Source organism: Thermobia domestica, chromosome 1 (assembly GCF_964235325.1).
Source record: "Thermobia domestica chromosome 1, izTheDome1.hap1.1, whole genome shotgun sequence".
Classification (NCBI taxonomy): domain Eukaryota; kingdom Metazoa; phylum Arthropoda; class Insecta; order Zygentoma; family Lepismatidae; genus Thermobia; species Thermobia domestica.
The window spans coordinates 129,473,752-129,617,930 of NC_137454.1; the positions used below are offsets into that span (position 1 = coordinate 129,473,752).

Below are 144,179 nucleotides of genomic sequence, written 5' to 3' on the forward strand. Positions count from 1 at the left end.
ATTTTTGACCGTGTGGATGCATTTGTAATGTAATTCCCAAAAATATCTATGTATATTAAAAATTTGTTATTGAAAGTAAAAAAAAAATAAATAAACAAATACACTCACTTTCTGCACCCATTTTTCCTTCAGGGAAGACATTATTGTCAATCCTCGTAGCATACTGAATTCCGATTTATTTTAATTATATATATATATATATATATATATATATATATATATATATATATATATATATATATATATATATATATATATATATATATGTGTGTGTGTGTGTGTGTGTGCAAAAAGAATGTTTCTCTTAGTAAGTAGCAATGTAGCATTGTTTCATTTTCTCTTCTTTTTTATATCCTGTATACCTCTGTTAGTAAAGTTGATCAAATGTTAGAAATTGTTAACCAAACCTGATCAAACGAAAATCAAACGATTAACATCGAAAGATTTTGATTTTGGCTTGATTTTGAGTAGTTAGCCAACCCTACTAAATATAGCTTATATTTGTCTTAGTAAAGCTGATCAAGCGTTAAAAATTGTTGATAGTACCTGATGAAACGATTGACATAATAGAGTCGAATAAGTGGTGTAGTGGGCTAGCCCCCCGTTTGAGACCTTTATTGCTCTGTTAGTGAAATGTTAGAAATGTAGATGAAATGTAGATGATGTTAGTGAAAAGTAGATGAAATGTTCAGCAACCTTGATCAAACGATTATTTAAAAAAAATCGAATCGGCGTGATGGGGGGCTAGCGCGTGTTGGCTTCACTTCATAATTTTTACTTGTTATCTTTGGTGTCCAATTATTTCGCAAGAACTTTTTTTTACAAAACAAAAATAACACTTCCTTAGAAAATACAAAGTACGTGTCCACTAAATCCACATTCGTCTATGACTGTAGTTTTCATAAACAAATTTTTGAACAATATCTGAGATGAAGGTACTTTTTTGCCTCAATGGAAATCAAAGTGCTTTATTATAATCTTAAGAATCAATACACAACAAACATATTGCTATTGAAAGAGTTACTTTACATATTACTTTACAATTTTCAGCACTGTGTTCAAGCTAGAGGTCAGCACGAGCTCGGGCCGAGCCCGCGTTCCTAAGCCTGACCCGGTCTGCAGAAAAGATTCGGGCCTATAAAGCATATATCACTTCGGGCCGGGCTCGGACAATAAATTTTTAAATATAATATATAACCATATTTCTCGCGCCTAACTTTGTAAATATACTGTACAACGATATATATTGCACCGTTCTTTCTGAAGAACTTTTAAAGCAAAACTGCAAAATAAAGCCTCTAATTGCTGTGAATAAAAATACAATTTTACGTTAATTTTTGTTTCTGTAATTCGGGCTTATTTCGGGCTCATTTGGTTATCACACGAACTCGGACCGGGCTCGGGCCGAAATGCTAAAACATATTTCGGACTCGGGTCGGGAATCGCATTATAAATTCACCGGCTGGGCCGGACCCGGGCTAAAAATTCAGTCCCGTGCAGATCTCTAATTCAAGCTGTATCTAATTTAAGCACGTGCCTCTTCCAAGAACTCAATGTAGCCCAGGGGCGGATCCAGGACCGACCACCGGGGGGGAGCGGTAGGTTGTCATACTGCTACTTTTAAGAGCTCCAAACTTTGGGATGAATTTTATTTATATTGTAAAACTTTGTCTCATATAGGTTTTGTGGGTAGAGCATTTAATAAAAAGAGTGTCCGGAATCGATCTCCCACTACCAATTTTATTATAAAAGCTTCCACTATAAAAGTATTTCCACAAAATACTGTACAAATTAATCTCTCTAATATCAAAGGTTAGTTATAGGTGGTCTTTGACCGTAAGGTCGCAGACAGGATCTCCAACAGAGCCCCGAAGCAGGCTAAGAGGAGTGGAATTAGGTGCCCAAAGCTCCGAAGCAAGCAGTGGGTAGGTTAGATGGCCAACAGAGCCCCGAAGCAGGCTAGGTGGCTGATGTTAGGATTCCCAGTCAGAGCCCCGAAGCAGGCTAAGCCAGGAGAAAGGATAGGCGTAGTCCCGAAGCAGACTAGAGGAGGGTCACCAGAAAACTGGTACTGAATTGCCTTTGTCCATCCAATTTATAGGGTCCTTAGGGTGGTGGTGGCGCTGCTGCTCCGATGTCGTCTTCTGCTCCGTGGGAGGGGTCAGAGGCCGTCGTCTGCATGTGACTGTAGATCCATCTGGTGGAAGATCCTCTTGCAAACCAAGTGGTGGTGTTTGTAAACACCGATGCGTGGAATTGTTTGTCTACATCACATAGGATATTACAGTATATATAAAATAAGAAAGCTTCCTATTATGGGGGGAGATCGCCCCGATCGCACCCATCTGGATCCGCCCCTGATGTAGCCACAATTTGGTTGTAACTGAACTCGTTTGTCTCACATGTAATCTAATAATGAAAACAAAAACAAAATCTATTCTCTCGCCAGAGCAAAATCTGCGACTCCAACAATTAAAATTATTTTGGTGTTACTGATAGATAAGCAGTTTGGTTCTATTTCGTTTACTTTTAGTAGATTGAAACAACGATTCTTTCTTCAGATCTAGTACTCTGGTTCTGGTAAGTTATACAATCTCATCTGATTTCTCTCAAGAAGGATTCGATTCTTCCTCTGGATGTAATACTATGCCTGTTTTCATTTAAAATCGTCAAATAAATCACTTTTATCAACTGTGACAGAAGGGAAGCCTACAGGGTAGGATTGCCGTTTCAAGGCATGCACAGAAAGTTTTATTTTTTTCATCATTCTAGATCTTGCTACTTATAAATGCAGAATATACATATTCAATTAGTGTTGACAGAAGTACAGACTTGAACTCACACAGTAATTTGCTCTTCCCGTATTGTTATACGGCCCAAATCTTTGACCGCACGACCGTTCTCCCTTAGCCCTGGTGCATAATCGTGGGACGTTAAACCAGATTTTAAGTTGGCCGGACCCAATTTGAAGTTGCTTTAATTCGTGAAGTTTAACAGCACTAACGAAAATTTTTATGCCAGAAAACAGAACTAACGTAGCATTAACGATGGACGAAATTTGGTGAAGTTTGGTAGCCTAACAAGTGGCTAACTGAGTGAAGTTGATCGGACCCATTGTAATTTTGCTCTAATTCGTGAAGTTTAGCAACACTAACGAAAATTTTTACGGCAGAAAATAGCAACAACGTAGCACTAACGATGGACGAAATTTGCTGAAGATTGGTAACAAGTGGCGGGCTGCGTGAAGTTGGCTGAACCCATTTCGAAGTTGTTCTAATTCGTGAAGTTTAGCAGTATTAACGAAAATTTTTACGGCAGAAAACACCACTGACGTAGCACTAACAATGGACGAAATTTTGTGAAGTTTGGTAACAAGTTACTGACTGACTGTGTTAAGATAGCTGTGCCCATTTTGATTTTGCTCTAATTCGTGAAGTTTAACAGCACTAACGAAAATTTTTACGGCAGAAAAGAGCACTAACATGGCACTAACGCTCGTCAAAATTTGGTGATTTTTTTGAGAAATGGCGGACCAACTTCACGCTGAAGCCATTTTCATGATGTTTTAATTCTTGAAGTTTAGCAGCACTAATGGCATTTATATGGCAGAAAACAGCACTAACGATGGTCAAAATTTGTTGAAGTTTGGCGACTAGTGGCGGGCTGCTTGAAGTTGTCCGGGCACATTTTAAAATTGCTCTAATTCCTGAAGTTTAACAGCACTAACAAAATTTTTATGGCAGAAAACAGGACTAACGTAGCACTAACGATGGACGAAATTTGCTGAAGATTGGTAACAAGTGGTGGGCTGCGTGAAGTTGGATGAACCCATTTCGAAGTTGTTCTAATCCGTGAAGTTTAGCAGCACTAACGAAAATTTTTACGGCAGAAAATAGCAACAATGTAGCACTAACGATGGTGAAAATTTGGTAAAGTTTGGCGACTAGTGGCGGGCTGCGTGAAGTTGGCCGGGCCCATTTTGAACATGCTCTAATTCGTGAAGTTTAACAGCACTAACGAAACTTTTTACGGCAGAAAAAAGCACTAAAGTAGCACTAACGCTCGTCAAATTTTGGTGAATTTTTTTCGAGAAATGACGAGCCAACTTCACGCTGAAGCAATTTTGAAGATGCACTAATTCTTGAAGTTTAACAGCACTAACGAAAATTTTTATGGCAGAAAACAGCACTAACGTAGCACTAACGATGGTAAAAATTTGGTGAAATTTGGCGACTAGTGGCGGGCTGCGTGAAGTTGGCCGGGCCCATTTTGAAGTTGCTCTAATTCGTAAAGTTTAACAGCACTAACGAAACTTTTTACGGCAGAAAACAGCACTAACGTAGCACTAACTCTGATCAAAATTTGGTGAATTTTGGCGACAAGTGGCGGGCCAACTTCACGCTTAAGCAATTTTGAAGATGCTCTAATTCTTGAAATTTAACAGCACTAACGAAAATTTTTATGGCAGAAAACAGCACTAACGTAGCACTAACGATGGTGAAAATTTGGTGAAGTTTGGCGACTAGTGGCGGGCTGCGTGAAGTTGGCCGAGCCCATTTTGAAGTTGCTCTAATTCGTGAAGTTTAATAGCACTAACGAAACTTTTTACGGCAGTAAACATCACTAACGTAGCACTAACTCTGGTCAAAATTTTTTCGAGAAATGGCGGGCCAACTTCACGCTGAAGCAATTTTGAAGATGCTCTAATTCTTGAAGTTTAACAGCACTAACGAAAATTTTTATGGCAGAAAACAGCACTAACGTAGCACTAACGATGGTAAAAATTTGGTGAATTTTGGCGACAAGTGGCGGGCCAACTTCACGCTGAAGCAATTTTGAAGATGTTCTAATTCTTGAAATTTAACAGAACTAACGAAAATTTTTATGGCAGAAAACAGCACTAACGATGGTGAAAATTTGGTGCAGTTTGGCGACTAGTGGCGGGCTGCGTGAAGTTGGCCGGGCCCATTTTGAAGTTGCTCTAATTCGTGAAGTTTAACAGCACTAACGAAAATTTTTATGGCAGAAAACAGCACTAACGTAGCACTAACGATGGTGAAAATTTGGTGAAGTTTGGCGACTAGTGGCGGGCTGCGTGAAGTTGGCCGGGCCCATTTTGAAGTTGCTCTAATTCGTGAAGTTTAACAGCACTAACGAAACTTTTTACGGCAGAAAACAGCACTAACGTAGCACTAACTCTGGTTAAAATTTGGTGAATTTTGGCGACAAGTGGCGGGCCAACTTCACGCACCTATATTCCCTCTGTCTTTACGCAAGTTCACGGTGTGTGTGAATTGCTAAAACCAGGTAGCATGTTGTATATACCAACACCAACAACTGACGTTCGCCTTATCTCCACTCGCATTCAACTCACGGTATGAGGTCCAATTGGACACAGACCTCCACGAAATGGGACAAAACTTTCTTGGTTATCTTTATAGTTATGCAGAAAAGTATAGCGTTTGGTCCCGGGCAGTAGTTCTTGATTAAGCATAATAAAAACTATCTTGAATATAATTTATGGATAATAATAATAATAATAATAATAAGCTAAAATGATGTTTTTAGTTTTCCAGAAGGAAACCAAAATTTTCCTTTCTTTCAGGCCTCAAAACACTAGCAGCAACACATTTTTTTGTCTTTTACATTGTAGCTGCCCCCCTTCTAAAACGACGGGCCCCTCCTACACAAACCTGTTGGCTACACCCCTGCTCCTCCATCTCCCTGTAGAATGCGAGGGACGATCGTAAGGTATGTGATTGATGAGGCCTTGTCCATGTGAATGCGCACCAGATTGGCGTCATTTCCGTACATTGTTGGAATCTCATGCTCGTAGATTGGCCCCATGATCTGCTCCTGAAAATACTGCGAATTTATTTTGCAGTTGTTCGCCACCCTACGATTCTTCAGTTTACATCGGTAACAGTAGCCAGTAACGGCCATGAACCCTTTGGGGAAGGATTCTTTACAGACACGGACCCACCTTCTGATGTTCTTGGCGCCTTTCTTTCGGTACATGATGGCTCTCGGTTTGCCGCAACCGGAAAGTTAAATCCATGTTTCATCGAGCGTTACCACGTGCACCCACCTTTGTTTTACCAGATGCTGTTCGTACAGCTTCCGGGCATTACACTTTCGTTCCTTTTGGTGGGCATCCGTGAGAAGATGGCCGCGAGCTTTCATGACTTTTTTCATCTTGAGTTGATGGTGTAACGTCCGGCTCACAGTCCCCAAATACACGTCAAGACGATTAGCCATACACCTTTGTGTTGGCGGATTTTCTTGCATTGCCATTTTGCGAAGTTTCCTCTGCATGGTGGAGATGGCCTTGGTGCATTCCCGCTTCCTAGGCAACTTCGTTGGTGGTCCTAATGGTGGAGCTTTGTTGCCCTTGTACTTTTTAATAACATTTTTTATTCCACTTAAACTAATGTTGCAACCATTCTTCTTGCACTGTTTTTTAATGACAGAAACACTAAAGTGGGCGTCATAAAGAGCCGCAACACAGCCTTCCCAAAACCGGCTTAGTTTGGACGGCATTTTGGTCACAGAGCAGAAACCCACCCATTTGGAAACAAATTCAACACAACACTCACAACAATGGTCCTGTTTTGTGCGTTATTGTTGTCCACGCGGAAAAACAACTCCGTTCCCAGGAAGCCACTGCACAAAACAGCCAGGTCGAGTGAGTCCATTCTGCCCGGGAGGGGGAAGGAACGAAATCGGCCAAATGTAAGCTGAACAACCTCTGCATTCAAGTAGAAATAAATTTATGTTTGTCAGCATTGCTCAGCTCACTCCTTCAATTTGAATTTCTCAATCGATTCTATAAAAATAATTCGGTTACATACCGATTAAAATGTAAGCTTATTAACAGTGTAATTTGAAAAAAAAAATGAGACAAAAAACTAAGCAATGCTAAAAAGTTAACTAGCTTCATTTCTCACAAACTTTTATTAACATTTAAGAGACAATGACATTTTCATGATGCATTAAAATTCAAGTATGCACTCAATTTCGATCTTTCTAAAGCAAATGAGAAATTCATTCGACGGTATAAAAGCTGTTTAGCGTAGAATTTGAATCACACGTGTTCCTATCGGGAATTGAACCCTAGTATTCCATGTTGAAGATAGGTTCACTGACCATACATCCACGAGAAAGATCCGCCAAGTCTAGCGCGGACCGTATTTACTTAGCTCCAGTGAATATTCTCCGTCTTAAACCTTCCCTATATGATTTGTCATTTCACTATTCCCTACTTATTGGTTTCTTTTATAATTATTTATTGAAATACACGTGTAATACTTGCATATTTCTCTGTGGCTTCGCATGTTTTCTTTCACAGTAACATTTCACTAGTCAATCTGTTTAAAATGTAGTTAAAGAATATTTATTAGCTTCCTAAATGCTTGAAAGAATTATGTAAACATTCAGTTACAAATTCCGAAACTGTAAAGTGCGCTTAAAAGTATTTTACTGTTTCTTTCATAGTAATTTGTATGTGAGTGTCTCAAAGTAATCATAATGCTTCGAATATCTAATTCAGAGTCCTCTCGTCTTGGAAACAACTTTTTTTCTTTACTGCTGAATCAGAATAACTTCTCACTCAGTTCGTATGCAACGTGTGTCAGCACAGAGCGTAGAAAATCTACTCCATGTCTCCTTCTCCAACTTGCCACAAGGAGTTAGAGCAGCGTTTCCCAACCTTTTTCAACTTTGGGCACACTACAGGTGTAACTTGAATTCTCGCGGCACATTCATCTATATACATATATATCGGGTGTTGCAAAATAAGTGTTACAACTCTTTGGAGGTGACTCCTGCCACTGAAACAAGAAAAAAAGTTCTCTTGAACTTTCGGCTATCGGGCATAGTTTCAGATCTACAAGGTGCCGAAAGCGTGGGAAAATGACTTTCGGATGCCAATAGTTCGGAAACTATCCTACGTAAAGAGGGCGAGTAAAAAATTCACTGAAGTAGTCATACCTGCTGTATTGAATTTTGCATGTTTCACAATCCCAAAGGAATGTAGGGAGTACCGGATAATCTGCCAAATGAAAATTGGTTTAAATGGATACGAATTGATAGTTTCTACCAGGTAACAATAATTCGTTTGTATTAAGTCGATATCTGGAACAAAAACAAAATGGCGGAAGCTTCATGCCCGTTGTGTGTGGTTGCATAATCACCAGGTACGGATGCTAGCCAACAGTGACGTTCTGAGTATTAAGTGTAGCGAATTTGTACTCAAATACTCCAGAAAGACATCTGGAGTTTCGGTAGAGCACAACAGATGAAGCAGGGTGATCAACATCTGTGAAGACACGTAACGAAAAATACCCAGAAATGCACTCATACTCAGTAAACGGGAGTTCAAAGCGTCGGAAATGTCAAGAATAGCATCAAAAATATGAAAGCCATTGACAATTCTCCAATAATATTCTATCAAACGGATGCAATATGATGTGCACTGTTGCATACGGATAAGGATGCAGCAACTGAGACCACGTTGAAATTGTGCTAGGGGACTCACAAAGAAACTGGAGAAACTAAAAGAATGACACTAGTGGGATCGCATTATCGATGTTGAAATGTGGCTAGTGTTGATATTGATATGTAACTACTGGACAAATGTCAATATGTCCCACTACTGCTGGGACACCGTCCCACGTGCGAAAAATAGGAAAATAACTACTCGGGTCTTGAATCTGAGGCCGTGGGCTCCCAGTAGAATTGGAAACTACGACGACGCGAGCGAAAGCGAGCGCTCTAGCCCTGAGGCTCGAGAGAGTCTCACTTTCTCTGTATTCATTCCTTTGAGGAGTACCCACTTTGGCAAGCGCTCTTGTACAGCCTCCCGATATGCTTATGTGTTTCATTTTGTTACTCCTACTGCACAGTTGTAAACAATCAGAGCTTTAAGACGTTTCTTCCTATTTCTCATGTCATTTTATTTTCCATATGTATGGGTTCTTGCTGTAGTGTTACATGTGTCAAATTGGTTTATTTTCGTCTTTGTCTTGGCATGTGCACTGTGTTTAAGATACTAATTTCTGGAGGTATTTTCCTATATTTCGAGTACATCATATGTCCCAGAGAACGTGGAACATGATACAAGTGTTATTTTCACGCTCTATCAGAATTTTAACCATGGATTAAGAGATTTCTTTTGATGTGTGTCGACTGTGGGACAATGTCCCAAACAAAGCGGGCCATTGATACAATCGTGTTCTAGTTATGTTACACTAAAAAATGCACCAGATATAATAGCAGAATGTACAACGTTATTTTCCTACTTTTCGGACGTGAGACGGTGTCCCAGCAGTATGAGACATGTTGACATTTGTCGAGTAGTTACATACTCGTATCAATATCAACACTAGCCACATTTCAATATCGATCATGCGATCCCACTAGTGCCATTCCTTTAGTTTCTCCAGTTTCTTTGTGAGTCCCCTAGCACAATTTCAACGTGGTCTCAGTTGCTGCATCCTTATCCGTATGCAACAGTGCACATCATATTGCATCCGTTTGATAGAATATTATTGGAGAATTGTCAATGGCTTTCATATTTTTGATGCTATTCTTGACATTTCCGACGCTTTGAACTCCCGTTTACTGAGTATGAGTGCATTTCTGGGTATTTTTCGTTACGTGTCTTCACAGATGTTGATCACCCTGCTTCATCTGTTGTGCTCTACCGAAACTCCAGATGTCTTTCTGGAGTATTTGAGTACAAATTCGCTATACTTAATACTCAGAACGTCACTGTTGGCCAGCATCCGTACCTGGTGATTATGCAACCACAGACAACGGGCTTGAAGCTTCCGCCATTTTGTATTTGTTCCAGATATCGACTTAATACAAACGAATTATTGTTACCTGGTAGAAACTATCAATTCGTATCCATTTAAACCAATTTTCATTTGGCACATTATCCGGTACTCCCTACGTTCCTTTGGGATTGTGAAACATGCAAAATTCAATACAGCAGGTATGACTTCAGTGAATTTTTTACCCGCCCTCTTTACGTAGGATAGTTCCCGAATTATTGGCGTCCGAAAGTCATTTTCACACGCTTTCGGCACCTTGTAGATCTGAAACTACCCGATAGCCGAAAGTTCAAGAGAACTTTTTTCTTGTCTCAGTGGCAGAAGTCACCTCCCAAGAGTTGTAACACTTATTGTGCAACACCCGATATACATATATATTAATTGTATATATGAAATACCGTGATTTTTTTTCGTGATTAGGCCTACTGATCTTTTCACAGAGAAAAAGCTCGATGACTGGTTTTCCTTTGTTGTAAATCATTATGCTTATTGTTCATTCTAATTTAAAAATAGTAAACAACTGCAATGAAATATAAGACTTGGGTTTTTTAAAAATCCACTCTCTCTTTCGAAAACTGTATCCAACCTTTCACTTAAAAGGAAGATCACTAAATAACGAACGAATAAACAAATCTTTTGTACTTTTAAAACACAAATGTAGGTAATTTTTACGCATGTTTGCTTTGTCAAAAGAATTGAACGATATTTTAAAATTTCAAGTTACGAAATAAACTGCAACAACAATGAAGCAATAATGGTCATGACAATGATAACAAATACATTTCTCAACATTAAAAATGTACAGAAAAGTAACACAGTATGAAACTTTTGCAGATTCATAGTAAAGGTTCATAGTAATGTGAAATACAAATATACATTTTTCCTTATGTTTTGCAATTTGATTCCTATAGAATTAACAATTTTGTTTCGATTTCCTCGCGGCACACCGGTTGGGAAACGCTGAGTTAGAGAACGGAAGGTTTATTCTGTAATAATAAAAGTGTTTCTATGAGTCAAGAATACGTGAACCAAGGGTGATCTTGAGCATCGTTGCTTACGCTATGATGCCAAATCTGTCATTAATATATATTAGGGCAGAGGCGTGCAACTTGGAACAGTGGGCGGAACAATCACAGAGCGTCGCGGGCCTCACTATAGGTATATCATTTTTACGACAATTGAATAGTATAGTATTAAATGATGGAAGATTTTTCATCGTAATTTACATTACAATGACACAAAATTACTGTGATACTGGTTACCAAAATATTTACTTGCTAAAAAGAGCAGAGTAATGTACATGTATTTAGAGCTTTGTCTTTACATCTAGCAATTCTTATACCGAGGGAAATTTTCCTCAAGTACCTGCGCTTGTGTTCAGGGCCTTACCACGTTTCCCACTGTGAGATCGATGGAAAATTTCCAGTTCACTCTTAACAGGTTTTGTAAAAAAGAAAAATTATAATAATTATTGTTTTCAGTAACTGACCAACAGGCCGGAAGACAGGGTTAGCATATGGCCCGCGGGCCGACTGTTGCACACGGCTGAGTTAGGGTTACATACTCCGTATTAAAATAATTAAATTTTTTGTTCAGTCGTCTTTCATTTGTATACAGCAATAAATGGCCACAATTATTTGTTATTTAAAAAAAATCGGCACATTAGAAAGGAACGTTACCAGATTATAGAGCCGCCCCTGGGCATAACAAATATGGATTTTGATAGTTATTTTTAAATATTTAAAATTACAGCAGTAATTGTAAACAAATAAAAATGTCACCAGTAGTAACTGTCTACTCATTTATGTTTAGAATTTTTATTAAGAGTAGTTCCGTGGAGATCGAACTGATCATAGAAAAGTTCCATAAATATTCTGTGTTGATCTCTACAAATCTCTACTTATGAGTAAAACATTTGCTAAGTGGAGAAGTTCTGGCTGAGAATTAAAAATTGAAATTTTATAAATAATATTATAAAACAGGTTTATTTATGAAATACATTTAAAAAAATAATAAGAATAGAATAACATCATTTCGTTTTACTATTTACAGGTGTGATCTAATGAAAAATGAAACCAATACTCATCTTCATTTCACTACATCTTACATTCTCCTTTATATTACACATATACATATTTCTACAAAAATTTTTAAAATAAGTAAAATCACATCAATCATGACCTTAGATAATACCTCGATACTCATATGTATTAATCTACGTACAGACATAGGTCAAAATTAGAAAATAGAATCCTCATCGTGGACTATTAGTCAATGGCGGCCGGTGAGGGAAGTATACAAGAATGAATATACAGTGAAATCTTTCTAAAGCGGGCAGCCGTGGGGAATCAAAAATTGTCCGCTATAGAGAGGTGTTCGTCTTAGAGAGGTTTCGATATTTTCTTACGTAAATTAGTAAACAAGGTGATATGTAATTACAAACTATTGAAGGTAATTTATCAAACCGTTCTATGACTGTGGACATGCCGACATCTGCGGATTCTCCACAAATCGCTTTGAAAGAAATTTGTGTCTAATCCGAAACTTCTCTAACCACTCGTTCGAGACCTTGAAATCTGAAACATCCATTTCTGTTGCTACCTCCAAATTCTTAGCTTTTAGCATCGACTCTAACACAGGATTTTTTTTTTCATTTCGAACTCTAGAAAACCATTCACTTGCACACCAACCTTGTTCAGAGCAATAAGACACTATTTTCATTGTCATTTTTACACGATAACTTTATTAACTTGTCTTGGTTTTATATTATCTCAGATGCTTGTGTTTTACCGATACAAAAATTTTTAGTTATCCTTCGCACACCTCAGTATTCTTCGAAAATTCGATTAATTCGATTTTAACATTAGCGCTTCTGGTGGCATTTCGAAAGCTCACAACAACTTACACCTTATTACTTATTCGATGCAGAATGACTTAAAGATTTCCTTCTATAAATAGAGGCACTAAGACAATATGCGCATACGCGGGCAAAAAATACCAAACATGTCTTCTGCTTGATTCCAACGGAACAGCAGAATGACGTGTCATCCGAAATGGCAGGCAACTGTTAATCACTTTTGATTCTAAAACAGGTTGGGTGGGAGTAGAATGCAAGCAAAGGATATGAGGGTGTTAAACAAAAACGCTTCATCTGAGTTTCTGAACAGCCAGTGGACAAGGAAAAAGGTTATTACAATGCTTCCTTGCTGATACATGTATGCATTACTGAAAATGTACTTTTTCTGTACTATTCAACTTGTTTCTAGAGAAAGTGTCCGTAATATGGAGGTAAATAATACCTATAAGAGACAGAAAAGACTGTCCGTGTCCGTACTAGAGAGTGTCCGCTTTAGAGAGGTTTGTCAACATGGTTTTTCCTATTACAGAGTTTCGGGATTACAAAATATGTCCGTTATGAGAGGTGTCCGCTTTACAGATGTGTCCGTTAGTAGAGGTTTCACTGTATTAGGTAAGTTTTCTTTTCTTAGTTTCAAGCGATACAACGTTCACCGATGTGACTTCCCTCGTCAGCCACCAGAATGATAAATATTATCATAATATATTCTTTGCTCTTCCCTTTTCTATTAGATATTATTGGAGTTTGTAATTAATTATTCAAAAAAGATATTATACTCATTTTAAACCATAATTAAACACAAACATATCCATCAATTAAGGTTTTATTATTTACATTTTGTCTATAAAATGCTATATTAATGAATTTTACCAAAAAACTTTAATGTTTTACTTTAATAACTACAAATTTTATTCCATGAATGATAATACAATTGTTAATTACGTGATCAAGGAAGGATGATTGGTGATTGAGTTCCGGGGTAAAAGTGGATCTGAAAAGGTAGGGAGACGCTAGGTAACGGCATGACATCACGCCTTCCCCTTGCCTATCTTTGTCCATTGTAATTTCTTAGGAACTGAGGAGACGCCGTACATATTTTTTGGAGGTGGGAGGACGGCGTCCCCTCACGTTTCCCCACACTTTTACCCCTGATTGAGTTAGAGTTTAGTGTACCTTTCAGCATCAAGGCTATACGAGATATTGACCTACAATTTAACGTTGATCCAAACCACATAAGTTCCCATCGGGAATCGATGCCGAGTCTCCTGCGCCAAAGGTGTGTACGCTAACTACCGATATAGCCACGAGGGGCCTCTACTGAAGAATAAGATGAGGTTAATAAGTTAAAATGTGCTTGTAAGAGGCTCTCGAATTTGTTAGTGTAGCTGATAATCAGACCTGGTAAATACGTATTTTCTATTTGACAAATTAGCACTGAAATTTTGTTGTGTTCTCACAAATAAGGTTTCCAGTGATTTAACCACATTCGATTGTCCATATTTTCTCATATTTAATGCATATTTATACACACTTAAGCAAAAATTACCTAATTTTACATATATCAACAAGATTATCTCACACGTTGTTAATATTTTATCGTTTTGAAATTGTTAAATATATATATGTTGCCATAGATCTCAGACATTTGCACAGGCAGCAAGGTGTTGCGTAACATGAAGTCAGCGTGATTGTAGCGTCGAATAGATCTGCTTCTTCAACACGAAACAATTGAACGGAAGGGATGAGGCTATGTATCAGTCAGAGAGCTATTAAGGTGCATTGTGGTGGTGTTACTCACAACAAAATGGTCCGGAGACATCATTTGGGTGACTTCGCGTGGAGGAGAATCTTTAAGAAACGAACAAGAACGATGTGCGACAAATGTGGTCCACAAGTTTGGCATTGTTCACAGCATTTCTCCATTTGCATGAGGATCATTCCGAACCACAGGAAACGCTGTGCGAAGGAGAGGTGGTGGTAGACCACGGTCAACTACAGCAGACTACGACCACTGTATTACGAAATATGTAAGAAGGGACCGACGTCAAACAGTGAGTGCGATTGCGACACATCTAAGATGACTGGAAATCGCCTACTCTCACGCTCAACAATAGCGCATCGACTGCATGGGGGTGATCTCCTTGCCCGACAGCCATTACGTTATATTCCGTTGACAGCCGCACATCGGCTGCATTGTTGAGCGGTGATGCCAAGAACAAGAGGGTCGCGTTCTCTTCTCAGACGAGAGCAGATGCAATTTGCTAGTGATTCTGGACACACTCATCTGACGAGAGATGGGAACACGTAAAATGAATCCAGGAACATTGCCAAACATGATCATTTTGGTTGTCCGGCGTTCTTGTGTAGAGCGGTATACTGTTGCATGGGCATACGGAAATCCCAATTTTTGAACGAGTGTACACACCCGTCAACGTTATTGTGATACTGTACTCCTGCTCCACATGTATTTTTTCAGAGATGCAATCAGCCCCAACTTCTTCTTTATGGATGATAATGCGCGACCACATCAAACTGCGCAGGTACAGTTATTTGAACGAGAGTATATTTGGCGAATGAATTGTTGTGCCTCTTTCCTCGACTGGAATCCTATCCTATCGAGTACATTTGGGATGATATGCACAGATGTATTGCAGCACGTCGAGATGCATCAAGAACCATCTAGTATCGTCAAAAACGTTGTGGAATAATGGAACTCCATACCAGAACAGCTCATTACCAACTTTGTGAGCAGCATGAGAGCACGTTGCAGAACACTAACTCTTTTAAGGAGCATTTTACTCCTCCTGTAATGTCAGGAGTGGCATCATGAGTCGCCGTGCTTTCAGTGAGTTATTGCCTCTGTAGAGAAATGTCATTTTTTGTTCTTCTAATCACGTGTTTCTTCATGTTGCTTCGTTCTGTGTATGTATCATATGTCACACTATTTTCTATGCATGGTTTAAGTTTCACCAATCTACGCTACTTGGGAGTGACACAACACGCGAAACTTACTTGCGTCCTTACGTTTTGCGCATCAGTGTATAAAAGATGTTCCAGTTTTCGCCGCGTAAATGCCATTCGCATGTCGCATTAAAATTTCGACCTCTTATGGGCAGCAACTCATGGCAAGAAGAAACGAAACTAGTCTTATCGTCTGGCGGTTGTTATCGTTGAGGGACCTGAGAGTAAATGTAGCTGAATATTGTTCTTCACGACTAGACGATAATTTGTTCAAAAATTAGAGTTGTCGTCTAACTATCAAGGTTTAACACGTCCACAGCTTACATAGTGCCAATCGTACATTGCTTGTTGTCATTTTAGAACAATTTAAACGGAGTCATTGGAAGAGAACAGTTAAAATGCCACAAGATTGTAGACCAACTTGTGTGAAATTAAAAGCATGTAACTAATTTTCTGAACGAGAGCCTATCAATAGATGGAAAAGGAATTTTCTATAATGCCTGCGAAAAACAATATCAGGTTCCCATTGATTTCTAGTACAACATATTTCGACATCAAAACATCAAGCTAGAAACAAAGCAGCTTTTTCTGTCGGATATCTATCAGAAGAATTTTAAAAGAACCTACGCCGATACTTCATGGACGCAGACATACCGCTCTACAAGTTGAACAATTCGTGTTTGAAACAGCTTCTGGAGCAGTATACAACAGGGGATACCAGATAATCAACATTAAGACAAACTAAGGAACCACATGTGTACCAAGAAACGCTGGTCAATGTTTCTTGAAATTACGAAAGATCAATATAGATTTCAGTTAATGAAACTACAGATAAGGATAAAGGGATGATAGTAAATGTCGTCATCGGTATAATGAGATTTTAGATACGTAAACATGTTCTTCTAGTGCAGTGGTTCTCAACCTAATTCCTATCACGACCCCCATTTTATCACATCCTCTTGCCAGTGACCCCCTTATAATTTCTGGTGTGTAATAAACTTGTATGGGTTTTTAAATATACCTAATGCTGAGATCTCACGATATCCATCTATTTTTATAATAGTAGAATCCATTTCTTCTGTATAGTGGATACAGTAACAGTAATATACTCCGACGAAAGTGCTGGTTCAAGATGGATATTAAACCCTTTCATTAAAGAGACAGTTAAAATAACAGACCTAAGCCCACAGCTTACCACCTAACAGGATTATCGTGCAACGAGTCCTTGTAACTGGTTTTCTGTAACGAAAACTTGGAAAAGTTTCGACTGAAGAGGAGAGAAGAATATCCTGTTCTGGTATCTGCTGCTTTAAAAGTAATAATTCCATTTGCTACATCGTACCTGTGCGAAAGTGGTTTTTCTTCCATGGTAAGCATTAAAGACAAGAAATCGCTTATCAGTTGAAAATGACTTGATAATGTGCGTCAGGAAGATTTTGAACCGGACATTACCGCACTAGTGAAATCACACCATGCTAAAGTATGTCATTATGATTCAATTTTAATTGTATTTCAATATTCAGGTTTTGTTGCATTTGTATTTTTCTGATATTTCAATATGCATTAGTTTCATATCGTATCTCTTGCTTTTAAATTGATTTTTAAACAACTCTGCACTTGTTAAAAATGTTTAGTAGATCTATTTTTTGTTGTTCTTAACAGTATGTATAAAAATAAAAATATGCGTATCAGAACAAAAGTCAACATAATATTTAAAAATATTTTCCGCTATTAGATTCTAATTATATTAATCTCTTCCGCTTATCCTCACGACCTCAATGAAATCCTCTCGCGACCCCCAGGTTGAGATATGAGGTCATTGAGAAATGTAACAAGAAAATTACCAAAGTATTCAATAACAGGGTGTCTAGTCTATGACCTGGGGATATCAAACATGAAAATGTACTCCTGTTTCTAAGTGACGCAGCTTTCTAGACGCTGAAGGCTGGAGAAAGTTGAAGGTAATTTCTCCGATGATGATTCACTTTACCTAGGCAGCCCATGCCCTTCATAGATGTGCGGAAATTATTTGTGTTAACTGTCCTAAGGTGGACGTCTTAATCTCTTCAATATTATTTCTTGTGAAGGCTCCCAGTGTAATTAAGTTGTTGAAAGATGCCACTGATATACCACTGTCACCCAGATCTATTATAACACAATGGAGAACATGGTTAGAGATAGAAAATTATTATTTTAATCACCTCGAATCCATCCAAAAAGTGTTGTCTTGTAGACTGAAAGTGCTGTTTCCATTCAACCTGCTATGTCTGTTGTTGGTGATGCCACAGTGAAAAAATAAGTGTCTACATTGAAGCTAATTTCTCGTTTATCATACCTGCATGAACTCTCCAGAAACAAGAGATCTAACTGAATAGCTTATTCGATATCACAGGGAAAAGTTGGAAAACATCAACTTTAACGTTGGAGAAGTCGCAGAAGTGATGTGAGAAAAGTTCAATACAATGTTAGCAAAAAATAAAATACAAGCTACAGTGAAGTAAGTAAAATCCGTGCAATCTTAAAAAGCAAATCAAATATAGAACTGTTAGATGTAGATTTAACGTCTCAAATGTTGCTAATTTTAAAATTGTCTCCCTTACTGCTTGCAATGTAGAGTATCCTTCCAGTCAGTATAAGACAATATCGAGAGATAATAGCTGAAGTTTCAAATTCAAAATTTTAAAATAATGTTTTGTGACGCATTGCTTTACAAATAGGGAATCCTGGTAAGTAATTTGTTAAATCTGTATTTGTAACACTCCTAAAATGAACCTGAAATAGGGTAACAATGCTTTCTTAAATAGTTTTGTAACGAGAAATGAATAATTGAAGGTTACTAATGCGTTCGTCTCTGTGTGCAAAACAAGGGTGAAAGTGAAGGGGAACGCAGAGGACGTTGTTACTCCACTTCCAAAAAATATCTCTGACGTCCCCTCACTTCCTAAAAATTACAATGGGCAAAGATAGGCATGGGAGACGGTATGATGTAATGCGTCCCTCTACCTTTTCAGATCTACTTTTATCACTGCTGTAAACTACACACTAATTTATTCATATTAGAACTGGCTTTGCAAAAAGTTAAAAGTAGGAATAAAAAGAACGATATCAAAAATCTGTTTTGTTAAATCGTTAGTCAAAATAAAACTTAATGAGTAGTTAAACTGATGTTAAGTTGGCAACAGAATATATTTTACAATCTTACTTATTCGATTAAGTTCACTTTCAGTGGCTTGTCATTACGATGCATTAGTATAAATGTTTATTTGAAATAGCATACAAGAAAATCACAGTGAAAAAATCTTCTTGATTCGTTATTTATATTTATATAGGTCCATATTTTGCTAAATTTTAGTCCACATGTATCTATATATAAAGCCACTTGTTAGTACATATAAATCCTAGCCCCGCTGATCATGCTTTCACAAAGATTTTCTTTTCTATGAGACAAATTCCACCTCTTAGTATACTGCCAATACAATTCTATGGACTGTTATGTCTCGTCTACTTTCTTTGGACAATATAATCTACGAAATGCTTGAAACAACAAGAAAATCTTAATCTATAGCACGTGTTATTTATTAAATAGTGTCTCTGAAATATCTAAATATATACACTACAAACTGATGTTGAAACTTGAAGAGCAGTGAAATGCATTGAAATATTTCTTAACGTAGCTATCTGGAAAACGCGTTTTCAACTTTTGTTACGCCATACATGCTTTTTTTTTTTTTTTTTAAATCAAAATAAATGAATTGGAGTCATATTGTTTGACGATGTCTTCCCACTTTGCCTAATTCCCATTTTGCTAAACACTTTATCAGCTGTCAATCTCACACAAAAATTACAGCCGCCATTTTAGATGAAATGCAAATTCCCATTTGTACTAATTCCCATTACGCCTAACGATCCTATCAGGAAGGAAATTCCTCCTATATAGGATATCTGACAGTGCTTCCCTACTTACCAGGCTCGTATTCAAGGGGGTCTAGGGGGCCGCACCCCCTATATTTTTACTGCCCCCCCTAAAATTTTCACCTGTACTATAATATGGTGATGAACTATACCTATAATATGGTTGGATCGGCCCCCCTAACTTCTACCGCCCCCTTACATTTTTTGGCTGGCCACCGGACTGATATTTACACAGTGACAGAAAATTACATACACAAGTCCTTGTTGACAAAAGCAACGATTATCTACTTCATATGTACACTTCTGTTTCATACAAAAAAAAAAAAATACATCAAAGTTACTACAATTACTAGAAGAAATTACTACGAAATTACTAGAATAACTTGCTGGCTACTCCGCGTAATGATTATGCACTGGTTCTTGCATACCGGTACGTATTGTGTTGTATATCTATATGATATATGTCAATTAACGTCTGATGAAGATAATGTTACGTTATTGAAACTGTTGGACTTATTTTAATAAAGAAATACTTACTTTGGTCAGAAAAATATTAATTATTTACGTAATAATTCCAGAGTCAAGATGGAAAGAGTTACATGTATATTTGAAATATCTTTTATTATAGTTATTTGAAATGAACATTTTTAAAGCAAATTTAGTTGTTCATTGTGATAAATTGTTATATGATCGTAGTAACTTGTTTGATGTAAATAACTTTTTCTTTATATATTTGAAATATTTTATGTTACAGTTATTTGAAATAAATGTGGCTTTTGTATACAAGTTTCTGCCGCTTACTTTTGTATAAGTATAGAAACACTGTCAGATCTATATAGGGGGTATTATTTTCCTGATGAAATCGTTAGGCGTAATAGGAAATAGGCAAAATGGGAATTGGGATTTCACCTAAAATGGCGGATGTGATTTTTATCTGTGATTAACAACTGATAAAACAAACGTTAGGCAAAATGGGAATTAGGAAATATGACGAGTAAATCTTATTTGACACTTTTCCATTTTATTCTGATGACTTTAAAAAGTTTTTTTAAAAATGAAGTTCAAACTGAAACAGAATCATTGTTGTCATTTTCGAAATAGTTAAAAATATAGTAAAATGTCTTAAAAAGAAAACTGTCAAACTTTAAAAGTCTACTCTTACAATAATTTGCTATTAAAAAAAAAAAAAAAAAGCTCAGAAGAAACTGTATTCTTTCTTAAGAGGATAAACTTTGAAAGAACTATAAACAAATGGCATTATGTTGCAGAAAGCTTAGCCTCTTTTCGTTTCCTGCTCTTTGCTTCAAAATATTCTTCTATTTCCTCTAGAGTTTTTCCTTTCGTTTCTGGAACTAGAAACGCAACAAACAAACAACTACTAAAGCAAAGAGCAGCATACAACCAAAACGTTCCATGAGAACCAATAATTGCCTTAAGATTAGGGAACGTTTTAATTACGACAAAAGTGATTCCAAGGTTAAAAGAGCCAGATACAGCACTCAACAAACTTCTTTGGTTCATTGGGAACAATTCTCCCATCATTAAAAAAGGAATACCACAATAACCAATGGAAAAACCAACCATAAATAGCATCATACTAACAATTGGTAATATTCCTACACTCTCATTTAAATGTATCGTTTCCAAATAAAAATAAGTTCCTAATAGCAACATAGAAATGGACATGACTGCTCCAGAAAGAATAAGTAGCGGCCTTCGTCCGTATCTATCTACGAAAAACACTGAAGCGCCAGTGGCAACAAGCTGTACTAAGCCTACTAAAATTGTTGCGACATGTTCATCCATTTCAATGCTAGCGGAGTTGAATATGGCTACCGTGTAAAATATTATTGCATCTATCCCGCTCAACTGTTGAAATGCCATTAGGGCCAAGGAAATTCCTAACGGAACTAGTACTGGTCTTCGAAGTAATGCTTCTCGGCTAAAGTGTTTCGTGGTAGGTTTTGAACTGAAATTTACATCTTGAACCTTCTTAATTTCTTGTAACTCGACTTCGACATTTGATGTGGCTCGTAACCATTGCAAAGATGATTCTGCTTTTTCTGCTCTTCCGCGTGCCAGTAACCAAGATGGCGACTCTGGTAAAGGAAGAAGCACAAAGAATAGCAATCCTGGTAAAATTGCACTGCACCAAGCAAGCCAATTCCATGCTAACCATTTACCCATAATGTAGGATACAAGTACTCCACCAGCCATGAACAGACTAGGAAGCGAACCAAGAACTCCACGAATCTTAGCATGAGAACACTCACTCACCTGAAAGAAAAATATAAAAATACTCTATAATTTGTTCTCGTTTACTTTACTGTAAAGAACAGAAAACACTGCAAACAATTTGCAGACCATTTTTAGATCATAAATTAATTTGAACATGTCAATTGTTTCAACTAAAGAGTGCAGTAAAGGCAATGTGTTATAGTAAAAGTAACGTCTAGAGTCACGATAATTTAAGTGGAACATCTGAAATTTCTATGGATACACTACGCTTGGCTGTGTTTGGATACCACACATGTCTCTAAAGCCTGTTTAGACGAACAAATATTCCATCATATATTGTATCAAACATTTCATCAATAGAATTTGAACATGGATGATACCAAGTTGTATGCAACTTTTGGGTTGGTTACAATTTGATACAACTGTTCTAAATTAGAACTTGTTCTATTTCTATCCCACATTGTATCAAAGAAAACAAACGAAAATCACTATGCGGTGGCACTAAAATCGAATATAATGTAGACACGGAAAGTTTATATTCTTTTGATGCTCAGATTATTTCGTACAGATTGACAATATGCTTGCATACGATGTGTCTAGAATGATAATGTGCTATCCTATTATATGTAGTTATTTCTTCATGAAATTCATTCGTAATGTCTTAAAAATTGTTTCTCAGGGTAGGAGTTGAATTCATGAGTGCAGATTCACTTTATGAGGATTTTCTTTAAGGTATAAATACACATAGGACGAATACCATTTAAAGAGAGATGTAGAAAAAGCAACTTACGATAGGTGATTATTAAAAGCGAGGATGATATTTAACCGATTCAGAGCAGGAGTACAGCATAGCAATAAAGGACCGACCTTTATTTGGGAATAGCAATAAAGGAGGGAAATGAGACGGAAGTAACTGAATAGTCATTCCGTTCACTTCTACAACCTTATTCATTATGTTACCAGGATAAAACTACACAGATACGTTTGAGTAACCTAATAATTGAATCAAGAAATATAAACAAATGAGCAAGTATATTCATCTTTATATTTGATCGTTTATAATGGGTGCGAAAGTTTTAGCCAACTTATTTGACCAAATTACCATCAAAGAAAAGTTTGATACAATATTTGATGGAAAAGTATAACGATGTATAATAGGCTTAAGGGACGAGACTTGAGCAAATATGCTCTGGCCTGTAGAGCAGCCCTGAGTCGAGTTGTCTACATGAAAATCTAGATGTTCCTACGGCAGCAGTAGGCAACGGTGAAAACCAGGATAGTATTGGCAGAAAAATCCGTTCCTAACCGGTGAAAGGTATCGGGAGACCATCACTGTATCTTTTTCAAGAACATACAGTATGGAATTCTGTTCTATTTTTAAAACTGAATTACCCAAAGTGAGTGGAGCTATAACCGTCACCAGGTTATATAAGTAATTTTTGTGGACACTGTATATTTTGAAAAGACAGAAATCATTCTTCGATTTATACTTTATTTTTGCGACGCAAATAATTTCTTTCTTCGATGGAAACTGCTTTTAACTCATTTCTCTCCCACGAATTCGAATTAAAGAGTATTTCATCGTTCAGCAATACATATATGTGAAACGCTGTTTGCGGTGAGAAGATTTTAGTGAGTAACAAAGACGCTATTCATTTTCTGAACTATATGTATGAAAATCGTATTTCAATTACTTGGATACTTCAGTGTTTCTTCCTTACTCATTAATATGCAAAGATTACATTACACTGTATAGTTATCTGGAACCAAATTAAGTGTTTTCTTCAATTAGTTATTGTAATACTTGGCATGGACAGCTGCGACCTAGTCAGACTGTCACCTAGCAATATTGTTCAGTCAGTTTTTATCTAGAAGTTCTCACGGTCAACTATCGTAATTTTCTTCTACATTGTGGCCAGTGAACTGTGAACTAATATAAATTATTTCAACATTTAATTTGCATACTCATACAGGTGGTTTGTTTAACCCGACCACATTTTAAAATGAACTGCAAACATTGACAGGTCGGTCAACTCAGCTCGTACTTGGAGCACCTCAATTCTAGGAGTTTCCTCCGTGTGTCGATACAGCCAACATGCTCGTTTAATTCGCCATAGAATTAAGTAAAGGGGTATACGTCAAGTAGCCACCCAAGAACTTACTCAGCGGCTAGCCCCATTTAGTAAAGTCCCAGGTCCACTGATCCAGTTCGAACCAGTAATCGACCCCCGGGTAATTTTTGATTTTTATAACTTGTTGACAGACATTTGCGCTATGGATACGTCACCTTGGATTTTTGGTGAATTCTCAGCGTAGCCGCAAGGAACTTACGACGTGGGATTACTTTTAGTGTTACCTCATAGTGCTAATCCCAATGTGCATTATTTAGTGGTGTGAGAAAAGTATTAGTATATAATTTTAAAGGGCTATAACATCGTAAAATGTGAATATTAAGTGTCTATATTCATATCAGTGTTTAGTGTGATTGTGTTTCTTTTACATGATCTTTTTACACATAGTGCATTTAATAAGTAAGCATAGTATTATTTTATTTAATGTGTTTCGATGTGAATGATATATTTGTGTGTCGTGGTCTGAGCGATCATCTGAATGTCCGTGAGGATTTCGAGACGAGACATCCGAACCTCTCGGTGCTTAATGCTCATCTTATTGTTGAAAGCGGAGAGCGATCCGGGAAAAGTTCTGTAATCCCTTTTTGAGAATGTTCTTTAATGTGTTAACCAGGTAAGTTCAGATCTCCTCAAAGTACTCGTTGGTTGAATAGAAGGGGGGCAGATCCGAAAGGCAGTTACAGAGCAATAAACTCAGAATCCAATACTGCGAAAGCGATCAGCCCCACGGATTCTGGGGGAGTAAGAAGTCGTTTAGTTATGAACAGGGAATACAATTGGCAGATGGAACGTCAGGAGTCTGAAGATAGTAGGTAAGTTAAAAAGTCTTAAGTAAAAGAATGTCAAAATGCATGTAGTGCGAATCAGCGAAGTAAAATGGGAGAAACAAGATGAGTGCTGGTTAGACGCAGAGCCCGACTTAAAAAGCGATTAAATTGATTGCTTATAATGGGCAACGCGATAGAGCGTAATACACACTCGGCTTGCAAGTTGGTTGGAAAGTTATTTCCGATCATAATTATTCCCAGTTGGGACCCGCACTTTCCAAGGCCGGGCCTGCAGATTAATATAGAATTATACGAAAATACAGACTGCAGTAGGAAAGTACTTTACTAGGAAAATACGGACTAGGGAAAAAAGAACTATTTTCCACAAAGAAAACATCAGCGCAGGACTTATAGGCCTACTTGGATAATGACATGAGGTCAGAGATACCGGATGGATTACATATTCATTAAGAAGAGATTCAGAGGCCAAATTAACAACTGTGGAACTTACCTAGTACTGGATGTGAAAAATGACTACAGCTTAGTCAAAATGAAGAATGAATTAGAACTTAAGAAGGTCGGTAAAAAGGAAAAAGGAAGACTGGGATACAGGCAGATAGAAGAACAAAAAAGATAGAAGAACAGAAGAACAAAGACAGTAAAGAAAGTTTCGCGAAGACAGTAGATGTGGAGCGTTTTTCGCTTTTGTTGGAAATTCGACGACGGCTAGTGCGGAAAAGATGCCATTAGTGGCACCGACTTGACTGATTTTTTAAATTCTTTTTGGACATCCCCTTACTCTGCCCCAACAGACTTAAAGTTTTTAAGTGTTTGGTTAGGCAACTTGCACAACACCAATGACAGAAAAGCTACTTGTGGTCATTTTTAGAGTTACCTGATGGCTATAATACAATATTATTTTGTTAAAAGAAACTTGTAGCAATACCAGTAAAAATTTAAAATGTTTATGAGTCAAAGTACAGCCATATTAGCTCAGTTGTTGGAATTAATGTCCAGATTTGTTTGGAATGCCACGTTAACAATGATTATAGGCATAGCCCTTGATGTAACACGATTTTCTTTGTGTAACACTTCGCTAATTTTGCTCTGTATGCAAAATAACCCAGTACTCACCACGGGAAGGTGGTTGCACATCGAGTTCCGCCCACCCACCCAGCCAGTAGACATATGTTGACATTTGACCTTAGGTCACGTAGTTCTTCTTGGTCTCGAAGCGGGGCATTCTTGTTCTAAACTTCAGTTTGGCTCTAACGTAGATATCTCTTGCGTTCAGGCCGCACTTTTTCGACGCTGCCTCGGACACCAGCTTCATTGTGCGTTCCACACCTTAACTATGGCAAGGGAATGTTGTTGTTAGAGTAGCTGAAGTTCGGATGTTTTCTTCAAGCTGCTGATCCGTTATGTTTCGTGTGATTGGCGGCTCAGTTAGACATTTAGACCAATTAATCATGTCGTCGTAATGCTTAACTGTAAAGTTTAATTTCGGAACAATGAAGTCACGTGGGCGGCTTGAACTCAGTCTTCTGGCTGCGGCACTTTTTTATCCTTCTCCAGCCTAACGTTCGAATATGCAGATTTTCATCTGCTGTCATCGCTAGCAGCAGGTGTTCATGATGATCGTAGTATCCGTTTGTTTGTAGAACAGAATGAACTATGTGTTGTAGATTTTCTGGCAGAAAACGTGATAGCATAACTATGCTAAACAGATGCATGGCGCCCATTTTGCACGAAGGATTTCGCCGTGTTGAAAACCAGACGAGAGCGTATACTTTAACAATGTACTGGCAAAGTAGACACAAACTTGAACTAGGTTTATCAGTACTGATGTAGTGGCGAAGCATCCTACAGGCCAATGTAAGCCATCGTGAATGTGATAATGGTCCTGGTTTTCTGTTTGCTAGATTCCTATAGCAACAGCCTTACAAATTTCAAACAGATAATTCTGGTCGCTGCTTAAACCATCTGGTTTTTACATTTCAGACACCCACTCAACGGGAATGGGTGTAAAGGAGACGATCGGTGAACGTTCACATTCCTTTAATTTCTTTCCGATGGGGCCGGAAAAAGCGTTGGGTCCGGTCGTCCCACCATCCAATTCGGTAACCAGGTGTCGAAATGGCAACTCGTTTTTATGAAGAAGGCAAATTAGATGCTGCAGTTCCTTTCCTAGGGATCTTTGTATCTTACTTATCACGCCGTTATCCCATCCTGTGTTCGTGGCTTCACCATCGCTGCCGACTGCCTCAAGACTTGACATATCGTACTGGTTATTCTCTAAATGCCCCAATATAGAGTCGGCAATATCCTTACCAGTACCTGACTTAGGTGTGGCATTACCTAAGTATTCTGAACCGGGCTCCGATAGAACTGTGATATGCTTTTCTGTAACCTCTCGTCTTCGTAGTTTGCCGTTAATTTTTTCTTGCACAAGAGTTGCATCATTTTTTCCGTCGAAGTAGATACTTGTAATTGCCCGGCCCAGGTGAGTCTTTTCTTTCTGGATCTTCTCACCCAGTTTATCTTTCCCTCTTCGTACCTTAGATCTGTCAACAACAAGATTTTTGTCCTCTGGCGTTATGAGTCTCGCGTCCTGAAGTACGGCAGAAGCGATCAAAGCAATCTGTCTGCCTAAAGCTTCAGTTCTAAACGCTACCTCCGCTGTATTTTGAAGACAGATGCGCTTTAAGCTATGTTTTGTTCTTGGTCGCGCCTCGAAGTCAGATCCCGACGTGCTTCCCGATTCAACAGCTTCGCTGGATTCCCCTGACGACGCCAGTATCTGTGACCTGTGCCTATGCCTAATCCCACTAGTTGGACTTGCTTCAACACTTCCAGTGTCTTTTTTGGTTGTCTGCCCCTTAAATCTGCTCACTTTACGGGAAAACATCTTTGAGAGAAATTTGTTTGTTCGGACGTCAATGTTACCAATGCTCATTTTCCGTGATGTTCTCTGGTCCAAAACAAACTTGAATTCTCGTTTTGGAATCTTGTGTGTCCTCTCACAGTTGCAATCTTCGGCGGTTTTACATTTGCAAAGACGCAATATCAAAAAGAGACTTTTCCGCGTGTGCAACAAAACCGCACGAAGTGTTGTCTCTTGTCCTTGTCGACTGAAATGTTTTTCCTTGGTGCGACACTTATTATAAAATGTTTTCAGCATGTCAAAAACTCTTTTCTGAAACCACAGGAATGCTTGCTTTACGCCAAATATGTACAACTCTTTGTCCAACTAGTTTACAAATGTCAGTAACTGGTAATTTAGTTACACTTTCGTCCCCACTTAAACCGCTTCGAAACCAATGATAATGTCGCATAACGTCAACGTACGTGGGTAACTTCACTCCACTCATTTCACTTGGAGTGCCAAACAAGCCTAGTTTCACACTTTCCCGTATTAGTCTGCTATTGACTTTTTCTTTATCTTGCTTTCCATTGCTTCCGAACTTAAAAACCAAAGTATACAAAATGTCTCTGAATCGTATCGCACTAAGAAGACTGTAACTTTAGGTACAATGCACAAACTTTCTGTCTTAACAGAAACAGTAGCGAACTAAAACAGAGCTTAAGCTGCAATAAACTGGCCTATTGGATTGGTTCGCCGAAGTGCGCAATATTTATAACACCGCCGAACTTCGAGCGAGAATATTCTAGAAACGTCGGCGTAGGTTCTGGAGCCAACGAGGCGAGCGGGAGGTGCGCGAATCTTCTGGACGGAGCCGAACGTTGCGACGACGCTCGAAGAGTGTGGCTAAAGTAAGCAACCACGAAGTTGTGTACCCTGCCGCTAGATGGTATTTGCTGTCGGTGTACATAACAAGCGAAGAGTTGCCAAAAACAAATAGTGTTATATCAAGAGCTATGCTTATAATCATCGTTAACGTGGCATTCCAAACAAAATCTGGACATTAATTCCAACAACTGAGCTAATATGGCTGTACTTCGACTCAAACATTTTAAAATTATTTACTGGCATTGCTACAAGTTTCTTTTAATAAAATAAATGTATTATAGCCATCAGGTAACTCTAAAAACGACCACAAGTAGTTTTCTGTCATTGGTGTTGTGCGTGTTGCCTAACCAAACACTTAGAAACTAAGTCCGTTGGGGCAGGGTAAGGGGTTGTCCAAAAAATATATATTAAAAAAAATCAGTAAGGTCGGTGCCACTAATGGCACCTTTTCCGCACTAGCCGTCATCGAATCTCCAACAAAAGTGCAAAACGCTCCACCCTAGTAGATAAGATAGTAATAGCTCCAACGAAGGAAGAAATTAACCAGGAATGGTTATTTATAAAAAACGAATCTATTTATTATCGCGAAGAAATTATTTGGTCACGAAGAGAAAATAGCAATGAAAGAATGGATCGTTAAGGGAATTTTGAAATTAATGGATACGAGAGGGAAATTAAAGAACATCAACAACAATGAAACTAAGGAGCAGTATAAAAGAATAAGAAATCACATAATTCGAAAATGCAGACTCGCCAAGAAGGAGTGGATAAAACAGCAATGTGAGCAAATAGAAAACGATGTGAATACAGGAAGAGCAGATGAGGCTTATAAGACGATGAAGACGAACTTCCAGCCACGGAGAGCAGAGACCAATGTACTAAAAGACAAATAAGGAAAACCTATGGCTGAATCGATCACGAACAGCAGGCAACATTGCTTTCAATATGGAGAAATGAATTATAGAAAATGCACCTTAAAACACAAAATTTAGAAAAGGCTTGGAACACGTGTCCATTTATTTTTAATAAGGAATTTATACACACCGAGTTTCATCTTGCTAACTTGAAAACATCGTGGGCAACTCAATTGGCTTAAAATTTGATGCCTTCGCTAACCCCGTTAGGATGCTCATTTTAATCAAAGTAACATGACTAAAACCCAGTTCGAGGTAGCTGATAACTATATCCAAAAATTTATATCATCAAGTGGTTACTATATATTACTATATCAAGTGGTTATTACTATAGCAAGTGGTTCAGAGTTTTCCCGTGGTGCGATCATATACAAGATCCTTTTCATTTTTATATAGCTTAATAGATTTAAAATCACTGCCTACTAGAGTGTGTCCAGCAGACAGTGGTGTAAGATAACTGATCATACATACATATTGTCCTCTTAAAACAATAACTTAGCGTGCATTGGTTCTTCCTGAACAGGAAATCTTATTGCCTTCTCTCGTTTCAATCTCATCTAAGTATCGGGAAACAATAAGTCATTTGTACCTGACAAAAATAAATAAGTAATAAAAAGGGCCAAAGTCCAGTTTTCTACAGAATTCATGTAAATATTTATTTCGTACTATTTTTCTTCTACGTAATAGGTCGGGGATCTGATAATATTTAGAAGACATCACCACCTTATAGGGTTTGAGTTGTCCATGTTCAGTAGCGAAGGGCATCACTGTTTGAAACAAAGTAATAGAACACCCACTCATTCTCGTAAGAAGAAATGACACGTAAAGGCAAAATCCCTTTGTCCATGGACAGTAACAAATTTGCTACATTTTAGCTAACAATGTTCGGACATTCCGCTTCAGGGGAACGAAAACGTATTTTAGCAAGATACTCTCGGACATGATTATTCTGATGTTGCTCAATGCATATGATGCTGCAGTAAATAGTGGTACATAGAAGAAGGAACATGTGGTTGTGCATCCAGTCGTAACATACACAATTTTCGATAGGATTCGATAGACGTCATAACTTACTAAAAAATAATCACGTACTTATGACCATGACCAGATTTGCATTGTGTATTACTTTAAAGCAGTAATTTCCAACCTTGTTTACCTGGTGCCCGTCTTCGTAAACCTTGCATGGTTCAATTCCCGCCACCTATCCACGATAAAGACAAAACATCATATACAAGTGATGCTTTTTCATAATTTCATAGCTTATTTCTGACAGCAGCTTGCGTCTCCTCTTGCTAGCTCTTTTCACGCCTCCCAAGGTTGACAACAACTGTTTTAGAAGAAAGAACAGCGAAGTTCCCACCACATTTTATCTTCTTACTAACACAAATGCTATTTCACATGAATCGACGAGATATAGTGACGTAATAAAGAAAGTGTTGTGTGTACTATAAACAGAAAATTTTACTATAACTTCGCTTCTCATCTTCGCACCTTCGCATCTTTTATCATGCATTCATTTCACAATCTCTATTAGTAATACTATTTCACTGTATTTGTACAGTCCGCAGCAAAAAACCTGCACCATGAGCATGTAAGTTTATTGTGAAACTACGCCTAACAGCGCAAGGAATCAACATAACGCTAAGTGGCACAAATCACTCGAGGAGAAACCTCGGCGTCCTCAACTGCACACTTATTTTGGAGCAAAAGACTTCGCCGTTTCACAATAAACTTACCTGCACATGTTGCAGGTTATTTGCTGCGGACTGTACCTTTGTTCTTTCCACTTATTATTTTAAGTAAAATGATTATCTCTTGTTACTCTTTTTAAAAATATTCATTTCATAAAGACTACTCTACTGTATTTAACCAACTTGAGAAACACTAAACTTTTGTACACTGTAAGCGATGCAAAAATCATCATGAGAATATTCTTCAACAGACCCGATAATACCACCAGATTAATAGTGCTGCCAACCAAAGTTTTTTTTTTTCAGATGGCACTACGTCAAGTTCTTACATATTTCAATAGCCCTATACTTATTTAAAAAAAATAAAAAAAAATACAAAAACTTTTATTAGACCTCCCGGTCTTATTGGCTAAAGCCTTTGTATTTCAAGTGTGCACTTTCTGGCTGGCGTTGCTGACTATGTGTTTCCCCATACCTTCATCACAAGAGGAGGGATAAGTTGCTATGGCCGAGATCCTTCAATAGTTGGATGCGGACAGGGTTGCCATTCCGAATTATTTCCCGGGCTTCGCTGTGTACTGTCTTGTGAACTATTCTAAGTAACTTACGATCTTCCCTCGCCAAGACCAAACGACTGAATGACAGGTTGGCAACTTAGCCGAGGTCATTCACTTCCTCCCCCAAAGCAAAGGGAAGATTTCCTCCACAACAAGGCGGAGTTGGTGGGGCCGAAATGTATTTCATATATTTTCCGAGGGCACAGCTGAAATAGACAGGCTCTACTGCGTGTGACTAGTGCGCCGATTCCGGTGAGAAAGCACAAATATTTAATTTCACAATAACTTTGGTTAATCATCTATCTCCTTTATCCTACAGGGTAATATCGTGAGAAGTAAAAAGAGAAATAATCACTTTTATTATTCAGTGTTACAAACTAAGGACGCTACAATATCACAAATACCTACATTTGGAAGCCTCTATAGCAGTAACAGTGCAGTCAGACAGACGAGACAATGCACATCCAAAGTACCTTAGTATCGAATGCTATGATAATGATGTGATGTATTTCGAATGAATGTGAACAATGTTTTAAGATTTTTTTGAAAACATTTATTTCGAAAAACGGCTTAAGGTAAGTAATGTTATCACTCAAATCACGTAGATGGTTTTCAAAAGACGTAAAAGATCACATGAGTTTTTGAAGTATGAAAAACATGGATAGATGAATTGAGTTGATTTTGAGTTTAACGTCCCTTTCAGCAGCGAGACTATATGAGACGGGACCTACGGATTAACGTAGAATCCGAACCACACGAGCTCCCGCCGGGAATCGAACCCGGTTCTCCCATACAAAGGCGCGTACGCCAATCATTTAGTCACGAAGAGATTACTATACTGCTTAAAATTAAGCATTCGTGGGACATTTTTGTAACGAATGCTAATTTCTTTGACTTCTGCAACATTACAATAGCAGCTTTCATTAAGTTCTCGCATTAACATATTTCCTAGCAGTGTTGTAAAATTTACGAATCCTTACCTATTGCGAACAGTTGATACATGAAATTGTTTTAAATCGTAGGTACTATGATTTTTACATCTATTGAAAACCGTCTGCAGGATTGACTATGATGCTTATCTGAATAGTTTTTCAAATAAACATTTTGAAAAACGTCAAATTTTTAATGAGAATTACTTAGAACTTTGTTCTTGTATATTGTAAATACGTCATAGATAACAAATTGAGCCTAGTACTGTATTTGACCATTAGATATTTTGAGTAGGCATTGCGCTGTATGTCTCTTCCGTTATTACTTTCGTAGAGACCTCCAAGATTTCAATGTTCGTGAGACTATAGCATCCTTAGTTTATTCCAATAAATAATTAGTATAGTATTGTGAGTTTTTGTTTAACTTTGACATCAGTGCACTGATTTTATATATATATATATATATATATATATATATATATATATATATATATATATATATATATATATATATATATATATATATATATATATAATCTCTTGAAAGAGTATGCTTCCCGATTGGTTCGCATAGTCCCATCTATATAACCTGACAGTCCCATCTGGCATTTAAAAATGTAACTGTGTCGAAATAGACTATTGTTAATCTGATAGTATTGCAGGGTATACCAAACAATGTCCTTATCTTGATATAATTGCATCGTACAAAATTTTAGCATTTTTAATTTATTGGTTTAAAAATTAAAAGAGCGTTTCAAAATAAACGGTCCATCCTGTATATTGTATATTCACACCTAACTTCGAAATATATGCCTTAATTTTAATAATTCTTGTTTGGAAGAGTATTTCACGAGGAAAAAATGTATATTTACATATTCTTTTTAAACACACTAAAACGCAGAAAACAATAAAAGTGCTAAAACCAGAAAATAATAAAAGGCTCTAAAACAGAAAATGATTTTAAAAAATGCTAAAAGGCAGAGAACAATGAAAGCCCTAAAAAATTATTATTGTCTATTAAAAATTTTGAAATGCGTGCCAGGCGAAAGAAATTGATTCAAATAGAAAATTATAGTATCAATGAAGAACTGAAGTAAATTAAGATCTAAGTGCCATTTGAACAATTTTGAGATAATGTTTTTCTTCGAGAATTTGTGCCGTGCATATACACCTCATGCATTTTATTGGCAATGATCTGGACTACTAGGCACAGGTTTGGCGCTTAGATCCGAATACACTTAAACTGGTTTGGCCCATAGATCATCATTCCGGTTATAACTCGAAACTTCAGAAAATGGCACTTAGATCGAAATTTACTTCAGGTCTTCAATTTGTTTGACTATTTATTTGTTTGACTAAAAAAATATATTGGTAACAGTAACTTTTTGCATTATTTTCTGCTTTTAGTAAAATTTTATTATTTTATGCTCTTTTGAAGCGCTTTTCATTCAATTCTACTAATACCTTTATCATTATCTTTAAACAAAAGCAACATTTGGATATCCTATACATATTAATGGGTTCGTTTCTGGCCATTAGTTAACAAGGATTGTCAACAGTTGTTAGTATTGAATTTTAAAGAAGTAGAACAAATTTTACTAATTCTTACATAAACCTGAGCAGATGGCGTGACTATCCCTGCACAGAATCCAGTGAGTATTCTTGCAGCAAGCAACATAGCTAGGTTGTGTGAGAAGCCGATGAGTAACCATCCCAAAACGAAGAGCGGAGAGCTAATCATCAACGTTCGTTTCCTTCCAAAATGTTGAAGAAATGGACCAGTGCACAGACTACCAACAAAAGCTCCCAAAGGGGGAATTGAACCTGTTAAAAAAATTAATAAACAAACATAAGTACGTAGGTAATTTATTTCCTCAATATTAGTTTTTAGTTATTATTTGAACAGTGAGTACCTGGGCCGTTTTTGTGTTTTAGCCTATTAATTTATATGGGGAATTCTTCTTTTCTCTTCTTTGAAAGGAACTGTAATATTTTGATTTTACTAATTTCTTATCTCTATTTAAATGTTCCTCACTTCGTGAAGATTATTATTATTATTATTATTATTATTATTATTATTATTATTATTACTACTACTACTACTACTACTTTCGAAGAACGAAAGGAGAGAAGAAAGTATGATTATCGTTTTAAAAAAATTGAATTCGAGATTTCAACAGTTTTACAGAGGCTACTAAAAAGTTTTGGAATGCAGTTTTATTTATTTATTTTTCAAAGTAATTTCCACTACATTCAATACATCTCTCCATCATCCGAAACTAATCATTAAACTAGTCTCTCAAGTTTCACTAGGGAATAAGAGACACTCGTTGTCCAAGCCCTCAGAAGATCCTCGTCCCGGGAAAACCACATACCTTTCAGATTCATTTTCACATACAGAAATAGGTAAAGTCGCAGGGAGCAAGGTCTGGACTGTAAGGGGAGTACTCCAGTAGTTTCAGTCTTGCAGTGGTTAAATATTCGATGCTGACTTTCGCGTGGTGAGCTGGAGCATTGTCATGATAGAGAAACCAGTACCCATTCTTGAATTTGATCGTATATTATTCATAGAATCGATGACTTTTCAGTGTACCACTTAGGTGTGACTGTCTTTTGTAGTCCAAAACGACACGTTCCACAATTCCACTTGATTTGAAAAATACAGTACTATTTTCTTTACTGACCGGGATTTCCTGACAAGCCATCGACTTTTCACAGCGGTTACTGTGCAAGGATGAACATCTCTCAACATACACTAAGAAGCTGGGACACACGGTTGCGTCGTATTGCAAAACTTTCCTAGTATCCTTTGTATGAGTATATGTTTCATAGACCATACATAATGAAAAAGTTATTTTTCGACATCTGTACGTCTGTTCGTTTTGATGTTCAGTACATTCACATAAAGGACATACCGTTCAACGTATCGAGACCAAATTTTAAACTTAAGGTTTTTATGTGATTTTCCTGATTTTTTAAAAATTTTCTTCCTACCCTTAAAGATGAGAGTAGTTTACTAAAGGGTGAAAATCCAAATTTGCGACTTTCTAAAAAAAAATAAAAATAAAAATAAAAATAAAAATAAAAAAAAATCATAAATCCATTTTTCAATAACAAACCAATACAGTGGTATGAGTCATTTCTCTGGGAAAAAAACCTGGAACGGGTAGTTTACTCTTCGGGCTGAGGTTTTATTCGGACAATTTTTAAAAAATTAAATAAATAAAAACCTCAGGTGATATTGTTCATATTTCGTAATGAAATATTTCATTAATAACTTGATAATATGTCATATCATATATATATATATATATATATATATATATATATATATATATATATATAAATTCTTAAGGATGAGTTTCTTTCGACGATTTTCTCAAAAAAAAAAAAAAAAAAACTCAGATAATATTGTTCATACTTCATTAATAACCTAAAACTATGGCATAATTCATCAGTTCTGAAAAAAAAAGTAGAGAAGTAGTTTATTCTTGGGGATGAGTTTTTTTTTTTCGAACGGTCTTCTCAAAACAACTTAGCGATTTTTGCTTATATTTCATAAATAAATATTTCATTAATATTCGTATAATGTTGCATAAATAACTTCCATGAGAATAACCACAAGGGCTAGTTTAGTTTGTATTCAGTTTTTTTGACAGTTTCGTAAAATATGACTTCTTCGATTTTATGATTTTATATACAAATGTTTCATTAGTAACTCTATAATATAACATAAATCGTTTTCTTATGGAAAAATCGACAACAGGTAGTTCACTTTAGGTCATGGGTTTCTTTGGGCGAAATTTTCTGGAAACGCTTCATAATTTTGTTCGTATTTCACAAGAAAATGTTTCATTAATAACTGGAGTACAATATGGCTTAGTTTAGGAAATTAGAGCGAGAAAATTTAGTGTGGTAACCCCTTACCTTTTATTTGACATATAATTAAGGAGTCAGGTTTACCAGAACTATTTTATATATTTACCCTGTCTGTGTATCCGTTCGTTTGTCCGGGAGAAAAAAATCTCAGTAACTAGTTGATGGATCACCGCCAAATTTGATCAGGAGGTAGAGTCAAAAAAAAGGAATCTAGTTAATTTTTTTGGAACAGATACTTAATAGCCCTTGAACCAGAGGGTTTCGTCTCGAGGGAGTAAAATACATCTAATTTTTTTAGATAGTCAATGCTGTAAGCTTTGAGACTTGGTTTGATACTTTTCGGAAGGTGGTTAATTTCAGGGGTAACGTCCTCCAATTTAGAGTTTTAAAGACATTTTTACTTACCCAAGTAGTCTTTTGAAATACCTGTATCTCTATCCATTTTGTCACAGGACTATGAGTTATACCTTCCTTGATGTGGAAATACATAGGCTTTAAGGTGATGTAACACACTTATCTATAGTACCGACGGAAGGGAAGTAATGAGGGGAAATTGGAGAAAATTCTCTAAAACTTCCCTTCTTACTATTTCCTTTCTTATTACATGGCAACACTGCATAACGAGTAAAAGACCCCTGTATCCATGGTCATCTGTAAGCTTTCAGATACGTATGATACTTCCCTGTCGGTGGTAGTTGTCAGGGGCTAAACCCCCCTTTTTGGATCCTTTTGTCCTTGAGAGGCAGAAAATTTAGTAATGACTTCGAGAAAAGTTGATGTAAAAAATAACAATGGTAAGTGTTTTGATCCTGGTTTTATATAATTGAGTAACTATCCATGAAAAATCAGGGAGTTCTAAAGATTCTGTAGGAAAAGGGAAGTGGGGACAGGAAGGGAGGTTATATTTTTCACTTTCAGTTGTTGTTTTTTTTCAGAGACCGTCTTGTAAATTGCTTGAAGTGAACTGAATGGGGCAACAGGGTAGGACTATATGCTTTATAAATATTTCGAACATATAATATTTTAACTTTGAAAATGTTTTGATTGTGAAATATCACGGGGGATATGTAAATTAAAGGGTAGTTTGTAAATCATAGAAATATTTACATCATCCTTAGAAATATTCTACACATATCAAGACGTAAGTGACATTTTATTTGCATTCGTACTTTTGAGGATCTACAAGAAATTATCAACGATCTTTGCTTTGAACCTTCAGTTGTGTACTTTGTTCATATTACTAATAGATATGTTCAGAGCATGTTGTAATACAGAGTCAAAGATGTAAAACCACATACTAAAAAGAACCTAAAAGAAAACTCGGAAAAGTATACGGCTCACGTCTTCATTTCACTATGAGTAACAGTGGAAAGTTTCTCATGTTCCCAGATATCTTGTCAAGAGATGACCTTGTCAGAAGAATCAAGGAGTTGGTTTCTAAACTACAAGAATTTCAGACATTAGAGCAACATATGATATCTACTGCCAATTAACTTAGAACTGATATTCAGAATTTACAAGAAAACATCTACTGTTAAACATGTGGCATCGAACTCCAGATCATTTGAGAGCATGTGAAGGCATCAATGAACTACTACCAGAATCTGTAGCATTATTTTTGAAAGTTATTCTTACAGGCGACAATTCAAAATTAACAAGTGACAGAGCTTCACATCTAATATGGTCATTTGAACAAGATCTTGTTTTTGATGTTACTGAAGGAAAAGTCAAAACCTCAAAACACATTTGGCGCTGGAGACATTGAATAGTAGACTTGTCGAACTAATAAAGATCTTAAACCGAAGTGGTCACGGCTTGTCCTACCATCTGAAGGGAAATATGATCGTGAAGCTATACCTATAAATATTGAACCTGCGAAATTTACTCAACTTGCTTGGGACAACGTTGATAGGTTGGAGGAGAGACTGTCTGGAGCGGGAACCACTCACCCTATGAATGGAATAGCAATACAGTTGTAATCAAAGTCACAGATTAGTACTCTAGTTACAACAAAAATATTAGTAAAAACAAGACAAAGAATTTTTCTTGGTGCCATGAAAGAGCTAACGCCTTACATCCCCGGGAAGAGAGTTGGTCCAGCTGTAATTGGGTAATGATGATCCTATTTGTGAAAAATTCGTTGCAGCGTCAAAGTCTAAGAATTTATTTTGGATTATGTTGCGGTGTATGGATACCAGAAACTGTTAATTTCAAGTTAAACTGGATTCAATATCAATCTACTGAGGGATCGTGAAATTCACCTAACAAGCATTAGCTGCCTACCTACAATACATTCCCCAGCAACAAGTATGACTACAATATATGAGATGCTAAATCGTTCCTCGTCATAAACAACAACTACAACTTCAGTCTTTAGTTCTAACCGCAGATTAAGCTATTTATTCAAAAGCAAATGAAATTGTATGGAAGAATCCTGAAAAGTACCGGACAATAGTTTTAAACCTTGGAATATTCCATACCATGGGCATCATCGGTAGATGATTTCGAGATTCTGGTTTGCCGGAGCTCCTCTCCGAATCAGGAACTGTCGCTGAGGGGTCCATAACTCGAAGTTTACAAGGAAAGAATTATAACCGTGCTATTCGTATGCACAAACTAGCATATGAGTCACTGATGAGAATGCTCAATAAATTCAGATTATGGTTAGAGTCCAAGCACAGAGATATCTTTCCTGTGTTGGAGGAAGTTGAGTTGTTGATTTTAGTTTAGCGTCCCTTTCAGCAGCGAGGCTATATGAGACGTGGACCTACTGATTAACGTGGAATCCGAACCACATGAGCTCCCGCCGGGAATCGAACCCGGGTCTTCCACGCCAAAGGCGCGTACGCTAACCGCTTAGCCACGGAGGAGCTCTTGGAGGAAGTTGAGTCTAACATATCAGAATTTTTCCAAGAAATAGGAGACGTCATTACTGAACAGTTATCTCAAATTTTGTCAGAACAGTCTTTTGCAACAGTTTGGAAAATGTTTGAAGCCTATCCGGACCATAAGGCACGAAAATGGTGACCTCTCTTCCGTTTGGATTTCTTACGTGGATATGGTAGATGTTCTTTTAATGGCAGTTCGCGCAACAAGAGAAGGTAACTGGCTGCGTTATCTGGCAAGTATTTTAAAGATGATCCTGTGGTGTGTAGCATATGACCATTTAAATTATGCACGCGATCTTTCGGTATATATTGCAATGAAATATTAGGTCTTAAAAAAAAATCATCCAAGAATGTATGAAACATTTCAGAGAGGTTAGTTCTCCGTGTAAATGGGGACAGTCAATCCATTTGAAAAAAATACCTGCCGACCAAATAAGCGAAGAGACTGCTAACAAAGACACCCAAAGACCTGCTGGAACAATGAAATTTAGCACTCAGCAGACTACTCTTGAAAGGTACTGTAGATCTACTATTTAGTTTCAGATGTAAGGGCAGAGTATCTACGAATGCTTGGAGAAGCCACAGATTCTTCACCAAAAAGTAAAATCACTTATGATCTTTCACCATCGCGAGTATCAAGAAAGACAAAAAATGTTTCGTCGATGGTTGAGATATTGCGAAGGAATGAACAAATCCTTTCAAGAAATCTAATCTGGTAAACATATCTTCTGGCATGGTAGCTTCTGTAGACATCAGAAACGACTTACTTAATGCTTATGAAAAAAAAAGTCAGAAAAGCATATAAGAGAAAGCATATAAGCTTCAAAGAGCAACGCCTCCGGAAAGAGTGCAACCTGTTGTGTGTGTGTGCTAAGAACTGTGTGTCGCAGATTATGAGTGCATGAAACAAGAATTAAAGTGTACTAATATGTGCAAAATCCAAACATGTTCAATATCAAGAAGATAAAGAAATATCTGAATTGTTAGACGATGCTGTAGACTCAGATGAAGATGTATGAATAAATACTGTGAATATGCAATTGGCTACAAACTATATCATAAGAGACACTCATTTCTATATGTTATTATTATTTTCATGACGTATTTGAATAATGATAAACATATGTAATGCAAATAAAATGTCATTTACACCTTGATATGTGTACAATATTTCTAATGATGCTGTAAACATTTCCATGCTACTTATGAACTTTTCTTTAACTCATATACCTCCGTGATATTTTACAATCAAAACATTTTCAAGGCTAAAATATTATACAGAGTGATTCTTTTAAAACTCACGGATTTCGTTTGGATCTAGAATTCTAACTAAGGTCCGATTTCCATGCGGTTTGTGGCAAATGATCAAGTAAGGCGAAAATTTGAGGTTTTTCTTGAGGCGTGGCCAATATTACCTCGGATGAATTTAAGCCAGAAAACATGGTCCCATACATCTCCCATCCTTCCTTGATTTGCCATAAACCGCATGAAAATCGGACTTCAGTTAGAAATTCTAGACCCAAATGAAATTCGTGAGTTAAAAAAAAAATCACCCTGTATGTTCGAAATACTTATAAAAATTATAGTCCTACTCTCTTCAATTATAGTCCCATTCAATTTACTTCAAACATCAAGCAAGTTACAAGACGGTCTCTGCGAAAAAACATCAACTGAAAGTGAAAAATATTACCCCCTTCCTGCCCCTACTTCCCTTTCCCTATAAAAACTTTAGAACTTCATGATCTTTCATGGTTAGTTACTCAATTATATAAAACCAGGATCAAAACACTTACCATTGTTATTTTTTACATCAACTTTTCTCGAAGTCATTACTAAATTTTCTGCTTGTCAAGGTCAAAAGGATTTAAAAAGGGGGTTTTAGCCCCTGATAACTACCGCCAATAGGGAAGTATCATACATATCTGAAAGCTTACAGTATTAGCTACTCTGAAATATAGCCTAGGGGTCTTTTACTCGCCATGCAGTGTTGCCACGTAATAAGCGAAGAAAATTGTAAAAAGGGATTTTTAGGGAATTTTTCTTAAATTTTCCTTCATTACTTAACTTTGGTCAATAGTATTGACAAGTTAATAATTGAAAAGCCTATATAATTCTAAATCAAAAGAGGTATAAGTCATAGTCCTGTAACAAAAATGGACAGAGATACAGGTATTTCAAAAGACTACTGGGCTAAGTAAAAATTTCTTTAAGATAGTAAATTGGGAGGGGGGCGTTACCTCCTGAAAGCTACCGCTTTCCGAAAAGTATCATGCCAAATCTGAAAGTTCAGAATATTAGCTACTCAGAAATGCAGGTGCCATTTACTCCCTCTAAATGAAACCAGACACCCTATTTTGGGGGGGGTTTGCTCAAGGACTATTAAACCATAAATGGTAGAAATCAACAATTTCCGGTTTTAGCGTTGATCACTATGAAGTAAAAACCGTAACAGGTAGCAAGAAGTTGTTTTCTCCAATTGATTAAGCACCCCCAACGATAGATTTCATACCATTCTTTACTATCTATTAAAACTGGAAGTGGTAGAAATAGATTACAACTTCCAATTTCACTAAGCTACATAGAGCGAAAGCTATAAGACATAAATAAGAAGCGGTTTCGAGAATCGATTCAGAGTTTTAAAAATTAGTATAATCTCCTCTCTTAATCCTCTTAACCACTTTCGATTTGAACGTTGATCGCCATAGAATATAAAGTGTAATAGATAGCGTAAAAGGGGTTTCTATAGTTAGATATAAAAAGAATATATTCCCTTTCAACTCTAATCTGTTAAAACTGGAAGTGGCAGCAAATGAAACAATTCGTGTTTCAACGGTGATTGCTATAGAATAAAAACGGTACTGAACACTCAGAACTCGTTTCCTGCAATCGATTAAGCGTAGCAGGAATACGCATTATCTCCATCGTTAACTCGCTACTAAAACTGGAAGTAGTAGAAATCCACTAAACTTCCGGTTTCAATAATTACATAGAGCACAAACGATAAGAAAGAGCGAGTAGTTTTGTTTTTAGAATCGATTTATCGTTTCAAGAATAGGTATCGTCTTCTCTCTTAACCCTCTAATTAAACCGGAAGCGGCAGAAATAAACACTTCTGGTTTTAATTTTGATCGTTATAGAGTGGAAATGGTAACAGCGGGAAAGAGTTGTAATCTCTTTACTAAAACTAGAATTCCCTGAAATGAACCATTTCCAGCTTTAACGGTGATGGCAATATAGGGTAAAAACGGTAATAGAGGGAAGAGGTTTTCAGTAATCAATCAAGATCCATAAGAATATATTCCAACTCTTTTCTATCTCTATTGAAACCAAAAGTGGTATAAATCTACTACCACTTCCGGTCTTAATAAGAGAGAAAATATCACGCCATACAAACCAAACTCCATGTGGTATACACGTGGCACTGCTACTAACGAATAACCGAAAAGCGCTAGTATATTCGATATAGCAATACCAGGGCCTGCTCTACCATATGTGCAACACGTGCACTTGCACGGGACGGTAAGTTTTGAGGGGAGATAAAATTTATCATAACTATATTATTTAAAATCAATATTTCTTGTTGGAAACAGACTTCGCGATGATGGTTGGTAAATTTTCTAAGCTGATTCCTGTTTGAATACTTCATTCATAAATCATATTTAGGTCTTATTAGTTGAAGATCTATGGACAGTGCTAAAGTAAATGGTCAAACAAATCCCAACATGAATTTCTTGATTGTTGTCCAATACAAAAATTCAATTCTCGAAAAGTAGCGAACACCTGTTACATTTAGTTAGTTATCACAGTTTTGATGTGAAAACTGTTTTTGTCTTTATCAAAAACAAGTTCCTTCTCATTGAAGGTGGAAACAAGTGTTTCTAATTTTTTTAACAGATGTAGAAGAAAAATCAAGAAATAAAGATAAAAGAGCTAGCTACACTGAAATTACAAACTGATATATAGAGATTGAAGCTCAATATTTAATTCTATAAAAAGAATTACCATATTTCCTCTGCAAAAGTGTTTGTTTTATGTTTCATTAACATAATAGATTCATATTAAAAAAAAAAGACAACGAGATTGTATTTGTAGTATTTAGGCCCCACTTAGTACAAGTGCCCTTTCCCTCCCTCTCGTTGTCCTGATCGGGTAGTACTTAAAAGCGTTCTTTCAGGAGAAAGGGGGGACGGCAAATAGCCTAGAGCCGGCCCTGAGCAACACGCAATCATACTTTGTATTCTACGATGCGAGTTGTGAACAAAGAGATAGGAAACACACTGTAATGTTTTCCATTATACAGGGTGCGGCACGTAAAACCGGCCCGTCGTAATATTCTGGTATATTGTGTTTTTGGCAACACTTAAATAATCTACCTTCCTACCAAGAGATGGCATGTCGAGGTCGGGTCGACTTACGTGACCTGCAGCAGACACGTGCAGCCGCAGCCAGTGAAACTTGTCGAAACCAGTTGAGAAAAAGGCCTCGTTGTGTTAAGCCGGGTGAGTGTCAGTGTGTGACAATGCCGTATTCGATACCCGAGCGTGTTGCCATTGTTGAAGGGTTCATTCTCACTGGATCTTTTGTGAAAACAAAGAATTTGTTTCGGGAGAAATTTCCAGGACGTTCTGTGCCAGCAAAAAGCACCATTCAGGAATTGATTGAAAAATGGCGGCGTACAGGATCGGTTCAAAATGCTCCCAGGAACAGACGACCATCTGTCTGCACACCTGAATTAAAGATGCAGGTGGAGGAGATATTGGGCCCATATTCTTTGAGACGACAGTGAACAGTGACGTGTATATGGGAATCCTGGAGGAGTTTTATACACACTTGACCGAAGAGGAGCGTCAGTTATGTTACTTGCAGCAGGACGGTGCAACATGCCACACATCAGCTGCATCATTGTCCCTTGTGCATGAGATGTTTACACCAGAGAGGACAATCAGCAAAGGCTTTGGCCTCCTCGGTCACCAGACTTGTCCACGTGTGACTTTTACTTATGGGGACTGTTAAAGGGAAGAGTATACGAAACAAATTCACACACAATTGAAGAACTCAAGACCAGGATCCAGGATGTCACCAATAGCATTACAACACAAGAACTGACAAGGGTATATATGAATCTCCTCAATCGTGCTCACATGTGTGTTGAAGTGGGCGGAGGACACTTTCAGCACCTGCTGTGAAGGCTGCTGTGAAGGTGAGTAGTAATATTCAATACATTACATTTCATTTATGTATTGTAGTTAATCATATTCAATACATTACATTTCATTTTATGTGTTCACTTTACGGGCCGGTTTTACGTGCCGCACCCTGTAAAAGCTATACTTTTTATAGACTTAAATCACTAAGGTGTTAATTATGCCATAATTTAAGTGACATTTAAATATGACTATTATAACGTAATGTTCAAAATGCTATTCCATTTTATTGTCATTTATTTTAAAATATCGTAGTTGTGCTTCATATATAATTTCTTGAAAGACTACGAATTACAAATATGAAATCATACTAATATGTACTTACTAATCCACGAGATGACCTCATCATTGGGTACAAGATCATCATGATGCCCTGTTGCATTCATAGAAGGCACTCCGGGAGAAGAATAGCCTCGTACTAGTCCGATAGACAGATAACCTAGAGATGCAGCCATTGCAGTTAGCAGCTGAAAAGATATATCAAAATTATTATCGAGTTTATCATGCAAGAATCTTATTTAGCATACGATGATTATATTAAAATAAATGGAACATATTTAGGTATCTGTCGAATGCAGTAGAACAAACCAACTCTTTCCACCCCCGTGTACTGAAAGCCTCTGGAGGGAAATTTGAATCATCATTGAGTGCAAAACACACTTTATATCCTCTCCTTCAAATCCGCTTTGTTTTGGGTAATTCAAGTTTGGTGAAGCTAAGGAGAAACTATCTATGGTAGCTAGCTCGAAAGTCTGGATAAATATTTTTCATAAGAACAGCTATAGTCGATGCTACAACAGAAGAAAGAACAGTCCGGATAGTGGCGAGAAAAACCACCGTGTTTCTAAATTTATCATAAGTTTAGTAAATTTGAGAAAAATTGAATAGAGAAGTCTGAATTAAACAGAACGATCTGATCATTGTACCTGTTGTTCTGATATGTTGAGTTGTTGTTTTGTTACTCCTACGTAATTAGTTCGACGCGTAAATGCCGAGGCGACCGGAAGAAATGTACAGTAGGATCACATGCATCCTACGTCTATCAGAAGATATGACAGGAGGACCCGAATATAAAAGTGAGGGACCAAAAACCCGAATCAAAACGGCCTCGTGTAAAAAGAGATCACGTCCCACGTCAAAAGAGAGCTCAGATCAAAACAAACCCGCTTCAAAAGGGGTCTCACATCCGATGGCTTGTTTCGAAAGAAGCGCTATCGGCGATTCCGGTTAGATAATTTCAAATAAAATAGACCGCTCGCAGTCCAACTAACCCGAGTGGAAAACAATAAGATGAGAAAAGTCAGTGAAAAATCAGAAAAACCAATTAATGTTACGACTTTTTCGTTGTGTTTTCAACAAAAAAAAAAAAAATTACGACGGTAGTTCAGTGGTAAAGCGCTCACCTACGGCGCATGGGGTTCCTGGTCGAATCCTAGCTCCTGCAAAATTTGCTTTGTGGTGGACAAACACTGTGTACGTTTGTCTTCTTGGTGTTCTCTCGCCCCCTCCTCACTTTCGTCATTCCATCATCATCATTCATATGTCTCCTTCAGCTTCGATGTATAATCATTGGACATTAAAATCAACTGTTATGCGCGGTAGGAAGCCCATTTACCGTTTATATATATATATATATATATATATATATATATATATATATATATATATATATATATATATATATATATATATATACTGTATATATAGTAACTTGGGAAAAGTTGCCCTACTTTTTCATTATTACCTATTTTCCACTCCTGCAACTGAAGTGAGGTTGTTGAATTTATGATCAAGTAGAAGATTGATGTCTTGTTTGTAATATCTCAGGAGACAATTTTATCTCAGTAAATTTAAGAACTTAAAATAAACCAACCTTACAAAAACCTTCAATTGGGGCATCTTCGGAATGCATATGGGGGAAAGATGCCCCAGTTTCCCAATTTTTCAAAATAAGTTTATAAACATCATCGAAACAGGCAACTATGCTTTTGTACCACTAATATTACTAAATTTAATTTCTACTAACTATCTATCCAATTATAAAGAAAATTGTGTACAAAATGACAAGTATTCTCCATGTATATTTTCTAAATGCATTTGTAAACAATGGATAAAAATAAAAGAGAAAAAAGAATTGTGGACCTTACATATTATCATTTGTTAACTTTTTTCAAACTTGGATTCTAGCGATCACAATTAATGCAGTGACATGCAGTGAACCTACAGTTTAAATCCAAACCACCGTAATCGTTCAAATTTTCCAAGGCGTTCACAGCAGGAATCCAACCCGGGATTTCGTATACCAAAGTGATATGTACTAGCCACTAGACTAGACGGGAGAACGGCTTTCTTTTAAAATGTAAAAACCTGCTCCCTAAAAAAGGTAATGCTTTCTCTTATAACAACTTGCTAACTACAACACTGGTACACTTATGATAACATCTGATTTACTAGTGGAAATGTTCTTCATTTTGCAATGAAGGGATATTTGATTAACCCAGAGATTTACCTTTTCAAAATAGTTCAACCAGATAAAGGAAGTTGTGACAAAAGTGTGTCGCAGGACCCTCCCCCAAGGATATATTTTTAGTATTTTGAACAATTTTTATACTCAGCTCGCACAAATGGCTTAAAACTCTATCCATGCACATTCTTTTGATTCAGCTTGCTAGCCAACTATTATAGTGTCATACACATTATGTGAAGGTCATTCAGTCCAATATTGATCATGTAAGTAGCGGAAAGAAAAAAAAAGTTCATAAATAGCAGTGGCGGCTGGTACTATATGTTGCATGGTTGTGCAACCGGATATTTTTTTAAATACTAAAAATATTTTTAAGTGTTAAAGTAGTGTATCAGTAAAAAATAAACCTTTGCTCTTGAGCGCAAAACAGTATTGATGCATTTCTGAAAAAAGTCAATTAAAAAACGGAAAGAAAGAGAGAGATTTACCTTTCCAGTGGCAGCGAACGTTGCCACTGGAAGCAGTAACATTGAGCATATGGCAGCGAGTTCCTATCTCTTAACATGGGGAAGTGGATTTATTCTTGCAATGCTCCTATCTTCCCGTATTGGTCCCTTACGGTTGCATTTTTTCCGCAACTGGTCAGCTTCTGTAATAGTTACGAATTCCTCCGCTTAGCAGCGCTTGACTCAGTTAATAGGGTGAGGAAGATACAGACGCGTGGAAGAAAGAAGTTATTCACAAAACAAACTCGCAAAGAACAAATATAAGTCTGGTGGTAGCAGGGACGGATCCAGGCTGAGAGTTTGGGGGGCGGTCGTTCGAAGTCAATAGATTTTATTTAACATTTATAATACAAAGGTGAAAATTCTTGGGATAAGATTTATTTTTAAAAAATCCTATTCTGGGGGAAGGGGGGGTCAATCGAGTCTCCAAGAAGAAAATGTCTTACTACGGGTCTAATTCCTAGCTCTGTGTCCTTCGTGCACATTATTACGTGTTCGATTTCCGGCGGAGAGCATAAATTAATATCAAATCATTCACTTCCAATACTCATCTGTCTTCTTTAGCCTAATTTGCTGGAATGTTAAACTATTTTTTTTTTTTCATTTTCAAAGGAAAACATCTTAGATTTCATGCTTCTTTACAGACAAAAAAAAAAAAAAAACGTGGTTCCTGAAAATTGACTTTTTGTACCGTATATTTATACAAAGAAATGCTAACAAAATGCATATTGTCGGAGGAGAGAGGTGTTTCTGGACCCTAAAGAAAATAAAGCGGAAAATATTTGCGGTAGCGATGCTTTCTATTCAGAGAAACTTGGCGAGCAGCATTTCAGATTTCAATAAAGTCATAGAAAAATTTGAAGCCCGAAAGATCGAAGAAAGACCTTCCATTCTAAAATAATGCATAGTTTATATAATTAAATAATTTTGTTTAACTGCGTGCATGCAATTTTCTTGCTTTTTTTTCTTCTTTTCGGATTAACGCCATCATTCATGGCTTACAGCACATACGGTATATTCGATTTATCTCGTGTTCAATAACGTGAGTGTAGAGGTTTTGTATATAAATAGTGTATAAACGTACATTGATAGTGGTTGTTTGAAAAAAAGGAAATAGCTTATATATTAAATTAATATTAGAGAAATAATTTAATCAATAATATCCAAATAGAGCTTAAAACACTTTCCTCTTCATATTTCCTGAATATTTTTTTGGGGGGGGAGGGGAACACTTGCGCGTACCTACATACCTTTGATATTGCAACATTGCAACCGGTGCTTGTACAGACTACGAGCCGCTACTGATAAATAGAATATTACATCATTGAAAGCAGCAACCCAGAAAGGAGACCAAGCTCTTGCTCCAAACGGGAATTTCCCGTTTGCTTCTGAGTAAACAATTAATTACAGGTTATTACAGAACAATTAGTGTTTCGTGTTCAAACCAAACATTGTTTAAAATATAACGAACGTACAAACCCTTCGAACACGTCATAAACTGGTTGTCTCAAACAGAAATCTTAAACTTTTAGTGCTATAAAGTGGGGCATCTTTGCTTCAATTTCACTGAGGTAACTTTCCCAATTTTGAAGCAAAGATGCCCCAGTCGATCACGTGACATACTCATGAACAAACAAACATAACAAAGCATATTAGCGTTTATAAAAGACTGAAGTTATTAAGCAATTATATTTTACTCATGTATTTCTGTTTAACTACAGTCAACAGCATTACTACGTTTCACACTCTAAAATTATAGACACTGAAATAAGAGTAACTTAGCTTTGTGAACAGGCCTGAACAAAAGCAGCTTCTTTCTCTGATGTAACTTCCACATATATTTATTGAAGACTGTGTACTCTTTCACGCGCATGGCAAGTTCTGTGACTACGAGGCACAGGCCTTGAGTAATTCGAGAAGGGGCGTCTTCACTGAGTGGGGCATCTTTACCCAAGATACTATATATGTATACTTCCTCAAAATATGCACTGTTTAAAAAACATTCTATTTTTAGGCACTTCTTTTTAATGTTAAATGTTTAATAATAAACGAAAGAAATCATTATCCCCCCAAGCCTTCGGATCTCTGTACGCTAAAGATTAAAGTTATCCTTAATTAAAAGTTCTATTGTATACATTCAACTTTCTTTTTTTAAAGTTTGTTCACCAACTAATTTTCTCTTACACAAATTTTAATGCTCAAGTTAGATGGTTACGGTTTGCTAATGACAATTAGTTGGTAAAATTTGTTATATATTGTAATATCCTAAAGGCAAACGGTAACAACTCATTGTAGTTTAAATACTGCGTTCATGTTGTTTAGTTACTAAATTATATTGCACTTGACAAGGAATAAATACTTGTGGATTTTACATAAGTAATTATAATCTTATTTACATTTAATACGGCCCTCGTCTTAATAATAAACAGCATACGCGTTCACCATTATCATTACGCATTTTAACATAAAAACAGGCAGGCAGTGAACGTAGTGGAGCAACGACTGTTAACTATTAGGAATTAATGTTATTCACAGACTGACGTGATTTTGTATTATAAGTAGATACACCAACAAAATCATTCAACCGAAGTGACGGCAGAACATTTTGCAGAAAATTGAAGGGAAAATATGACAAGTGATGATTAATGTGTTCTACTTCCCCATAACGGTGATTAAATTAGACCAAATAAAATATATTAAAAGACTATAAATTTGAAATCACCTTACCGAAGGGACAGCGTAGTGATCTGTGAGGAACAGAAGGAATTTCTACCACTCATTGGTCAACTTATTTAAGTAGTATACTTACTGTCTCGTAATTTTAATTTTAAAGAGAGAAAATAAAACCAATGAGAAAACAGTCTTATATGAGCACTTAGTCAATTTGTTACATTATTATTATTATTATTATTATTATTATTATTATTATTATTATTATAAAAGGGAAATTTCTCGTCTGTGACTAATGATAATTTCTAATATTTAACAGTCACGGCTTCACTACGTTAGCTGCCTGACTTTATTTATAAATGGATAGTGATTATGTTGCTTAAGAATATGTTACATTTTTTTAAAAAAAAATTTGACATAAGCGCCACATTTAATGCAAACAAGGCTGTAGTTACTTACATAAAATCCACAAGTATTTATTCCATGTCAAACACAATACACACTGATCAGTTAAAACATTATGACAACCTATCTAATATCTGGAATGTTCAACTTCGTCTCCCAGGTCAGTAGCAATGTGGGTTGCCATGAAAGCAATGAGGCCATGGTAGGTGCTTGAAGGCATGGCGGACTACATCCGCACACATCCAAGTCATTTAATTTCTATAAATTCCGCGAAGAGTGCCATTCGTGAACAACTTCAATTTTGACGTTCAGTAACATCCCAAAGGTGTTCAATTAGGTTAAAATCGCGTGATTTTGAGGGCCATTGCAGCAATTGAAATTCACCAGTGTGCTCCTCGAACAATTGCAGCATAATGTGTTAGCCTTGTGACAAGGAGCGGCTGTCCTACTGAAAAGATGCAATTTCCAGCTGGAAATAACTATGGTCCATATGAAAGTGTGTACATGAACAGGAATGACCTAATGATAGCTAGGAGCTGTCATGGTGCTCTCCATATGCACTACCGGGCTCTTGGATGGCCATGTGAAGATTTTTCAAATTATAATGGAGCCACTACAAACCTGTCTTCATCCTACTTACTGTACACTTCTTGAGCAGCTGCTCCACTGGTAGACGACGGAAAAGTCTGTTTTACGTCCCACACTTATGCTGGCTAGGCTAAAGGAGACGGAGATGATAATTGGATGAAATGGCGGAATGAAGAAAATGGATGGAATCGGGAGAACCTCGAGAAAAACCCACGCACACGGTGTTTGTCCACCACGAAGTTCACTTGGCGAGAGCTGTGATCGAACCAGGGACCCTTTTTTCTTTTTTTTGAGACAAAGGTAAGCACAAAAAGGAGAAAGTCTTGTTTTTTATTTTTAAATTGTCTGATCCGTAAAAAAATTGAACTGTGTTTGCAATTTACTATGTTTACGCGCAGAGGAGGAAGCTATATGAGACATAGACCTACAGCTTAATGTGAGGTTCTTAGAGCTTAACGTGTTCTTAGTGTTGTCATGTTTAACTACAAGCAGTAGTGTGCTTAGTCTGTGGTATGGTCAGTTCGTAGTAATGGTTATATAGTGTGTGTTTGTAATAGGAAGGAAAATAAAGAAACTAAATTTCTAAGAAAAATCTCTTAGCCATTTTTCTTTAACGATGAATTAAATTACCTGGGAAAACAGTCTGACTTGAGGTCTAGGGTCATATGATCTTCAATTAGGAGTCAAGTAGATTTACTTCCCTGTTGTTGTCAAGTGACAAGTTGATGATGATTATTTCCGTTATAAATAAAGTATGTTCCTCATTATCTGGTAGTAAATAATATACGCACGTGCGTTCCCTTACTATCTTGCCAATTTGCAAATACATACTACCGAGTAATTTATATTATAAGGATTTCTTCACGAGGGAACATATCCCGACATCATATTATTATTATTATTATTATTATTATTATTATTCTGGTCGTACACAAGAGGACGTTATTTGGAAGGGACAGGAGAATAAATGTCCTCTTGAATTTGAGAAACCCATGAACTTTAATAAATTGTATTTGATTTTTCCAAACGTGATTGGTGAAAACTTAAGATCAAGGCACTGAAAGCATTAACTTTCCGTGCTTAAGGTTGCTTTATTGCTTTATTGAACCTAATTTTATATGCAACTAGGGCAACAGTATTTTCGATGGATCAACCTGTGGAATTTATTTATTTTGCCTGTTTTGACTTACAATATGAAGAGTATCTCCTATAAGTTCTACAATTGTCATGTATATAAATGCAAATTGTAATTACAGCTTATTACACCATTTGAAGTACAAAACTATAACAAACATCACATGTTAAATTTGTTACATAATTACATCATATTCACACATCGTTATCATTTGCAAATTCCTGAACTGAATAATATGCTTTAGAAAGTAACAGAGTACGAATTTTGTTTTAAATTTACCTCTTTATAATGTGATGGTAACATATTATAAAGTCTCGTACAATTTAAATAAATATTTTTTGGTACTTGGAGTAATTTTGTTGTACTACGTAAATGTCGTTTAATTGCCGCGTGTTGTATGCATGAATATCTTTTGTTTGTATAAACATCTGTTTGTTTTGTTTCACGAAGTGTATAGATTTATATATGTATAGGCTTGGAAGGGTTAAAATTTTTTGTGATCTAAATATTTGTTTACATAATGTTCTTTTATTTAGTCTGAATATTATTCGTAGTATTTTCTTTTGTATCCGAAATGTTTCCTGACTGCATGCGGCTGACCTCCAAAAAATAATTCCAAAACTGAGGAGTGATTGAACTTTTGCATAGTATATCGATAATAAGCTATTTCGTGAAACTGTATCTCGTAACCTAAAGAACGCAAAACATAAAGTAGTCAATTTTTTATATAATGTTTTAACATGGGTTTGCCAAGACAAATCATCATCGATGTAAACACCAAGTAATTTTGTTGCATGAGAATACTCAATTTGTTTTCCATTAATGTTTAGCGAAGGGAAGGATGGATTATTTCCTGGAAAACGAAAGTTTATTTCGACTGTTTTGTCTGTATTTAGGAGAAGGTTATTTGCATTCAACCAAGTAACTATTTTGGTTATAACTTTTTCTGTCTTTACCAATACTAAATTTTGGTCTGTTCAGTAATAACTATATTTATATCATCAGCATATAACATGCATTTTGTGGGGTGTAAAGTTTTTATGAGATCATTTACGTAAATTATGAATAGAGTAGGGCCTAAAATAGAGCCCTGAGGGACACCTCTATTAATTTTTGTTTGTTTTGAGAAGAAAGTGCAGGATCGATTTGATTCAACTTTTGTAATTTGAACAGTTTGGCATCTATTTGTAAGGTAGGATGAAAACCACTGGTTTGCTACGCCACGTATGCCATATTGAGACAAGTATTTAGCATAATATTGTGATCAATCTACATATATATGCTGCTTCCGAATCCAACGTTCCGTCCGTATTCTGCAGTCGCATTCACACAAAAAAGGCAAGGAAATTTAATGTAGCCTGCTTGTTAACCACAGGGGCGTCATTTGGGGAGGGCAGGGAGCAATTGTTGCCCCTGTAGGTTTAAGAATCACATGCTCTTTAATGAACAATACACTAAAATACTACTTAAAATCGTGAAACTTTCATGTCGGTGGGTAATCTTCCCCCAACTCAGGCAAAATCTGAAATGTCGCTACTATCTAATAACCTTGAAATCCCCGCATACAGACCATACATGACGCTTATATTGCAATTTTTGCAGGAGAAATTTAAGGTTTTCGGACGACCCTTTCAAAGTCCTGCAAGGACTCTGGCAACGCCGAAGGCTTCCTATTTCATTTATTTCTATACTTTCAAATATATACCATAAGCTCTATTCTTCCCGTGCGAAAAACGGGCATTACAGCTAGCAGATATAAAATTCAAGTTCAACGAGTTGTTTCCTTGTAGTGCCACGTAAGAAGTAGCAGAATTATGATCAGATTTTTTTTTAAAGCTTATCGATCGTATTAAAGTTTGTCATTGAACATGAATGTAAAATTTAACAGCTTTTCGAATGACTGCATATACATGATAAAAGGAATCAGTTTTTCTCTTTGTTAACAAAATAACATAACAGTAAACAAGCAGACATGTGCGAACTTTTCTGTGCAGTTAATCATGAAAGAAAGTGCATTGACTTACAAGCAGTTTATTCTGCACGATACAAATTTTCTTTAGATATCTTTAATGAGCAGTTATTGGCTAAGAAAAGGTGATATTTCCAGTTCGGTATTACACAATTTATTTTAAAATTAAATTTTGAAAATTGCTTCTTTTTTTGTGGAAACACCGAAACTTCAAAGAAGTCTATTCAAATTAATGTTACTCTTAAGTATTTATAAAGAACCAGCGGAAGTATCCGTTCTCCGTACGGGAAGACTAAGAATTATAGGCCTTACCCATATGGAAACTATTTGAAAGGTATATACGAACTTTTCTCTTGTTTTCAAGATACGTGTAGATGTGATTTTGGTTTCACTGGAGTTACGTGAAGTCTCCCATAGTTGTTCCTAAATGACTTTTTCTGAACCTCAAGACCGAGTAAAATCGCTATCTCACACCCTAAATTCATAGATCCATCCAATTCATACAAACCGTTAAGTAAAATCTTTATGGGTACAAGATCGAAAATTACAACATTTCTCTCTCTTTCTCCTTTTAGAAGAGGAAGTTTTGAAGTCGCTATATACATACATGTTCCTTTATTTTTAAAGCGTGGTTCATTTGGCAAATAACTTTAACCCTCTTTCTTTTCCTTAGGATATGTATACCAATAAAAGAAAATGATACAAAACCCAGCTCGACCAAAGCGCTAACCATATTCAAAAATTGATTTAAAACGGATCAACCTTTTCCGCGCTTTGATCATTTTCTGAAACTACGATATTATTGAAATTACCGCATTTCCCCCTTTAGACTCGGAATATTCGAAAATGTCGAAATATGTGTCAATCCTCTAGCTTGAGGAACTTGTGAGACTATTTTTGGTAAACAATTTGACCCTATAAACAGTTATGAATCATTCACTGATAATTATAAAACATATTAATTTTCTAGAAATTGTTAAGAGACATACTGTTAACATATTTATCATATGAGAACAGTTAATCTATGCAAGATTGTTTTCTTTAATACGTTTTCTTTTTCTTTTGGGGGGAAATCTTTTCAGCAAATTTTTATGGAATTTGATAAATTTATTTCTAAAACAAATACATTACTAATTGTATTGTTATCAGTTGATGAAAATGTTGGATTGTATTTCTCTAATTCAAAACTTTGTAGATTTTCCTCATTTTATTACTAAATTAATAGGTCGTTGCATCTGAAAATAGAAGATTCACTATATCATAGAAATCATTAGATGAAATCTATTTTTCTATTTTCCCTCTTTTCCTTAAATTGTTATGACGAGTTCGCCCCTAAATTTCTTTTTCTATACTCAAATATAACTGAATTACATTTTTGCACCTGACGACGCCCGAAATTAGTTCTTATAATTGCCTTTAAATCAATTTCCTTGAAGTTCAGGGTAGCTAAGTAGTTTTCTTTACTGAATAAAACAATGTTTCATATCAAATGTCGATCATTTATGTCAAACGGTTTAAAAAGAATGTAATAGTACAATTTTTCCTGTCTTCTACATAGTGGAATTTCAGTGATATCAATAAAAATAAGTAACTACCCCTGAGAAGTCCTGCTCGAGAATCGGAGTAACTACACCTGGAGTAATCTCCTCCCTCAATTTCGTATCAATAAAACAAGCCACTACTCAGGTCTAGTCTGCTCCAGATTTATGAACGTTTACTCGCGCTTCCTCTGCACGTAGCACTGAGTCGTATCAATAAAAGAAGTGATTACTCATTTCTCCCATTCATCGCGCAGTCATTTCGTTGTTTTTAACCTATGGCGTAGTATCTTAAAAGCCATGAAACGGGCAAGTAGCAACGATAGCTTCAATCAAAGTGCATTTGTGGATATTGTAAAAGAGTTTCCAGTGGTACTTTCAAAGTCACAGCTACCAGAAAGTAAACGAAGGAAAGCCGAAACTTTGAAGGTAATTACAGTGAAATGCAACGAAATATCAAATACATCTACGACTGAGACACAAATTCAAAAGAGAATCTTTAATATTCGAGCGAGAATAAAACAAAAATAAAAAAAGAAGAAAAAATAAAAAAAAGGAAAGAAGAAAGTAATACTGAAACCATGGAAATGAACCTATTTGAGCTGATGGATGTTGATTGGAATCCAGCAATATCAAGATTAACACGACAAGCGCATATCACGTGTTGTCCAAGGTCTTTGTAGATTGTTTTGCTTTAAAAACGAAATCAGACACTTGGCTCCTTTGTTTTCTTTTTAAAAAAGTCCAGCCACCCACGTCATAAATCATGTCCATCTGATTGCGTTTTCCACACCATACGTGTCCCCTTTCGCCTTGACATAAACAAAATACATTCTCATGTATACGTACACCCTTTCTATCAACGTTGAGTTGAGTTGATTATTAGTTTAACGTCCTTTTCAGTAGCGTGCCTATATGAGACAGAATCCACTGATTAACGTGGAATCCAAACCACATGAGCTCCTGCCGGGAATCGAACGCGGGTCTCCTATGCCAAAGGCATGTACGCTAACCGCATAGCCACGAAATAGCTCTTCCTATTAACGTACTACTCTCCAAAATACTAGGTTTCTTTAATGCCACTTGTACCTAGTCAAGTGTTCCGATAGCACCTGGAAATGTATATTGTTCTTGCCACTCTGCCTTTGCTGTTTGTATATTACGCACACTTCCGGAAACAATCCATTTTCAGGTAGTCATAGACAGTACTTTGAGCCACACCAGAATCCCCTGACATTCCGACCTGGAATCCCGGATCACTCACGTAACGCAAGAAAACCAGGGGCACCGATTTCTCTGTAAATTTGGGGAGGAGGGCATTCAGATGCAGAAGGTATATATATCAGGATTTTAAGACAAATTGCACTCTAATTATGCCAAATATTGTATATTCATAAATACAATAGGGGGCCCACATGAGCTTTGGGGGGGGGCGGGCCCCCACAGGATCGGCGCCCTTAAAGAAAACCTCATCTTTTCGTCATTACGTAGTCCACCACCCCGAATTTCGGTTGATTCTCCTTAAAAAAATGTTGTGCTAATCACTACATTTTCTTTCATAAACTTATAATGCTTTTTGTAATCTCCATTTCCAACATTTCTATGCAGTTTATAAGTTTTTCTACGTAGTAAAACAATCATATACTCTGTCATATTTCGCACGGAGTCACCTATTTAGCTTGCTCCACAAATCTGGAGAAGTTACTAGCATCACAGAGGAGTCTTTGATTTTTATTGATATCAAACGCGGAGTAGTTACTCGGCTCGAGAATAGAGGTGTGGTTACTTCAAAAGGGTGGGGCTTCTTCGAGGTCAGCCGAGTCGACTAGTGCTCAGTTCTCTTTTTATTGATACCAATGCGAGTAACTACTTCAAAATTGGGCGTAATGATTAACTTCTCCGTTTTATTGATATCACCCCATATCGAACTTGCTGGTATATTCTGTGAAGCAAAATATGCCAGCAATCTCTCATAAAATGAAATCTTTAAGTTTAACGTCACACGAGTAAGCCTATTGTGGGAGGAAACGGGAGTACCCACAGAAAATAAACGGACACGGTATTGTCCACCATCCGGGGATCGAACCAAGGACCCCATGCACCAGAGGTAAGCGCTCTACCACTGAGCAACTGCGCTCCCCAAAAGCGCTAATATAGTAAATATTGGGTCTGTATGTCAAGTCGTTTAAACAAAACACGTACATTATCCGTGTCAAACGGGAAGGAGGGAGCTACTACTACTTTTTTTTCGGATCCTAGATTCTGTATTAGTAACACACATAAAATACAAACATGGTCAAGACAGCAGACGTTGGGAGGCTCCGTTGCAATTAAATGCTTCGTGTACTATAATTTGGTGAGAGAGAGAACGAGATTAAGAGTTCGATTTTTGCTTGGTGCTTATCTGAATTCTATCATATACTGAACAATATTTACAGTGCTTTGGGACTGGTGATACATAACAGTACGCCATACTGAGAGCTTTCTGTGATTTATCCCATACCTATAAAATATTTTTAAAACGCCATTATTATTTTTTGTATGTAATAAAGTAAAGTAATAACGATATTGTAAAAAGCAGTTATTAGACCATATCCTTTATACAGATGTAAACACTATCATATAATCCACTTTTTAAATATTATTAACTAAGTTTACGTATGATTCATATGAATACAATGCTCAAAAAGCGCAGTATATTTGGAATATTTCTTATCTTCAAGTCTAGTGCTTTACTCAAGAGTTTATGTGAATAGGAATTTGCATAAACCTAAAATAACGAATTTTTAAGAAACTAAACCTGAAACAATAGAGAGGAAACATTATTTTCCCTATCATACTTTGCTACTCAACATCAAATGAAAGTGATAAACTGTGTATCGTCAAAAAGCTTTTTCTTTTCTAAAAGCACAATAGAAATAGTCAATTTCAGTTTTAAAATTGAATGAAATGTTTAGTTTTACTTCCAGCATATATGATATTCTTTGTAGATTGAGAGACGGATGATGATTGCAAGTGAATGACATAAAAGAAAGCGAGAAAAAGTAGGGAATCTCTCCTCCTCTTCTCCAAAAATCGAACACAATGTTGTCCATTACAAACTCTCATTTCCTGGAATCAAATCAATAACCACTCATACTAAAGGTGAGCACTCTTCCACTGAACCACCGTCCACTATACTTAACTTAGTCCTAAACTATATTCTTCTCTTCGGAAATTTCTTCCAAAATAGGTTCAACAAACATGTTTTTAATTCTTTGTGTCCTCAATAGTTAGGATAAAAATCGGTATTGACAAAAATAGTAAGATAGTATGTTCATTTTTGCTAGTGACTGCACATTAAAAAAATCATCCACTTTTCCAGAACGTTTGTAACCTTATACCTAGGTATGTCGGCAGGATTGCAGTAAATAGCAAACTATTTTTTTTTTTTTTTTGCAATTTCTTGCCACTCTTATCAAAACATAATATCTTTCTCAAGTCAAAGGAAAGGTTCATGGTTAGTTATATATTATATATAAGTGGATGAGATTTAATTTCACTTTTTCCGAAACACATACAAAAATTACGTGATGCGAAATAGCTTCCTCCATTATGATATTCATACACGAAGACGAGAAAAGAGGAAAATTTATGTGATGCACATGAATAACATCAATTGAATTAAGTAGTAACCTGGTGAAGGGCATCTGGTTAAGTAATATTTCATATCTCTGACGAATTATGAAACCAATTTTTTAAACAAAGCAACACTGTGGTCTTCTTCTACACATACTCTTGAATTTATCGAGATATGGCAATAAGATGAGATAAACTCTATACTTTCCGGAAAATTTCATTTTAATTACAAAATGCTATGACACACTCAAGTCAATTATCATTAAAACTAACACCATGGGAAAAGTGATGGAAACAAAAGCTAGAATTATAGTCTTCATATTCAATTATTATATTACCAATTCTTTTGTTCATAATAATGTTCTCGGAAATAACTTTCTTTACATTTGACTGTTATAAGCTATTATAGCATTTCTTTGCAAGTGGGATCGAAAAAGATAGGTACTGCAGAATATACAGGGTGGTCTAAGCGAGTAGAAACACCCTAATAAATGGTAAAATTGCATAATATAAGGATCAATCGATATGAAGTGGTCCAAAAATGGTGAAAATGTTTGCTCGACGGGAAGGTTCTAGAACACAGGTCCCCTCATATCATGGTATTGTCGAGTGAGCGTCAGCGAGTGAAGGTGGATTAGAGCCCCACAGGGCACGTTGTTTTCTGTCTTTATTACAGCTAAATGAGAAGGGGGACCTGTGTTCTAGAACCTTGCCTTGCTCGACCATACTGGCATCATAGATTTATGGAGGTCTGAAAGTTGAAGTTCGTGATTTTTATGCTATTTTCGGGGGTATCTCAGGAGGGCAAAGTGATAAAAAATTGCTGCTTAGGCCAGAAAGTAATTCTGTTTGTGAATAAACTATTGCAAAAAAAAAAAAAGGACTAACATTACATTGAGAAAAAAATTAAGGACATGGTATAAACGCGTAGAAAGCACTATGTGACGATGATCGTAGCCCGGAATCTCAAAAACGACCCATGAGTCCACAATTAGACCCGCTTTCTTTTGAGTTCAGGTGTGCAAAAGCTTGCGATTGGCGTTTGTTCCGTCTTTCTAGCTCTATGATCATTGCCACGTCTATATGGGAGAGGGTGTTAGCTTCCCCTTGCACCCACGACACTCATTGTCTAACTGGACCGCGGTATTAAGGCACTCAATGTATCAGCAAAGTGTCATTGAAATCTAATCCCAGTTACGGAAGTTAACGTGTTCACAAAGTTGCTTTATATAGGATAGATAGATGGAAAGCAACCTTATAACCTTGTCATCATTGCTTAGCAACCCATGAATCGGTTCCAAAACAGCAGAAACCAGCACTGCACCAGGAGAAGGTCCTCCTGTGTGTTTGGAGGACTGTTCGCGTAGTCTTGCATTAGGAACTGCTACCAGCTCGTCAGATCATCAATGCAACAGTGTACTGTCAGCAGTTGAGCTATGTTCAAGAAAAACTCAAAACTCTGAAACCAGCACTTGTGAATCGCAAAGAGGTCCCCGTGTTATAGGACAACGCTAAGCCCAACGTGGCTACGATGGCCCGGGACACCATTCTACGCCTTGGTTGGGAAACACTTTTGCATTCGCCATACTCCCCGGACATTGCACCGTTCGATTATCACCTGTTCCACTTCTTGGACAATCACCTTAGGGGATGCCAGTTCAAATCCATAGTAGAGGTGTAAACTACACTTGATACGTTCTTCGCTTCGTGACCCTTCGCTTCGCAACGATGGTTCGCGATGGGATCTATGGCCTTCCAGAACGTTGGCAGAAGGTCGTCGATGCTGATGGGGACTATTTTTGATCTTCCAGGTACGTCTTAGGTGAGATATCGATGTTTGAATGTGGTGGGTGAAAAAGCGACAGAACTTTCCTGTTTACGTTTATAATATTCCTTAAATTAATTGATCCCGAATATTCCTTAGTCTATCCAATTGTTAATATTGGAAATATTTGAAAGTGAGACTTGTTATTGTATTTCTGTTCCCAATTCATTTTTAATGAATCACTAATGAATATGGTTTTGCATAGTGCAACTCGTATTGATTTTTTTGAAAAAGTCCGTTCTCACTATATTATATTAATCTTGTCTGTGATACTAGTCTCCTTTAGCCTAGCCGGCATAACCATGGGACGTAAAACAAAGATTTCTTGACTATGATACGTGAGGCCAGAGTTCAATTACGGATGAGAGAGTATGAATTTTTATGATACACGAAACTGTAGATCCACGCTTCATCTAGCATTAGTCCTGGAACAATGTCTAAAACTAAATAAAAAAGAAAATCTAAACATATAAAAGGCGTTTACCGGTACATCTTTTAAATGCCACCCGTGGCACATATTCTAATACGAACCAAAGGTAAGCGTTCCTAGGTAAGCATGCGTATTCATATACATGGAAAGTAGGATCATTTTAAACTTGCCTATCTGATCGTTACATGTCCGGCCTTTTCCGACCATTCTTGAAGGATGGGCAACCTCATAGCCAGGCATAAATTTGGATTTGAGTTTACCGTCCCAGGAATCAAACCAGAATTCCCACGTCAAAGGCGGTTACGCTAATCACATAGCCACGAGGAAATTCAGACAAAGTTATTTGGATTATTATTATTTGTAAAATATCTAGTTTTAATCAACTCTGTTTTCGATCCTAAACTGACTTCATGGTTCCAGAAATTCTAGGGTTCATTACCACAGAATCAAAAGCTTCAGATTCAACCTATCAGGGTTTTATTATCAATCTGTCCAAAATTCTATTTTAAACATTTCTTCACTTTTCCTCCTGGTCTGTTCAAAGATGTTTTTTTCCAGGAGTTACCTAACTAAACTTTCATGAACTTAATTACTATTGCAGGGCTCTTCCGAAGTCGTATAGCTAAGATGATTACTTTAGGCTTGCTTGGACGCAGATTCAAAGTCTGCTGAGAGAACATTTTATTTTTCATAAACTTAGCATTGCATAAAGGCGTAAAGGAAAACCACAAATCACAAAGCAAGTTACATTCATGCATAGGTAACTGAACCGAAAATAATCTCAGACAGATAGGGGATTGAAATCAGAAGTAGCCAATTTCTTAGGGGCCCTTTACAACGTTAGTCATGACTCCACTTTTCGGTAACGAAATACCTCAAACAACTACTTAAATTTACAATAGTTATATATATATATATATATATATATATATATATATATATATATATATATATATATATATATATATATATATATATATATATATATATATATATAAACAGCGGAGGTAGGGAAGTATGCGAGATCAATGCTCCTAACTTTTAGCAACTCAAACTTATGTTTCATTGAACTTAAGTAATTTTCAGAATTTACAAAACATCAAATTCCGATGTTTGAAATTCTTGTCCCATCAATTTCCATGAGGAAACAATCACTGTCCAATCTGGGTAATAGGTAATAATTATAATTTAAATCTCACATGCGCTTACCTGAATGCCTACTCCTGGTGTCGATTTGTAAAATGCAGTCTCCATATTCACCGGTCACAATGAATAAAATATACAAACTATCAGATAAATAACACAAAGTAGAATTTTAAAAAGAATGATTAAAAACTCTTAAATCACTTCTTCCTTGTCCATAAAGATCATTGCTAAGAACATAAGATTTTTATGTACACTTCAGTAAGGCATGTCCTGTGTATCACACACTACAGTGTATACAATAAATACAAATGTTACAGCTGTAGTAGACATGCAGATATCGTTCAATTCACAGCTGAAGTGACCATGTACCGCACCACAATACGGATTGTTCTCTCTCTTGCTGCTTTACTGCAAATGTGAATGGTGTGCAAATCCAAAGCAAAACATTGAAGTATGACGTAATTTCTTTCGGGTGGACAAATAGGAACTCGTTTGTAACAGATTTTTATTGTGATTATTACTATTATTATTATTTTGTCCCTCTTGTTTTGGAAGTTTTTATGAAAAATATTATTCGTTTTGGGTTTCAAACATTTTGTTTTTGTACCTGTAGATATTGATCAAGGTGATTTCAAATCTGGTTTCATTGAATTCCTTCGTTGAGTTTGCTTGTGCAATACATAGCGAGGAATTCATAACAAGGACTGGATAGAAGACGTATATTTGAAAATCTTTAAAGAAACGAATTAAAACAAACAGTGGCGGATTTTGAGTATTCCGTTCAAATATCTCTTACGACACCTTCGCAAATATAATGCCTATTCTTATTTTCCTATATAACATGGTTGCCCTCTTTGTATTCTCTGCCGTGTCGTGACAAAACGCTGTAACTTTGGTGGAGCAGTTTTGCGAAAAAGAGCCGTAAAGTTTTCATCAGAAAATGTGATCTGTATCGTGTAGAACCAGTGTATCTTGACTTTGGAAACACGTGGTTACATGTAATGTTATGTAAATGAATGTTGTGTGATTAAATTTGGTGAAAATTTATTGGTTGACCATTATTGCCTAGTTACTCTGGTTCTACACGATACAGATCACATTTTCGGATGAAAACTTTACGGCTCATTTTCGCAAAACTTCTCCGTCAAAGTTACAGCGTTTTGTCACGACACGGCAGTTCTGCTACAAAATCTCAAAAATTAATAGTGTCATAAATAACAGAAAATGAACATAAGTTAATGCTTTATGTATCGTTATAACCAGGGAGGAAAATCATAAGAGTGGGAGAGGGAAGGAAGAAGAACTGTAATAATAATAATAATAATAATAATAATAATAATAATAATAAAAAACCCTCTTCGCACGAGAATGTTTCGAGAGGCCGCGGTGGCTCAACGGTAGAGCGTTCACCTCTGATGCATGGGTTCCTTGGTTCGATCCCAGTTCGCGCCTAGTGAACTTTGTGGTGGACAAACACCGTGTGCGGGGGTTCTCCCGTTTCCTCCACTTTCTTCATTCCACCATTTCATTCATTTCTCATCATCAACGTTTTCTTTATTCTAGCCCGATATAATCGTGGAACGTAAAACTTAAAGATTTTCATTTTTAGAAAGTTTCAACAGAGTTCACATATTTGAACATGCATCCTTATCAAACTAGGGGGTATGTGATTAATTTGCAAACTTCTGACAATAGTGTTACTTTATTCGCCCACAGTAAGATGTTTGTTGAGATAATTTTGTTCAAAAAAAAAAAAAGTTTCTCCCCAATCCTCCATGATTTCTCGCCCTGGCTATAACTGTTACGTAACTGGTATTGTACAGTCACGAAAGAAAGTATTCTTCAGTTGACAATTTTTTTTCCTAATAACTCAACAACAAATTAACCTATTAGAGTACTGATTTTGGCAAGTTATCAACTTGTAACTATTCTAAGGATAGCAACAAAAAGATCCAAATTAATTCATTTGTTCCCGAATTATTGGCAAATGAAAATTTGTCAACTGTCAAATACTTTCTTTCCCGTGTGTACAACTCCTGTAGATTATGTCAATAAATTTTAAAAATATGGAACATCGATTGAATTTCTTAAACAAACTGTTATCTTAAACTGAACAATCTTTAATAATTACCGATTATTAGAACTTGGTGTCCAGAAACGCCTGTATATTTTTTCCAAGTGGGTAAAAGACCGATATACAAGCGAAGTTGTGAATATACCTATCTTGATGCATATGATACTTAATGTAAACAACTATTGAAAATGAAATCTGTCAGTTTAACGTCCCACGATTATGCCCTTTAGGCTAAGGGGGACGATGATGCAAATGAATGATGATGGGAGTATTGATGGAATGAGAAAGTGAGAGGAAATGCAAGTACCCCGAGAAAACCAAGAACGCGATTTGTCCACCACAAACTAACGTGTCCGGGATCGAACCAGGGACCCCACGCGCCAAAAGTAAGCGCTCTATCATTGAGCTACTATGCCTTCTATTAAAACAATAATTGATGGACGTTTGGATAACTTTCTCAAGTACAGTATATATAAAAATTGTATTGCTGAGCAAGCAAATCTAATTAAATATTGTAGTGGGTGAGTAAGCAAATTTAATATGTTTTGACAAGTATTTCGAAGAGCTGAATGTCTTTCGAAAATCAGGGGGAATCGCCCTCCCTTGCCCCTCGTTCTGGCGTCCATACTTGTATCTGGTTTCTTTCAATTATGTTTAAAGCGTGGCCCCGCGTGGCGTAGTCGCTAATGTTCTCGCCTTCAGCGCGAGCGGTCCTGGGTTCGATTCCCGATGGGGTCACTCGGTCGAAAAAATGTAACAGATTTTTCAGGCCAGACATCTTGAGTGAGTTTTTTCCTGGTTTTCCCTCATTCACACCAGGCAAATGCCGGGACGGTACCTAATATAATGATTTCAGGCCGCTTCCTTCTTCATCGGATTGTGTGCTTGCCGAGTGACGTCATCTCTCATATACGTGACGGGCTAAGTGGCTTTAGATGCTGACAGCCCAGAAATCTAATTCTTGAATAGAGAAGTGGCTCTAAGCAGGACCTATGTGATGTAAAATAGAAAGGCGTGGTGAAAGAGTTGTCCTTTTTTGATTCTTTAATTTTACATGCCTCTGTATTTTAACAATCTGATGTAGGGAACGAAAGAAAAAAAAAAAGTACACGATAAGATCATTAACACTCTTAACATTTCTGAAAACGAATATTATATTAGGTTCTGCAGGCAGAATCATGAACGAAGTCATCATACTTCTATTCATGACAACGCACTCTCTTGTAACTGTACATTACAAGTAGTTGTCTATAGTACTATGATAAATTGAACTAGTAAACAATTTTACAAACAGAATACTAAACAATATTACGGAAGTATAATTGAGGACTTACATGAGAGTAAAGATAGACCATGTAGCCTAGATGTTGAAGTAGAAAATAAAGTAGGCGAGGATGATAAAGGTGTTAGTATTCTTCGGGATGAGTTTGAAAAAGATACCTGAAATCATGAATGGAAAGACAACCGGGATAGATAATATATCAATGGAATTCATTAAGAATATGGGAGACAAGAGCAAGAAAAAATTGTTCCGACTATGCAATGAAATATATGAAACAGGAGAGTGGCGAAAAGACTTCCTGAAAACGATTATGACACCGATGGCTAAGAAATCGAACCCAGAGAGATGTGAGGATTATAGAACTATTAGTCTCCTATCTCATACAGCAAACATTTTGCTTCGAATTCTGAAGAGAAGGTTGTATGAAAGAACAAATGAAGAAGTTGAGGAGGAACAGTTCGTGTTCAGGAGAGGTAAGGGCACAAGAGATGTAATTGAATTATTAAGGATGATCGGTGAAAGGTTTATCGAAAAAGAGAAAGAGGTGTAATGGTATTTATGGATCTAGAAAAGGTTTTTGACCGTATAGTTCTGAAGAATGCTGAATTGGAATGGAAGGATCGAAGACTCATAAGAAACTTATATATGAACCAAAAAGTGTTAGCATAAGGGAGTGCATGACAGAGGAGAGTGCAACTAGAAGGGGAGTTCGACAGGGATGTTGCTCGCCAACAATATTTAATATCTATCTAGAGAAGATAGTGAAAAAAGCCTACATAATGAAGATGGTATTTCACTAGGAGGTAGAATGATTAGGTGTATACGGTTTGCAGATGACATGGTGCTTGTTGCGGAATCTGATATTGGAAAACTTGAGGAAGGGCTGTGAAGAATATGAGATGAAAATAATATGAGAAAGACAAAGCAACGAAGTGGTCGGTGTCAAATATAGAAATAGGAGGGGAGAAAAATAGGACAAGTGTTTAGTTTTCGACGTCTAGATACTATTATTAGTGATTATATGAAATGTGAAGGTGAAATAAAAGCAAGGATAGGAATGGCGAAAGAAGCCTTTAGAAGGAAGAAGATACTATTTTGTTGGACCTTGAATAGAGAATTGAGAAGGGACTTAAAAAGTTCTTTTTGGGAGTATTGTACTGTGTGGGTCACAAACATGAATATTACGCCAAAATGATGTAAAACGACTGGAAAGTTTCGAAATGTGGATGTAGAGAAGAATGGAGAGAATTAGTTGGGCCGAGCGGAAAACGAATGAGAGGGTCTTAGAAATGATGGGGGAGAAAAGAACAATTTTAAATATTACTAAGAAGAGGAAGAGAAACTGGTTGGGACATTGGCTAAGAAGGAACTGTATCATGAGGGACGTGCTAGAGGGTATGGTGGCAGGAAAGAGAGAGAGGGGGTGAAGGAGACTACAATTAATAGAATATATCAAAACAGCAATAATCGTACGTGAAGACGAAGAGGTTAGCGGAAGAGTGGAACATGGACGCTTCTCAGCTGCGGCGAGTGACCTGCCAATAATGTTAGAATATCTATTAGCAGACTTAAGTTGAGCCAGTTTTACGTAGAAGCACGATATATGTACTTTGATTTCTGAGTTGAGAACAGAAAGGGATAAATATAATATAAACGAAGAATATTCGCATTAGACGCTGGAATAAAAACCTCCTGAAACCATGATCTCACAAGACCTGATATTAATTTTTCCGAATTTGATGCTTTCGCAAGGACATTTTCAGATTAAGAGAGGCCGGTTTGGACTATAGGGCAAAATGTTTCATTATTTTCCTGCAAAATAATTAATAACGGTATAACAGAACACCATTTTCAGAATTTAAAGGCTGTATGGTGTAGGTGTGAGTCATAGATTTATTGACTGTGCCACACTTTCTACTGTTTGTGTCTCTGTAAATACTATAGTGAGAGATGCAGAGACTCACTTTAATCAAGCATCCATTAAAATGAGTACAGAAAAGGGTTTCAAATTAGTCTTCAACCTCCTCGCAGTAACCTCTGCCAACTATAATTGTTCTTGACTAACTGCAGAGAATTTCAAACCAGAAGACATTTTGTAATTGTAATAACTATATTGGATCCGCCATTTTGAATTTTGTAATTTTGACATCAGATTTTTAATCAGCTGTCCTAAAACCTCCCTGACAGTATGTTTTCTTCTAAATTAAATGGTTGTTTTCGGTCTATTCTTAGAGACCACCGCTAACGTTCAAAGGGTGATTTCCACCCTTAAATCTTCACCATTGCCGAAACAAAAAATACGTGTCGATTATTTTTCGATGTTCTACAAGTGTGCAAAGTTTCATTCAAATCGGTGAGTGACGCTTCCGATCCTTGTCGGCTCCGGCAAGTGACCTGCCAATAATGGCAGAATAAATATGATGATGATGATAACATTTCCCTTGCGTCGTTTCTAAGGTATTTCATAGTTCAACTTTTCAGCTACCTGCTCAGGGCACACCTTGTACCACATCTCTAGTTTGTCCTGTTGGTGTTGGTACTGGAGCAGGCTGCAGCAGCTGTACATCAATAAGATCGCCGCACACTGAGGAAGCAAACGGATAGAAGCACAGGGCAAGAATATGTATTCTTATCCTGTGGATGGAAGCAATGAGATTTGTCAGAAATCAGCTCTTCATGTATTCAAATAGGTAGGACGCACACTGGGCGAGCATGCACTTTAGAGTCACTCGCAAGGCCGCGCGGCACTTGGAGCAATGTTGGACACGTCTATCCCTATTTCTTTATTGAGTAGCAAAATAGCGGGAGCATTCAATCGGTGCGTACGCTGATCGAGACTTGAACTACTATTTGTAGTGATCTGATAACATCCTACTTCATTTGGGTCAAAATGCGTCATGGATGTGAAGCTACCACACACACTGAGGGAGCAAAGAGCTAAATGTTCCGGACAAAACTAATTCGCAACACTTCCTCCTACCTGTTTGCTCCCTTAGTGTGCGCCGAGCCATAAGAGTTTACCGAGAGCTTCAACTCGGTATCCCCTAATTACCGTTGCACACAAGTGAAATATTGAATACGTTAAGAACCAACAAATCCCATCTTGATCTATGATAAACTTCAGCAAATTCACCTGATATGTTTCCTCCAAAAAGCGTTACCTACTTTTAAACCTACTCTATAATTTTGAGCTTAATACCCAGTACTTGGTCACAGCTTTAATCAAAACGTTATGTTCTTGCATAGTTTATATCTTTTTAGGCATTTTCCTAAAATGTTTCTCATTATTTTCTACTCGACATTAGTATTTTCTCGATCTTCCTAAAATTTCAGTGACTAGGTTTTGGTTGTAACCCTTTCCAGTGAGCATTTTTAAATACGCAATACCTCAGAAAAACAATGCAAGGAAAGTGGAAAGTGACTGAAAATATTGGGTTGAGAAATGATTCATGAATGTTTCTTTTAAATTGAAAAATGTACCCACAAATAAAACGCAGTGGCAAAATGTTTTATGTCACTTAAGCGAGAAGTGTTTGCCCTATAAAACAGTGTATATTGATTTTTAAATTATCGCTTATATATATATATATATATATATATATATATATATTATATATATATATATATATATATATATATATATATATATATATATATATATATATATATATATATATATATATATATATATATATATATATATATATATATATATATATATCACTGAAATGGAATGTCAAGCGGACAAAGCATTCTCGACACCATTTGCTTTTTGCATTGAACCAAGATATTATGGCCGCCAAAGCTGCTCGTGAGATTTATGCTGTGTATGCAGAAGGAGCAATGTTTCAAAGTATTGGTTTTCTCAGTTTAAAAACAGAAATTTGGTCCTCAAGAACGGATAACACATCGGTCGACTGACTTTGATGAGCGATTGAATCACTTTCTTAACCAAAATGCATTTCAAATGACGAGAGAATTGGCGGAGCAGATAAGTTGTGATCTGAGCCGTATTTTTGCCACTCCGAGCCATTAGAAAATGCCATTCCCTCAATATCAACATTTGCACCAAATTTCTGTAATTTCCAGAACTAGAGTATGATGAAAAAAAAAAAAAGGTTCGAGAAAGTTTGCAAGCCCGCAGCATAGCTCATGTTGGTCCATACTTAAATACGATCTTGATTTTCATTTAAACACCGTGAAATTGGCTGTGTTAAGAAACTCGGCGCTTTGGTGCCACACACTTTGAGCGAAAACAACAAAAATCAACGCTCCACAATCGCAGCCAGTTTGCTCGCTAGATTTGCTTAACGTATGGTCGCAAACAGCAGTTTTTTTCTTTACTACGTTGTCACTGGGATGGAAAAGGTGCGTTTACATCAATATGTAGCAGCGAAAAGAATATGAAGCAGTTTCTCAGCCCCGGCAAAGAAGCAATCCATGAGCAAAATCAGATCATCCTCGAAAGACTATGTTGTGTATGTGTGGTGGGACTAGGAAAGCATAATTAATTACGAACTGCTTGAGCCCAACTAAACACTCAATGTGGCTTTCTACGTTCAATAACTGCACGGACTCAAAGGAACAACTTAAAAAAAAAAAAAAACGAATAAGCGAAGTGGTTTTCTTTTCCAATACAACACCTGTTCTCATATTGTCAATATGGCCAAACAGCCGCGACTCAAGAACCCGAATGGGAAGTGCAGCCTCATCCCCTATACTCTTTAGACTTGGCACATTCAAATTTTCATTTTTCCATAGCTTTGCGAAGTGCATCGTTCAATAATGACGTGGAATTGGTTGGACGAATTCTCCGAGTGAAGACAGGAAAATTTGTATCGCCATGGCATCATAAATTTATTGAACGATGGGAGGAACTCGTTAACATCGGAGAGTATATTATGAATTATTTGTTGTATTTTGTTTCTCTAAAATAAATAATAAAAAAAAAAACTCTCATGAATTATTCCTCAACCAATACTGTGTATATTGGATAAATTTTTAAAATTGTTGATAATGGTGTCAGGTCTACAAAGAAAGGAAAGTATTATTTCGCAGCCATTTAGCAAAGCTTTTTTTAACAACATAGTGTTCACAAGGCGAGAGCTTGACGCAATGCGCCTCATATAAATTTTGTTCCAAGGGTAAGCATTAATTAAATGTTGCAAGAGTAGATCCGTATCAGATGTTAGATATGCATTTATTGAAAAGAAAGTGATAGACCTAACTACTTTCTGTTTTAGTAATTAGATCTCCATACAGTAGAAACGGTGGTTACTCTTCATTACAATTCAACAAGGGTGCTAAAATTCAATTGCAGAAATATTAATTTAGAATTTCTTTCATAGTTCAAATGGAAAATCAAAGGTGCTACCAGAAATTGTAGTTCTTACACATTTCTATCAAGTTCCTTTCCCCAGAAGTATATTCCAGGAAGTGTTCGACTGTTTTCACACTGCCAACACTGATTACATAGCGGTATCAGTTGCATAACGAGTACTTTTAGTACCTCAAGAAGAGAAGTAAATAACATGTATTTATCAACTAAAGGATTATGACGTGTTTCCTTTTTATAATTTGTTTATTAATCTTCCTTCAATACAGATCTTTTGTATGCATCCAGTATAATGCAGTTTACATCATCTACATAGCAGATTCCGTACATTCATTTATATTTCTCTCATGCAGTAGCGAAACGTCAGAATAATTTTTGGATTATGTTTTCGAACGCATATTTCTCAAATTAATATTTTAATTACGATTATAATATAACAGTATTTCTTTTAGGCATATTACCCGGGGTACTTTGACTTCCAGGGTTGTACAACTGCTCCTCTCCCCGCCCCGAACTCAGGGGTAAAAGTGGGTTTGAAAAGATAGGGAGCCGCATGACGTAACGCCGTCCCCGTGCTTTTCTTTGACCATTGTAATTTTTTTTGGAAGTGGGGGGACGCCATAGATTTTTTGGAAGTGGGGTAACGACGTCTCCTTGTTCCCCCTCACTTTTACCCCTGCCCAAACTAACAAATAAACTACTATTACTTATCACTCTAATGCAGAGCACGTCCTTTTGAAAATAATGTTCCAGTGCAGCCTCTCACAATTCATTTTATCCTTCCCCTAGACTTTTTTCTTTCGGAAAAACGCTCGGTAAACAATAATAATAATTTCAATTGTTATTTTGGGGCGATTCAAATGAATAAAATATCCATGTATACCGCTATACATATTATGTATGTGATTGCGGGAGCTTCGTGTTGGATTTCCGGTAGGAGCTCATTCCTATTTCGATTTTCCGTGGTTCGGCTTTCGTATTAAGCTGTAGATTCACGTCTCATATTGCTTCGGTGCTACATAGAGTTGTTAGATTCTAAACAAATCAGTTAAACTCTCTCTCTACTCTTGGTTACAATATACGTATACTAAGAACATAGGTGAATGAAGTTGCTTATATTTGATTTTTCACTCGTGAGCAACCTCGTAGTTAATAGGTTAGTGTAAGCACGTTTGGTGTGGAAGACTCGGATTCGATTCCCAGCGAGAGCTGATATGGTTCGGATCTCACGTTAAGCTGTAGGTCCAGGTCTCATATAGGCTCTATGCTGAAAGGTACGCTAAACTGAAAATCAAATCAAATCAAAAATGATTTTTCGCTGAAAAATCAAACTTAAGGACACTACAGTATTTAACTCATCCAATCTGGATGAAACTTGGCATGGCAGTAGACCTTGAACTGTGAGACAAGCTTGTGAAATATTATCGTGTGCAGATCTTTGGTTTCTAAGCTGTACTTAAAATAATTTTTTTTTAAAAAAGGACACTTATTTTTACAACGATGCATAAGTTTATTTCAGCCAAATAACTTCATCTTCCATTGATTGTTCGCGATCTTTCTCATAGGATCGATTCTAGGAAGAGTAAAATGTGATTTGTATTCTACGTTAAATTGTGAGAATTCTTATATAGGACGGATGCTAAAGTGCAAGCTAAAATGCTAAATTTTAATTTCTATTGTAAATTAATTTTTGCTTATAGAGTTACAAATTTTATTTTATTTTATTTTATTTTAAAGAATTCATTGAACGTTTTGTAGCTTTCTAACTCATGTCAATTCTGAGAATCAGTTATAGAAAGTTCATATTCTATATTTATCCTATCGTAAGCAGTTTATTATTATTATTATTATTATTATTATTATTATTATTATTATTATTATTATTATTATTATTATTATTATTATTATAAATCTAAGCCATCAAGTGAATGCTGGTAAGATTATCTACGAAAGTAGACTGGAGACCATCTCTTCCTAGAAAGGAGTCATGAATGCGATGTTTCGTCACGGAAATTTTATCTTGTCTCGTCTCGTAAGCGAGCCTAAATGTGGGATTTAATATATAGGTTTAAAAACATGACTTACATTACGAACTTTTACACACTCAAACCTTTCCTGCTGATCTAATGGCTAGGATGTTCCCTTTGATGTACGTGGTACTAGGTTCGATTCCCGGTGGGAGAGCATAACAAATTTGAACATTTTACAGTAGTTCGGATTCCACCTTAGACTGTCAGTCCACATCTCATATAGCCTCAGTGCCGGAAAGGGGCGCTAAACTTCAATAACAACTTACATATTCAAAATCACCAAATTTTTCTCAATGGTTAATAACACTGGATAATTTGAACATAGATAATGAAGTTATTGCATCAATGTAGTGACTACTTTCTAACTTCTATTCCTCTATAGTGATAGTACTATAGTAGTTGGCCCTCCTTGCTGATCTACCTACTATCGAAAGAAGATTGATACTACTTGTCGAAGTTTGAAAAATTTAGTTACATGATTCAAGCAGACATAAATTACTATGTGCAATATTGATATTTTAATTTTGCAAAGCAATACAGCAAATAACAAGCGTATGATGCTAATATTTTATGGCTTATTCACAAGCTAGACTTCATAAAGCCTTTAAAGAAGGTTGGGTTGGAATGGAAAGATCGAAGACTGATAAGAAACTTATATATGAACCAACAACTAAGTGTTAGAATAGAGGAGGAAATGACTGAGTGCAATTGGAAGGGGAGTTCGACAGGGATGCTGTCTCTCGAATACATTATTTAATAACTATTTAGAAGAGATAGTGAAAAAGAGTCTACATAATGAAGATTGCATTTTATTGTGCTGCCAAAATGTCTTGAGCCGTGGCAAAAATGCGAACTAAAGCTCACACCCTCACACACCCACGCGTTGAGCCAATAAGGGTTCAGCTGTTGCTAAGCGAGAGAAAGCGAGTGGAATTCCTTCAGCCGATAGCAGCGATTGCAACGGAAGACTAGGGATTAAGTCAATGTGGTATATTTTTAGTAGAAGGTAGAATGATTAGGTGTATGCGGTTTGCAGACCATATATTACTTGTTGCGGAATCTGAAGAGAAAGTCAGTAAGTTGTTAGAAAACTTGAGGAAGAGTTGTGAAGAATATGGAATGAAAATAAATCTTACAAAGACAAAAGCCATGGTGATTGGAACGAAGCAGTCAGTGTCAAATATAGAAGTAGGAAGGGATAAAATAGAACAGATGACTAGTTTCCGATACCTGGTAGTATTATTAGTAATGATATGAAGTGTAAACTTGAAATAAAAGTAAGGATAGGAATGGCAAAAGAAGCCTTTAGGAGGGGGGAAAAATACTATTTTGTGGGACTTTGAATAAAGAGTTGAGAAAAAGACTCATAAAATGCTTCGTGTGGAGTAGGGATGGCCTTTTTCGAAAAATCTGTTTTTCGATTTTCGGAAATTTCATTTTTCGTTTTTTCGTTTTTCGCTTTTTCGAAAAATTTTTCGTTTTTCGTTTTTTCGAAAAATTTTTCGTTTTTCGTTTTTCGAAAAATTTTTCGTTTTTCGTTTTCCGAAAAATTTTTCGTTTTTCGTTTTTCGAAAAATTTTTCGTTTTTCGTTTTTCGAAAAATTTTTCGTTTTTCGTTTTTCGAAAAATTTTTCGTTTTTCGTTTTTCGAAAAATTTTTCGTTTTTCGTTTTTCGAAAAATTTTTCGTTTTTCGAAAAAATTTTCGTTTTTCGAATAAAATTTCGTTTTTCGTTTTTAGTTTTCGAAAAAGTATTTTTCGAAAAAATGTGGCCATCCCTAATCTCAAGATTAAAGAGATTCGCAGTCACGTCCGGATGTGTCCAACACTGGCATTAGTACCCGTAGAGTATATTTCTGATGGTTTGTTGATCAACATGGAGGCTGTCCGATTAGACGAAGAGTCGAAGTCTTCAATGATTAGGAGCAATGGCTGGAAAATCGAAATTTTTCTCCGGAAAGTTGGAATTGTAGCAGTCACAGGAATCGAACAAATAAAGCAGTAGAAGACTGACACAAATGCTTAAACAAAATATTATCCAGAACCCCTGCACATTTCCAATCTTGTGAAGACTATTGAGGGAAGATTCTATATGTAATCATGTTTTCAGAAGAATGGAAATGCTGAGCATTACTCAAAAGAACGGAAAAGCCATGTATATGAAAGTTGACGATAGGATACAGTCAATACTTCATAATTTGAGAGAACATGTTGACCTGAGAAAATGTCTCAGTCGCTTGAGCTTTGTATGTACATAACCTTGAACAATTTCCTATGGGGGCGCGGTGGCTCAGTGGTAGAGCGTTCACCTCCGGTGCTTGGGGTCCCTGGTTCGATCCCAGCTCGCACCGTGTGGACCTTGTGGTGGACAAACACCGTGCTCGTGGGTTTTCTCGGGGTTCTCCCGTTTCCTCATTTCATAGCGTTGCACCATTTCATCCATTATTTTGCTCATCAGCATCTCCCTTAGTTACGCAGCCCCATTCGAGGTCCCTCGTGACTATATGTTTAGCGTATGCGTTTTCGGTTCGGGAGACCGGGTTCGATTCCAGCCTGGAGCTTAAGTGGTTTGTATCTCATGTTACGCTGAGTTCACGTCTCTATAGCTGAGTAGGACGCTAAACTAAAACCAATATCCTCATCATCATCGGAACACATTTGCAAGGTGTTGAGCTTAAAATAAAAACTAGATTGCGAATCTTCTATTTATATGTTTTCTTTTCACTTGAAAAATATTTTGAGTCTCTTTAAAAGAAGAAAACACAACAATCATTTGAGATTTTACATTTAAAGAAAGAAAAAAATGATTAATTAGGCTTATATTATATGGAACTTCTCCACTTTATAGTATAAAAATTTGAGATGGGCCATTTATCTTGATACGCCCATGTAATTTTGAAACTAATTGACAAAAATGGCTGGAATTTTGTAAGATGCAAATAACGACAAGGGAACTCTGTCTAATAAACTCTGCAGTACCAACAAATTAATAGTGTTGCCAACATAATATAAAGTTATATTTTTAACGCCACTATGCCATGTTATTACATATCTCAAATCTAAATATTAAACGAAACCTTACAACACAAATTTGTTATTCAGTGTTGCAAATTAAGGACGCTGCAATATGACAAGCATCTAAACTTTAGAAACCTGATAATAGTATTAATAAAAGCAGAGGCGGATTCAGGACGAATTCAACGGTGAGGAAAGAAGGTAGTGAAAGATTCTGTTTTCTCTCTCACCGACTTTTGCAGCACTGGTGATTGTGAAACTCAGGGAGGTGAATAACCTTTCCCCCCCCCTGGATCTGTCTATGAATAGAAGTGAGACGGACAGTGAAATGTAAACCCGAAATACCTTAGTGTCGAATACTATGACCATGGCTTATTTCGAATGAATACAAGAAATTAAAAATTAGACTTTTTTCGAAAAATTTCTTACATAAACAGAACGTCTAATCACGTAGGTGATTCTCAAAAGACGTAAACTTCTCGGAGCCGTTACAGCAATTTGATATCTCAAATCGTTCAGGAGATATGAAAAACGTGAATACTGATAGTGATACTCCTAAAAATGACGTATTTGGGGATTGTTCGTAATGTATCCTGATTCTCTTTGCTTTTATAACATTACAGAAACAGATTTTGGTACTTGTAATTACAATAAATTCTTGCAATTACATAATTTTAACCAGTGTTGCAAACTTTACCAATGTGTATCACATCTCCAGATCAGTTTGAGATATCAAATTGCTGTAAACTGCATTATGATCTTTACGTCCGTTGAAAACCTTCTATGTTGTTGGATATGATACTCATCCAAGCAGTTATCGAAATAAAATCTTTCTGGAAAAAAAGTCAAATTTTCAATCCCTTACGTGAAGACTAAGGAGCATGGAAGCTTCTCAGTTGCGGCAAGTGACTTGCCAATAATGACAGAATACCTATGATGACAACTTTGTACCTATTTATTTGAAATAAATCATATCATGATCATAGTATGTAATGTGCTAATGTGCTGTGGATGTGCATGCCCCGTCCAAGTTATTATTTATTACTATTATAGAAGCCTAAAACATTTGGATCTTTGAAGGCCCGTGCTGGCCCACCGGGACACCGGGACATGTCCCGGTGCGCCCTCCCAAACATCTCATTATAAATAAAGGTACAACTTTTTTATATATATAGATCTAATAAATTCTTACATTTATTATTGCTAAAGAACTGGTGGTGAATACAGCGCGTTCTTTACATAAGACGCCCTCGCGAACTACATCAAAAATAAACAGTTTTATTTATTCTTCTGTATGGCACAATTTTGTACAATGAATACATACTGTTACTGTTGGTAAAAAACCCATGAAGGTTACAGTGCGCCCTCTATATAAGGCGCCCTTGCGGAACCTCACCAAAGATAAACGGTTTTATTTATTCTTCTGTATGGCATAGTTCTGTACAATGAATGCATACTATTACTGTTGGTAAAGAACCCGTGAAAGGTACAATGCGCCTTTATGTAAGGCGCTCTTGTGAAACCAAATCAAAGATAAACGGTTTAATTTATTCTGCGGTATGACACAGTTCTATACAATAAATAAATACTTACTGTTACTGTGGGTAAAGAAACCGTGAAGAGTACAGTGCGCCTTTTACGTAAGGCACCCTTGCAAAACAACATCAAAGATAAAAGTTTAATTTATTCTTCTGTATATTGGTGGATCCACGACCACGTGGGGGCAGAGGGGGCGACCGCTCCCCCAAAGGTATTTTACTTCCAGTTTACTTTCGGAAATAAAAATATTGTCTTTTCAATCTGGCCGATCCAATCTGTGTGACAAGCCTAGCAGAGTCTAATCAAAATGTATGGTACTTAATACAGACATATTTGAATTGTGAATACTTCTGTCCCTAGTTCCTTGAGACTGTCACCATAAGCCGCAAACGAGCGAGAATGATTTATTCGTTGAACAAACAGCTGTAGGAAGAAGGAAAGATGGATCACTCTTTGAACTAAAAATGTATATTTTAAAACTATATCCTAGAAAAAAATGATGTGTGATTCAAAACCCGAATCTTCAATTACGTTTACTTTGAATAAAGAGAAATATAGAATATTCAGCGCTCCTTACCGAAAAGCTCTCTGAATCTAAAAGGAGACTTTTCGGTTGGTTGATTGATTGATATGTATTTATGTCGTTTGTCAAAAGCGATGCTTTACAGAACGAGAACTAGACTTTAAAGTTGGATCTGAACCACTGCAGTGCGTTCTATGTTCACTTACCTTGTATCAAACCACAGAACCTCATGCATCAATTATCAAAGGTATGTCCGCTAGCTACTACATCAACAAAGAACTGTGACTTTTGGGGTTCAACACGGAAACATTCATTGTGACTTTTAATGGCATTTCATCTTTTCTTAGGAAATAATACAAGCTACAAGCTGTTATTGTAATCATATATAAAGAAGTCGTCCTGATCTTCGCACAGGCCAAACCGCTTAAGCTAGAAACTTGAAATTCGGACAGTAGATAAGATTTTCGATCTAAGGTATCACTAAGGAAGGATTTTTGGGAAATTCAAAGAAAGGAAGGGGGAATGGGGTGGGAATTATTTTAATAAGATGATCATCTCTCCGAATCCCTTAAGGTTAGAAAACTGAAATTTTGATTTTGATTTCTCATTTAAAATAATGCGTTTCAACATTTTTTGATACTTCAGTAAAATGGGGAAAAGAGGTGTAAAGAAAATGGGGCGGGGATTGCAATTATCATAATAAGATATCAATATCTAAGAATCTTTGAAGGTTAGAAACATGGAATTAGATATATGGACTTCTCACTTAAAACAATTCAATATATATTTCAGCGTTTTGTATTATTATTATTATTATTATTATTATTATTATTATTATTATTATTATAAGATGCCTATATTTCGGGATTCCTTACGGCTAGAGACATGAAAGTTGCTAATTTGATTATTCATTTAAAATAATGAAACATGTATTTGAGCATTTTTTGCCACTTAACGTACAGTAGAAAGGAAAAAAAAAAAATAGGTGAGGGTTGACTAAAATGCCTTGCGAGGTGTTTGAATTTCGTGACAGCGTTTTAGCTCGATTCAATTATATGTATATGAAAGACACAGAAGGGAGAACGCAAAATATTGTGCCACAATACACGTAGAAGCATTTTCTACATTGTACAGGGCCGTATTCCGAACAAATTGGGGGTCTGGGAGCGAAATCCCACCTAGGTAAAGGCTACTATAATATAATTTTATTGTTGTTGTAGGCATACATGTTTCTAAATGCTGCTTTTAAGAAATTAATTAATAGAGCCAATTTCCAACACCCTCTTCCTCGTCTTTTTTTTTTTTTTTAACATAATTATACCACTGCAAAAGCAGAGTATTCGGACAAAATACCCTATACGGTGTTTAAAGTCCCCAGTTTGATTCCCGTTGAGGGTACATTTCAACGAAAAATGTGGTTCGGATTCCATTACAATCAATAAGTGCACGTCTCCTTTAGCCGTCATGTCACTACCATGGAACGTTAAGCTCAAGCAACAAATCAAAATACCCTATGTATAGAGGTCTACACTTTTGTAATAGTATCCTATATTTGTCTTCTTGCTCTCTCCTGCTTAAGTTAAAAATTCCTGAATGTACCAGAAATTGAATTCCTTACACATTCATCTTTAAATGCATCAATTGAGTATAGTTGGGAGCTTTTCTTGAGAAATGAACTATTCCATGCACACATAACGTCAAGGCTTATCAATGACTCCCCAACTCCTCGTGAATCCTGGGTTCTATACCAATCATAGAAATGTTTTCTTCATCTTTGATACATCAGAAGATTTTGGTACGACTTATGTAGCCGCAATCTTAACGCGCACTTAAGAAAATGTCAATAATGTTGATAAACTGAAATCATGGTGAAATATTGAGTTTAGCAAAACGAAACGTAACGGAAATCCAACATCTTGCCCTCAGGAAATGTTCTTTCCATAGCGCCATAGATCAAAGATCAGATCAGAGAGACAGTGAAAAAAAATGTCATGGATAGGGGTCGACGAACGTCAAGGCATTCTATTGGATAATGAAATTGATAGTTATATCAAACTTCATGTTTTCTTGCGATCACTTTAGTGAAACAAAGGGAAGCTATATTTATATACACAGAGGAGATATGGGAGAGGCTCGTGACAGATAACAGGTGACATATAAATGCAATCGTCAATATAGTACTTTGTGTAAGTACTGTGCAAGACAGTGCATCTGATATATTGTGGTGACTAAGTGTGAAGTGAATTATGATACCGCCACGCCTCCGAAACGGAAGTTCGTATTTAATTTAACTCTAGAGAAAGAATATCCGTGTAACGTGGGTTCCTGTCACCACGGCATGGCGCGTCCTCAGGTTGCGGATCGAGGAGAAGGCCTCTAGATATAGAGGTTAGCTGCGAATATACTGAATAAGCAGTCGCGGACAGACGACTAGGAGTGGTCCTCCAGCTTGGGGGTTTGGGTAAGGCTAACACCCTCATCCTGTAAAAAAAGGTACTTGTTCAGAAACATTCACAAAAGCCTCGGACAAGGACTGATAACTTGGCACGGCATCAGCAAAAGAAAATGGACATGAGATTTGGAACATGGAATATTAGAAGTCTTTATAGGGCAGGCGCGTTAAAATCTGTAACGAGTGAGTTAGAGAAATACAGGATGGACTTAGTAGGAGTTCAGGAAGTTAGGTGGGAAGGAAATGGATCTGAGAATTCCGGAAATTTTACGTTCTTTTACGGGGAAGGAAATAAAAATCACCAGTTAGGAACAGGATTTTTCGTTCACAAACGAATATTACCAGCAATTAAACGGGTTGAATTTGTTACTGACAGACTTTCTTTTATTACTCTTAAGGGACGGTGGTGTGATATTATTGTTTTAAATGTACATGCTCCAACTGAAGATAAGGGTGACGATATAAAAGATAGTTTTTACGAAGAAGTGGAACGGATATTTGACCAACTCCCGCAATACCATATGAAGATTCTATTAGGGGATTTCAATGCGAAGGTAGGACGAGAGGATATTTTCAAACCGATTATAGGGAACGAAAGTTTGCATAAGGAAAGTAATGATAACGGTGTTAGACTCGTAAACTTTGCAACATCCAAAAACCTAATCGTGAAGAGTACAAAATTCCCACATCGCGACGTTCATAAATACACTTGGACATCACCAGACGGAAAAACACATAATCAAATTGATCACGTTTTAGTAGATAGAAGAAGACAATCTAGCATAATTGACGTCCGGTCGTTTAGAGGGGCTGATTGTGACACTGATCACTACCTGGTAGCAGCGATAATACGGGAGAGATTATCGTTGAATAAAGGTAATACTCAATGTCCGAAAACGGAGAGATTTAATTTAAAGAAACTAGAAGAGAGCCAGGTAAGAGAGGAATACCAGATTGAAGTTTCGAATAGATTCTCGGTTTTAGAAGACTCGGACTGCACTAGTGTTGAGGATACTTGGATTGAAATTAGAGATAGCATTAAAAGTTCAGCAATAGAAAAACTGGGATACGCGGAAATACGTAGGAACAAACCATGGTTCGACCAAGAATGCATTAAACTAGTAGAGAAGAGAAAACAGGCAAAATTACGGTGGCTACAAAATCCGAATGAAATAACTACACAAAATTTCGCAGATATCAGGCGGGAAACTTCCAAAACTTTTAGAACAAAGAAACGGGATTTTTTGAAAGCTAAAATTAAGGAACTTGAAGATAATAGTAAAAATAAAAATATTCGGGACATGTATAAGGGGATCAGCGAATTTAAGAAAGGCTATCAACCTCGTGCTTATATATTAAAGAAATCTGACGGAACAGTTCTCACTGATACGGATAGCCTCTTAAATAGATGGAAAGATTTCTTTGACGATTTGCTGAACACGCAGCCAAAAACTAATGTGCGTGGAGAAAAGGAGATACACACCGCAGAACCGTATATTCCAGAACCCAATCGAATAGAAGTGGAAGCCGCTATAAAGAAATTAAAGAAACACAAATCTCCGGGTGTAGATGAAATTCCGGCTGAGTTAATTTTAGCTGGAGGCGAAAAATTGTGGAACAAGATACACAAACTCATTCTCCTTATCTGGAACAAGGAAGAATTGCCACAAGAGTGGAAAGAGTCAATCATTGTTCCAATTCACAACAAAGGCGACAAAACTGACTGTAATAATTATCGAGGCATTTCTCTTCTGTCAACATCCTATAAAATCCTTTCAAGTATTCTGTTAGCAAGACTGACCCCATACGCAGATGAAATTATTGGAGATTATCAATGCGGATTTAGACGAAATCGATCAACTATCGACCAAATATTTACCATTCGCCAAATACTCGAAAGGAAGTGGGAATACAATATCCCGGTACATCAACTATTTATTGATTTTAGAAAGGCTTACGACTCGGTTAGGAGAGAAACATTATACAACGTTCTTACAGAGCTTGGAATACCGAGAAAGCTAATTAGATTAATTAAGATATGTTTAAGTGAATCCCAAAGTAAAGTCCGGGTAGGAAAATTTTTGTCCACGAGCTTTCACGTCGAAAATGGCCTGAAACAAGGAGATGCGTTGTCGCCATTATTATTTAACTTTGTGCTGGAATACGCCATAAGGAAAGTCAAAGATAGCAACCAGGGCCTAGAGTTGAACGGCATTCACCAGGTTATGGCATATGCTGATGATGTAAATTTAATAGGGGATGATAGGAGAACAGTAGAAATAAATGCAGAGATATTATTAAACGCTTGCAGGGACATGGGTTTAGAAGTAAATGCAGAGAAAACTAAATACATGGAAGTGCGTCGGGACCATAATACGGCAAATTGTGGAGGCGTTAAAATATTAAATAATACTTTTGATAAAGTGGATACTTTCAAATATTTAGGATCAATATTAACAGATGAAAATCATATTCACGAAGAAATTAAATGTCGACTAAAATCAGGGAATTCGTGTTACTATTCGGTTCAAAATCTCTTGTCGTCGCGAATTCTGTCGAGGAATTTGAAGCTTAAAATATATAAAACGATAATCATGCCTGTTGTTCTGTATGGTTGTGAAACATGGTCGCTTACTCTGAGGGAAGAACATAGACTGAAAGTATTTGAGAACAGGATCCTGAGAAGAATATTTGGACCCAAGAGGAACGAGAATGGGGGATGGCGAAAGCTTCATAACGAGGAACTACATAGTTTATACGGTTTACCCAACATTGTTAGGGTCATCAAGTCTAGGAGGCTTAGGTGGGCAGGTCATGTAGCTAGAATGGAAGAAAGTAGAAACGCTTTCAAAGTCTTGACCGGTAGACCCATAGGAAAACGACCATTAGGAAGACCTAGGCGCAGATGGGAGGATAATATTAAGATGGATCTCGCAGAGATGGGAATACAAAGTAGAAACTGGATCCAATTAGCTAAGGATAGAAGTCAGTGGAGAGCTTTTGTGAACGCGGCACTGAACCTCCGGGTTCCATAGGCCATAGAGTTAGTTAGTTAGTTAGAGAAAGAATATACTTTCATAAAAATAATAATAATAAAAAATCGGGTCACAAAATATAATCTGAGAATCAGGTTTACGCCCCCCCTCCTCTCCAGCCCCGGATTCATATGTGTCCCATTTTTGCAAATTAAAATTCTGGTCACTTTTAGGCTATCTCATCTTCCAGAAAGCGAACCGCACCTCCAAACGATACCTCTGGATCCGCTAGTGCTTCTGTATGGCACAGTTCTATACAATATACATACTGTTATCGTTGGAAAAGAACCCGTCAAGGCACCCTTGCAAAACAACATCAAAGATAAACGGTTTTATTTATTTTTCTGTATGGCTTAGTTCTATAAAATGAATACATGCTGTTACTGTGGGTGAAGAACCCGTGAAGGGTGCAGTGCGTCCCGCGCATACAGCACCCTGCGAAACACCACGTTAGAGGGAAGTGGTTTTAATTGTCCTTCTGTATATCAGTTCTATATAGTAAATTCATATAGTCATTGGCGCAAATCCCGAGAGGATGAGGGGGACATGTCCCCAACCTTGGAACTACGGGGACTGTCCCCTCAATAATTCGATTTGAAATGTGTTTTTGGGGGAGAAATGTGATGATTTGTGTCCGACTGCCACAAAGGAAAGTGAGATGAAATTGATGTCTCTTGGCTTGTTTCATTTTAAAAAAAGAATCATATTCTTTCATATTTCAAACTGAACTTCGTATCCTGGCGTATTTACGTCACACCAATCTGTATTAATTCAGCTCCCGTTACTTGGACACAAATTGCAATAAGTGTCAGAAAAGGATATGTGCCTCTCCTCATGCTGGAAAATTGTATCAGCTGTAGATAGGGCATAAATCCCGAGGAAATGGGGAGCCTGCCCCCCAATTTCAATACATTAAATTCGTCTTTAATTATTGTTAGTCTATTTATTTAATTCCTGTAACGATTCCTATAATGCTATTGAGATCATCATCATTTTTCTCAAATAATAGTATTCTTGCGTCATACATAATTTATTTTCTTTCTTCATAGTTTTGGGAAAGTCATTATTTAAGTTATTATAAAATAAGTGTCCTAAAATTTAATGCGGTCTAAGTAGAAGCATACCAATTACAAATATGCATGTATTCAGATTTCAGAATAAGTTCATGGCACTGATTTGTAATACTGATATTTACCACTATTTCATCTACATCGCCTGATATATAATATACATGTTCACCTCAGAAAGCAGATTCATCTGAGTCTCATCTGCCCCTTCGCCACCAAAAAAAGCCTTAAATCTGCCCGTCTCCCAATATTGAAGACAACTGTGCTCCCCCAGTTTCTTTGGGAGCCACCCTTGCACCGCCACTGCACTTTATCCGATTGTACACTAATGGAATCTATGACTAAAAATAATGGACATTCACTTTTGCCCAATTTCAATCCGACATTTTGTTCTGGAGTATGTCTGTTTTTGCATTTTTCCGAAAATTTTCGGATGGTCATCGCTCCGAGGCATTTCTACACCCAGGTTGGTCTATACTTTTCTTTTTATCTTGGAGACAGGAATTAAATCTTCCAAAAGACACAGACACACACACACACACACACACATATATATATATATATATATATATATATATATATAAAACGTAATCACGTTTGTATGAGCGCCCTCTTGGTAGACTTGTCCACCGCCCTCATTAGTAAGCCAGCACGGGCCTGGATCTTTGTGGATGTTTGTGATACTGTAGCATCCTTAGTTTGTAACAAAATTTCGGCCTTTTTTTATATTATTCTAAAAGTTACAAGAGTGTAAAGATAAATAGTCCACTAAGTGTGTTCGTGTCACGTTATTTTTTTAATTTTTACTCTAAGAGTGTCAAACACGAGTATCCTCTAAATAAATCTTATCTACCCCACTCGGGGAGGGGGCTAGAAGATTCAAATGACACCAATGTACAATCACTTACCTCTGTTTCTTTTGTGGCTCCATCTCTGGATCACCCTCGGCCTCAATAATCTCTTCCAGTGACTGCTATCTTGATGTTTCCTGTATAACACCAACGTGTCGTGATCTTAAATGGTACCACAAGCCAGTCGTTGAATTTCGATTGTGGATAATACTTCGACAGTAATGCATTTTGAAGAAATACCATCATTTTCACGAGTGAAATGTTCCCATATATTCGACTTTCCCATTGTAAATACTTCCCGAAAATATCTCTTGCAGTTATCTTATATAGTTCGAAACAAGCTCTGCGTTGGTAACTGATATAATGAACTCAGTTGGGTATTCCTCATAACGAACTAATGCTTCTCCCACTAGGCCAATAAACATATCAGAAGTGTTGATATCGTAGGACACGTGTCCTTTCTCTAAACAACAATCTTTTATTGTTACCAAAATATTCAGTCACAGCGAATACGAAACCACGTACCGTATCAACAAAGGCGAGTACGAGATAGCTAGCTAAAAGCAGTCTCAAATAGCTATTACGATTAGAACACGCCGCATCAGCGAAATAAGATACTATTCAATTTCAGTCAGGGAGTAAAGCTTATCTGTATGTAATGATGCGTTTCTTTTCTTTTGTTTATAACTTCAATCAAACCAGGCAGGGAAGGAAATGTTGCTCTTTCGCAACTTCAAATTTCTCATCAGTTTCGTTTCGTCCCTTCGTGTTCCATCTCCTTCTGTTTCGATTTTTTTCGTTTTTCGTTTTCCGAAAAATTTTTCGTTTTTCGTTTTCCGAAAAAATTTTCGTTTTTCGTTTTCCGAAAAATTTTTCGTTTTTCGTTTTTCGAAAAATTTTTCGTTTTTCGTTTTTCGAAAAATTTTTCGTTTTTCGTTTTTCGTTTTCCGAAAAATCCATTTTTCGAGAAAGTATTTTTCGAAAAAATGTGGCCATCCCTAGTGTGGAGTATTGTTCTGTATAGGTCAGAAACATGGATATTACGCAAAAATGATTTAAAACGACCAGAAGCTTTCGAAATATAGGTGTGGAGAAGAATTGAGAGAATTAACTGGGTGGAGCGGAAAACGAATGAAAGGATGTGAGAAATGGTGGGGGAGAAAATAACAATTTTAGATATTATTAAAAAGAGAGAGAGAAGCTGGTTGAGGCATTGGCTAAGAAAGAATTGTATCATGAGGAACATGCTAGCAAGAAAGAGAGGGAGGGATGAAGGAGACTAAACTTAATGGACGATGTCGAAAGAGAAAAGTCATTCATGAAGACGAAGCGGTTAGCGGAAGACCGTGGAGCATGGAAGTTTCTCAATTACGGCAAGTGACTTGCCAATACTGGCAGAATACCTATGATCACTGGCGTCGTTAGTGGGGGGGAGGTCGGAGGGACGCGTACCCCAGGTTTTAGTCAAATATATTTAAAGAAACTATACTACTTTGTATATATAACTTTTGACGGAAAGAGGATTTTGATTTTGAATCATCCAACCCCCCCCCCCCAAAGATTTAAAAAGGTAACGACGCCAGTGCTATGATGATGATTATATCATGTAGGTCTTGCGGTCATCTTTCAAATGTTAATAATACGAACTTGAAAATTATCGCAAACTAGCCTAGTAAATCCCTTTCCAATGATCTGTCTCATAAGGGAACATCTTATATTGATAGTAGCGTTGCCCAATCAAACAATGCGCAATCGATAGAGGGGTGAAAAAAAAGTGAGAAATCCAAAGTTTTACGGGCCAACATAAAGAAACACAGGAGATACAGAGGAAAGAAGAATCTAGAATCATGTGAAGAAAGCAATACAAAAGATAAGCTGACACAGAAAGAACTTCAAAATGATTAAAGTAATCAAAATTGCATTTACACAACAGTATAGTAAGCAAACATTATACCCGCAGACATGCTCAAAAGCATCATATGTAATGCAGTGTTGCCACCTGAGTACAAAATGGAGTTTTGTTAAATGACACGGAACATAAATTATAACAAAACCAGTAATGTGTGAGGTGACACAATATTACGTGCATCAGAAAAGTGAGTCTGTTAATCAATTGTCAGTCCAAATGCATGCATCATTTCAGTTTTGCGTGTTGTTTCTGATAATATTCTGATTTTCCAGTTAGGTATAAGTACTTCCACACTGTGCTTCGTCCCTTATTTTCGTACTTCAGTGATTATATTCTTGTTTGTGGTCTCATATTTTGGTTTTAACTAGTTCGAATCGTGTACTTTACGTACTCTTCTAAATCGCAGATTCATATAGATATTCATATGGGCCTATCCTCAAACTTTGGCAACACTGTACATCAAGACTTCACAGCTATGGTTCTACTCATAATTAGATTTCCTGCATGTTATAATTTGTGTTCCGTGCCATTTAACAAAACTTCATTTTGTGCTTCGTTGGCGACTTACTATACTGTCGTATAAATGCCATTTGATCACTTTAAGCATTTTGAAGTTATTTATGTCAGTGTATCTTTTGCGTTGCTATCTTCACATGATTCTAGATCAGAGTTTCCCAACCCTTTTCAACTTTCGGCACACTACAGGTGTAACTTGAATTCTCGCGGCACATTCATATATATAATTTGTATATAAGAAATACCGTGACATTTTTTTTTTTTTCGTGATTAGGCCTACTGATCTTTTCACAAAGAAGAAAGTTCGATGACTGGTTTTCCTTTGAGGTAAATCATTATATCATTATGCTTATTGTTCATTCTAATTTAAAAATAGTAAACAATTGCAGTGAAATATAGGACTCGGGTTTTTTAAAAATCCACTTTCTCTTTCGAAAACTGTATCCAACCTTTCACTGAAAAGGAAGATCACTAAATTACGAACGAATAAACAAATCTTTTGTACTTTTAAAACACAAATGTAGGTAATTTTTACGCATGTTTGCTTTGTCAAAAGAATTGAATGATATTTTAAAATTTCAAGTTACGAAATAAACTGCAACAACAATGAAGCAATAATGGTCATGACAATGACAACAAATACTTTTTTCAACATTAAAAATGTACAGAAAAGTGACACAGTATGAAACTTTTCTAGATTCATAGTAGAGGTTCATAGTAATGTGAAATACAAATATACATTTTTCCCTATGTCTTGCAATTTGATTCCTATAGAATTAACAATTTTGTTCCGATTTCCTCGCGGCACACCAGCGACCTATTCGCGGCCCACCGATTGGGAAACGCTGTTCTAGATCCTTCTTTCCTCTGTATCTCCTGTGTTTCTGGGTGTCGGCCAGTAAAACTTTAGATTTCTCACTTTTCTTCATTCCTCTATCGATTGCACATTGTTTGATTGGGCAATGCTACTATCAATATAAGATGTTCCCTTGTCAGTTTTTCGCTTCTCAACTGTTTGATCAAGAAGCAAAGGGTAAAAAGCAATTTATATCTCTTTTATTTTGGCCATTTTCGCCTTTAGAAAAGAGTGACGGGATAGAAGAACTTATGTCTCGACAAGCGAAATGAACGGTTGAATGATCACATCACATTTTCAGCTAATTCTTGCTTGAAAGACGAAATAATACATTCATTTTTCTTTCTTTCTCTTTTTTAAATCAAATCTAAGCTTTAAGCTTATTTTTTATTCGATTTTTTGGTAACCCATCGAGGATAATTAAATATCGTGAGTACTATTGTTTCCATGTTTATCTTCTTTGAGGTTTAATAATAATAATAATAATAATAATAATAATAATATGCTATTACTATTACATGATTTATAATAAAAATATTTCTTAATAATTCTAACTTTTTTGGAAATTATTGTTTCCAAACTTTTTTTTTTTAACTTTAATGAGTATATTGCAAGAATCTGAGCATGGCATTTATAAAGAAAAGAGCATCGTAACAAATCTCTGCCAAATTACAGATTACGTTTACCACGTATTCAAAGAAAGGTCATAAAAAGATGTGATTTATATTGATATAAGTAAAACCATGAACTCAATAGATCACGAGCTGCTTTTAAAGAAATTGTCAAACATGGGAATGTCTCTCGTGTCTAGAAATTTTTTAAAAGTCATTTGATAAGTAGGACACACTAAATTAAAATAGGAAATGTCTTGTAAGACTCATCCACCATCAGCAATGCAATTCCTTAAGTTCGTCTTTTGGTCCATTAGTTTTTGCGACTTTTATTAATGACTTGCCAATAGTTTTAAAATATTCTAATATCTTACTCTATGTTGACGACATTGGTTTCTTAAAATAGTAAATAACCTTCAGAACAATTCTGTGCTGCAAGATGACTTAAGTAGAACTTTTCTTTGATATAAAAGTACGCTATGGATTAAAGTGTTTAAAAGCTATGTGTATGGCACTTTGGATATGAAATACAAAGTGGTGAGATACGAGTATTAAATAGGGTTAAGTTGTATGTTGATAAAGAGAACAGTTAACGGGAACTTTCAGATTGGGAATTATTGTTTCTCGATTTATCCGGTCAGTTTCAATATTATAGATAACCTGCTTATTAGGGACGTCGCCAGGAATTTTTCGGGGGGAGGGGGCAAGAACCTTTACCAAAGGACTTTCTAGGTTCAGCCAAGTCACTTTTTCATACTTGTTTTGTGCGTGTACCTATGTGATACGTATAGGGTTACCCACGAGAAGAGACGAGACATAATTTTCGTGACAAAAGAGACAGAGCTCGCCCAAGAAAAACAGATAGGGGAGAGGGGGGGAAACATTGGTACGATTTTGACTTACTCGAGATTTTAGAAGATATCGTCAGTTTGAGAAACATGATTTTTTTCCTACTTAAACTGTGATTGTTTAGCTATATTTACAATGTACCAAATTTCACAAAATTAAATCCCCACGTTAAGCGGGTTTGCATATCCAGGCTCCTAACTATGAAAACATTTACGCTCAGTCCAACCTCAATCATTTCACGAATTCAACCTGTTTTACGTATGTTATTAGGACATAATATCGATTGTGATTTATTCTAAAAATACTTTTATACATTGCAAGAGCTGTAACGTCCAAATATTTACTGAGAACTCATAGTCGTATCGGAATAAACAAAAGCGAGTATGGAACAGTAAACTGCTTTCACAAAAGGAAAAAGAATATGTGCAGAAGGCCTGCAAAACGGTCGAGTGGTTTGGATCGATACACTATCAATCACATGTTTGAGAGTTCAAACCCTGTAGCAAGTTATTTCCTTTTTAAGTGTCTTCCTATTTTCATCCGGAGGCTGAAAATATTTCTTTGAGTAACTCATTGAAAACTTCTTTTGTTTCAAATTCGATTAGAACGGAACGTTATATGAATTGCGAATCTTAAATCCATAGCTAAAAAAATGAAGTATACTCACTACTCCATTATCCTCTGATTTGTAACGAAAAACTATTTATAAACAGTGGTGACTTCAGAAAATTATCCTCGGGGGGAATTTCAATATGCGGGTGGAGTGCAAACATTGGTAGTCCGCATTGAGCACGATCGAATATATGGTCCTGAAGGCGGAAATTTCTTAGCTCGAGAAGGGTCTCAAATTCTCCCTCAGATCACGTCCTGAAAGCATCATTGCTTAAAAGCTTTTCGTAACAAATATAATATTACACTTGTTTCTCGTTCTACATTTAGAATTGGTAAAATCATAACTTATAGAGGATTATAATAAAAGCATAAAAATTACAATACCGATCATGTATAAATTATCCTGTAAGTTACCAACTTTGGGTCAGATTAAAACTCAAATATTTGTTTTCGGATTGCACTTAGAAGTAAGTCCTCTCTATATAATCCTGATTGGAAAGCCATGTTTAACACTAATTAATTAATCAATATTTATACGAATATTTTTTTTATTTTACTATTTTTACTATTCAATATTATATACACTTCATTTCCAAAATCAAAATCTCGAAAATGTATATTGTACGACTGCAGACTCGCAAATAAATGATTATTTATCATATATATTGGTCTCTATTCGAATTCTATTTAATCGAATCCGACAAGAACACAGACAGAAATATCGAGAACAGGTGACAAAAAAGAGAGAGAAAAACGTTGTACTCGGCGGGGACTCGAAGTAAGTTCGAATGGTTCTTTATAAGCGAACGCCTTAGACCACTCGGCTATGGTAACAACTAGTGATTGTAGCAAAGGCTTCGAGTAGTAGTTCTTATTACAGAATAACATTTTTCTATTGCCTAAAATTTAAACCTAATTTACTTTGATATAATATATCTATTAATTTGTTTCATGAACGTTTTCGTTACTTAGATGAATGATGTATGTTTTTGATATAGATTCTATTACACATTCTTTCGTAAATATTATAGAAAGTATCAGGGTTATTTATGATCTTTTATGGAAATTGACTGGCGCTTGCGCAGTACACAAACAGTTCAATTGGAAGGCGAGGAATGAAGCGCTTACACACTGTTAGAATGTTTCCCTCGCAAGCAGTAGTTCCCAACCGAGGGACGGCGACGCACTTCCTCCTCCTGGGGTGGCGTGAAGGATTTACGAAGTCCCTTCGTTGTCTTATATTTCTTGATTGATTATACACAATATCCAGTCACATCTTCTACACATTTGGAAGTGATAAATCGTAGTATAAATAAACAGTCCTCCACATACAGTGATTGTTGCTTTTCCAAGATTATAAACTGAAACACTTTTTATTTCAATAGAATATAAAAGTTTCAATGGGAGGGGTTACAACCCCCTCAACCCCCTGGGTCTTCGATATGTCACCGCCTAAACTGTAACTTTCAAGTTAGAATCGAAAAATGGAGACATGTGACGTACTAAATATATTTTTAGTTAATTATACATTTTCATAAATAAAATATCCACAATTACAATGACAGTAAATGCTAAGTAATTATTGTAAATCTTTGTACTTTCATTTTCCCTCTTTCTTCTCAACTGAGCTTGAAAAATGTAAAAATGGGAGGTTAAGAACTTCAATTATTACGTATATTTTAGCGTATTACGAAATTATATTTAATAGAATCCGGTAGGATCACAAACAGAAACGTCAAGAAGAGGTAAAATCAAATTGTACTGGAGTGGGATTCGAACTACTCTTCAATGGTGCCTCAGAATCTCTAACCGAATGCCTTAGTCCACTCGGCTAATGTGTCAAGTTGAAAATATAGTAAGCGTGTTTCATGTTCAATCTTTTGTTACCGTATGAAATTTATTTTGTATTCTCTGAAGTTTAAGCCTATTTTGGCCTGATTAATAGTCTGTTGAAATTGTTTTATGTTTACGGTATTCTTTACTTTGACGAATGATGTTAATATAGGTTCTATTACGTATTCGTTCATAAATATTACAGCAATTGTCAGGATTATTTATGATCTTTCATGAAAATTGACTGGTGCATGCGCAGTAGAAACAGAAAGATGCACTTTACCGACATTTGTCATACACACCAGAACACAAATTTCTAACAGGTTCTGAAAATGCCTCGCTCTAAAGGCTGTGGAGAACTGTCTGTTGCTCCGAGAAGAGAAATCATAGGCCGAGCAAAAATGGGACAAACTGTGCCTCAGATTGCTAGAGATCTGGGATGTGACAAGAAAACGGCCAAGAAATGGGTTCAGCGACATGAAGAAGGTGGTGAATGGTTCAGGTCTCGGTCAAGAAGTGGAAGGCCAAAAGTGACAACTGCAGCTCAAGATCAAGCTTTAGTTACAGAAGTAATCAACAGACCTCTACGCCACACGTCAATCCTCTTGGACAAAGCCAGAGAATATAATTGTTCTCAGGAAACAATGAGAAGAAGATTATTGGGGACTGGTCTACACTGTTCAAGACCCGCTAGGAAGGCTCTCCTGATTGGAACTCACAAGGCCAGACGAATGGAATGGGCACAGAATAACATAACCCAACCTCAGTCATATTGTGACTTAGTCATCTGGACCGACAAGAAGGTTTTCAAGTCTAACCAACAAGGCAGAATTATATTGTATAGACCGCGCGGAACCAGGTATGCTGAACAAAATATTATCAGAACTTCTTGTTCAGGACGAATATCAGCACACTTTTGGGGATACATGACGGCTGCTGGTCCTGGAGATTTGGGTGCGGTGCCTCAGAGAATGAACAGCAGTGTTTACATTAATATCCTCGAAAATACGTTGTTACCGTCCTTAGAAAGAAACTTCCCCGAACAGGAAGAATATATATTTATGCATGACAACAGTGCTGTTCACACTTCCCGGCAAACACGAGAGTGGCTAAGTGAATATCCAGAGTTAACTTGCATTAAGTGGCCCCCTCTATCCCCAGATTTGAACCCAATTGAACATCTGTGGGCCTACATGGTGCAAGAATGGGAAGAGAGACGTGAAGACAGAGACCAAACGTTTCTTCAAAATCATGTTCTGGAACTGTGGCAACATTTTCGTGACACATCGTCGTATTGCTCGAGATTTGTATCTAGTATCCCCTCCAGACTTCAAGAAGTTACTGACTCTGGAGGTGACTACACGAAGTACTAGTGTGTTATTTTTTGTGTAAACATTTATTTAAGTTTCATTTATTTATTAATTTTTTTCAAGAGCAATACTTTCGTTCTTCATTCTTTTCCTTTGCTTGTTTACTTATTAGTTCGTTAAAACGTAAAGGAAGAGTAGTATATCTTCAAAAAGTATTTGTGAATTTACTTTGAACGTTTCTAAGAATACATTTACTCTTTTCCTTACTCTATATGATACCCAATATTACTTTCATTTCAGTTAATTAATAACTTTATTTCACATCTCGGATAAAAGTATTATTGTCTTTTTAACGATATTTTCCTTTTGATTGTGTAATTTCTAGTTTCGTTGAATTATCTCAATTCTAATGAATAAATCACATTTTCTTTATTGTCCCTTCCTTAGCTAAGTTCGAATTCGAGAACAATTTGGTGTAATATACGTTCTTTATTCTTCATATTGTGCAGTAATGACAATATTAATTATTTTTCATGAGTCCAGTTGATTAGTGAGAACTTGGACAAACATTAACTTGGTAATTCTTTACGCAATGACAAGCGTAAAATACATTTTAGCTATTCTTTATACTTCATAGCGATGAAACATTCTAACAGTCTGTTAGCGTTTACTTCCTCGCCTTCCAATTGAACTGTCTGTGTACTGCGCAAGCGCCAGTCAATTTCCATAAAAGATCATAAATAACCCTGATACTTTCTATAATATTTACGAAAGAATGTGTAATAGAATCTATATCAACAACATACATCATTCATCAAAGTAACGAAAACGTGTTCATGTAACAAATTAATAGATATATTATATCAAAGTAAATTAGGTTTAAATTTTAGGCAATAGAAAAATGTTATTCTGTAATAAGAACTACTACTCGAAGCCTTTGCTACAATCACTAGTTGTTACCATGGCCGAGTGGTCTAAGGCGTTTGGGTTATAAAGCACCATTCAAGCTTAGTTCGAGTCCCCGCCGGGTACAACGCTTTTTTCCACCTGTTCTCGATGTTTCTGTCTGTGTTCTTGTCGGATTCGATTAAATAGAATTTCGAATAGAGACCAATATATATATGATAAATAATCATTTATTTGAGTATCTGCAGTCGTACAATATACATTTTCGAGATTTTGATTTTGGAAATGAAGTGTATATAATATTGAATAGTAAAAATAGTAAAATAAAAAATATTCGTATATATATTGATTAATTATTTAGTGTTAAACATGGCTTTCCAATCAGGATTATATAGAGAGGACTTACTTCTAAGTGCAATCCGAAAACAAATATTTGAGTTTTAATCTGACCCAAAGTTGGTAACTTATAGGATAATTTATACATGATTGGTATTGTAATTTTTATGCTTTTATTATAATCCTCTATAAGTTATGATTTTACCAATTCTAAATATAGAACGAGAAACAAGTGTAATATTATATTTGTTACGAAAAGCTTTTAAGCAATGATGCTTTCAGGACGTGATCTGAGGGAGAATTTGAGACCCTTCTCGAGTTAAGAAATTTCCGCCTTCAGGACCATATATTCGATCGCGCTCAATGTGGACTACCAATGTTTGCCCTCCACCCGCATATTGAAATTCCCCCCGAGAATAATTTTCTGAAGTCACCACTGTTTATAAATAGTTTTTCGTTACAAATCAGAGGATAATGGAGTAGTGAGCATACTTCATTTTTTTTTTTTTTTTTAGCTATGGATTTAAGATTCGCAATTCATATAACGTTCCGTTCTAATCGAATTTGAAACAAAAGAAGTTTTCAATGAGTTACTCAAAGAAATATTTTCAGCCTCCGGATGAAAATAGGAAGACACTTAAAAAGGAAACAACTTGCTACAGGGTTTGAACTCACAAACATGTGATTGATAGTGTATCGATCCAAACCACTCGACCGTTTTGCAGGCCTTTTACACATATTCTTTTTCCTTTTGTGAAAGCAGTTTACTGTTCCATACTCGCTTTTGTTTATTCCGATACGACTATGAGTTCTCAGTAAATATTTGGACGTTACAGCTCTTGCAATGTATAAAAGTGTTTTTAGAATAAATCACAATCGATATTATGTCCTAATAACATACGTAAAACAGGTTGAATTCGTGAAATGATTGAGGTTGGACTGAGCGTAAATGTTTTCATAGTTAGGAGCCTGGATATGCAAACCCGCTTAACGTGGGGATTTAATTTTGTGAAATTTGGTACAATATTGATTCTACTAAAGTCCTACCTGGAGTAAATTACATTTTACGAAAGGTCTGCAATCTGTACCAATCTTCCCCATGTAGGAGCAGATTGGTACTGGGTTGGGGCACATTCGTACGAGCGAAGTGAAATATCACACAGACTTTTTACAGACTTTTTGATAATAGTGATAACGTAATTTTTTGTTATATTTTTCCATGAGATATTTTGAGATATAATATTCTATTAAACTTCCACAAACTCAAGTATTTTAACAATAAATTTAAGGACCTACAGCGGCAAAAATGCAAAAGAAAAACATGTTTCATTTTAAAAAAATGTGAAAATTGGTAAGAATCTTTAGTAATTCAACAGATCTAGTTCAACAGTTCTAATTCAACAGATCTAATAATAATAATAATAATAATAATAATAATAATAATAATAATAATAATAATAATAATAATAATAATAATAATAATAATAATAATAATAATAAAATAAAAAGTCCAATGCTTGCTTGTGTTCTCATCAAAATTTAAAAGTTCCGCAAGCTATTTACAAAGATAAAAGTATTATAAATGAGGTTCTGTGTCTATAAGGAAAAATAGAAGTTAATAATCGAACGGCTACCTACAGTTTACAAAATTTTCAAATCTTTCATACCTCAACTACTAACTGGAAAAGATGTTATACTTTTGGTTCGAGCGTACCCCTTGTCTCCAAAGGAGGCGGAACTTTGTTATTATGAAGGTAACCAAGAAAGTTCCGTCGCTTTTTCACCCACAACCTTCGAACATCGATATATCACCTAAGACGTACCTGCAAAATCAAAAATAGTTCCATCAGCATTGACGACCTTCTTCCAACGTTCTCGAAGGCCATGGATTCTATCGCGGTAGAACTGGCGATAATCGGATGGTGCAACGTCCCGGAAGTATGGCGGATGCAGTAATGTTTACTATACAAGGTGTAGAATGGTGTCCTGGTCATCGTAGCCACGTGGGGCTTAGCGTTGTCCTGTAACAGGAGGACCGCTTTGCGATTCAGATGTGGAGGCTCGAGTTTTGAGTTGTTCTTGAACACGACTCAACTGCCGACAGTACACAGTTGCATTAATGCTCTGACAAGCTCGTAGCAGTTCCCGATGCACGATACCACGAGCATTGCACCAAACAAGCAGAAGGACCTTCTTTTGTTGCAGTGATGGTTTCGGCTGTTTTGGAACCGGTTCGTGTGATGCTAACCAATGATGACGGCGCCGTGGAGCTTCGTACAGGGCCTACTTCTCATCATGTGACAACAACCTGTAAAGAAATGAGTCCTTCCTCAGACAAGACAGCAAAGAAACACAGGTATCTGCTCGCGTTGCCTTCTGACCCGGATTCAATCATGTGGAACATATCGACCCAACTTCAAGTGCTTCCCAAGTTGATGGAGATGCTGCTGAACGGTTTCTTCGCTCACACGGAATTGTAGTCTCAATTTCTTACATGTCTGGCCACTGTTCGCCTTAATTGCTGCCTGAAGATCTTCATTTTGTACATGTGTTGGTCTTCCGGCACGTGGTGCGTCTTCCAATGTTTCGTCACCGTCTTTAAACTTGTTAAACCGGCGTTGCACTATCCATGTAGTCACGACACCCTCACCAAAAGCATAGCGTATCTTCTCCCTTGCTACAGCGGTGTTTGACCCCAGTTTGAACTCGTACACCATACTCGTCCTTAGGGCTCTCTGTGGAGGTCCCATTTTCACTCTGTCATTACGCAAGTTCACTGTGTAACTGAACTTCCACAATCAGGTAGTATGTTGGTATATACACACCAACAACAGACCTTCGCCTTATCTCCATTCGCATTCAACTCACGGTGTGAGAGCCAATTAAACACAGACCTCCACGAAAAGCGACATAATTTTCTTGGTTACCTTTATAATATTAAAGTTTCAAGAACTTCGCCTAATAACTTTCTAATAGGTCAGTGAAATTCGAATAAATCTGCCGCTTACTATACGCTTGCTTTTAGCGTCCATGTACAAATATACAGGTATACTTGAGGTTGATTTTGTTAGACATGTGCTTATTAAAATCATTCGCATGTTATGACCTGCGGGGAAGAATCTTCACATTTTTGCTATCATGGCTCCTAAATTGTTAAACAATTTTCCATTTGAAAGTTTTTGTATATCGGCTATACCTATAGTTCCGGAAGGTCGGAAATATAATAATAGGAAAGTTTTCCATATTACTTTGGTTAATTTATTTTTATGCTTTTATTATGGAATCAAGCGATCACACAAGAGATAGCCTATATTATTAGTAACTTTTTTCTACTTGATGTTAATCACAATGAAAACTGTAATACATGGGAAATGCACAAAGAGCAGTCTACCCTTATAATTACAAATGGAAGGGATAGATTGGTACAGAGCAGTGGGGGCACATTGGTCCGTACCAATCAACCCCACATGCATGCGTACGAATGTGCCCCAACCGAACTTCAGGATCATTAATTCCTACAACTGAAAAATTACTCCACGCAGGGCAATTGAACATAAATGAAATTATTTGTAAAGAATTACACTTTCATGCAACATACATAAGTTTTCAAAAATCCAGTGCTTGTTACAAATATAAGCTTACAAAGACATAAGTGGAAACTTATTTTTGCTCTAAGAAATCAAGATTTTTTTTTCTGCACAAAGAAAAGAACGCTGTGACCATTCATCAACTGTGCCTCACGATGTTCGTTTGTCACCAATGTTAACACCAAACTGTTGTCCATTTACCTTTTCATAGTGGAAAATTATCTACCTTGTACCTTTGTTCCCCGTGTACCAATGTCCCCCTCTCTCCCTTATTCTTCCCAAGACGAAACATCATTTTCACATCTTTTGAGGACGAGACACCTTCAACTATTATCAAGCAACCCTTCGTATGCATGCGAGCAAAAATCTGTCGTATGAAGAAAGGATTTATGAAGATCCAAACTTATCATGTTTCTACACTTCAACTTGAGAAGGCAGCATCAGTGAATCGCTCGTACTGTTATCTAGCGAGGTACACATGAAGGAAAAAAGGCAACTATTTTATTTTTATACTATCGATGTCATCTCTGGTTTCCTTATGTATCTGTCTGTTACATCATATTGAAAACACGAACGTCAGTACACTGTAAACTGTTTGCTAAGAGAATGTTGATAGTGTTTTCCGTCTTTTGACACAAGTCTAACCAAAAAAGCATGTTTGTTTTTCAATCACCAACAATCGAATTATCCTGTACAAACTATGACTTTATTGTGTTGAATGAACATTAGTCAGAAGGTGCTAGTGCTCATTAAAATGGATGAAATCATAGTTTACACTGAATAATTTGGTGTTAACCACAAGAGGTTAATGGGCACGTTTTTCAGCCGTCTCGTGCTAAACGGAACAAAAGTCCATATTCTTTATTACCATTTGTTATTTTATGCCAGGACAGTAGCGTAGCTAGAATTTTTTCTGGGAGGGCCAAGGAAGGGCCCAAGAAAATTTTGAAGGGGCCATCTTCAATGTATGAAAAACTTGATTCACACACACATACATACATACATATATATATATATATATATATATATATATATATATATATATATATATATATATATATATATATATATATATATATATATATATATATATATATATATATATATATGTGTGTGTGTGTGTGTGTGTGTGTGTGTGTTTGGTTGGTTGTTTTCTAGGTGAACGTTTCTCTCTTATTCATGATTTTACTATTTCCCAAACAGCAAAAATGTAAGAATTTACTACCTCAAACAACTAGGATACATTAATACAATTGAAATGAAATCTTTAGTTTTACGTTCCACGGTTATGTCGGTTAGGCTAAAGGAGACGGTGATTATGAGAAATGAATGAAATAGTGGAATGAAGAAAGTGGGAGAAAACGGGAGAACCCCGAGAAAATCCACGAGCACGGTGTTTGTCCACCACAAAGTCCACACGGCGCAAGCTGGGATCGAACCAAAGACCCCAAGCACCGCAGGTGAATGCTCTACCACTAAGCCACCGCGCCCCCTTAATACAAGTGATTTGTATTCTAATATAAGTAAGTAGTTACTTAATTACGGCGTTTAAAATATGTGTGGCTGGTTGATTTAGGTAGAAGCAGAAAAATACATGCACAGACTCAAAATCAAAAAGGGAACAAAGTATCTCGTTGAAATTTGCAGCTTATATCGTGATGCTAGTTATTTTAGGAATTTACTTATTACATACGAAGGCAGAGTCAGCAGAACTTCATACTTTCGAATCAAGCTAATATGCATAATGATATGTTACTTTTTCACAAACAGGCTAATGAAAACATTCATTAAAAGTAAACTGAAATGAAGATGAAATCAACGCTCATCTGCAGAAATTATTTTATCCTAATTGATTTTCCTCACTCTCACAACAAAGAAAAACATTAAATGTAACACCATCTTTATAAACTACACGCTTTCATTGCCTTTCTAAAACTTTTAATATAAAAGTAATATTCCGTGACAAAGGAAATTATTTTGTGCTGTGAAAACAGCAGAAAGGACAGTATTATTTCAGAAAAGGTGGAAGATTATAAATTTCAGTAACAGCGCTTCGTCTATATTGTTCTGTTAATATAAACTAATTTAACTTGTGTGCTTGACAGCTGTAAAACATAGAAGCATTGTTCAATACCAGTTTGTAACAGTTTACATTACAGAAAAGGATGTAGTTTACTTAAGTAGTTAATAAAACAGCACATGAATACAAAAATAAAGGTATGATCAAATATGTGCATTTGAGCTCAGCGGTAGAACAGACTTCATATTCGGAAGATGGTGTGATCGATCCCTCGTGTGCAAGTATTTCAACTTAGGAGTTTACCAAGATTATTCCTCATTTCACTAGGGAAATGTTTATGGCCCACTTGATTTACTCCCCTCATTTTCATTTGAGCATCGGATGTTTCAAAGCCTTAAAATAAATTCAAATTAGTTGAAGTAACTTAACGCTACTATCCTGTAGTCGATGCTAAGTTAGTATTGTTAATTTTGGGATTAGATATGAAGGAGGAGCATTAATTAGTATATCCTATTGAAAATTTATGTCACCACTGATTTACTGTTCTGCATACCGGTAATTCCTACACTGTAATTTTCTCAGAAATACTTAAGCATATTTTGACGAATAACAAATATAAATCTGCGATAAAATTGGGTTCCATGAACTCACTGAATGGAATCTATGGACCAGTCCCACAAACTCCTGATATTTCTCTGATTATTAAACCTCAGATAATATAACGGGATGACACAACCTGGTCATGGGAGTAACTACTACTTTTACACAAAATAACATTACTGCAGCGACCAAGTTGTATAATCTCGGTATCTTACCTGATGGTTAGTAATAAGGAGATTGTAACACTGGCTCTGTGATAAGCTTTAGAATTTCTTTATGTAGTGGCATTTTAGGGATTAAGCTGCAGTTGAAATCTTTAAAGGAAAATACTTCTGAACGATTTATTTACACAGAAACACTGGTTTTTACTACATTTCCGAAGGTTTTTAGTTAGTAGTATAGGTCCAAGCTGTTTTCCTGGACGCCGCTAGTATCGATTGTTAACATCGTAGCAGAAGGTTTGTACCGAGTTGCCAACGACCAAGAGCGCTAGCAAATTAGACGTAGACTAGAGACAAAACCAGAATGTAATCAAGAGGGAGAACTAGTATGGGTAGCAAATAGTAGGTGTTGGTATTTAGTATCTTACTTTTCTCAAACAATCGGGATATGAACAACAGAGAGAATGATGATTTCAGAAATAATAAAAACTACTATCTTCTTTTACTGTATATTAAATAAGGCGGCTCGATATTAAGATGCTTTGAAAATAATAAGCATACCAAATTATTTAATGGATGCTATGCATTTGTTCTATGTCACCATAATCAATGGGAATTAATTACTTAGTATACGAATTATAATAGACGAACACTTCTTTACTCCAACACAAGTGTAATGTTTTACTGCAGTGTTGGTTATTTGTAAAGAAGCATATCATATTTTAGTATGACTTTCAGCATTGAAGCGAATGAGAATGCCGTCTGATTTTGCATTTCTTTCTGATTCTTTGCCGAAAACAAAGGAGATAACTAGATAAGGGACAGAGATTAAAAGGAATGTTCAGATGGTGAAGTTAATGCATATGCATTCTCACAGATTTCGGTGAATTAGATCTTGCTGTACTATAAGCAAAAACGAGTGGAGCTATTTCACTCGGAACGCAGACTATTGCAACATATGGTATTCTGCAGTTGGTAACTGTGTTGTCGAGAGATGTATTGGTAGTAGTTTAACTTGTGGCCACGGCGCACTCATCGTTTGTCGACCTATAGCAATATCACTCTGTATTACTGTGGGGGGCCACTAGGGGGGCGATAATTTGAGCAAGGGAGCCTGGCCCCCCTTGGCCTCTCCCTTGGCTTCGCCACTGTGCCGGGAATAATAAAAATAAATAAATTTCTGCTTCTATGCAAAGTGAAAAATGCTGTATCTTAATATTGCACGTGGCAAAGTTCAGCGATTCTTTCCCTTTAAATTTCATTGTTTTCGTTGAAATCGACTGTAATTCTGGGACGACAATTAGACATGTTCGCTGTGCTGCCATCTCCTGATAGAAAATCAATTATCGGATCATCGAATCAAGTGGTTTATTCAATATTCGTTAGATGTCTCTAGTGCGTAAAAAGTTGAGAGTTCCTGATTCTCCTTCTTTATAATCTGTCGCTGATGTTGAGACGTAAGTAATTAGCATCTCAATGCTTATTATACACTGTCAAAGGAAGTTGAACAAGACTTTTGATGAAAATACGTCGGCACTGTTGTAACATTTGTCCTAAAATCAATAGTTTCCTTCAACAGATTTCGTTTCGGTCCTGTTCTAAACTTAACAATTCAATTCAATAGCATTCACTGGTCAATCAGCGCCCAGGTTTATTGCAGGGCAGTTGTTAAATTAATACTTTTATGGATCTTTCCACGCTCACATATTGTTCAAAGTGTGCAATATCATAATACACAAAAGCAAATATCTGCCAAGGATGGACAGTTTATCTTGATCATCTGCTATAACGGACAAACCAAAAGAGAGAGAGAAAAGTGAAACTTTGCACGAAGCAACTATAAGGAGGAGGGCATTTTTGTATATATTAAATAGAAAGACCCAACAAACAGTGTTGCCAACCCAATATAAAGTTATATTTTTTCAAATAGCACTACGTCAGATTCCCTAACAGCACAATTACATAGTAGGCATATGCCTATCATGTTCCCTCAGGTACATGGGAGTGTGTTCAGTATGTGCCTTATGTACCTCTGAGAGAGAAATCATTTGGATGGCAAGTGATAGTCACAGTCTATGTCCGCCCCTAGGCACATGCCTGCCATGTACCTGGGAACGTGTCTAGTATGTTTTAGGTATGTTCCCCATGCCGTAAGCGTTAATGAACCACAAAATTACTTCCCCAAACTATGTTAAATCGCCTATATGCGTAATGTGTTTACATTAAGGTGAGTCCAAAAAGTAGTTTCCACAAGTAAAAAAATGTACCCCAAGGTGGGCGCGAACCACCAACCTTTGGATTACTAGCCGCGTGCTCTTCCGACTTGTCAAAGAGGACTGTACCTGAAGGATGTACCTAGAACATGAAAGATAAATGTCCCAAGTGACGACATAAAATCAAATCACTGTTAGAGTGCGAAACTGAGACAGGTGCTGAGAAATGCTGAGAAATTCTATATTTGTGGTACAGTACATAGCTGCAAATATCAATTAGGTCTAACAAATACCTAAAACTGTAGGTAGTTGAAGTACATACTTAGCACATGAATATCATATGTGCCAAGTGTCGGGTACCTAGAAAGTATGTGGGATACCGAAATGGACAATGCCTGACACATCTTGTGCTGTTAGGGTTATTACATATTTCAAATCAATATGTCAAACGTAAACTTAAAATACCACTTTTATTATTGAGTGTTGCAAACTAAGGATATTATAGGATCACAAACATCCAAAGTTCGGAAGCCTTTAACCCTAACAGCACAATTACGTAGCAGCATATGCCTATCATGTTCCCTCGGGTACATGGGAATGTGCCCAGTATGTGCCTTGTGTACAAGCGAGGGAGAAATCACACTGATGGCAAATGATAGTCACAGTCCCCTAACAGCACAGAATGTGCTAGGTATGTGCCATTTCGGTGTCCTAGCTACTTTTTAGGTACCCGACATTTGGCACATATGATATTCATGTGCTAAGTATGTACTTCAGCTACCTACAGTTTTAGGTACTTGTAATACCTAATTGATATTTGCTACTAAGTACCACAAACATAGCATTTATATACCTGGCTCAGTTTCGCACTCTAATAGTCATTTGTTTTTATGTCGTCACTTAGGACAAATATCTGCCATGTTCTAGGTACTTCCTTTAAGTACATACTGTTTCAGATACTCTAACAGCACAAGATGTGCTAAGCATACTACATGTAGGCGTTCTAACTTTATCCCACACATTTGATCCATTTGTTGCTTCTTTTTCTAAGCGATTGTGTACTAGAAGCAACAAACGCATCAACTTTATTAGATGGCCACTGTCGCCGATCATTTGAAAGTGAATATGTAAGAACCATGAAATAAAGTAAATAGACACTCGTCATTTTGTTATAAAATTACATGGGGAGTATATTTTATCTGATCTCAAACGGTTATCGTCGAATATACGGGGTTAAAGGAGCACTCTTATTAGCCAAATTCAAAAGAGCCTCAACCATTTATGCCTCTACAAGCGACATTGTCTTCATCATCTCTGTGGCGAAGTCGGTAGAGCACGCGGCTAGTTATCCAAAGGTTGGTGGTTAACGCCCCTCCTGGGTTATATTTTTTACTTGTTTAAAGTGTTTTTTTAGACTCACCTTAATGTAAACATATTACGCATATAGACGATTTAACATATTTGGGGAGATTAAGTTTGTGGTTCATTAGCGCTTACAGCATGGGGAACATACCTAGAACATACTAGGTACGTTCCTCAGGTACATGCCAGGCATGTGCCTAGTGGCGGACATAGACTGTGACTATCACTTGCATCCATGTGATTTCTCTCTCAGAGGTACATAAGGCACATACTGAACACATTCCCATGTACCTGAAGGAACATGATAGGCACATGCCTGCTATGTGATTGTGTTGTTAGGGTCTATATACTCTCCTAGTCACATGCCTGAAATGTACCTGAGGAACGTGCCTAGTATGTTCTAGGTATATTATTCGCAGAAGCGAATATCGTCCACAGTACTTTAGATACATTCCAGTTACGTTTAGAGCATGTGGTTGAGCTGTTTAGTACATGCTACACATGTGCTCGACATTCACCTTATGTACCGGTATGCGATCAGTTTATTATTTATGTAGTTAGTGATAAAGAATAAGAACGTACTCAAAATTATCAGTTTACCAAGGGTACTGCTTATTTAAGACAGTACGATATACAGGAGTACATTTGACAAGTGCCAGGTATATTGCTTTGAGGTACTTGAGGTACCGGTATGTATGAAAGATTCATCGTAATTTTTGTTAATCAGTTATGTCATCTCTTTCTTCTAAATTCACCTCCCAAATTTGATGCATTTGTTGCTTCTTTTTTCTAAGCGATTGTGTACTAGAAGCAACAAATGCATCAAATTTGGGAGATGAATTTAGAAGAAAGAAATTACATAACTGATAAATGAAAATTAAGATGAATCTTTCATACATATTTGATCAGTTAATTATTTACGTATGTTAGGGATAAAGAATAAGAACGTACTCAAAATTATCAATTTCCGAAGAGTACTGCGTATGTAAGGGAAAAGGTTCGGGTGTTTGAGATGGGTGTAGAAATTGCGTACCTGAGTGCAAGAGTAGTTTAAGTTGATACTGCAAAAATAAAACAGAGAAACAACGGCGCATAGTCCATTCGCAGTGTCTTTTACGCTAACATGTCGATGGCCAGTCCCCATTTCAAACATTAACTTCATTCACTTATGTTGTGGGTCCAGGTAAATGGCAACGTTGCATTTTCATTTAACATTGGGCACATAAAGAGTATACGGCCCAAACGGCTCGTCCGATTTAAAAAAAAAAAAATCCTTCACTTTATATTTAAAACATCATATTTGGAGATGGTTTTTCTTCATATTTTGTTGTAACTCTCATAATAACAGAGTTACCCATGTCAGGGGACTTTTGAGACACCCTGTATATGTACAGGAAATCGTTTCTGATTTGAAATAATGAATTTAATACAATAGCTTAAAATATATTGCAACACAATCGGCGGTTGTGCTCGGTGTGCAAGGCTGTCTTTTAGTAATAATTCTGCGTCTCAGTATATACTGAAAGAGACTGTACTAAAGCACAATTTGATCAACAAACAACAATATAACTAACTAAAGCGCACCTTTCTCGAACGAGGGTTTATCGAAAGTATTTGAAGCCCTTCCACATTAGGATAACTAACTAATTCTATGGCCTATTGAACCCGAAGGTTCAATGATGCGTTCACAAAAGCTCGCCACTGACTTCTATCGTTAGCCAATTGGATCCAGTTTCTATTTTGTATTCCTATTTCTACGAGATCCATCTTCGTTGTTCTTCCATCTGCGCCTAAGTCTTTCTAATGGTCGTTTTTCGGTTGTCTTTCAGTTAAGATTTTAAAAGCGGTCCTACTTTCTGCCATCCTGGCTACATCACCTGCCCACCTGAGCCTCCTAGATTTGATGACCCTAACAGTGTTGGGTAAAGCGTATAAATTATGTAGTTTGTCGTTATGAAGTTTCCGCCATTCCCCATTCCCGTTCCTCTTGGGTCCGAATATTCGTCTCAGGATCTTGTTCTCAAATACTTTCAATCTAGGTGTTTTCCTTCCGAGTAAGCGCCCATGTTTCGCAACCATACAGAACAACAGGCATGATTATCATTTTATATATTCATCGACTGAATTCGCAACAACAAGAGATTTTGAACTGAATAATAACACGAATTCGCTGCTTTTAGTCGACATTTAATTTCTTCGTGAATATGATTTTCGTCTCTTAATATTGATCCCAGATATTTGAAACTATCCACTTTATCAAAAGTATTATTCGATATTTTAACGCATCTATAATTTGCCGTATTACGATTCCGACGAACTTCAATGTATTTAGTTTTCTCTGCGTTTACTTCTAAACCCATGTCCCTGCAAGCGTTTAATAAATAAAACCTCTGCATTTCTTTCTATTGTTCTCCTATCATCCCCTATTAAATTTACATCATCAGATATGCCATAACCTGGTGAACCCCATTCAACTCTAGGCCTTGGTTGCTATCTTTGATTTTCCTTATAGCGTATTCCAGAACAAAGTTAAATAATAGTGGCGATAACGCATCTCCTTGTTCCAGGCCATTCTTGACGTGAAAGCTCGTGAACAAAAAAATTCCTATCCGGACTTTACTTTAGGATTCATTTAAACACATCTTAAACTGAGTCGTAAACCTTTCTAAAATCAATAAATAGTTGATGTACCGGGGTATTGCATTCCCACTTCTTTTCGAGTATTTGTCGAATAGTAAATAATTGGTCGATAGTTGATCGATTTCGTCTAAATCCGCACAGATAATCTCCAATAATTTCATTTGAGTATGGGGTCAATCTTGCTAATAGAATGTTTGACAGGATTTTATAGGAAGTTGACAGAAGAGAAATGCCTCGATAATTATTAGTCAGTTTTGTCGCCTTTGTTGTGAATTGGAACAATGATTGATTCTTTCCTTGTGGTAATTGTGGTAATTCTTCCTTGTTCCAGATAAGAAGAATGAGTTTGTGTATCTTGTTCTACAGTTTTTCGCCTCCAGCTAAGATTAACTCAGCCGGAATTTCGTCTATACCCGGAGATTTGTGTTTCTTTAATTTCTTTATAGCGATTTCTACTTCCATTCAGTTAGGTTCTTGGATCTACGGTTCTGTGATGTGTATTTCCCTATCTCTACGCATATTAGTTTTTGGCTGTGTGTTAAGCAATTCGTCAAAGAAATCTTTCCATCTATTTAAGATGCTATCTGTATCAGTGAGAACTGTTCCGTGAGCTTTCTTTAATATATAGGCACGAGGTTGATCGCCTTTCTTAAATTCGTTGATTCCCTTATACATGTCCCGAATGTTTTTATTTTTACTATTATCTTCAAGTTCCTTAATTTTAGCTTTCAAAAAAATCGCGTTACTTTGTTCGAAAAGTTTCGGAAGTTTTCCGCCTGATGTCTACGAAATTTTGTGTAGTTATTTCATTCGGATATTGTAGCCAACGTAATTTTGCCTGTTTTCTCTTCTCCGCTAGTTGAATGCATTCCTGTTCCTACGTATTTCCGCGTGTTCCAGTTTTCTTTTGCTGAAATTTTAGTGCTATCTCTAATTTCAATCCAAGTCGACACTAGTGCACTCCGAACCTTCTAAAACCGGGAATTTATTCGAAACTTCAATTTGGTATTCCTCTCTTACCTGGCTCTCTTCTAATTTCTTTAAATTAAATCTCTCCGTTTCCAGACATTGAATATTTCCTTTATTCAACGATAATCTCTCTCTTATTATCGCTGCTACCAGGTAGTGATCAGTGTCACAATAAGTTCCTCTAAACGACCGAACAACAATTATGTTTTCTTCTATCTACTAAAACATGATCGATTTGATTATGTGTTTTCCCGATTGGTGAGATCCAAGTATATTTATGAACATCGCGATGTGTAATTTTGTACTCTTCGCGATAAGGATTTTGGATGTTGCTAAGTTCACGAGTCTAATACCGTTGTCATTACTTTCCTTATGCAGAATTTTCCTATAATCGGTTTGAATATATACTTTCGTCCTAACTTCGCATTGAAATCCCCTAATAGAATTTTCATATGGTATCGCGGGAGTTGATCAAATATCCATTCCATTTCTTCGTAAAAACTGTCTTTTATATAGTCATCCTTATCTTCTGTTGGGGTATGTACATTTAAAACAATAATATCATACCACCGACTCTTAAGAATAATAAAAGAAAGTCTATCATTAACAAATTCAACCCGCTTAATTGCTGATATTATTCATTTGTGAACGAAAAACCCTGTTCTTAATTGGCGATTGTTATTTCCTTACTCGTAAAAGAATGTAAAATTTCCGGAATTTATAATTTCATTTCCTTTCCACCTAACTTCCTGAACCCCTACTAGGTCCATCCTGTATTTCTCTAATTTATTCGTTACTGATTTTAACGCGCCTGCCCTATAAAGACTTTTAATTGTCTATGTTTCAAATCTAATGTCCATTTTCTTTTGTTGTGGTCGTGCCAAATTATCAGTCCTGGTCCGAGGTTTTTGTGAATGTTTCTCAACAAGTGCGTTTTTTTTTTTTTTTTTTTTTTTTTTAAGGATGAGGTTGTTAGCCTTACTCAAACCACCAAGTTGGAGGACCACTCCTTCTCGTCTGTCCGCGACTGCTTATTCAGTATATTCGCAGCTAACCTCTATATCTAGAGGCCTTCTCCTCGATCCGCAACTTGAGGAGGCGCTATGCCATAGTGACAGGAACGCACGGATACACACCACAATGAAAGTGTAATAATAAATATCCGTCATGTCACCCCACATCCATCCCACCCCTCAAGTGACGCCAATGAGGATGAACCTGGGCCTTAGTGGCATTGGAAGCAATGATATTAGGTCCTCAAGTTAAAATTTCCCTCAGGAATGCTCAAAAATCCCTTTTTAAGATAAAATTTTCCTAATTTTGCATATATATGTATATATATCATTGTTTAAAGAGAACATTATTGCGAATTTATGGATTATTAAACTGTGCTCATATCTCCACAACATACTTTGTGCTGATTTTAGTTAATACTTCTGTTAACACTACCCGACATGTAATATGAAGCCACTCGAAGGAGCTCTTCTGGTGATCTCGACAATTTTGAACATGCCTTGGTCTTACAGCTAATGCTGCAGAATGGCAAATACATTTCATTAACAAAACCTTTTGAACATCCTCTTGAAGCTTAGTGAAAAAATAATTTTTTGTCCCTATTAGAAAATATTGCACTAGTTCTATCACTTTTAATGCCTAATATATTATATAGAGGAATGTCTGGATTTTAAGCATTATTTGAAAGTAGGATTACCACCCGTCCGGGCTTGACCCGGACATTCAGGGAATTAAACAATTCATCCGGAGTCCGGAGCAATATCTACTCCGGACGCCAATGTCCGGGAATATGAAAATGTATAAATCTACATTTCAAATCTGTATCATAATACATAAGCCGTTGTGGTTCAAGCGAATGGCAAAATATTTTGCGTCATGTACCAACCAGATGGCTTTCTCTTTATCCTGCTCCGACTCGACTGTTGGAAAAATAGCCCGCCGTTAATTATTATTATTATTATATTATTATTATTATTATTATTATTATTATTATTATTATTATTATTATTATTATTATTATTATTATTATTATTATTATTATTATTATTATTATTATTAGTTTGGGCGAAGATGAATGTGATCCGCTGATTTGGAAATTTGTTTCCAGTGACTTCGAAAGTGATTATTCAGTAACTCCAGAAGAAGCATACCTGTATTTCTACCACAATGTTTTGGGCATTTTCCACAGCAGAATCCTGTTGCTTCAAGAAAGCAACTGTTCTTCTCCTGAGTTGTTTGAAATCATGAATTGTTTGTTAAATGAACTTAAGCAAAGATTGCATGATGAATTTTATGGTTTTAAGGTTAACCTGTGTTTCAGGGAGCTTCTACCTAAAGAAAATAATAACTTGAAGAGTAAATTTAATGGATTCTATCAACGCGCTATCGACTACTTGCAGCAGTGGTATGATTCCAGTGATGTATTGTACATCCTTTCTATTGCTTTAACAGATTTAAGTTAACAACTATGCTGAAATGGTCACATCTTGAGGAAACAGTGACTAAATTTAATTTAAAGGAACCGATAAATGTGGATGCGCTGTACTCTGAACTTTTTCGGTTAAAGAAAAGTCTCGCTGATTCATCTGCAGGGAAAAAGATAGTCCCTGTCAAACGAAGTGGAATCTCTTGTTTCAGGAATGTGCAAATGAAAATCTGCCAAACTTGTACAAGTTGACTCAATTTACTCGTACAAGTTGATTCAATTCAATTTACGTAAGTAATGCTTTTACCGAAAGTGTCTTTTTCTATTATGGGAAATGTTTCATTCGATAGTCGCAATCGCCTAGATGTTAAGTGTTGTGAAAGCAGAGCCACAGTGTAAAGTAAATTTTTTCTCAGAACTGCTCAGAATTTTATGACTATTTAATGACAAAACCCTTGCCTCTTGAAACTGCGAAAAGTAACAGAAAGTGTTCATCCAAGTATAAGCAAACTTAAATGACAGTTAACTTTATAAGTACTAATATGAGCTTTGAGATCACATTTAAAGTTACTTGCTAAGCATTTTAGTAATATTTCATACAATGTGTATGTCTAACGTAGCTGAATTTCGTTCTATGTACATGTTTAATTTCGATAAACTACAGTCACAAAGTAAAAGAGAATACGTAAGAAAATAAATGATACTTTTAATAATACCAAATGTGAGGTCACATGCTAAAAGAATAAAAAAACTTTTGATGAAATAAATAGTTGCTCTCTTGAAAAGAAGCTTTTTTTTTGTTTTGTTTTTTTTTACTTTTTCCCTTTTACAATCCAACTCCAGGATTGCTCTATTTAGAAGTACAATTTCTTACTTATTCTCTTTTAACTTGTTACGCTAATAACAAATAAAAAACATATTTTTAATATTGATAGTCCAGCCTTGCATATGGGTGTGTAAAAGGGATGCATTATGACTAGTTTTGTATATCTATCTTTTGATTTCAATTCTCAATATGTCCGGGATTCCTCCAGATGAAAGGTGGTAACCCTCTGTTCTGACGTGTGCATTAAGAGGAGAAACGTATCTCACCAAAACACACAGATATTTTTCAGTTCATACATCCGTACTCTTGCCGACGAGAATAGAGAATTTAGTGTTTTTAAAAATTTGTACTGGTTCGTTTACTTCTATGTTGGCAACACCATTGTTCAATAACGCGACACATTTCTGCCATTTCTGCCGTTTGTCACTTTGTGTGCGGGATTTTGGAAAGCATGCCTCCGTCTCTCGTCATATTGCAGCAGTGCTTAGTGACATAACATTTGTTGAAAAGCCAAATTTCCCTACATTTTATCTCATATTCGTAAAACCTCCCTTCTTCCCTCCTTCAAAAATTCTTGCTAAATCTCCCTACGCTCCGGGAAATTTCCCTCAAACTAGCATCACGGAATAAAAGTATGATTATTCGTCTCAGCGATCCCGAAAACGATGAATTGGACACTAATTTCGGCCCAATCGGTCGTTTTCGCTTATTTTTACACGTCAGCACTCCATTTTTGGAATAGATGGAGTCTTCTGCTCCCTCTTAGAATATAGCTATATATTTAATCAAATTAATATCATAAGATTCTTGTGGAGCCTAAAGTTGATAATCATGCTAAATCTAATTTTAATTGGTTCAGTAGTTATTACAAGAGTCAGAAATTCACATTCACTTTTATATAATGTAAGATTTTGAATTTTTCTAATGAAACTACGGATCCATACTGCACTGATTTAAAAAGAGAGGATTTTATTTTATATTGTGGAATTATAATGAATCTCAAAATTACAAAGATTGAATATCGAAACCGGAAGTCCTTTCAACAGATGACAGAGTACTTCTATATTATTTCCCACACATATGCATACTCTGTTACTCCTTGTTGCAATTGGTTAGAGTACGCATCTTCGCTATGTAGGCTCGAGTTCGGTTCCAATGGGAGCTCGTGTGATTAGGATTTCACAATAGGCTGCAGCAGTGATGCAACGGATCAAAATTTCGTGAGTTGTGACCAAACAAATGCGGTGATTCGATATGACCCGGAAAGATCCCTGACTTGAAGTGGCTCGAAGACTATGAAATTCTATCATTCATAATATAAAAAATAAATTGATAAAGTGAGTGTATGAACACAATGAAGATCCTTTATCAATGTTCGAACATAGAGGAAGTGAGGGCATAATGACCCCCCGGGGAAAGATGGTCATCCCGGTATATAGCGGTGTTCCTCTGGTGACAGAGAATTAGTACTACTGCACCAGCCGTAGTCAGTGTGGCACGAAGTGTTTAGAAAGGGAGACGTCTCTAACTTCAATAGCGTGTGAAATAAGCGGAGAAAACCATTTTCATGGTACGTCGATATATAGTAAATATTCTACCTGTTGCTGAAAAAAAAATAATTACTTGAATAAAACATGGCACCACATAGATAGTGAGAAAGGTTTGACCATTAAACAATCATACATGATTTCGTTGTGAAAGATGATGGATAGCAGATGAAGGGTTTTTGAAAGTTATTTCGGGATTGGGGCAAAATGGCCCCTTAAAATTGTACAGGGGACCAAACTATCCCGTGTCGAATTGAGCAGGGTAATATATTACGCTGTGAATAGTACGAAGTCAGTGCTCACTGTGATCGAGCGTGTGTCCTTGTTTTATCATCAGTTGGCATGTTAGAGACCTAGTCTCGAAATTTTTTGATAGCTCCTCTGTTCCACTTCGTATTTTTTTTTCTCATTTAGTTTAATTTTAGTATTATTTTCGTTTTTATAGTTTTCCGCTCATTGTTTTATAGTTGTAAATTAATTGTTTCATTAACATTTTCAATTAATAAGAAAACTAGCATTTTCTTATCGAAACAGAACATAATTTTGGTTAATATGTATATGTTCCAAGGATGGGGGCATTTTACCCAGGGGGTTGGGGTAAAACGGTCAATCATATAGGTCCATTTATTTGCACATACTACTTGTTTGGTAAAACTTTCACGCCTTTCACCTATTTACATATGTAAAAGAAAGAATAAAGAATACTGTACTGCAAAATCATCGAGTTTCCATTCATAGCAACGTTGCTATTTCAATTTCAACCTTAAGGTGTCCATTATGCCCCCACCTCCCCTACGTAAGTCATTACACAATATACTTCAATAAGAAATTTGGTTTAAATGTTTTATTTCACACACTCTTCATGATTCGGTAAAATTCTGATAACTTCTAGGCGAAGTTAAGAAAAAAAAAGAACTTTGGTCCCGCGTAGCGTAGTCGCTAACGCTCTCGTCTTTGGTGCGAACGGTTTGATTCCCGCACTCGATCGGAAAGTGTAAAAACTTTTTCAGAGCACCCATCCTGAGAGAGATTTTCTAATTCACACCAGGCACATGCCAACGGGATGGTACCTAACATACAGGTCCCAGGCCGCTTCCTTCCTTCCTCAATCCTTTCTTCCTTCCATTTTCTCGGATAGTGTGCTCGCAGAGGGACGTCATTCCTCATACGTGACGGGCTAACATGCCTATGGGTGTCGAAAGCCCAGAAATCTAAATCCTAATCCTAATCTTTAAGAAGGAAATCAGGGCATAAATTTTGTACGTAAATTTAGAAAACGAGACGAGAAAAAAGTCTTCGAGAATCGATACAAGACGAGAAATAGGTTTAGTTATCTCGTATCGTATCGTAGGTAACACCACTACATTAGACGTGAACTTAAGCTAAACACATGTTCTGCCACCGAGAACTCGAATCCGGGAATTCCGCGCCAAAGGCGCTTGCTTACGTTGACCTTATAGCGATGACGAAGCTCAAGGAGAACCTCGAGACTGCTAACGCGATTGTAACAAGCATAATTCTGTAACTCTCTTTCTTTCTTTTCTCACTAAATCTATTATATTCTTTTTTATTATTGCTTGCATGTATCAAAATACTATACTGAAAGATAATTGTAAGGGCTATCAGAGTATAAATGCGCGTGGAAATCACAAGAAAACAAAAGCCACATGATAGGATGTCGAAGTTTAAGTGACAGAGTGTCATAAACTAAACAATAATTTCTCATAGAACAATGACCTTGAGTCTAGATAGTGTTTTGTTAAATTATTTTTTATAGTTTGTGTCCAAAAGTATGCGTTCTTTTTCACAGTTGGAAGACAAATAAATATGAAATTACAGCATATTTGAAATATTCAAAACATGGAATCTTGATTTAAAAATTACGGTATATCACTTCGGGAGTCGAACACATGAATATTAGAGCTCGATTCAGTGTTATGACTTACTGGGCCAAGAAGAAATTCCCCTCTATTCAAACTCCCCGCTGTCCTAGGGGAACCCACTTCGAGATGAAAATTTCTTACTCGATATGACCTAATACGAATATGAGTGTGCAGAAATAAAGCATGGAATAAGTTCACTACGTTAAAAAAAGAAAAAAAACTCTTAAATGAATCGAAAATGTGACCTGGCTCAATTTCAGTAAAATGTCTACATGGCTCAATGTCAGTAAAATACAGAGTGGCCCAAAAGTAGGTATACAGTCCCTTACTGATCAACTCATTGCTTTTTATATCACTTCTTATTCGTATCCATAAGGTAGATTTAGTTTCTTTTATTATTTGTTCTTTGTGTCTTTTTACTTATATCCTAAGCTCGAAACAGCCGAAGCAAATAAACTATAAGCTAGAATGTTATACTTGATCAATGCAGGGGTGTATATCTACTTTTGGGCCACTCTGTATGTATTTCTTAAGACTTTAGGCTGTGTCAAGTATCTTCCTCAATTTAAATAGTGAGACAAGGAATGGGTTCACTATACAATTTCCAAAAGAACTGAACATAATTAGAAGTGTTGCTTCTAGTGCCCCCATAATCTGAATAAAATACATTTCCCTAAGATAAAGAATAAGTGTAATCTGAGCCTTACTTCAGTAAGGTGCCAACCAGGGTTCCTACAAGTAATCAAAACATTTAAGATTTTAAATTCTAGGTGGGAGGCAAATTTAATATTTTTATAGGAGTCCAACTTGATACTTGCCCCCTTATAAAAAAGTTGCAAGTTACAGCGCTGGTTGAGCATAGGCCTAATAAAATTTTGTAATAATGCATTTGAAATTACATGATTTCGTCTGTTTCTGGTCACAGGTGGAGGCAGGTGAGATTTTTGTTGCAAAATTTGATTACTATTTCAGAACACTGATGCTAATAACATTATTTTAAAATAATAAATTTTCGGAAAGTAATGTTAGAAGCACACTTCATGCTGTGCTAACTTTAGAATATTTTCTGATATCCTATGTAATTGTTTTTTTTTTTTTTTAAGTCAATAATTTATTGAAGAAAGGTAATATTTGGGGCGTTTAGAGCAGAATGGATCCAAATCCATTTTCAATATAGTTCAATTTTGCTCAGCAAATCAATTCTATTTCAAAACGTAATATCTTCGCAGTCAAAAGTCCAAAACAAATGTAACTAAAACCATGCGCAAGGGCGTGGGATAGTTTTATATGACAGCCGCTAGACAGGGACGTCAGTGGGACATGAGAGCAACCGCCTCCATCCCCACCCTGAATTTCAGATTTTGGAACACTGAGTCACTTTTAGAAATCTTTCGATAAGCAAAGTCCAACAGAGCAATCTGGAGGTCTTTACACAGAATAAATACGGAGAACATACAAATGATTAAAAGTGGAAAGTTGCTTAGGCCCGATTTCCAGAATGTTAAGCAGGTCCGAAAGTCGAAAGTAGAATCACCTTTAGAATCCTTGGGTCAAAAAATATACAAGAGAGCAATATAGGCCTATAGCTCCTTACTGGCTTATAACTGATCAAACTCCGTATTTATTCGGTATAAGGACTTCAAAATTTTATGTTCGACTTTGCTCAGCAAAAGGTTTCTAAATCTACATTACTTTCCCCAAAATCTGAAATTCAGGGTAGGGACGGATGACTTCTAAGCGAAGACCGACTCTCTAGCGGCAATTATATAAAATTCTAGATTATATCTTGTCATGTAGTTTTTCTTTCTTTCATCTCGGATTAGTGGTTGTGAAATTATGACGTTTTCCGTCGGTGTATTCTTTTGGACACACTCTGCATTTATTTAACGTAATTATGCATCATTGACTGTGGCATTCGGAGCTTGACTTGTTAATCCTTTCCACGCTGCAGCGTACGCAATATAATGTTAATATCTTAAATTTATGAGCAAGGAGAGGGAAATGAGCCCTCCTCCCCAATTCCACGAACGCCCCTGTCTAGCGGTTGTCCTATGAAACTCTAGTCCACACCCTTTCACGTGGCTTTTGTTTCATTTCATATCATTAGCTACGAAGATACTTTGTTTACTTAGCAAAAGTGAACCTTTCTGAAAATGGACTTGGATCCTTTGTGCTCTGAATGCCCCATATCTAAAAATTATTTATAAAAACTGAGTTGGAGCCAAATTTATCCCGCAACCCAAGTTTGTTCGAAACGCATAAAATTAGTTTGTTTAGTTTGGTTAATTACAGCCTTGCATCAATAGCAAGGCTATATGAGACAGGGATTTTAGTTTAAAGTGGGATCCGAACCACTAATTTTGAAATTTTACGTCGGATTGTAGTCACAATCTATACAGTAAATTCCGACGTCTCAAAATTTAATGTTAAAAGACCGAAAATTGCGTCCTGTAGCGTGGTGCACACATACAGATAGATGAACAAATTAAGATCAAATTGTTTCAGACACTGACGTTCGGCACTGATGTTACAATAACTATCACTCTTTAATGGCTAGTTACGCGGGCCACTGCCATACCTTGCGCTTTCTCGCCTGGTCCCTTCATAAAAGATTATGCAAGGTGTAAAGTTTTTAAGAAAATTTAGAACTGAGGTGGGGAAGAGGGTGGGAGACGAAATAAAATTTTCATAATGTAATGAAAAGATATTGTTGATACAAAATTAATTCTTACTTGAAGTTTCCAGTTGCACCTCAAACACATCACTGACGTTAGAATCATCAGAAGCAATTTTCGGATCAACACTTGTTTGGGCTTCCAGTTTTTTCATAATGATTCTTTACTCTTTAAACTAAACCAACCATTTCTTTCTTACACGTTTTGCATCGAGCTCGTATGGTCGTTGTTTTATCTGATGGAGTTAGAGTTACTTTAATAAATTTGTTTCATCCAAATGATATCCTTTTTTTCTTCCCGTAAAAGTCATGTTAAACGTTTCCAAGTTGTACGGAGACTGAGAACCAACATGTACAGTCAGCGACAGTAGAAACTGGAGGTTGGATACATAAGAAATGATAGCTTTTTCCAGTAGGAGAATAGTTTCACTCGATGTCTGATAGTTGGACAACCAACATGACAGCAAATACGTGCCCGAAAACATAACATGCCAGGATATTCCTCCATTTGGAGGAAAAAGTATTACTATCTGAGAGCATCACTTAGAGAAACAACCACGAGATAAATCTGCAGAAAATCCATTCACTTTAAGATCAAAGAGATAGGAATTAATGCAAAGGAAACGAAAACAATAATACGCATCATGCAGAGACCGAAAAAGTATGGAAAGCTAAACAAAATGAGAAAAGAAGGAAAGAGGGAAAGGAAAGAGCAAAAGACATGGGAATAAATTAAATTTTAACACTTAAGGATAAACAGTGTCCGTCTTTCCCCCTGACCCCATCGTGGGTTTTCTCCCTTCATAGGATAAATCTCTTTCAGTATCAAACGCGAACATCATTTATAGTGTTGAAAAAAATTAACTCAGTCTAGGCCGAGACTCGAACCCCACACCCTTAGAATGACAGTCTCACGCGGTATCCACTTACCTACACAGGCTCTATCTATAAAACAGCTATTACCCGCGCTGTTATCAAACGTGTTAAATCAGCCATTGTCGGTGAATCACCCCAGATCCATTTGAAGTTTAAATTTTATTTACCTCACTTAGCCATCTATGGGTAGCAGTCCCCTTGCTTTCATAAAAAACATTTGTTCTGTAGATTAAAATCAAGAATGAATTAATCTGTACTCTTGGGAGCTTACTGGTGCACCAACATATCTATCTATCTATCTATCTATCTATCTATATCTATATGTCTATCTATCTATCTATCTATCTATCTATCTATATATACATATATATATATATATATATATATATATATATATATATATATATATATATATATATATATATATGTGTGTGTGTGTGTGTGTATGTGTCGAATTGATTTTGGATTAAAAGAGCGACTTCGTAAATTTACGGAACGCGTGTTAACACGACAGTAAGGACATCTCGTAACGTTGTTAGGTAACACACGCAGTGTAAATAAAGTTTCAAAACCAGAAATCGGAAGATATGCCGTGGGTAAGGCGGTAAGACGTCTGCTTGCTGAGTGCAGAAATTCGGGTTCAAATCTTGGCAGTTACTTTTTTTTTTTTTTGTTCCGTTGAAAATACATTTTTATATTTTTGCGTTTGAAATTGCTTTCTTTCATTTTTTGTAGATTATCTTAAATTAGTGAAGGCCAAGTAAGGTCAGATTACATATATGTCTGCTTTATCTGTGTGTACAGTCCAGAGATGGAGTGAGTCAATTGGGTCAAGATTTGTGAGTAGGTCAGTGGATCGTGGGTCAACAGGACGTAACTCACTGTGACACACCACCCCCCGTGACCTCTCTGACTCACACTGACCCTACGTTTTATATTTTAAGGTCACCCTCTTTATTCGGCCTCCCTCCTTCAAGGTCTCCCTCCTTATTATTAAATTCAATGTATAGATAATTATTGAGTTGAGTTGATTTTGAGTTTAGCGCCCTTTTCAGCAGCGAGGCTATATGAGACGGGACCTACTGATTAACATAGAAACCGAAAAACGTGAGCTCCCATTGGGAATCAAACCAGGGTCTTCCACGCCACAGGTATATAATAGTGTCTTATATAGCAGTTAATATTCTTGCTATAAAGTATCAAATAACTAAACATTTGATGTAAATAAATGAGAAACCTAAAATATTGCAGATTACTGCAATTGCGATTTAATTCAATTTAAGCATTATACATCAATATGATTGTTAAAGTTGCTTTATAAAGATGCAGATTATGAATTATAGTAATTTTTTCAATGAAATGAAATTAAATTAAGTTTGACGTCCCATGCTTATGTCGGCTAGGTAAAGGAGACGGTGATGATGAGAAGTGAACGAAAATTGTGCAACGATGTAGGTAGGAGGAAACAGGAGAATCCTGAAGAAACGAACGCACACGGTGTTTCTTCACCACAAATCTGACTTTGTGCAAGCTGGGATCGAACCAAGGACCCCATGCACCAGAGGTGAACGCTCTACCACTAAGCCACTTTGGCCCTATGAAAAATACAACCATATTTATTCTCTCTCTCTCCCTCTCCATTTTTATATAGGTATCAGAAGCATGAATAATTTTCATTTTGGGGGGTGCGGTGGCTCAGTGGTAGAGCGTTCACCTCCGGTGCTTCGGGTCCCTAATTCGATCCCAGCTCGCGCCGTTTGGACTTTGTGGTGGACAAACGCCGTGCTGGTGGGTTTTCTCGGGGTTCTCCCGTTTCCTCCCACTTTCTTCATTCCACCATTTCACTCCTTTCTCATTATCACCGTCTCCTTTAGCCTAACCGGCATAACCATGGGACGTTAAACATAAAGATTTCATTTTATTTCAATTTTTGTTTTGAACGTATGGTTTCAAGTTGGTATTAAACTCAGAACTCTTATCTTAATGAGTTGAGTTGATTTGGAGTTTAACGTCTCTTTCAACAGCAAGACCATATATGACGTGGACATATTGATTAACGTAAAACCCGAACCATGTAAACTCCCGCCGTGTGGTGGTGATTCTGATTTTGAGTTTAACTGCCCGGTCAGCAGCGTGGCTATAGGAGACGTGGACCTACTGATTAACATGGAATACGAAACACATGAGCTCCCACCAGGAATCGAACCCGGGTCTCCCAGGATAAAGTCGTGCGTACGCTAACTCCCACCGGGAATTGAAATCTGTTCTCATTGTAAGAATGTTAACGTTCCTTATTTTACCGGTTTTTGTATAACTTCATGCACCAAATTTCACAGAAGTAAATCCCCACGGTAAGCAGGTTTGCATATCCAGACTCCTAAGTATGAAAACATTTACGCTCACTTCAACCTCAAACAATTCATGAATTGAAGAATAAAGGATAATATTCCAGATAAAGTATATGGTTTGAAAAATACCATATAGGAGAGGGACATATCAGTCCTTTCTGCTCATGGAGTTATTAAAACAGGATCATCGGGCAGTGGTCTTTACCATTGAAAGATATTGCTTATAAAATATTTCCAAGTAACTTCCAATTTTCCATCTATGGGTAGCAGTACTCTTGCTTTCATAAAAAACATTTGTTCTGTAGATTAAAATCAAGAATGAATTAATCTGTACTCTTGGGTGCTCACTGGTGCACCAACATATCTATCTATCTATCTATCTATCTATCTATCTATCTATCTATATCTATATGTCTATCTATCTATCTATCTATCTATTTATCTATCTATATATATATATATATATATGTGTGTATGTGTGTGTGTGTGTGTATGTGTGTGTGTGTCGAATTGATTTTGGATTAAAAGAGCGACTTCGTAAATTTACGGAACGCGTGTTAACACGACAGTAAGGACATCTCGTAACGTTGTTAGGTAACACACGCAGTGTAAATAAAGTTTCAAAACCAGAAATCGGAAGATATGCCGTGGGTAAGTCGGTAAGACGTCTGCTTGCTGAGTGTAGAAATTCGGGTTCAAATCTTGGCAGTTACTTTTTTTTTTTTTTTTGTTCCGTTGAAAATACATTTTTATATTTTTGCGTTTGAAATTGCTTTCTTTCATTTTTTGTAGATTATCTTAAATTAATGAAGGCCAAGTAAGGTCAGATTACATATATGTCTGCTTTATCTGTGTGTACAGTCCAGAGATGGAGTGAGTCAATTGGGTCAAGATTTGTGAGTAGGTCAGTGGATCGTGGGTCAACAGGACGTGACTCACTGTGACACACCACCCCCCGTGACCTCTCTGACTCACGCTGACCCTACGTTTTAAATTTTAAGGTCTCCCTCTTTATTCGGCCTCCCTCCTTCAAGGTCTCCCTCCTTATTATTAAATTCAATGTATAGATAATTATTAAGTTGAGTTGATTTAGAGTTTAGCGCCCTTTTCAGCAGCGAGGCTATATGAGACGGGACCTACTGATTAATATGTAATCCGAAACACATGAGCTCCCGTTGGAATCAAACCAGGGTCTCCCACGCCACAGTATATAATTGTGTTTTATATAGCAGTTAATATTCTTGCTATAAAGTATAAAGTTAAAGAAAACTTGTAGCTTCACGAAAGGCATTTGTTGGTCCTTCAAGGTCAACACAAGAACAAAAATGAAAAACTAATACTAGGTGTGCCTTTACAAGTGACTACTATGATAACAACAGAATGCTGCCTACGTTTAACATATTATGCCTCCGGGGGTTAGTAAAACGCTTAACTGTGTGAAAATCGCTGCACACAACAGGTCTTAGGAACACTCGCAAATACGTAAAATTGAAAGAACAGAAAATAGTGCATTTTTGAAATGAGCATACAATTCACACTTCACGCAAAGTTCCAATATGGGAAATCAGTCAATATCTTTAGTTGGAATTACTGAAAAAGACAGAAACTGGCTATTTAAAATTCCAAGTGTAAACCTGCGCTTGGAGCGATTCTATTAGCTATATCACAACGCATTTTCGTGAGTTGCCTCTGTGGTCAAGCGTGCTTAATAGCACTGTTAAAGTTCTAGAACCGGAGGGCGGCGGTTCGAGCCTAAGTACAGTAATTTTTTTTTTCAAAATAGGGATGGCTTTTTAAAAGTATATATAAAGTTGTATTTTGAAGTGATTGTAAAACAAATTCAGATGAACTTTCACATTTCCAAGCTCACTCGTATTTATTCGCCATGTCCCAAATTTCACAGAAATAAATCCCTACGTTAAGCGGGTTTACATATCCAGACTCCTAACAAGGAAGGGTCACGCAGTGGCTCCGCTGAGATCCGAACGAGACAAATGTGTTTTCATTTGATATATTATAACTAGATAGATCCCAAAGTTATACGTGCCACCGAGCGGAATATCGTGAGTTACAATATATTTTGTAATGTAAGAACTACAAAGCTGGCAGAATATTTTGACCGAATCATTTGTTCGGAAACGGTTGGGTAAATGGAAAACTCGGATAATATGTATCCCCTCATTTTCAATAACACACTTTTTCGGATAAAAAAGTTTGCCCAGGATCCTCGCAGGGTCCCACATGGGGTCCAACTCAAAATTTTCAAATGACAAGAGGGATTAAGTAGCACATCGTTTGAAAGCTGTTGCAAAATGAAAGAAGATGCAGCAAGTCTCGACTCTCTACAACAACCGTGTGCAAAAGGGCGACGGGTCAAAGTGTAAACAAAATCTTAATTGGAAAGTCCATGACTACCCCTATAAATCGGAAACGGTAAAACAAATGTGGAAACAGGAAAGAAAGCGTGGCATTATTTTCAAAGCACAACGTGAAACTGTCTTGTTCCAGGGTCCCCACATGGTCCCAGGTGGAGTCCAACTAAAAAGTTTCAAATGGCAAGAGAGGTAGGACATCGTTTGAAAGCTCTTGTTAAGTGAAAGAAGATGGAGCACGTCTCGACTTTCTCCGACAATCCTGTCCAAAATTGCGGCGGGTAAAAATATAAGCAAAAGCTTATTTGATAAACTATGGCCACCTCGAATCCAAGATGGCCGGTTAAAACTTATGTCGTTCATAACAGTACAAATTTAAATCTCTATTTTTCTCTATTATATATTTAGAAACAATAGGAAGATTAAAGAACAATTTAATTTCGATTCACCTCAACTATAATTTCATTCGGTAACAACACATATATGTTTTGTTTGGTTCCCTCGCCATCATTTACTTTAATATAACGAATATGCGATGAACACACAACTCTGACTTCCTCTAATTTTGTCATACGTAGTTCATGCATAAAGGACTTGCTGCACCAGTAGGTGGGTGGCTCTATTGTAATTCGTAACTGCGCATTCGTGGCGGTTACATTTGTATGTCATTCGTTGGTTTGATCACAATACTCCAAGCAATACCAAATATACAAAAAAAAAAAAAAAAAAAAAAATCATTTGCAAGATTGGCGAGTAGTACCAAATTTCACAAAATTAAATCCCCACGTTAAGCGGGTTTGCATATCCAGGCTCCTAACTATGAAAACATTTACGCTCAGTCCAACCTCAATCATTTCACGAATTCAACCTGTTTTACGTATGTTATTAGGACATAATATCGATTGTGATTTATTCTAAAAACACTTTTATACATTGCAAGAGCTGTAACGTCCAAATATTTACTGAGAACTCATAGTCGTATCGGAATAAACAAAAGCGAGTATGGAACAGTAAACTGCTTTCACAAAAGGCAAAAGAAGATGTGCAAAGGCATACAAAATGGTTGAGTGGTTTGGGTCGATACACTATCAATTACATGTTTGTGTGGTCAAACCCGGTAGCAAGTTGTTTCTTTTTTAAGTGTCTTCCTATTTTCATCCGGAGTCTGAAAATATTTCTTTGAGTAACTCATTGAAAACTTCTTTTCTTTCAAATTCGATTAGAACGGAACATTATATGAATTGCGAATCTTAAATCCATAGCTAAAAAAAAAAAAAAATGATGTATAATCAATACTCCATTATCCTCTGATTTGTAACGAAAAACTATTTATAAACAGTGGTGACTTCAGAAAATTATCCTCGGGGGGAATTTCAATATGCGGGTGGAGGGCAAACATTGGTAGTTCACATTGAGCACGATCGAATATATGGTCCTGAAGGCGGAAATTTCTTAGCTCGAGAGGGGTCTCAAATTCTTCCTCAGATCACGTCCTGAAAGCATCATTGCTTAAAAGCTTTTCGTAACAAATATAATATTACACTTGTTTCTCGTTCTACATTTTGAATTGGTAAAATCATAACTTATAGAGGATTATAATAAAAGCATAAAAATTACAATACTAATCATGTATAAATTATCCTGTAAGTTACCAACTTTGGGTCAGATTAAAACTCAAATGTTTGTTTTCGGATTGCACTTAGAAGTAAGTCCTCTCTATATAATCCTGATTGGAAAGCCATGTTTAACACTAATTAATTAATCAATATTTATACGAATATTTTTTATTTTACTATTTTTACTATTCAATAGTATATACACTTCATTTCCAAAATCAAAATCTCGATAATGTATATTGTACGAGTGCAGATTCGCAAATAAATGATTATTTATCATATATATTGGTCTCTATTCAAAATTCTATTTAATCGAATCCGACAAGAACACAGACAGAAACATCGAGAACAGGTGAAAAAAGAGATAGAAAAAGGCGTTGTACCCGGCGGGGACTCGAAGTAAGTTCGAATGGTGCTTTATAAGCCGAACGCCTTAGACCACTCGGCTATGGTAACAACTAGTGATTGTAGCAAAGGCTTCGTGTAGTAGTTCTTATTACAGAATAACATTTTCTATTGCCTAAAATGTAAACCTAATTTACTTTGATATAATTTGTTATAATGTTATAATATAATTTGATATAATGATTAATTTGTTACATGAACACGTTTTCGTTACTTTGATGAATGATGTATGTTGTTGATATAGATTCTATTACATGTTCTTTCGTAAATATTGTAGAAAGTTTCAGGGTTATTTATGATCTTTCATGGAAATCGACTGGCACATGCGCAGTACACAGACAGTTTAATTGGAAGGCGAGGAAGGAAACGCTAACACACTGTTAGAATGTTTCATCGCTGTGAAGTATAAGGAACAGCTAAAATGTATTTTACGCTTGTCATTGCGTAAAGAATCACCATGTTAATGTTTGTCCAAGTTCTCACTAATCAACTGGACTCATGAAAAATAATTAATATTGTCATTACTGCACAATATGAAGAATAAAGAATGTGTATTACACCACATTGTTCTCGAATTCGAACTTAGCTAAGGAAGGAACAATAAACAAAATATGATTTATTCATTCGAATTGAGATAATTCAATGAAACTAGAAATTACACAATCAAAACGAAAAATATCGTTAAAAAGACAATAATACTTTTATCCGAGATGTGAAATAACGTTATTAATTAACTGAAATGAAAGTAATATTGGGCATGATATAGAGTAAGAAGAAAAGTAAATGTATTCTTAGAAACGTTCAAAGTAAATTCACAAATACTTTTTGAAGATATACTACTCTTCCTTTACGTTTTAACGAACTAATAAGTAAACAAGCAAAGGAAAAGAATGAAGAACGAAATTATTGCTCTTGAAAAAATATAATAAATAAATGAAACAATAAATGTTTACACAAAAAATAACACACTAGTACTTCGTGTAGTCACCTCCAGAGTCAGTAACTTCTTGAAGTGTGGAGGGGATACTAGATACAAGTCTCGAGCAATACGACGGTGTGTCACGAAAATTTTGCCACAGTTCCATAACATGATTTTGAAGAAACGTTTGGTCTCTGTCTTCACGTCTCTGTTCCCATTCTTGCACCATGTAGGCCCACAGATGTTCAATTGGGTTCAAATCTGGGGATAGAGGGGACTACTCAATACAAATTAACTCTGGATGTTCACCTAGCCACTCTCGGGTTTGCCGGGAAGTGTGAACAGCACTGTTGTCATGCATAAATATATATTCTTCCTGTTCGGGGAAGTTTCTTTCTAAGGACGGTAACAAGGTATTTTCAAGGATATTAATGTAAACACTGCTGTTCATTCTCTCAGGCACCGCAACCAAATCTCCAGGACCAGCAGCCATCATGTATCCCCAAAAGTGTGCTAATATTCGTCCTGAACAAGAAGTTCTGATAATATTTTGTTCAGCATACCTGGTTCCGCGCGGTCTATACAATATAACTCTGCCTTGTAGGTTAGACTTGAAAACCTTCTCGTCGGTCCAGATGACTAAGTCCCAATATGACTGAGGTTGGGTTATGTTATTCTGTGCCCATTCCATTCGTCTGGCCTTGTGAGTTTCAGTCAGGAGAGTCTTCCTAGCGGGTCTTGAACAGTGTAGACCAGCCCCCAATAATCTTCTTCTCATTGTTTCGTGAGAACAATTATATTCTCTGGCTTTGTCCAAGAGGATTGACGTGTGGCGTAGAGGTCTGTTCATTACTTCTGTAACTAAAGCTTGATCTTGAGCTGCAGTTGTCACTTTTGGCCTTCCACTTCTTGACCGAGACCTGAACCATTCACCATCTTCTTCATGTCGCTGAACCCATTTCTTGACCGTTTTCTTGTCACATCCCAGATCTCTAGCAATCTGAGGCACAGTTTGTATCATTTTTGCTCGGCCTATGATTTCTCCTCTCAGAGCAACAGACAGTTCTTCACAACCTTTAGAACGAGGCATTTTGAGAACCTGTTAGAAATTTACGTTCTGCGTGTATGACAAATGTCGGTAAAGTGCACCTTTCTGTTTCTACTGCGCATGCACCAGTCAATTTTCATGAAAGATCATAAATAATCCTGACAATTGCTGTAATATTTATGAACGAATACGTAATAGAACCTATATTAACAACATCATTCGTCAAAGTAAAGAATACTGTAAACATAAAACAATTTCAACAGACTATTACATCAGGCCAAAATAGGCTTAAACTTCAGAGAATACAAAATAAATTTCATACTGTAACAAAAGATTGAACATCAAATACGCTTACCATTATCTTCAACTTGTCACATTAGCCGAGTGGACTAAGGCATTCGGCTAGGGATTCTGAGGTACTATTTAAGAGTAGTTCGAATCCCACCACAGTACAATTTGGTTTTACTTCTTCTTGACGTTTCTATTTGTGATCCTGCCGGATTCTATTAAATATAATTCCGAAATACGCTAAAATATACGTAATATTTGAAGTTCTTAACCTCCCATTTTTACATTTTTCAAGTTCAATTGAGAAGAAAGAGGGGAAAATGAAAGTACAAAGATTTACAATAATTACTTAGCATTTACTGTCATTGTAATTGTGGATATTTTATATATGAAAATGTATAATGAACTAAAAATATATTTAGTAGGTCACATGTCTCCATTTTTCGATTCTAACTTGAAAGTTACAGTTTAGGCGGTGACATATCGAAGACCCAGGGGGTTGATGGGGTTGTAACTCTTCCCATTGAAACTTTTTATTCTATTGAAATAAAAAGTGTTTCAGTTTATAATCTTGGAAAAGCAACAATCACTGTGTGTGGAGGACGGTTCATTTATACTACGATTTATCACTTACAAATGTGTAGAAGATGTGACTGGATATTGTGTATAATCATTCAAGAAATATAAGACAACGAAGAGACTTCGTAAACCCTTCACGCCACCCCAGGAGGACGAAGTACGTCCCGCCGTCCCTCGATTGGGAACTACAGCTTGCGAGGAAAACATTCTAACAGTGTGTTATCGTTTCCTTCCTCGCCTTCCAATTGAACTGTTTGTGTACTGCGCACGCGCCAGTCAATTTCCATAAAAGATCATAAATAACCCTGATACTTTCTATAACATTTACGAAAGAACGTGTAATAGAATCTATATCAACAACATACATCATTCATCAAAGTAACGAAAACGTTCATGAAACAAATTAATAGATATATTATATTAAAGTAAATTAGGTTTAAATTTTAGGCAATAGAAAATGTTATTCTGTAATAAAAACTACTACACGAAGCCTTTGCTACAATCACTAGTTGTTACCATAGCCGAGTGGTCTAAGGCGTTCGGCTTATAAAGCACCATTCGAACTTAATTCGAGTCCCCACCGGGTGTAACGCCTTTTTCTCTCTTTTTTTTTTTCACCTGTTCTCGATGTTACTGTCTGTGTTCTTGTCGGATTCGATTAAATAGAATTTTAAATAGAGACCAATATATATGATAAATAATCATTTATTTGCGAATCTGCACTCGTACAATATACATTATCGAGATTTTGATTTTGGAAATGAAGTGTATATACTATTGAATAGTAAAAATAGTAAAATAAAAAATATTCGTATAAATATTGATTAATTAATTAGTGTTAAACATGGCTTTCCAATCAGGATTATATAGAGAGGACTTACTTCTAAGTGCAATCCGAAAACAAACATTTGAGTTTTAATCTGACCCAAAGTTGGTAACTTACAGGATAATTTATACATGATTAGTATTGTAATTTTTATGCTTTTATTATAATCCTCTATAAGTTATGATTTTACCAATTCAAAATGTAGAACGAGAAACAAGTGTAATATTATATTTGTTACGAAAAGCTTTTAAGCAATGATGCTTTCAGGACGTGATCTGAGGAAGAATTTGAGACCCCTCTCGAGCTAAGAAATTTCCGCCTTCAGGACCATATATTCGATCGTGCTCAATGTGAACTACCAATGTTTGCCCTCCACCCGCATATTGAAATTCCCCCCGAGGATAATTTTCTGAAGTCACCACTGTTTATAAATAGTTTTTCGTTACAAATCAGAGGATAATGGAGTATTGATTATACATAATTTTTTTTTTTTAAAGCTATGGATTTAAGATTTGCAATTCATATAATGTTCCGTTCTAATCGAATTTGAAAGGAAAGAAGTTTTCAATGAGTTACTCAAAGAAATATTTTCAGACTCCGGATGAAAATAGGAAGACACTTAAAAAAGAAACAACTTGCTACCGGGTTTGACCACACAAACATGTGATTGATAGTGTATCGACCCAAACCACTCAACCATTTTGTATGCCTTAGCACATCTTCTTTTGCCTTTTGTGAAAGCAGTTTACTGTTCCATACTCGCTTTTGTTTATTCCGATACGACTATGAGTTCTCAGTAAATATTTGGACGTTACAGCTCTTGCAATGTATAAAAGTGTTTTTAGAATAAATCACAATCGATATTATGTCCTAGTAACATACGTAAAACAGGTTGAATTCGTGAAATGATTGAGGTTGGACTGAGCGCAAATGTTTTCATAGTTAGGAGCCTGGATATGCAAACCCGCTTAACGTGGGGATTTAATTTTGTGAGATTTGGTACCAAACCATGTGTAAGTCATTTCAGTATTTCGAGTTGCGCCAAACTTTGTTGGTTTAATTACGGTATTCCAAGAAATAACATATTTATATACAAACTCATTTTTCACGCTGGCAGCCATATTGGATTACCTCCAACACCAGTGGTTTGAGCTGGACATGCGTTCGATACATACTATGGCATTTTGAACTCAAGACGTTTCGTTTTTTGAACATTTCGCATCTTTTCGTCATCCACTGATCAACATTCATGCCAAATTTGGTTTTCCTAGCTTCAGCAGTTTGGTATGCCTATCCTTTCGATATAGGTTTTGAGCTGTCTCTTGGATTCAAGGTGGCCATAGATTTTCAATTAAGCTTTTGCTTATATTTTTACCCGCCGCAATTTTGGACAGGATTGTCGGAGAAAGTCGAGACGTGCTCCATCTTCTTTCACTTAACAAGAGCTTTCAAACGATGTCCTACCTCTCTTGCCATTTGAAACTTTTTAGTTGGACTCCACCTGGGACCATGTGGGGACCCTGGAACAAGACATTTTCACGTTGTGCTTTGAAAATAATGCCACGCTTTCTTTCCTGTTTCCACATTTGTTTTACCGTTTCCGATTTCTAGGGGTAGTCATGGACTTTCCAATTAAGATTTTGTTTACACTTTGACCCGTCGCCCTTTTGCACACGGTTGTTGTAGAGAGTCGAGACTTGCTGCATTTTCTTTCATTTTACAACAGATTTCAAATGATATGCCACTTAACCCCCCCTTGCCATTTGAAAATTTTGAGTTGGACCCTATCTGGGACCCCGCGGGGGACCCTGGGGCATTTTTTTCTTACCACAAAAAGTTTCTCGTTGAAAATGGTGGGATAAGTGTTGGCAGAGTTTTTCACTTACTCAACCATTTCCGAACAAATGACGGTTCAAACTATTCTGCATGGTATTTTTTTGTAGTTCTTACATTACAAAATATGTTGTAACTCACGATATTCCGCCCGGTGGCACGTATAACTTTGGGATCCATCTAGTTATAACATATAAAATGCAAACACAATGGTCTCGTTCCGATCTCAGCGGAGCCACTGCGTGACCCTTCCTTGTAAGTGTGAAAACATTTACGTTCACTCCAACCTCAATCATTTCATGAATTCAACCTGATTTACATATGTTATTAGGACGTAAAATTGAATGTGATTTATTCTACAAACACTTTTATACATTGCAAGAGCTGTGACGTCTAAATATTCACTGAGAACTCATAGTCGTATCGCAATAAACAAAAGCGAGTATGGAACAGTAAACTGCTTTCACAAAGGTTAAAAGAAAGCCTGCAAAAGCATGCAAAATGGTCGAGTGGTTTAGGTCGATACTCTATCAATCATATGTTTGTGTTTTAAAACCCGATAATAAGTTTCTCTAAGTGTCTTCCTATTTTCATTTGGAGGCGGAAAACATTTCTTTGAATAACTCATTGGAAACTTCTTTTGTTTCAAATTCGGCTAAGACGGAACAATATATCAATTGCAAATCTAAAATCCATAGCTGAAAACAAAATATAAAGTATGTTTTCCCATTATTATCCTCCGATTTGTAACGAGACCCGGGTTCGATTCCCGGAGGGAGTTCATGTGGTTCGGATTCCACCTTAATCAGTAGGTCCACGTCTCATATAGCCTCGCTGCTGAACGGGACGTAAAACTCAAAATCAATCAATCAATCTCCAAGAGAGAGAAATAAAAAAAAGTTTTTTTTGGTAAATTCTAGTTCAAAGTTCGAAGCACTTGCTTTTGCACGTGATTTTTTGTTTCTTTTTTCAGGGAACAGAAAAGTTCTGGCGCCTAAGAAATTATACCATATAATATTGCAAATTTGCAAGTGGATGTATTTACATTGCAATTTGTGGTAATAAAGATATTATGATTAGAAAACAATATTGTAATAAGTAAGTTTAATTTCTTCATCCATCGCCAGTCTTAGGGGCCCCTTATACTTCGCCGCCCCCCGAATATCGATATCGAAAATTTCGAATGATATATTCATGTCCATATATTCGCGATATCGAATGTTGATATATGATAATATATATATATATATATATATATATATATATATATATATATATATATATATATATATATATATATATATATATATATATATATATATATATATATATATATATATATATATATATATATATATATATCGACGATAGCGATTATCGACATATCACAGGCCCAGGTCCGAGAAGTGATGCTTGAAATATACTGGAATCAACAATCAAATTCTAAATAAGTTCTCCATTTCCCTATTCAATGTTGAGGGGGAAGAGTGTGAACCCGAATAGAAATTTTAAGAAAAACAAATGTTAAGATAAAAGTAGGTTTTCCGTCTCCCCTTGAATATAAAAATTAACAGAAAACTATTACTGCAATTTACCTTTTACTTCTGTTTCTGATTGTTATCACAAATCAGCGACAGTACACATACTTTACATAGTATACCAATACCAATACACTCTATAACTTTTCACAACCAAGCAAGCCGGAAGATGAATTTCCTGTAATATTAAAGTGGAATATTCTACAAAATAGTCATAATTCATTGGCCATATTTCTATCAGTACTTTGGTACGGACTAAGAGCTACAAGACTAACAGAACTAGAAAATAAAGATTTCATTCCTTTTTTCTCTCAGACTAAAAGACTTCTGCATTTTCCTAAGATTTTCATTTTCTTAATATAAGTCCCCTATCCTGGGCTAATTCTGGCTACCGCGGTTTCGAGGTAATCGGTAAACGAAAGAGCAAAGTTTGTCGACTCTCAACTCTCGACAGTTTGTAAGAAGATATTTCACAGTTCATGTTGTTATTTCTTCGTTACAAAAACACTTCTAGTCGACTCTATTCATGGTGAATTACTGAACTTATAAACATTGACAATTATTGAAAAATGAATAATTATTTTTAAACATAAAAGGCATTACAGTTCACTAGAATGCAGTAGTAGAATGCAGAAGTGAAAGAAAATATTGTTTATTTGTTGAGATGCGCAAACTGAATGTGAATAATAAGTGTTTCCCATTCTCTTGTCCAGAGGTGGATCTACGATGGACTTCTGGGGCTCGGTGGTTGGTAATACTCCTATTTAGAGCTACTTTTAAGAGCTCCAAACTGTGGAATGGGTTTTATTTCTATATAAAAACACAAATATTCCCTTTCTGGGAGGCTATTGCCATGATCGCCCACTGGATCCGCCCCCGCTCTTGTGTAGCAGACTTTGAAGATATTTAGCTCCTGCGATGGTGATTAAGGATTGTAACATCTGGATAATTTTTATACTGATATCGGATAGAAACTTATCCGAATTTGCAATATCCGGTTGACGGACAACAAAACGGATGACGGATAACGGATAATATCAGGATAATGGATGACTGATAATATCCGGATAGCGAATGACGGATAATATAGAGGTAACGGATACTATCCGCATGATGGATAACGGATGACGGATAAGATCCGGATAACGGATGTTATCCGGATGTCGGATAATGTCCGGATAATTGATTTATCCGGATAATTTATAAAATAAAGATAACGGATAATATCTGGATAATAGAACATTGGGATAACTGATTACTTCCGGATGACGAATAAAGGATAATATCCGGATAAAGTATGTGGTTTGAAAAAGACAATATAGGAGAGGGACTTATCAATGCTTTCTCCTCATGAAGTTATTAAAAGACGATCATCGGGCAGTGTTCTTTATCATTGAAAGATATTGCTTCTTAAAATGTTTCCTAGTAACTTCCAATTTTCTTGTTCTTGTTGAGCGCGGTGGCTAATGGTAGACCGCTTACTTTGGCGCGTGGGGTCCTTATTGTTTCGATCCCCGGCCAAATAAGTTTGCAGTGGACAAGATCGTATCCGTAGCCTCTGTCAGGGTGCTCCCGCTTCTTGCCACTTTTCACTCCATCAATTCTACTATTATCATTGACTTGCTTTAATCATTCGGCACGGCAGCTCAGTGGTAGAGCGCTTCCTCTTTTGCGTGGGGTCCTTATTGTTACGATCACCACCCAAGGAAATTTGTAGTGGACAATATCATATCCGTGGTTTTTCTCAGGGTACTCCCACTTCTTCCCACTTTTCATTCCACAAATTCCTCTATTATTATTGACTGGCTTTAATCATTGCGCGCGGTGGCTCAGTGGTATAGCGCTTCCTCTGGTGGACCAATTAACATTAAGGTGGATGAGATCGCAGGGTACTCCCGATTCTTCCTACTCTTCATTCCACCAATTCCTGTATTATCATTAACTTGTTTTAATCATTGGGAGTGGTGGCTCAGTGGTAGAGCGCTTCCTCTGGTGCGTGGGGTCCTTATTGTTTCGATCTCCAGTCAAGTAAGTTTGTTGTTGACAAGATCGTCTTCGTGGTTTTTCTCAGGGTACTCCCGCTTCTTCACACTTTCCATTCCACCAACTTCTCTATTAGCATTGACGCTTTAATCGTTGGGCGCGATAGCGCAGTGGTAGAGCTCTATCTCTGGTGCATGGGGTCCTTATTGTTTCGATTCCCGGCCTAGTAAGTTAGTGGTGGACAAGGTCGTATTCGTGGGTCTTCCCAGGTACTCTCGCTTCCTCCCACATTTCATTCAACCAATTCTTCTATCATCATTGACTTGCTTTAATCATTGGAGATGCCTTGGTCCCTTGAGGATTGCGGTGATGTAAGAAATCAGATTCGATCCCAAGCATTTGGGTTGTGATGTAAACCTTTGCTGTGGTTCAGTCTCAGTATTTTATTACGCGAGATAAATCCATCCATACAGCTATAAATGTTGTTCTATCTTGTGCAAGCAGGTATTGATTTTGAGCCAATTCGGAACCACATTTTTGGCGCTTTGAGGCCAGAAACCGATTTCGGACATTACGCTGTCCTCAAACTACTAGGATCTTTTCAATGTTACCATCCGCGTCCAACAACCCCATGTTTAAAAGGGAAATAGAAAGGACTCGTGTCTAAAACTTCCGGACCCAGTTTCTTGAGGTTCAAGAGTAGGGATCGATTTCTGATATCACCATTGTGCTCAACGGATCAAAACCTTTGAAATGTCACCAACGCCGTCCAATAACTTCATCTTTAACAGGTGAATAGAAGGGACCTGAGCCCATAACGTCAGGACCCCATTCCTTGAGCTTCGTGGTCTGAGCCTGATTTCTGACATTACTACTGCACTCAGGGGCAGTGGTTAGGGATGGGCACGAGCGAGTTCGAGTGTTTTTTTTAAACTTGATTCGACTCGAAACAGACATCTTTTAGCTCGACTCGGGAACTCGACTCGAAAAATTTCTTCTGACTCCACTCGAAACTGGACTCGAATTTGGATCGAGTTTCGAGTCGAGTCGAGCCAAATCGAGCCAAATCTTGTGTGTAGTTTCAAGTTCCTTTTTCACTTATTCTGCATAAACAATATAATTATTATCAATGTTGCTACTTCCACTACAGCTTATTATTATTATTATTATTATTATTATTATTATTATTATTATTATTATTATTATTATTATTATTATTATTATTATTATTATTAAATTCTGTAATTAAGCTTGAAAGATAGGCGGTTTCCATCTGAATACTAAAAACTAGTTAACTGCCGATTTCGGTAGTCGTGAAATCTAGGACACAAGGACATCGTTCACGAGGTTCTGGGTTTGAGTTCCGGAGGATCAAGTATTCGTGCTTGGGCCAAAATTTGTTAAAAGTTATAGCGTGCCAGGAAAACATGTTTAAAACTGTTCTGCCTGGGTCTACGGTTGTCAACGACTTGTGCGGCTTGGCTCACAGCTTATTCAATATCGAACCGAACCGAGAACCGAACCGGATGTGCACGAGTCGAGACACAATTTGTAAAATTCGAGTCGAATCGAGACTGCTCGTAAAAATCTTGATTCGACTCGAATGTCTCAAAACTCTTCACATATTTTTAACAATAGTTTTGAAGAAACTAATCACTCAGAAACAGTTATATATATATATATATATATATATATATATATATATATATATATATATATATATATATATATATATATTATACAGATGCGGATCCAAGGGGAGCTACAGCCCTCTTGACACTCAGGTATACACTGGATAAAATAGGCTTCAATCCTGCTTTACACTGGATAAAGCGGCAAACAGTGATATAGTCGCTCCCTTGATCATATCCTGGATCCGGGGCTTTAAGGGTTCATAGCTGTAAAACTATGGGACCTATCGTTAGGGATGCGCACGAGACGAGTCGAGACAGAATTTTCCTGACAAATTTCGAGTCGAGACACAGCTCTTGCAATAAAAAAGAATACATTTTTCGAGTCGAGACATCACTTTTACAGCACATTTTCGAGACGAGAAAGCCTCAAATCTTGTCTCGTGCGCATCCCTACCTATCGTAGTCGGGTTAAGACTTCACTTAGAAACTAATATGTGCGCTATCCAAAAATACAATGTTTCAGAATCTAGAGTACACATGCGACAATTTTTAGAGAGGAACTTTGGCTATGTGCATATAATTTGAAGTACTCACCAAATACCTGTATAAAAATTGTTGCAGAAGTATGTTAGAATTCTAAAATATGGATATTTGGACAGCGCACGTACTAGTTCCTAAATAAGGTCTTGACCGTACTACGGTAGGTCGCCTAGTTTTGGAGCTATGGACCTTTAAAGTTCATTTCTTCATGTTTTTGGCAGCCTATAACTCCGAAATTAAGCATTTGTGCGACCAGGTTTGTTATTACCTTTTGTCTTATCTTGGTGTCAGGAACAGTATTTCTTCCAGATATGTTTTTGGGGCACTGCCCCCCTCCCGGAGCTCTGAGAGTGCCCCCCGGAGGAGAACAAAATATTACGTCTATAATACAATAATAAATAGAATAGTACCAGCAGTGCTCCCCTCACCCTGAACATTTTTTCTGAAAGAACAACTGGTCAGGAATCTCCTTGCATTTTTTAAATGGAGTATCGCATCGCAGTTTGCAGTGCAAATGGGAATGCAATGCAGCGCAAACATGGAAATGCAACATTGCATTTACATGTTTGCACTGAAAATTGAAAAATGTATTGCAAATTGCGATACATCTTTGTGTCTTAAATTACTACATAAGCTAAAATAAGGAGCAAGTTAAAAATATATTACTATTATTTCAAGAAACTTCCCCCGACTTGAAGGGTCTTTTATTGCAAGAAAAAATGCCTCGACTTTAAATTACAATAGTTTTCCACTTTTGTATTTCCTTCCCTTTGTCAGTTTATTGTTACTGGGTCATTCTCCAGATCTTCTCAGGTTTGGGGTGATTATCCTTGTTTCTGAGCGTGTAATAATAAAAAAAATGTTCCTTGAAGAAAAGGCGCATTGGCAGCAGATTGGACCTAGCCGATATATGGTATATATAGCATGATTGTGGGTTGGTTAGTAAAACGCAGAAGTGCGTACAGTAGATCAATAAAACAGTAACGGTATTCTTCAATGCCAAAAATACAGTATAGGAAATTACTCATCTTTATCTCTCTTTTCTTTTTGCTTTCCATTTGAAGTACTGATATACCTGATACCCATTTACGTTCCTTGTTAAAAACAACATATGTTTTAGCAAGATTTCTTCTTGGGAGACGCCGCGAACCTCAAAAAACATCCCGAACAAATGGACTCTCTCTTTCTGTGTGTGTTTGAACCAATGAGTTGTTTTTCCTAAACCTAATTGTTGAATTTGCCGCTGTGGTAAAACTATTTCGCTCAATTTGACAAATAATATAATAAAATATAATACTTATCCAGCAATGAGCGTGGATTGCAAGGAAAAGCAGTGAACTCTAAAGTACCCCTGTAGCAGGGGCGGATCCAGAACGGACTTCTGGGGGGGGGGGCGTCGATTGTAATACTGCTACTTAGCTAGTTTTAAGAGCTCCAAATTTTGGGATGGGTATTATTTATATATAAAATAAGAAAGCTTCCTCTTCCGTGGGAGGGGGGCGATTGCCCCGATCGCTCCCTGGATCCGTGTCTGCCCTATAGCCTCTCCTCGAAATTAAATGCATTGATCTGTTATTTCCAATTCGAAGTCATTTTCGCTTCCATGTTAATGGTGACGGAGTTCTTGTTCTTTGTATCTCTGTACCCAAGAAAATAATAATAATAATAATAATAATAATAATAATAATAATAATAATAATAATAATAATAATAATAATAATAATAATAATAATAATAATAATAAAGCATCTGAATAATAACGATATTTTTAACCCCCCTTCTTTAAACTTTCTGTGTATTTCTCTGAATCTGGATATGTTGTTTTATAGTGTATAATACAAAAAGGCTTCAAACAGCAATCAGGCAAAAATTATTTGTGTAAATGACACAAACGCCTTATCAGTGGCTCTGCAAAGAAGTACTAAACAACTGACGTTGTTTCTGCTTGCCTTTAAACATAATGTTACGGTTTACAAGGCACAGACAAAAGTAGAGAGCAACGTGAAATTTCGCCTAAGGGCAACTTCGTTGCTAAACTGAAGACTAGCACTCTGTCAACATATTGCATAGCTGTCAATAAGTCACACTCAAAGGTTCTTTCCAAACGTTTTGGTATAACAGGTTAATCAAACTACGCTGTTGTAGGTAAGGGATGAGACTCTGAATGACCGATAAGTGTTGGAGTTCAGAGCCGTAGCTAGGAATTTCGTTGCCCGGGGCGAAGTAGAATTCGGCGTCCCCCGACACTCACCTTACCAAACTTTGACTTTTTCTTTCTGTGCTTTTATTTTTAACATATAAGAGAAACACCTTTTTGTTGTTATGCTACGCTGTTTTTTCTTTTTTATCAAGCCGCTTAGACAGACCATTGCAACAGCCAAAAGCGATCGTTATGTATTCTTTAACAAATAAGAGCCACTCTCAAGAGGCTTATTTTAGACCTGCTGCTAAACTTGCCAAACTACCTTGTATACAAATCCATTTGGAGAATAATTATGAAAAAAGCATGGAGTCGATTCTCCTACGTCAGGACGACCATCTTAGACATGGAGTTGCTGGACGCGAGTGGTAGCGTTGGAAAGGCCCGGGTCCCCTGAGTGCAGTAGTAATGTCAGAAGTCTGGCCCAGGCCACGCAAGTCAAGGAATGGGGTCCTGACGTTATGGATTCGGGTCCCTTCTATTCACCTATTAAAGATGAAGTTGTTGGACGGCGTTGGCGGCATTTTTAAAGGTTTTGATCCGTTGAGCACAATTGTGATGTCAGAAGTCGATCCCTAAACTTGAACGTCAAGAAACTGGGTCCGGAAGTTTTAGACACGGGCTCTTTCTATTCCCCTTTTAAACATGGGGTTGTTGGACGCTGATGGTAACATTGGAAAGATCCTAGTCGTTTGAAAACAGCGTAATGTCCGAAGTCAGTTCCTGCCTCAAAGCGCCAAAAATGTGGTTCCGCATTGGCTCAATATCAATACCTGGTTGCGTAAGATAAAACAACATTTATAGCTGTATGCATGGTTTTACCTCGCGTAATAAAATACTGAGACTGAACCACAGCAAAGGTTTACATCACAACCCAAATGCTTGGGATCGAATCTGATTTCTTACATCACCGCAATGCTCAAGGGACCAAGACCTCTCCAATGTTTAAAGCAAGTCAATGATGATAGAAGAATTGGTTGAATGAAAAGTGGCAAAAAGCGGGAGTACCCTGAGAAAACCTACGGATACGATCTTGTCCAACGCAAACTTACTTGCCCGGGGATCGAAACAATAAAGACCACACGCACCAGCGTAAGCGGTTTACCATTGAGCCCCACAACAAGAACAAGAAAATTGGAAGTTACTTGGAAATATTTTAGAAGCAATATCTTTCAATGGTAAAGACCACTGCCCGATGATCCTGTTTTAATAACTCCATGAGCAGAAAGGACTGATATGTCCCTCTCCTATATGGTATTTTTCAAACCATATACTTTATCGGGAATATTATCCTTTATTCTTCAATTCATGAATTGTTTGAGGTTGAAGTGAGCGTAAATGTTTTCATACTTAGGAGTCTGGATATGCAAACCTGCTTACCGTGGGGATTTACTTCTGTGAAATTTGGTGCATGAAGTTATACAAAAACCGGTAAAATAAGGAACGTTAACATTCTTACAATGAGAACAGATTTCAATTCCCGGTGGGAGTTAGCGTACGCACGACTTTATCCTGGGAGACCCGGGTTCGATTCCCGGTGGGAGCTCATGTGTTTCGTATTCCATGTTAATCAGTAGGTCCACGTCTCCTACAGCCACGCTGCTGACAGGGCAGTTAAACTCAAAATCACAATCACCACCACACGGCGGGAGTTTACATGGTTCGGGTTTTACGTTAATCAATATGTCCACGTCATATATGGTCTTGCTGTTGAAAGAGACGTTAAACTCCAAATCAACTCAACTCATTAAGATCAGAGTTCTGAGTTTAATACCAACTTGAAACCATACGTTCAAAGCAAAAATTGAAATAAAATGAAATCTTTATGTTTAACGTCCCATGGTTATGCCGGTTAGGCTAAAGGAGACGGTGATAATGAGAAAGGAGTGAAATGGTGGAATGAAGAAAGTGGGAGGAAACGGGAGAACACCGAGAAAACCCACCAGCACGGCGTTTGTCCACCACAAAGTCCAAACGGCGCGAGCTGGGATCGAATTAGGGACCCGAAGCACCGGAGGTGAACGCTCTACCACTAAGCCACCGCACCCCCGAAAATGAAAATTATTCATGCTTCTGATAACTATATAAAAATGGAGAGGGAGAGAGAGAGAATAAATATGGTTGTATTTTTCATAGGGCCAAAGTGGCTTAGTGGTAGAGCGTTCACCTCTGGTGCATGGGGTCCTTGGTTCGATCCCAGCTTGCACAAAGTCAGATTTGTGGTGAAGAAACACCGTGTGCGTTCGTTTCTTCAGGATTCTCCTGTTTCCTCCTACCTACATCGTTGCACAATTTTCGTTCACTTCTCATCATCACCGTCTCCTTTACCTAGCCGACATAAGCATGGGACGTCAAACTTAATTTAATTTCATTTCATTGAAAAAATTACTATAATTCATAATCTGCATCTTTATAAAGCAACTTTAACAATCATATGGATGTATAATGCTTAAATTGAATTAAATCGCAATTGCAGTAATCTGCAATATTTTAGGTTTCTCATTTATTTACATCAAATGTTTAGTTATTTGATACTTTATACCAAGAATATTAACTGCTATATAAGACACTATTATATACCTGTGGCGTGGAAGACCCTGGTTTGATTCCCAACGGGAGCTCACGTTTTTCGGTTTCTATGTTAATCAGTAGGTCCCGTCTCATATAGCCTCGCTGCTGAAAAGGGCGCTAAACTCAAAATCAACTCAACTCAATAATTATCTATACATTGAATTTAATAATAAGGAGGGAGGCCGAATAAAGAGGGAGACCTTAAAATATAAAACGTAGGGTCAGTGTGAGTCAGAGAGGTCACGGGGGGTGGTGTGTCACAGTGAGTCACGTCCTGTTGACCCACGATCCACTGACCTACTCACAAATCTTGACCCAATTGACTCACTCCATCTCTGGACTGTACACACAGATAAAGCAGACATATATGTAATCTGACCTTACTTGGCCTTCACTAATTTAAGATAATCTACAAAAAATGAAAGAAAGCAATTTCAAACGCAAAAATATAAAAATGTATTTTCAACGGAACAAAAAAAAAGTAACTGCCAAGATTTGAACCCGAATTTCTGCACTCAGCAAGCAGACGTCTTACCGACTTACCCACGGCATATCTTCCGATTTCTGGTTTTGAAACTTTATTTACACTGCGTGTGTTACCTAACAACGTTACGAGATGTCCTTACTGTCGTGTTAACACGCGTTCCGTAAATTTACGAAGTCGCTCTTTTAATCCAAAATCAATTCGACACACACACACATACACACATACACACACACACACACACACACACACACATATATATATATATATATATATATATATATATATATATATATATATATATATATATATATATATATATATAGATAGATAGATAGATAGATAGATAGATAGATAGATAGATAGATATGTTGGTGCACCAGTGAGCACCCAAGAGTACAGATTAATTCATTCTTGATTTTAATCTACAGAACAAATGTTTTTTATGAAAGCAAGGGGACTGCTACCCATAGATGACTAAGTGAGGTAAATAAAATTTAAACTTCAAATGAAACTGGGGTGGCTCACCGACAATGGCTGATTTAACACGTTTGATATCAGCGCGGGTAATAGCTGTTTATAGATAGAGCCTGTGTAGGTAAGTGGATACCGCGTGAGACTGTCATTCTAAGGGTGTGGGGTTCGAGTCTCGGCCTAGACTGAGTTAATTATTTTTCAACACTATAAATGATGTTCGCGTTTGATACTGAAAGAGATTTATCCTATGAAGGGAGAAAACCCACGATGGGGTCAGGGGGAAAGACGGACACTGTTTATCCTTAAGTGTTAAAATTTAATTTATTCCCATGTCTTTTGCTCTTTCCTTTCCCTCTTTCCTTCTTTTCTCATTTTGTTTAGCTTTCCATACTTTTTCGGTCTCTGCATGATGCGTATTATTGTTTTCGTTTCCTTTGCATTAATTCCTATCTCTTTGATCTTAAAGTAAATGGAATTTCTGTAGATTTATCTCGTGGTTGTTTCTCTAAGTGATGCTCTCAGATAGTAATACTTTTTCCTCCAAATGGAGGAATATCCTGGCATGTTATGTTTTCGGGCATGTATTTGCTGTCATGTTGGTTGTCCAACTATCAGACATACAGTGAAACTATTCTGCTACTGGAAAAAGCTATCATTTCTTATGTATCCAACCTCCATTTTCTAAAGTCGCTGACTGTACACCTTGTCTCAAAAAGGTTGAGCGCATTCTTTATTGGTGTTTTGAGGCAAAAATTTTCAAAGTCCAACTTCGGGTATCTTCGGGAAATAGTAAACCAGGTTCGAACCTCCAAGCCAGCCTTTGCAATCGGGAAAAAGTTTGCAGGTGTGTTTTTCTTCTTTTAAATATAATAAGACTTGTTACCAAGTGTAGAAAAAAAGCAACATTGATTGAAATATTCGAAACTTTATATTAATGTCAGCAAATGTTTGTTTGTCATTTAGCTCTCCA

At 36.6% G+C, this 144,179-nt stretch overlaps 1 protein-coding gene across 1 annotated transcript; it reads right to left on the reverse strand.

The window, feature by feature from the left end:
- Positions 1-19,707: 19,707 nt before the first annotated feature.
- On the reverse strand, positions 19,708-63,232 carry LOC145689243 (facilitated trehalose transporter Tret1-like). The gene is made up of 4 exons (XM_081763382.1): positions 62,874-63,232; positions 44,842-44,983; positions 34,155-34,369; positions 19,708-21,843 (listed from the first exon to the last, which is right to left on the reverse strand). The coding sequence occupies exons 1-4, from the start codon at positions 62,916-62,918 to the stop codon at positions 20,824-20,826; spliced, it is 1,422 nt and encodes a 473-aa protein (XP_081619508.1). The 5' UTR covers positions 62,919-63,232; the 3' UTR covers positions 19,708-20,823.
- Positions 63,233-144,179: the final 80,947 nt, after the last annotated feature.

Bases quoted from the DNA above. Each gene is read 5' to 3' on its own strand.
- LOC145689243 (XM_081763382.1), bottom strand. From the start codon at position 62,918: ATGGAGACTGCATTTTACAAATCGACACCAGGAGTAGGCATTCAG. The intron at 34,370-44,841 runs GTAAGTACATAT...TTTTTTTAACAG, and splicing joins TGAGGTCATCTCGTGGATTA to GTTCAATTCCCCCTTTGGGA. The intron at 21,844-34,154 runs GTAAGAATTAGT...TTTTTCTTTCAG, and splicing joins CGCCATCTGCTCAGGTTTAT to GTGAGTGAGTGTTCTCATGC.